This window comes from Urocitellus parryii, chromosome 5 (genome assembly GCF_045843805.1).
Source record: "Urocitellus parryii isolate mUroPar1 chromosome 5, mUroPar1.hap1, whole genome shotgun sequence".
Lineage (NCBI taxonomy): Eukaryota > Metazoa > Chordata > Mammalia > Rodentia > Sciuridae > Urocitellus > Urocitellus parryii.
In genome coordinates, this window is record NC_135535.1 from 93578723 (window position 1) to 93722901 (window position 144179).

Here is a 144179-nt window from a genome sequence, read left to right on the forward strand (position 1 = left end):
AGCAATATTCACAGATTTCAGTTCCAAGCTGGGAAAGCTTAAGTTTTCTAGGTAAGAGGCAACTGGAAGTTTAGTGAGAATCGACCAATCTACATCTATCTCTTCACTCTTTGTCTTACATATTCTTTCTATCAGCACAACATCTCCATATACTGCTTGTAGGTATAGCACATAGATTGCGCTAACTTCTCAGAGGTTGGCCCCATGTTGGTCCCTCAGATGAGCTTTCATGAAGTTCTCACATCTTTTCAAGCTGATTCTTATGAGTTATGAGGGACACTTAGGAATTCCAGAGGAATAAGCCTGATATTGCACCTCCTTTACCATATAATGATTCTCCTGGCCCAAAGCTATTTTTCATGGGATACCACATGAAGGGATAGATAGGTTGTCTATAAGTTCTGGACTATAAAAGTAGCATGGCCATTGGAAGCAGGAAAGACAAAAACATTTTATTTGTTTTTCTATTGCAGCTATGACAAATTGCTACAATTTAGTGTTTTGAAACAATACAATTTAATTAATTATTTTATAGTTCTACAGATTAGAAATCCAACACAGATTTCACTGAGTTTATATCAAGGTGTTAGCAGGGTATGTTCCTTTCTGAAATTTCTAGGAGAAAATCTGTTTATGTTCCCCTTACAGCTTCTAAAGGCTGCCCACATTCCTTGGCTCATGGCCTCCTTCCTCCATCTTCAAAGTCATCAGTATTAAGCTGTACCCTTCTCACACTGCCATCTCTTTGTTTCTGTCTTTCAATTCTCTCTTTTGGTTTTAAGGACTCCAATATTGACATTGGGCCCAGCTAAAAAATCCAAGATATTCTATCTTATAGCCAGCTGATTAGCAACTTTAATTCCATGTAAACTTGATTCCCTGTGCCATGTATCCTGACGTTGTCTCAGAGCTCAGGAATTGGACGCAGGTATGTATGCGAGAGAGAGGGGAGCATTATTCTGTCAGCCACACTCACACCCAGAATAATGTGTTTGGTTTAATCACATAAAATTGTCATTTATGTAGGATTAAAATGTTAAAACATTGACACATTTGTGCACTTGATTCTATTTTTGATTCTGATAAGAATGAATTACTGTCCCCCCAAGATGGAAGGCGTTCAAGGTAATTGACCTGCCACCATATGATTGGTTATTCTCTTCAGAAAAAATGCTGCTAATCCAAACTAAGTGAATCATTGCTGCTGGAAAATTATATTCCACATCACCAGCAGGTAGATTAGCTATTAAAAGGAAGGCCTTGCTCCAGAACCCTAAAGATTTGCCCAGAGATCCTCCTCCTGAGACATCTTTGTTCATCATGATGGTTATCTGCAACACTACTGTAACTGCTGGGTCATTTGGTCCAAATGGCAGGTGGCTTGTGCTACAGCCTAGGCCTATTGATAGAAGCCATTCATCTACTGTACATGATTATAATCAGGAAATTTTCCAAAACACCCTGATGGATAGGTGATATTTGTGATCTTCCAGAGCCAGAAAGGACCATCAAATAGTGGGTTTCTTTCTTTGTTGTAAGAGATAGAAGGTGCCTCCTTCTTAGTGATCAGAAGTGAAAGTCCTTTACCAAAGGTTTTCTGACCATGCTCCAGAATGCTGGGCTTCAAGACACTCCACTGATGTAACAGGCCCTGAATCTTCTCAGAACTTTTCTTTTCTCTACTTTGTCAGATATTTTATGACAGCATCTAGATTACTTGTGGCCTCTTACTCACTAAGTCCAGTTCATGTGATACCACAAACAGATAAGCAGTGTGACAGTCTGAAGAATGGAAAGATTGGCCAGGTCCCTATATTATTACAGGAAGCAGGAAAACTAAATTTGCCCTGTGCAAAACAGTGAGGGGTATATTTCATTGTGGATCTAAAAGAAAGCATTCACCAAATAGAGTCGCATACCAAGTACCAGAGGTTATGTTGACCTAGCAATGAAGATTCTACATACGACACAGCCACTGTGATTAGGGATCCAAATTTAATCAGTCTCCCCTTTAATCAATGAGATCTTGATCCACAAACTGACTTCAATTTGTAAATTTAGTAAGAGGCCTCAATTTTCCAACATAGCAACTAACTTGCATTTGCCAACAAGTACAACTTGAGATGATTATCCATACAAAAATAGAGTAACACTGTCATGAGCTATCCCATATCTTACTTTTAGGAATACCATGACTTATGAGCACTACCACAGATTCCTGCAACGTAAAGGAAACCTATCAATATTGCTTTGCTGCTTTTATTTCCAGTGCTATGATTAATTCTACCTTATCTCTGATTGCTAAGCACTATCAACTTGCTCTTGAAGTTGTGGAATCCCAATATTCTGACAAGAGAAAGCTTAATTCTATGATGTACCCTACTGCTAATCACAGTCAGCAGAGAACAACCACCTGTAAGCTTCTCAAAGATTTTAAAGTCATTCTTTATTGCCTGAGTGAACAACAGGCTCTCTCCTCGCCTTGTGTGCGCTCTCTCTCTCTCTCTCTCTCTCTCTCTCTCTCTCTCTCTCTCTCTCTCTCTCTCTCTTTATTTTTCCTGAAACCCTCTAAGGAACCATAATCAGCTGGTGGGTCCTACCTAAAAAAAAATCACTTTACCATTTCCACCTCTATGACCCTTCTCTCACCTTTCTCAATAAGATTTCAAGGAAGTTCTGGCCTCTCCAATTTACTTATTATAATGTCCATTCTCATATCAAGTTTCAAAGAGTCATTTCTACAAAATATCACAAACCTAAATAGTACCAACACATTGAGTCAGGAGTTCTGTTGAGTACCTGCCCATGGATTTTTGTCATATTCAGATACTATTCTTCAAACCCCAGGCAAATATCTCAAAATCTATTCCCATATGTACTGTCCCAAAATTCCTGTTGGTACATAACAAGTCCTATAATTTATTTGTCTCATAGGCTTGTCTTTCTGAAATAGGGCTTTTAAGCTTTTACCACTGAGGCTGTGTTGCTGCACTAGACTAATATTGGGAGTCAGGAACTGAAGGGGTGAAATGGCACATCTCCAGAAGAGCAAGCGTCACCTTACATGTCATCTACAAGGCAGCTGAGATCACTGAATGGTGTTCAGGTGGTATGGTCTGAATGTTTTCCCCACAAAATTGACATTTGAAATATAAGCAATAAAGTGTTATTATCAGGGGATGGAGTCTTTGACGACTAGGTCATGGGGGCAGAGTCCTTATGAATGGGATTAGTGCCCTTATTAAAGGACCTCAGAGACCTACCTTATGCTTCCACCATGAAACAACTTAGCTATAAGGTGCCCTCTGTGAACCAGAAAGAGAGCCCTTGCCAGGAGCCAAACATCCCAGCATCCTGACCTCAGATTTTCCGGCCTTCAGAACTGTGAGAAAAGAATTTCTAATATTTATAATCACCCAGTTTATCATATTTTGGTACAGTATTCCGAATAGACTAAGACATCCGATAAACGAAGACTATTCTTCTTTAACAAAGGAGAAAGGGTTTCTTCTGCCACTCAGGAGCATTCCAAGGAGCTGTGGAGTTTGCTAATTCTCGGATTTGTCTGCTTAAATGTGCAAGGGTCCTATTTTTTTTCCTATGAGGCATCAAACTTTGACATAGGACATCTGACAAGGCTGTCTATTTTGTTTCCTCTGCTGCATTGCTTTATAATAAGATCCTAACCCTGATTTCCAGCACAATCTGCCATGTGTCTGCAGGTGATAAGAATCTTTTTTAAAGCTGCCTGTGGCTTTAACAGAGTGCTTTCACTTGGCAAGTTCTCCAGTACTTTCAAAAGTAGCTATCCTACAGCAAAATCCTTAGAATTACCAATGCTCTCATATTGGGCTAGTCACCATTTCCTTTCACAATATCTTGCTTTGCATATACGTCTTTTCTCCAATTGCATAACAGAAAAAGTTTTTTCCTAATCACTTTATTAAAGTAATATTGACAGGTAAAATGCTGGACACACTTAGTTTATATAACTCGATGAGTATGGGGACAAGGATACACCCATGAAACTATCATCACCAACAAGGACATAGACATAATCATCCCTCCATAGGAGTATGCTTTAAATATTGGGATGTTGCTGCGTGCTGTGCAGTATTATACCTTCAGACCAGTGGGAAAGTCAACTTCAAAATACTATCCTGAGATCCTGATTTCTAGACTAACCCTTAATACAGTTGTCTTATTCTATCCCACAGATTGGGGCAACCATGCAAACTAGTGTTCGACTCTGCTGGGAGATAAAGAAAGATAATTCTGTTAAGTGGGAGTGAAGAGAGAGAAAAGAGAAGCAGGAAAGAAAGACAAAGCAAAACTAAGGTGAACTGATTACAATATCCAACAACAACAACAACAACCCACAGTAAATGGGCAAGACTACATAGTACATCTACTCATAACTTGTCAAAAAGAGGAAGCTATGCATCTGTTGATTCCTCCCTGGCCTTCTGTCTCTGGCCAAAATTCTATTTGTTTACTCCTCTATGCTTCTGTAATAGATTACTCATCCCTGGGGGAATGGCTAGACAAGACAAAGTTTTCATATACACATGGTTGGTTTACACTATTTAAAGTGCTATGTAGGTTGTGCCAAAGAACCTTGCTCCAGAGAAGGCTGAGCCAATCGGTGATATTAGGAGATACAGTGGTGCTTCTAACAAACGATCATTTCCAATAGCACCTTCTATAACACCACTAACTTTGCATGAAGGGCCCAGGCCTTAAGACCCCAGTCAAAGTTATATCCATTGGGAACATGCAAATGTGATGTAGTAGAAAGAGCACAGAACTTGAGTAATCCAAGTTGGAATCTATTGTTTTGCTAGGGTTGTCACAGCAAAGCACCACAAATATAGTCGCTTAAATAAGAGAAACTTGTTTTCTGACAATTCTGGAAACTAAGAATTCAAGATCTAGGTGTTGGCAAGTTTTGAGAGGTATAAAGATGAATCTGTTCCATGCCTCTTCCCCAACTCCTGGTAGTTGAGTGGCAATCATTAATATTCCTTGACACATAGAAGCATTACCTTGATCTCTGCCTTCACCCTCATGTGGCTTTTTCCCTGTGGTATATCTATCTCAAAAATTTCCGCTATATAAGGGGAATACCCACATATTGTATAAAAGGACTGTCCTACTCCAGTATGACCTCATCTAAATTAATTATATCTATAATGACACTGTTTCCAAGTATGATCACAAGCTGAGGTCCTGGGTTTTAGGACTTTAAGCTAAGAATGAGAATGAAGAATTAAATCTATAACAGAATCCCAATGTCTTTGGACACATCTCATAAATTTCTAGGGTCTCATTCTCCTAATGAGAAAAACAACAGTAGTAATAGTATTGATTAAAACAAAAAGAAATATGTCCAAATATAAGATTTGGCCAACTGGCTATGTCAGAGTAGGATCTTGGGTTAAAAGTTTGGTCAAAAAACAGAACAGAGCAAGAGAACAAGTGCATGAAATTAGAAAGAAGTAATAAGTTTCTCATTTACTGAGTTTTTCTTTTAAGGGTTAGAGAGCAAAAGCTACAGCAAGCAAGAAAGAAAATAAGTGCCTATTACATAATCTTTCAGGGCCTCATTTTCCGCATCTGAAAAATGCTTACCTCCTATGGGTATAAGGAAAACACCTTGAGTGGTAAACTAGCTGTAACTAGAAATACATTAGCAAATGGAGATTAGCAACATTGATTCAAAGTATTTGCAGTTTTATTCCATGCACATCTTTGATTTTACTTTCTTTTGTGTGTGCGTGCTTCTCTTTCATTATACTAGTACCAAATTCAAATTTTTACCTGAATCCATAGGTATTCTGTTCCACTCCAAAGCAATGTAATTTTTTTTAATGTAGTATATTTTTATAAAATTTTTATTATGCAAGTAGGGAACAAAAATCTTTAGGATCAAACTCATTCTTGAGAGTACTGGCATTGTACAAACTTTGTATTCATTGGAATAACTGCTAGAAAAATTGTATATTAGAATCCCCAACAAAAGCATTTGCATTATTCACAGTGTTTAAATGAGGCTGCAAATCTCATTACACAATAAATAAGGGGGTTATAATTGTTTTGCATAGTCATTGCTATTAATACTTTTAGCAGAGGCTTCCTAAACTTCATTTGAATATTAATAAGGTCCTCAAACACACACACACACACACACACACACACACACACACACACGAAAATAAAAGCTCGAAAGAAGACAAATTCTTCAGCCAGTCCTGTGCTCAGATAAATCACAACTTAATACTTCAGCATTTCTATCCTGGATCTATAAGTTTCTCACTATCAACTCCGTCATGGTTTCAATTCTGTCATCATACCAATCATGTATAGTCTTACATTATGTTAGTTGCTATGAGTAAAAAGAGTAAGAAGAAAGACCAAAGGTTGAGTGCATAAGAATCTCTTACAATCAAGGATGTTGGAAACAACGTGTGCATAAATAATTGCAATGTAAAGCAGACTACAGCATAGAAAGAAGGAGATGATGGTGTGGTTAGGTGAGAAAGAAATCACATACTCTAGGTGGAATTGAAAGAGGACCAGCAGAAGTTTGATATAGAAACAGAAAGCCCGTAAAAAAAGGGCTTTCAGCAATTAGCAACAGTTTTTGGAAAAGGATCCAGAGACATTGAAGATTGACTAAAGTTGGATATATTTGTGGAGGAAGAAGGAAAGATAAAATTGCATGTTTGAAACATAAAAATGGTATTTTTTGAGGTCAAAATTTTGTTGGAACCAAATTGTGGAAGATCTTGAGTGTCAGAGAAAGGAACCTTAACAATTGAAAGACCTCAGAGAAAAGAGCAGAGATGTGCTCTGTTCTAAAGAAGATTCATTTGCTAATTATGAGTCAAGATGGAAAATAGGAATAACGGTTGGAAGCTCTTGCAATATTGGGTACAAACCAAGTCCCCAAATCTCTCTACTAGACTTCAAGCCATTCAACAAATATCTCTTCTTCCATGCATCGATCTCCTATCATCTCTTGCACATTCTTATTTATTCAGCATCCCTTACTAGTTCCTTTGATTTCACCTGTTATCCCTATCTAGTCATAGGGATTCTTACCTTTCCACCTAGAAGGGCAAAGCCTAGCTCAGCAGGTAGATGGAATCAGTCAAGCTAAACTTGTATCACCATTATGAAGTAAATGCCATTTTCTATATGTTTGCATATCTCTCCCCACCCCTGCCCAATTCCCCCTCTGATGATGCTCTTCTGAAGGGGAGTCATAATGTTTATCTCTGTGCCTAGTCCTAGCAAGGCACCTGGCACATCCCAGATGTTCAATGAAAATCAGTTTGATGAGAAAAATTCTTGCCATAGAGACTCAGAAAAAAACTGTATTAAAATCTTTCCTGACCTCCCACTCAGCCTCCTGATAGCATGCAATTAGTGAGGTTGTGGCCTGGGTTTTCCAGAATAGTTACAAGGTAAAATAGCTTAAAATTATCTAATCCCTATGATATTTGTCTCATAGAGCCATATTTAACATATCTTTTCAGTTTCCTTAGGACTTACCATTCATATTTCTGGGCATATACAAGTACTTGGGAAATATGTTTATTGATTTATTAGATAAATGTTTTACAAATTTTAATCATCAATGAAACCAAAGAAAACCCTGAGTCAACCCTCTAGCTTCACTTGCTTTTCTCACTAATTTTAGACTCACCTAGCTAAGCAGTGTACTCCTATTCGCTTTATTTAGACAACAAGTCTGACATACCTATGTTGTTCTTACTTAGGAAGGTAGTTTAGACCTGTTTGAAACCCCAACTCTTCAGTTGTACAAGTGTTTAATGGATGACATTTTGATGTCATAAAGTCTAAATTCCACTCCCAGAGCCCATTAGTGCTGCCATTTTCTGAACAGGTATTCTATGAAGTTTGGTTAATCATGCACTAACTTTACTTCTCTTTACTTCCAATATAATTTCCCTACATGTCAGAACATCCTGTTATTTTATCCTATGAGTACCCTTCAACCCTATCCTTAGGGAGGCAGATTTGAACCTCTCTCTCTCTAGTATCCGTGATTGGCCACTCATGAACAAAGCCTCCTTTGCAAAACTTGCCATTTCAGTAATTAGCATAATGGGCAAAACAGGGCTGGTTCAGTAACACCAGATACCCAGAAGTACTTTGCCACATTTATCCAACATAATCACTGGATGCCTGCTATGTATGACACTATATTAGATGCCAAGGGAGCTGCAAGCCTTGGACAGGATGAGGAATGGGCCAGAATCTAAAAGGAGTTCGTTCCTATTGCATTTGTCCATTTGCATATCCAAATAAAACTTGAAACTTGACCTGATGAGGTGATCTAAATGTCTCTTAAGGCTCATAATTTTCCAAGGCTCATTATACAATTTCACATTAGAGTTTCCAGCTCTTTCAATCAAAAAGTAATAGACCAAAAACAAACTAAGAATATAAGCAATATTTAGATCACCATAGGAAGACTCATCCCCCTCTCAGCTAATTGACTGAACCAGAAAGCCTAATTAGTGCAACAATCACTTCCTGGTGGAAAGCATTCACCGCACATTAGAACAATCTAATGTTAACTAACACTGTACATTAAACCTAGATCATGTTCACTAGCAAGGAAATCATTTTTAATGGAAAGAATTCCATTTTAATGCTCTGTAATGGGCCATTTATTAGTATACAAGAGGGTCAGAAGAACTAATTAGAGACTATTTGAGCAAGTGTAAGTAATACCGTTTTCCCAGGTTGCCAATTGGGATTCCAAATCCCAGAGCAGAATACTTAGATGCAGATATAGTATCAGATTTTACATGCCTGTGGGATTATTTGACTGCCCCAAAGCTCAATTTAAATACCAGGTTGTGAAAATTTGCTTCAGTAAAGCAAGTTTAAGTCACATTTGTCCTTTTGATTTTTATGGGAACTGAGCAGCTATAAGCCTCCTTAGTTTTTAAAAAATTAGCTCCATGGCATTCTTTTTTTTTTTTTTTTCATTTTATGTACTCAGTATAAACACTGAAAAGCAAAATCTTTCCTCTTCTTCACACTATCTAGTATTCGTGACAGTAATTATCTGGATTGCTTAATTTCTGCTTTCTTTCTGTTTGCCTGTAACACACTTTACCAAAATTCCCTCAATGCGAGACCATTCTAACAGTTTCTTTTTTCAGCAGTTGTGAGGAAAGCTGCTGGGGGGGGGGGGGGAGCGGGAATAATTTTGGAATTTGATAGCAAGGCCCCTGGGGATATGAAAACTAGCTCAAAATGCAAAATGCTTTGTACAACTGCCTCAGGCAAGTAAGGTATACCCCAGCTATGAACATCTGGCTTGCAACTATTATTTACATAATGAACTCATTCTTTCCCACCCTCAGTATTTATTTACCTCTAGATCCCCTGCTGACTTCCTCAGGGAATGCTCCAGAGTGGAGCTGAGCCACCCAAGCCAATCTAGCCTGGCTGGGAGCCAGGGTGACCTCCACTTCCTTATCTGGCTCTTCAGCAGATCAGGTACGTGCTTGCTGCTCACTTCCATCTTTTATGACTTTCTCTTTCACTGTTTCCATTTAAAATTCCTTCTTTTCTTCAATGTACAGACCTGTCTTTTAAGCAAAAATAAAAACTCTTCTTTTCTAGAACCAATCCATTATAAATAGACAAGTGACAAGAAATCAGTAGAGGAAGGAGAGAGGGGGAAAAGGGAATCATGAACTGAAATCAAATTCCACACATGTATGAGTCTGTCAGGATGAACCCAATTGCCATGTATTACTAAAAAGCTCCAATAAAAAAACAATAACAAAAAAGGACCTCACAGAGACAAGAGCTCTAGTGCTCTATCACGAAGCCACCATACTCTCAGTCTTCTTTCTTAAACAGTTTGTTCCTGATTACCTCTTTCTTTCACTTTCTCTGTTTAATTTTGAATCAAAATTGAAACCCATGTAAAAACAGACGATAAAGTCAGACAGATGATAAACCTATATAAAAGGAGTGAGTTTAAGTAAATTTAAAATCTGATAAAGAACTCAAGCTAACTTTCTTCCCCTGGTTGATCTACAAATAAAATAAATACGGTAGAACAACATGACAGTGTGATTCTGAAATTAAAATAAGAGTGACATAGCAATATTCATCTAGGACAATCTTCAATAAGAAGAACAAGGCGTGGAAGATTTGTCCTACTGACTCTGACTTTTTATTAGAGCTATAATAGGACAATGTGGTATTTGCATGGGGTTAGCCCAGCAGAATAATGCACAAAACCAATGTCTTGAAATAATCCTATACAAATAATCAGAAGCAGAAATTATAGATGAGTAGGGAAGGGCAGATAATGGCAATTCAATTAACAAACCTGGGATAATTAGTTATCCACAATAAGATAAATAGGTTTGATTCTTAATCCATATAGCTTTCAAAAATCAGTTACTAGTTATAGATTTAAGATAAGTATGAAAGGTAAAAATTATAGAAACTCTAGGATAAGATATAGAATATCTTTATGATCTCAAAGTGCAGAGATATTTACCAGTAAAAAAACCCGCACACCATGAAGCCAAAGGTATATCCCTACATTAACTAAAAACTGTATTTATCACAATATGTTAGGAGTTAAAAAGACAAATCACACAATGAGAGCATTTTGCTATACATATTTCTGACAAAGGATTCATAGGTAGAATTAATAAGAAAAAGACAACCCAGTAGAAAATGAGTCCAAATATGAATGGACATTTCATGGCAAGGCAGCACAAATGGCCCTATGTGTGTGAAAAGATGTCCATCCCGATGGGTAATCAGAAAAAAGAAAAGATGCTCATCCTGATGGGTAGTCAGGAAAAATGCAATTTAAAGCCACAGAGATAAAGAGTTAGTTTTTATGAAAATTAAAATGATAAATTTTTAAACTACAATTCAGACTCCCAAAGTGAGGGACTTTGACACAAGGCTGGTGATGGTATAAGTTGTTACTGTCACATGGAAACAAAATATATCCTGCTGTTATTAAGGAAAATTGAACATAGGCATAGCCTATGATCCAACAAGTCCATTCCTAAATATATATCATAGAGAATCTAACTATGAGGAAAGGGGTTTTATACAAAGATGTTCTCAGTAAACAGTAATGATTTCATTGTCCATCAGGAGGACAATGAATGAACTGTGATGTAGTCTCACAATAAAATAAGACATGGGAATGAAAATGAATGCATTACTATTACATGCATTTATACGTGCATGTAACAATATATTAATATAAAGGTATATGCTGCTTGGGAGGGTGAGGGATGAGGATAACACAGTAAAGAGGAGGGCTTAGGGGGCTTCCAAGGCATTCCTAACATGTTGCTCTTAAACTGGGGCCTCATGTGTGTTCACTGTATTATTATTTTAAAAACTACTCAGAAGGGCTTCATATACTTTTATGCATATCATTTGTTTCACAATAATCAAATACCTTTTAAAAGAATCAGAATAGTCAAATTTTATTTTTTATTTATTTATTTTAAAATGATTTTATTTACTTATTTATTTTGCATTACAATTCTTAATAACCATTATACAATAATTTATCATATTTCTGATCAGAATAGTCAAATTTTAAAACTCCTGTCAGAAGTTCTCTTCAAACCTTTGTTCAAATTGTTTTAGTTAGGTGAAGAATCATTAGAAATCAGTACCTCTCTGCAGTATTCTTTCAACTCAAATGAGTTGTAGAGCAGAAATAGAGGCCACTCATTGGCAAGTTCAGATCCAAAAATTTTATGAGCGAAAACATGCTCCTTCAGGGTCTCTGCAACATCAGTTTTGCTTACCACTGCATCCCTGATACTTGACCTAGGATGTGACATAGAGTAGCTACTCAATGAATGAAAGTGACATATAATGAAACTGTAGAAAATTGGATCCATAATGGGCCCTTAAATTCTATTTGGGCAACCCCCACAAGATGAGGGCTGAGACTGGACCACCAGCAGTATGGTACTTCTGTATCCAAGCACAAAGAAGAGGAAAGTGAAAAGATGTGCAGAAAATCAACTTCCTCTGAGGAAGCAAGCAGAAAGTCCATACATCACTTTTAATTACATTACTTTGGTAAGTATTTAATCACGTGATATTGCATTGCTGCAAGGGAAAATGAAAAACCTAATCTCTAGCTAGGTAGTCATTCGCCCTTCTAAACTCATGTGAAAGTTTCTATTTCCACAGAGAAGAAATGGAATAATACAAGACTACACACAGAAATGCAGCCCTTTCTGTCCACCTCTAGCCAAGTCCATCCCTTCACTCCCTCCCTGAAGACACCCTCTATCCTGAATTTGTTGATTATCATTCCTATTCACATGTATTTTTCCATATTAATTATTGGTTATTTTAGCTTTTACCGTGGTTAAAACCATATTAGATGTATCATTCTGAAAATTCCTCTTATCATTTGACCTTATGTGTTTGAGATTTTTTTCTTATTTTTCCAATCCATGCAACTCTACTCAACTTACCTGCTATACAGTGCTCATTATGTGAATGTCATATAAGCTATTTATATATTCTCCATCAAACTGATAAATGGTGAAAATGAGGTTGCTTCCAAGTTTTCTCCAAAGTCCTGGGTTAAGAGAAAAGCTGTCAGTGATAGTCTAGAATGGGGACAACTGTTCTCTGAGCCAAGGTCTGCGATGTGAAAATTAAGCAAACAGCAGATTTGGGAGAAGGAAAACTCATTTTTAACCTCCCTTACTGGAATGTCACTTTTTCATCTTACATTTTAATTTTCCCCAAAGTTTTGTCCTTCTCATGTTCTGTGATTTCCCCCTAAGAAATTTTATCTGCATCAGTGAATCAAAATATGTGGTGGGCCACTATAGGGATTCAGGCTTCAGTCTTCCTTCGCTGCTCAGTTCTCTTTTCTCCCTCTTCTTTCCCTTCTCCGTGGATCTCTATCAAAACCAAACTCCACCATTTACTCACACGAGCAATTCAACTCTTTCTACCCACAACCTCCACATTTAGCTTTGTGTCTTATCTTTTGAGAGTGGGGCATATCCAAAACCTGAGCAGAAAATTTGAAAAACAATATACAGGATTTGATTAAGCTCTTGCTAAATCTGTTTCCAAAATCTGTGTCTGTTTGTTTGTGATGGAATTTTAGGGGTGATAGCAGATGGGAATGTCAGGTTTCCAGTCATAAATATGAGGATATCTCTAGGTGTGTGTCTGAAAAATTTCCTGGTGTGTCTCCTCTAAGCACGAATAATCACTGATGGATTTAAGTACTTGAGTGTTTCAGTCACTTTCATGCTTTGAATCTCAGGCTTGAATATAGTTGCCAGAGATAGCACTAATTAATTAATGATATTTAATTTTGCATACCTGGAGTAGGGCCTCATGGATATTAATGCAGATTTATGTAAAAATAAGCAAATTAATACTCCTCTCCACTTCTTTTAATGGGACCAGAGCCCAGTTCTAGATTGAAATGAGCTAAAGTAGACACCTGCCCTTAGGAACTATTTTCTTCAACCAGAGTTGATTTTGATTTGTCTCATAGAGTTAAAAAAAAAATACAACATTCAATGAAAATGCTAAGGCAGTGAGAATCTTTTTTTTCTTTTTTTTTTTTTTTGGAGGTAGGTACAAATTAATAAAAAAGGGTTGGATTCTTCTTACTAAATCATAACTTAGTGTGAAACACAGTCTAGAAATCCTTGTTGCTTCCAGCTTTCTTACAGGTAGTCGGCACAAGACTATACTTCAGGCAGTACTCCACTTCTCCTGGGTTTTCTGCAGGATGTTGATCAAGCTGACTGCCCCACTGGCTTGACCAGTACCAGCCAGAAATCCATCCAGTTGTGTGGGGTTGGGACCCTCCTGTCCATACCACATACCCATAAAGCCCTTTAAACATTTTAAATATACCACATCCTAAATCTTAAGACTCCGTTGCCTTTTATTATTTGGGAAATAAAGAAGGATATAAAATAATACAAAGCAAATAGTCAATCTCTGGAGACCTTAAAAATAAACTTGAAGCATAACAAGCTTTTGGATTCAGTCAAATGGTATCATGCTTCAGTCACTTTTTGCTCATACACATACCCTTTGCTTTCTCTGAAAATTTAATTAATATTATTGATCAATTAATTATAAATAAGATAGGGGAAGGCCTCTAGAATGTCTGAAAAGACTTTTTAGTATAAAACATTTACATTCTATTGATATGAACAGGCAAGATTGAGATGCCCAAAATAACATTTGCAAATATAGTTAGAAAGATTGGAAAAAAGTTGAAAGGGTTTTATAGATCAAGAAGGAGTCATTGAGGGGATGTGATCAATAAGTGGATTATGAATTAGCAGTAGCAGTCGCATCTTGAACTTATATGGAACTTTCTATTTAATATCAATCATGGAAATTCATTAATAATTAAATATAAAGTATACCTTGGTTTCCTATCTCTGTGAAATGCATGTTAAATTCATCCCAGATGTTCATCTACATTTGCCAACATGCTCTCATCGATTTGTGCAATAGAATAGTCTTCTTAGCAAAAAGGTAAAGGAAAAAGAAATCTAAATTTTATTGAGTATCTACCCTGTGCCAAGACATACTATATACACTGCATCATTTAATCCCCACAACAATCATATGAGCACTATGTTACTATTCCCAATTTATAAATGAGAAATCAGAGATTTGGAAATGCCAAATATCGTTTTAATGCCTCACAACTGGAAGGTGGGAAAATCTGTATTTGAATTGTAGTCCATCTGGCTTCAAATCCCAGCAAGCTTTCTTTCCTTTGTGTTAAGCCCTCCCTAATGAAAGTTGTATGTAATGGTGAAGAGGTAGGAAGGGGAAATTTTTCCTTATGGCCCTAATCTAACTTTGAGGATTATCTTAATGGGGAATGCTGACATCTATCCTGATAGCAAGACCCATTGGTAATGAAAGCCTTGGGGGAAACTTCTTGGAATTCCAGTCCCTATGTGTAGTTAGGCAACCTGGCTTTGCCTCTTACTACTAAGTTATTCACAGGCAAAGCCTTTCACTAAAATGCTGCTGATTACAAGTGACTTCCAAATCCAAACAAACATTTTAAGTCTATTTAATAGATCAATACAGTAATTCGCTCATGGGCCTCTGAAATCATTTGTTTGGACCTGATGTCTATGTAGTCAGATTGAGGTGTATACATTAGCATGTGCAGGGAATTACACAAATAACTTGCATTGAAAGATGTTAAACCAATTTAAATCGTGCAAAGGAGGGAATAGTTAACTCATTTCTAAGTGACTGGGATTAAATGGGTCATTATAAAGGCATTGCCTTCGATGAACATCACAAAGGAAAATAAACCTTTCAGCCCTAGGATACCCTCCATCACTTATAGATGCTCCAAAATTCAACTGAGAAGAGACTAGGAGGATAACAGTAAAGAAAATCTAATATAAGTTGTAGGATTTTTTTTTCTTCTTCTTCTTTTTTAATCACTTCTACTTGACAGTGAAAACTCTCCCAAGGGAAATAGCAGAGAACCTGTTGCTTAATTCACTTAAACTCAGTGGACAAAACACCAGAGGGAAACAATTTTGCCTTAATTCCCCAGAGGAGTAGACTCTATGTGAAACTAATAATAATTTTTCATCTCTAATTTTGATGACACAAAAACCAAAGTTACGTACTTATTTGATCCAGTGTTGGATTGGATTCTAGCAGCAACATTTCATACCAAGTGAAGTCTGCTAATTATGTGTACTGGGACACCAGCCAAGAGACCATTACAATAGTCCAAAGGGAATAAAATAAAAAGTTTTAGCATGGATTCTTCCATCAGGAACAGAGACTTGGCAGTATAAGGAAAATTTCATTACAGTTGAGGTATGACTCATTTGTCAGGTTTCAAATAGAAGAGGATTCTCTGTTAAAAAAAAAAAGTGCCTTTGAAAAGAGTAAAAAGAATTCCTTTGCTGATGGATGAATGACTGCAGTATGTCCATAGATACAATGCTGATCACAGAGAAGTCCCATAAACAGTCATTCATTCGTGAATTCAATCATTCAACCAACAGTTGTTTTATCACCAAGCATTTTGCCAGATGCTGTTGATGCAAAGAGGAATAAGACTCAGTTCACACTATATGAAACAGGAGGTAGGGAGAAGAGATACAGATAGATCCTCATAATCTAGTATCATGAAGCACAACGTTATAGCAATGTAATTTCACCTGCCATGGACTGAGGCATGGGAACATCTTTCTGGAGGCCAGAATGCTGGAAATTAATCTTGAAATACAAATAAAACTTAGCCAACTGGGGAGGGCAGTATACAGCAAGTAGGAGGCAGTACCCGGCAGGGGAAGGAAACTAACACCACGTTGTCATGAAATGCAAGTAGTTGGGTGTTGGTGAAGCAGAGGATGCCAAAGAGGACAAAACGGGAAGAAGGCAGATCATGGTGAGCAAGGTGAGTCTATTCCAGGAGCAGAGCCAATGAGGAATGCAAGACAGCTGAGTAGAGAAGACATTGTGATGACACAAAAGTGGAGGCAGGAAGAACAGTAGAAAGTGGCTTCTAATAATTATGGCAAGTATGATCAGGGCCTGAATAAGGAGCGCTGAGGGTAGAAAAGAGGTTATAGTCTGAAAATATTTAAAAATAAAATGTATAGAGCCTATGATTGATGGGATGTAGGAGATGGTGGGGGAGGAAAAATACCTGATCTTCAGACTTTTAAATGAGAAAAGAGAAGAGGGATAATGAAAAGCAACAACCCTTGGTCACAGAGCCAGGACATAATTTGGAAGAAACCGTGATTATGACATGGAAAGAGAGAGACACTATCTGAGTCATCCTGAGTAAATCATGTCACTTCCCTGGCCTCGTGTTCTCATTTTTACTTTATTAGATGTCATGTAATAACATACCCAGTCTATTACATTTGTTTTCTGGTTTTTACTTTTTCACTAGATAACATATATCTGTTTGCTATACATGAAAGTACCTAAGTACGTTTCGGTTGATTGAATTTCAATCTCAATCTGCTAGCACTGGCTGTGCCATAACTACTTTAAAGTCACATGCCAAGCTAGTTCTATAATGCTCTTTCAGGCCCATCATTTCCCTCTCTTTATTTTTCTATCAGTGTCTAACATACTGAGGCACAACTGAAAGTTTCTGTCCAATCTGATCATCCTGCAACACAATTCTGATATGAATCAGCATTTTCATTACATAAATCTCAATTTTCAGTTCAAATCACTAGGATGTAAGGCATTACATTTCCTGCCATTTGGAATCTTTGACTCAGTCACAGTTTACCTGAAAGTATGAGTTAGGAGAATGATAAAAATCAAAACATAATTTTGGTAGCTGTTTGTACAGATGGAACAATGTCAACATGGTCTTTCTACTCTCATTTTTATTATTATGCCCTGACATATGTATTTTTCATTCATTTTACAAATATTCATTGAGAACTGTTTGGGAGCCCTGGGAATGTGTCTATGGTGAAATAGCAAAATCTCCTACCATTATGGAACTTAATCTAGTACAAGGAAGTATTCAATTCAATGTATGTGTGACAATAAGGCAGGGGGCACTAGGGAAGAATAGCATTACCTTAGATTAGGTAGAGGGAAGTGATGGGAGGGAATGGGAGGGGATGTGAGGATTGGAAAGATAGTAGAATGAGACAGACATTATTACTGTGTGTATATATGTTAACTGCATGACCAATATGATTCTACAACATGAACACTCAGAAAAATGAGAAATTATATCCCATCTATGTATGACATATCAAAGTACATAAATACATTCTATTGTCATGTATAACTAATTAAAACAAAAAAAAGATGTATGTGTGAGAAGGGAAGGTGGATTGGTAGGTATAGAAGGATGGATGGAGAGATAGATAGAAAGAAACAAACTTTGGATATACTAGGAAATATTGGAATGAGTTCAATGAAGTTCCTGGGATGTGGGACTTTCAGTTCTAAACCCAGAAAATTCCCAGGCAAATTAGATCATCCTCACATGTGGAGTGGGGATATTTAAGACAGGAAGTTCAGTGTAGACCTGATTAAGAAGAAGGTATCTGAATAAAGTTTAAGGGAAATAAGGAAGTTGGATGTGTGGATATCTGTGAGAAAAGCATTATGCACAAAGAGCTAAGAATAAGTTCTCAGGTGGGGGATGCATGTACATGGCATGAATACACATAGTGAAGGCCTCTATTACAGATGGACAATCTATAAGGCACAAAACAAAAAGGCAAGGTGCGAATCAGAGCAAAAGTCAAAATTAGCATCTTCTACTTCCTGCTTCTCAGAAATTGGACGATTCCAAACTCTTTAGTACTAGCATTATAAATTATGGGAAATCATAAAAAGGACAGGTTTAAATAGTGAAAAGAGAAGGATAAGAAAACTATTTGTAGTGAATCAACAAACCAGATGAACTTGAACCCAAAACTTATTGGAATTTTTCTTTAGTATTGTTTGAGTTGTTTAGACTTTTTCAATATAAATAAATCCAACATGAAACCAATTGATATAATTTTCTTTATACATATCTCTTTATACATGTTTCTTCCTTGCCTTAATGATAAAATAAAGGCCTAAGGAAGACTAAAATACACAATAAATATTTGTTATGACCTTAATGACCCTAGGTTTAATCTGTACCAAGACTAGGTCATCATTTCATAGGAAAAATAGAAACTTGCATTTCCTTGTTATTTTAATTCTTATTGACAGCTTATCTGGATAATTCACACCAAAGAAAATCTTCAGCTGAAAAGTACTCTGTAAAAATTAAAACGATTTCTTCAATAAACTATGCAGCTGTATTGAATTTCATTTTCATTTTGCGTGTTGTGGACAGAGCTTATCTATTTGGCTAGAATGACTATTTTTTTTTTAAACCAGACTTACAAAGCCCAAATCTTTTTTTCCTGGTCATTTTTTATTCAAGGATACATTTTGGCCTAACATGCACCAAATCACAACAGAAGTCCCTTTCTTTTCATTTTTTACCACATCCTAAGCAATTCCTCCAAGGACTTCCTCAGAGTTATCTGCAGATGGGAAAGGCAATTCACAATGCAATAAAATTTATAGCTCATAAAATTATGAATAAGCCAAACGTTAAAAAAGAAAAGTTAAACTAGGTTTAAAATGATTTTTATAATATCAACCACACGAATTGACACAGAAAATGAATTGCAAATGTAAGGGAGTGCAACAACTAAATGCTCCGTGTTCTCTGGGTGTTAAATGGAGACTGTCAGCACAGCACAAAGAGATTCAGGAAATAGTCATTGATTTCTCTCAGTAGAGGTGACCAAAGGAAGAGCCAAAGGTTTAGTTAGGTTTTTTTTTTTTAAGCAGATAAACAGGTTATAACTGTAAGTACAAAGCCAAAAAAAGGAGGAATCAGGAAACATAATGGAAAGATATAAGTCAATCTAAATCAGATCATCACTGTAGGAAAGGATTGAAACCAGGGATGCTTAACCACTGAGCCACATCCCCAACCATTTTTATTTTTTATTTTGAGATAGTCTTACTAATTTGCTCAGGGCCTCGTTAAGTTGTTAAGTGGCTGAGGCTGGCTTTGAACTCACAATCCTCCTTCCTTAGCCTCCTGAGCCCCTGGGATTATAGGCATGTATCAGGCCCAGCAAAAAAAAAAAAAAAAGATCGACAGCCAGGAAGGGTTCAAAGCCAGCCTCAGCAACTTACTGAGGCCCTAAGCAATTTAGTGAAACCCTGTCTCAAAATTGACAAAAAGAAAAAAAAGAACTGGGTATGTGGCTCAGTGGTTAAGCACCCCTGGCTTTAATCTCTGGTACCAAAAAAAAAAAAAAAAAAACCTAAAAAAAGGCAAAAATTCATAATAAAAAGATGATCAAAATATTTTTAAAAAATAAAAAAGCTACAAAGAATTGAACAATCTAAATTGTTCTTTCTCTTTTAAAACTTACAGGAGTTCTTCTTAAAAAGAACTCTTAAAATACACAATATTATTTGAACAGTTTCTATTTCACTTACTTACTTACCATAAATACCTTCAGCCACAATGTCATTAGAACCTGGAAGGGTGAATAAGGGAAACAAATATATGACTACCCCATCCAGAACTTTTGGAGTTCCCACAGGGTTTGTCCTGGGTGATCTCATCTGTTCTATTGGTTGTAATGAGCATTAGTGATTTCCATGTAAACATCCTTATTACTCAAATTCTTGTGTTCCAGACCCATATTTCCATCATTATCTGAATGATCCCCAGTCATTTTGACCGGTATGCCCAAATTCAAACAAACTATCAACCACAACCTGCTTTTTCTCTAAATTCTCCATTCCATATCACTCACCCAAATGTGTATGGAGTCTAAGTATGGCACAGCAAGGAAATGAAGTCATCATTTATACAGTTCTCTGGGCCCAATCTCCCTAGCCCACTCCAGTCAATTAACATATTTAGGTATCAGAACCTATGACTCCTCAATGAAGTCTCTCTCTGCATTTTCAGTATTATTTTCTCTTGGGTCCATTCCCAGCCTTGCCATACTCTGCTTCCTGGGTCTGGGGTGGAGGAGAGGGCTGACCTCTGCAAACTCTACTTCTGAATCTCCCTTACAAATTGACTCCTATCTCACTGTGATCAATGGGTAGGTCTGGAGAAGGGAGAGAGGTTATCTCCAGCCATATTGCATATTAATTTCTCTCAGTAGAGGTGGCCAAAGGAGACCTAAAGGTTTTTTTCCATGTTTATCAGGCCTCTATGATTTTTCCCATTATGTTTCTCTAGGTGGAGTTCACTTTTTTACCTTTTCCATGTGACAGATTACCTCTTTATTCATGCCCACCTCCAATATCACCCCAGTCCTCATCTCAGTGGAAGTATCTCAGTGGAATCCCTCCTTCTTCCTGAGCCACTTTGAAAACACCTTTGGTATATTACTTAAAGTATCAATGAAACTGATCCCCACCAAAGATATCAATATCTGATTTATTATTAAATCAGATAGGTACATTTTAGTTCTTATCAATTTGACACTTGACTATTTAGTTCTTCCTAAATCTATCAGGCAATCCCACACCTCTCGTTTTAAGTTTTTCCTATGATACCACAGAAATAACTTTTTCTTTCTTAAATATTGAAATCCTCCAAGATGCTTTGTTTTGCCCTTGTTTTCACCTCCCAATTAAATAGCCTCAGCCACTCCTTCAGTTTCCTCTGCTATCAGTAAACATTCAACTAACTATTCATCTAAATCTTTGGTCACATTTTGCCTCTTCAGCATCAGATGTGAAAATTCTGAGCATCTCTCTCTGTATCTTCCATGGCTTCTCAAAAGCGATACATGGGAACCCACCAGTTCATCTCTCACTTCCATGCAATCTGCTGTTGCCAATCCCTTCCACTAATCTGTCTCAGGGAATAACACTGTGTGATTTCACCAGTCAAAACTCTAGAAGCCAACTGATTTCTCCTCCTCTACCACAGATATTTAAATCAATCATAAACTTTAGTAAATTTAGTAAATTTTTCCTCCTTTTAATCTGTACCTTGTTTCCATCCCCAAAATAATGTCCAATAATAGGCCCTCATCACTTCTATCTATGATTAGTTCTATACAACCCAGTTTCTATGACTTCCTGCCCATTCTTCCAATTGCTACTAGGAAAAAAAATTTTTCTCTCTCTAGAATGTATGTTAGAACAAAATCTAAAGTCCTCATCATGCCATAAAAGGTCATTCATAATTTTGTTCCATCTAACTCATCTCCCACCACTCCTCCTCTTCACCTTATTCTTGAGTATTATCAAAAAGTGCCTGAAGGCCAGGCATGGTGGTGCACACCTATAATCTCAGCAGCTTGGGAGACTGACATGGAGAATTGCAAGTTTAAAGTCAGTGTCATCAACTTAGCTAGGCTGTAAGCAACCTAATAAGACCCTGTCTCAAAATAAAAAATAAAAATTTTAAAAAGGACTGGGAATGTGACTCAGTGGTAAAAAAAAAAAAAAAAAAAAAATTCCTGCGTTCAATCCCTGGTACAAAGAAAAGTGCCTAAAGTTCTAAACTTCATTTGGTTTCACATAGTGATGACCCTTTTCCTGCTTTTCCCAAATTACACTTCCCTACCTTCCTGGCCCTATCAACCCATCATCCCTAAGATATCACTTTCTCCAGGAAGTGTTGCACAGTCCTATTAAGGTTACTACATCTATTATCCCAAATGCCCTGTGTGTGTACCTCTAGGAGAACAATTGTCACTGTTTTCTAATTGTTTTTGTACATGTATATTTTTGTCTGTACATCCAGACTGTATATTCCTTGAAGGTCAAATCTGAGCCTTTTCCTTTGTGTCCTCCCTACTTTATACAGTATGTGTTAAATAAAATTTCTTGAATAAATGAAATTAATTATATATCACAGCCATGTGTGTATATGTGGCACATCTGAAATACATAGTACTTATTAGACTAGACTGAAAGTTAAATATCAGGCCTTATTTACTTTTAAGTCTTTACCATCAGGCAGATTACCTGTCATAACAGGTGCTCAATAAATGTTAAAATTTTGATTGCTTCTAATAGGTTTAATTTGAATGACTTGGTGCCCCAGTTTATTGGATGATCATACCAGCTTTCCACTTTTTTTGTCCTAGGTCAAACTATTGTGTAACTCAGTCTATTATTCATTGGAGGACCTATTCTACGTGGGCCCTATAAAACACTTAAAAGTGGGATAAGACTAAGTCTTTATTCTCCTAGAATTTTACACTCTAAATAATCACATAAATTCATATGCAAACTTATTATGAGAATCCATTATGTGAACCAGACAATTAGAACCTTACTAGTTCTACAAAATAGTTCACCACCACCCCCCAACCCTTCCTGGATTTAGAGATAACATTTCTTCCATTTGTATATGTTGCTTTATTATACAAAAACTTTTCAAGTCAGGAGCTAGGAAATGAATTAGCAAAAGGTATCTCACTCTATGAGATAACTTGCTCTAATTTCCTCATTAGTGAAAACGACATCATCATAAAGAATATCTGCCAACAATCTGATATAAAAATGTACATGCATCATGAAAAATAATTGCTGTTCAATTACTACTGAATTATAAAGCCGTCGTACAGGTGCAATAATGCCAGAGCCTTGAAAGTATGAAAAACTGCTTAGCTTAGGTAATTACAAGTCTTTGAATAAAGTCCCTAGAATAAAATTTGCAGAGTTTGAAGAAACAATAAAATCAGAACCGAAGAGCTATTTATAACCATATTTTAAAATTTTCTGTTTTTTCTCCTGTATAATTTTGAAAAGCCGGGGATAATTTTTTAACTTTGGGGTCCAGAGGGAGAGAGAGATGCAGAGGCTCTTCCTCCATTTTCCACTATCCCTACCTCTCAAATCGGATCCACAGGGACAGTACTACAAAGATAAAAAATTAACCATAGCCATGGTGATTGCGTCTTTTAAAATAGTTAAATCTTACTTATACCCTGTGCATAGTTTACATATATGAAAAGTAAAATTTATAGGAAGATGATTCCTTGTAAATTTCCAGAGTCTTTAGCAAAATGAGACTCAGAGAACTAGAAAGAGTCTTAAATATCATTAAATCCAAAGCCCTTTGTCACTACATAAGACACTGACATCCCAAGAAGCTAAGTTTATTGTGCAAATTTGTGTAGATAAGAACAGGGTCTAAAAGCATTTCTACTACATTATGAATCTGAACGGGCATAAGTTCTACTGGTCCAGCTCAATTTCTACTTTCAAGATACTCAAACTTCAAAGCTCCAGGGTAGATTTTCACCCAGTTGCAATGTTGCAGAAATAACACTGGACTGGCAGCAAAGAGGCATGGATTTTATTGCAGGATGAGCTTTAATTTGTCGGGTTGCCTTAGACCAACCACTTGACTGCTCAGATCTTTAATTAAAATAAGGAGCTTGTCCAAAATGGTCGGTTTCAAAACCAAAGCTGTATACACTTGAAATTAGAGGACAGCTGGTCTAAAATTATGAACTTTCAAAATCAGATGCCACCAGTCCTAACTGCATCTAGTATCACCAATCTCCCTCCTTCACATGGAAAGATGACTTCCTTCCAGGGAGACATGATGTCCTCAGAACATGTCTTAATTATTTTCTAAGCAAATGATGAGCTTAAAAGTGAGGGCTTTAACATTCATCAATACTTTAAATGTTCGTGTTAGGGTATGTCACATGGCACTGCCACTGTAAGCCATTAATCTTATACTAAAATAACTAGCACGACCTAGGCACGGTGCTAAGCAAAGGAGAAATACGTATGAAATTGCACCCACTCTCCAAGAACTCACAGTCAGCAACAAAAATAGGCATACAAACTCATTAATATAATATGCATTAAAAGGGATGTACACAGTGTTTTAAAAGCACAAAGAAGAGTCTAGGTTGATGCAATTCTTATACTGAGGTTTAAAGAATGAAGAGAAGTCCCCAAAGTGAGTGAAAAACCAAACGTTCACAGCGAAAGAAACAGTGTATGATATAGCAGAGAAGCAAGAGCCTGGCACAGCCACAAGACTGTGAGCATGTGGTCCAGCCCAGGCAGGTGGCAGGGGAAGTGCCACCAGTCAGGACCTTGGTCTTAGAGGGCCTGATGCTCCAGGATCCAGCAAAACTTGAACCCATAGTCCAAAAGAACTATTTGCAGACTTTAAGCAGGGGAACACATTGAAAAATTAACATGTAAAAAACAATCTGGAGGTTTAAAAAGGATTAAATAGAAGAGTATCTACCACTGTCTTAGAAATTGAATTGCCTCTAGGTGACATGTGGCATGGGCATTAGGTAATGTGGAATCTAGCAGTGAAAGTGGTTGTTTATCCATCATCTTTCAATCACTTTTATCATGTAAAAGAAAAAGCATCTGTTGAGCATAGGTTTGGCATCAGCTTCCTAAGTGTCAGTCCCTGCTCTGCTACTTATTACTGGTGTTAAGTTCTTTAACTGTAAGAGCCTCAGTTCCTATGATGTTCAAATGTGATCATAAAAGTAATATCTTCTTCATAAGATGGTTTCTAAGATAAATGAATTCATACTTGAAAAAGAGCCTCACCCACCAAGAAAAAAGTACTTAATGTTAAGTATTGTTCTTAATTCATCTTATATTTGTTTTACCTTCTATTTATGGCAAATGGTTTCATTTACAGTAGTAACTTAAAGTTTCCTTGTTAAACATACTAATTGATTTTTTTTTAAATCAAAGCATTTTAAATACAACTATAAGAGATGACAAAAATCAGGACAGTCAGAGGGAAAGGAGGACATACAACTATGGAAAATTGATGAAAATGATATGCAAACGACTGAGGTTTGAGAAAGAAGCACAACTGGAGATAAAAATGCAAGCCAGAAATGTCACACAGCTCAACCTAAGATGATAACACAGAGGTGAAGAAAAAGAATGAATTTATGAAATATTTAGAAATTTTAATTGACACTCCTCCCCAACCCCAAAATCTAAAATAGTGGCTGGAACATGTTAGGGACTCCATAAATATTTCCTGGGACAGTATAGAGATACCTCAAAAAAAAAAAAAAAAAACTAGGAATGAAACCACCAGCTGAGCCAGCTGTACCACTCCTTGGTATTTATCCTAAAGACCTAAAGTCAACACACTGTAGAAATGCATGCAGACCCATGTTTATGGCAGCACAATTCATAATAGCCAAACTATGGGACCAGCCTATTTATCTGTCAGTGGATGAATGGATAAAGAAAACATGGTATATATACAAAATGGAGTTTTATTCAGGCATAAAGAAGAATGAAATTATGTCATCTGCAGGAAAATGGATGGAACTCGAGACCATTATGCAAAGTGAAAAAAGCCAAACTCAGAAAATCAAGAATCATATGCTTTCTCTCATATGTGGAAGTTAGGAAAAATCACAAGAAAGATGGGGGAAGTGATATCATGAAAATCAAAGGGAGACCAGTAAAATAGAGCAAGGGGTTTCAGGGGAAGGAGGAAGAGAGGGAAAGGGAAAATAATGGGGAACAACATTGGCCAAATTATATTGTTACACTATGTGCATGTATGAATATGTAATAATGAATGCTACCATTGTGTATAGTTATAATGCATCAATAAAATATGGAAAAAGAATTTTTTTCCTGGGAAAACGTAGATATAATAAACCAGGAAGAAACAAAGAGACATTTCTTCTAACCTGAATATTTAAGTAAGGGGTGAAGTTGTAAACCACACAGAAAACAAGGCAAAGGGAACAGAATGTGAAAGAAGGTAACAAGTTAAGCTTAGAACACCTCTTTGATTTTCAGTGAGAAAGCTAGGGGAAGATGTCCATCAGTTTATTTGGGAACTCAGGAGATGTGTCTCAGTTAAATATATGAATTTGGAAGCTATGGATTCCATACTCTTAAGCTCTTTATTTTTCCTTCATGATCAAAGAGAAAGAAAAGGGGGGGGGCCTTAATATAGATGGTATCTATATTGGTAAGGGTTCTCCAGAGAAACAATCAGTAGGATGTGCGTTACAGGAAATAATTTATTCAGAGGATTGATTCACGTGATTGTGGAGGTTTGGTAAGCCCACATTCTAACAGGAGAGGCTGACAGAGTGGAGGTTCAGAAAAGAGTGGAGGTTTGAGTCCAAGGCAGATTGCTGGAAAACCAGCCCCTTTTGCAGATGAACTCCACAGGCAGCCTGCTAGAGAAATCCCCCTTGCTCCACAAAGGTGGATCTTCTGTTCTATTCAGCCCTCTGATTGGATGAGTCAATCTACTTTACTCAAAATCCAAAAACACCCTCACAGAAACATCTAGAACATTTGACCAAATATAGGAACACCGTTGCCCAACCAAATTGACACTAACATTAACCATCATAATGTGATAACTCATTCATCTTACTTACATTGTATAGATACACTTCTACGAAGAATTCAACCCAATAGCAAGGTCCAGAATGGTCACTGTATGGTGTGGAAGAAAAACCCTGCAAAAGTACAACAACCTTCAATTTTTTTTTCTTCTAGAAATTGAACCCAGGATGCTTTACCACTGAGCTATTTATTTATTTATTTATTTATTATTTTTGAGACAGATTATCACGCAATTGCCTAGGCCGGCCTTGAATTTATAATCCTCCTGCCTCAGCCTTCAGAGTTTCTGGGATTACAGGCACATGCAACCACACCCCGTCAGCTTTTACTTTTAGTCATCCTCAGAAAAAGGAACACATATATCAAACTGGAGAATTATGAGCTTGGAACTCTACGAGGTATTATCATCTAGGGTTAAAATAATTCTCTCTCACACTGGGCACAAGGACAAATGTATAGATACTGTATAATTTTCAGAACCTCTTTATAATGGAAGAATAGGGGTTTACACAGAAACAAAAATTAAAGCATGGGTGATGCTGGGACATCCACTGTGGTACCTTCAGGTCTGAAGGACCCCATAACCACCATCACCACCAATTTCTAACATGCAGCTGGTCCCAGGACAAGATGGAGCAGGAGGCTGAGGAGCTGAGCCTCTGGCATGTTGCCCACTGGCCCATACTCGTGGAGTTCTGAAGATGGCAGGTGGAAAACTTGTACAGGGTTCCTCTTCTATTCTGATAAGCTTGGATGACATATGAAAGTACATACCAGATATACACCACCTAGATGTGATCAGTGCTGCTGACAGTTCCTGAGATCTGACCATCCCAAGCAACAGCAAAGGATTCATCAGTGTCTGCAGAATCTCTAGATCCACAGAGCCTCCGTGGATGGACTCAAGGTCTTCTTTCTCCTGGTCTTTAGTTCCAACTCCTTTTCCAACCTCGTTTTGGCCTCTACCCCGCACATATTCTTTGGAAGATATAGTCTTAGATGAGAACAGAAAAAGATTGGGAGATAATGCTGAAACCCAAATAAAACTCTGGACTCAGTTGAGGATTCCTAAAAAAAAAGCTCAAACACTTTCCTGAAGACCTTGACCTCTCTAAATTGATTTCCTTTTACAGAAGGGCAACCTTTTCCTGCCTCCTAAAGGATAAGAACCAGAGAGGGCTGAGTTTCATGGGCAATTTCATATGGTACTGCTTTATGAATGGTTCAACTTCTAACATGTACTTTCTTGAGTCATTTCACACATGACTACAACTGCTAAGGGGAGAAGTACAAAGAATCTCTTAGGCCATGCATTGATCCCCTTGGTGTGAAAAACAGTGACACTATGATTGACAGCCCCACCATGAATTCATGTATTAAATGGACATTATTCCCCAAAATTAAGTTGACACCATGTTGGAGTTGACCCTGGACAATCAGTTTACACCAGTTTTTCAGTAGTAACTACAGGTAATGTACGTTTCACTCACAAAAGTGTCAAAATTGGGGTAATAAATTGCCTGATCACTCTACACAAAGGAAAAATAGAACATGATTGATAAAGTGGGAAAAAGTGATGCTGAGCAGATAAAAATAGCTACTGGTGCAATAAGACTATCAGAAGGGATCAAAAGAAAGTGCTTTGTTCCAATCTCTCAGGACAAAAACTTATCATATAAGAGTCTAAAATCTTCATTCGTCTTTTGGGTTTTGTTTTGTTTTGTGTAGTTTTGATACCAGGGATTGAACCCAGGGGAGCTTAACTGAGTCATATCCCCAGCTCCCTAACTTTTTAAGTATCAACATAGGCTCTCACTAAGTTGCTTAGAGCCTTGATAAGTTGCTGAGTCTGGCCTTGAACAATCCTCCTGTCTCAGCCTTGCAGATCTCTGGAATTATAGGCATGTGTCACCATGCCCAGTGGTCTTTTGGCTTTGACTCCAATCAGAAAATAACATTCCTATACTCAAGTTCTGAATCATTATGACTTTAACCCAATAGTTCCATCCTCTTGTCTTCCTATGTCCTTGTAGCTAAACCCTAAATGATAAGGTGGTGTTTTGATGCCACTTTTTTAGCTTAATTGGTACCCTCCTGCTTTCCAAAGTAGAATGCTAATATCCACTCACCCAGCTGGAAGGTCAGGGTGAGACCAGATCCAATATTCCCCAAAGCATGTGGAAACTGGTTGCTATATCCCTAACTGCTGATTAATAATAAGGAAGTCAAATGGTGCCTTTTGATTCTGATTTCCTCTGAGAGTCTGTTCTACAAGCATGGGGTCAACTAAAAGGAAGTGGGGTTTTGTTTAATATTTTCTCCTTTCATTAATACACTTAAATTACTTTCTTGTAAACTCTGCTTGTTACCTAAATGTACTAGCACTTTTGTTACCTAATTAACTTTCTTATCAGAATCCCAACCAAAAATAACAAGAAATGTAATAATGATAAGGTATCCTGCCCCCTAAAAACAGATTTCCTTTTGCGTTTTATCTCTTGGTAATGTTCTGGCTTGTTTAATTAAAATATCAGAAATTATTAGACTCAAATTATTTCTTGATCTCTGCTCAAATTCTCCTGAAAAACTGCTTCTTCTGCCTCAGTATTTAAACCTTTATCAGTGTGAGGCAGACGAGTTTCCATACATAGGCAACTGGATTCATGTAATTCAATATAATTTTGGAGGAAGAGCCTAATTTAGTCTCTAAGTAATTAAACAAACAAATCAGATTTGGCTACACTGAACCATGAATGTTCAAATACTCAAGTCTCCTTTCTTGTGCTTCTGGATCATGAAAACGAACAACATTAATGTGCAAAAGCCTTAAAAATTTTTTGCATAGGTATGTGAAATTCAAAGCAACAATCTTACTTATTTTCTCATTAGAGAGATGGGGGTAAAAATCACCAAGTCCAACCCACTAACACAAGTTGTTTTTGAGGAGGGTGGTCATGTCTGTTACACACTTTACAATAACAGATGAGGAAGTGGCCTTACATCTCAGCATTGAGAGGGAGAAAAGACATATTGGTTATTTTTCATCGCCAAACTCTGTGAAAAAAATTCAGGTTGGAATCTGCTTGCTTCTGGTGGAGCTGTTCGAGAGATTCACCTTCTTTGAAGTCGTCTGCAACATGATCCCCTTTTGCACCATCAAACTGGGCTACCACAATTACCAGGCAGCCATTTTGAACTTGTGTTTTATTGGAACTTCGATACTTACTCCTGTGCTTGTGGGGTGGCTGGCTGACATCTTCCTAGGAAGAAATAAACTGGTGTATATCTGCTTATTTCTACATTTCCTAGGTAAGTGCTCCCCTGCTGACTGGGCTGTTTTGCAATTTAACTGAATAGATTTGGGTTAGACTTTTTGGTTTATGTTACTCTTATCCTGCTCTTAGCACAAAGTGTGATAAATGAAGTAAGAATGCTGTTTCAGTCTATTTCATTCTGTATTTTATTTAAGATGCTGATAAATATGAGTGTGTTAAAGGATGCTTTGATACGTATAGCACAGCATTTATTATATAACAACTATTTCTTTACATGTCTATCTTCTGTTCTTCTTAGAATGTCTTTGTTTCCCACTTAATATCCCAAACACAATTTTTTTTTTTACAAATTCTATGTGAAACATGAAATTAATTCACCTCACAAAAAGGATGAAATGTAATGGAAAGTTTTTTGTAGTTCATGTGGAATAATTGGAAGAATTGAGGAATGTTTGCATCAAAAGATAGCCCTTTTTTTTTTTTTTGGTACCAGGGATTGAACCCAGGGGGGCTTAACCACTGAGCCACATCCTTAGTCCTTTTTATTTTGAGACAGGATCTCACTAAGTTGCTTAGGGCCTTGCTAAGTTGTTGAGATTGGTCTTAAACTTGCAATCTTCTTGTCTCAGTATTCTTGCCTGTATTTAAGCCAGGCCCAGTGGCCCATACCTATAATCCCACCTACTCAGGAGACTGAGGCAGGAGGATCCCAAGTTTGAGGCCAGCCTGGACAATTTAGTGAGACCCTGTCTCAAAATAAAAAATAAAAAGGGCTGGGATGTAGCTCAGTGGAAGAGTACCCTGGGTTCAATCCCCAGTACCAGCCCCTCCCCTGCCAAAAAAAAAAAAGTCTGTCAATTAACCATAGGGTAATTAAAAAAGCACAGGAAATTATAACTTCTATATTTTTAACTATGGTTATATGCTTTTGAAAATGTGTGCATTGAAGCACTACACTGTGCTTCATTACACAGAGAAATAAATATACCTAAAAAGCTTGGGGATCTTGTGAGAAGTGCTGGGGAAATATCAAGTTGATGAATAGTCTAGAATTTTAAGCTGGAATATTCAAGTTATTCTTCTTAGACAAGAGTCACTGAAGATATGATGGGCATAACTTTTGAGAAAATGGTTTTCATCAATAAACAGGGTGGCAAACCACAGTTAGAGATTAAATAGAGACCAAAAAAAAAAAAAAGTCTCAGGATGATGCTTTAAGCAATAGAGAAGTGTCAAGTCAGGAAAGAACATGTGAAAAGCTATAAAAACTTGGAAACTAAATATAGATACAAAACAATGGGGAAGCCAAATTCATCTCCACAGTTCTGAGCAGAGGAACTTGAGAAGGTGGTTTACTGTTCACTATTTAGCAAGAAGTGCAACTGAAATGCATGTGGCAGGGAGAAAAAGGAAGAAAGGATAACAGATACCAGGTGCTCTACCTATCACAAAATTTCAGACAGTAGCAAATTACCATTCAGAAAACTGATTAGAGCGTGATTGGAACTTGTAAGTGTCACTGCTTAAGTTCTGCAAAATAAAAGCCAAGTTGTTGCATGGCAAATATACACTTAACATTCAGCAAATACTTCTTGTTGACCACTCTGTACCAGTGATGGTCCCACGGTCTGGGAATGTAACAGAGGGAAAAACCGTCAGTTTCTGCTAAAGCTGATTTTCAGGTAAGGGGAGAGAAAATAAACACACAAATAGAGATTATGTCAGGTAGTAATAAGTGTTACAATGAAAAATAGAGCCCCTTAAGGGTATGGAATGAAATAGACAGTGACAGAGTTGCTATTTTCTATCAGGGAATGCTTTCTGATAAAGAAACATTTAAACAAAAACATGAATAATTTATTCTGCTTGACTCCATAACAGGCCACTTCAGCAGCATTTGGTAACTTCTTCTTGCTTAACCTGATAATTCCTATCAGTCTAAATTCCAGGGAAAGTCACCAGACCAGAACAGAAAACTTTACTTTTGAATTTGGCAAACAGAAAGCCTATGTCAACTCCATATCCATTCACTTCCTTACTACAAGTTATTTCCTTGTCTTCCCACTCCCAAGTACCATTAGGTTCCAACCTGTCACTAAATATCAGAGGTTCTATCAGAAATGTGTCTTCTGTCTGAATTGCTATAAACTTAGCTCAAAAATTCAGCTTTCTTGACCATGGCCAACTTACTATACAACCAGTTGTCAGTCTGATTCCAGTCCATATGCCATTCTGCCAATGACATTGATTTTTAAAAAAGAAAAAAAAAAAAAAAAAAATATATATATATATATATATATATATATATATACACACACACACACACACACACACACACAGGATCTAATAACCTAAAAAATAAAACCCAAATTTATTAAAGTGTACAAGAAACTTTACAACTATACAAAATTTATCTATGCAAACTTCTTTCTTAATGTGCAACTCCACCATGCTGAACTTGTCCTTAACTTCCCTACTATTCTCTTCTTTGCCTGAAATTATGACCTTCCTTTATCTTTCCACCCCACATTCAACATTCAGAAACTTCTGCTGATCTCCAAGGTCCGGGTAGTGTTGCTTACCAGCTTCTCTGTCTTCAACTACATGCTGACCATCCCCATTTGATTACATTTACTTCTTTATCATACAATGACTTCTGAATTGCTACCAACCACCACCATTTGTGGCAACACACTCCTAAATCAGTCAGCATCACTCCAGGCAAACTGGGTTGGCACAAATAACCACACTGAGAGAAAATATGTTTTTCTTGGGGCTCTTCAGCTCCCACAAGAGAGGCAAGGGAGGCAGACAAAATAGAGAGGAGCACGTTGTGAAGCCCTTTTTATTGAGCGGAAGACACTGGAGAAAGTTCCCCCCCAATGAGGCAAGGGGTCAGGTTTCAGGGGGTTGAGTCTAGCTTCACGATGTCTTGTGGTCAGCAGATTGACTGACATCTTGGAAGGCCATGCCCATTTCATGGGCTGTGTGGGGACCGTGGGCAGAGCGAGCGAAAAGGACCCATACGTCGCCAGCCCAAACAGAGAGGCAACGTCAGTCCAGTCCCCTCGTGTACTCAGGATCATAGTTCACACACACAGCCCATGGCCGGCCTGTGACACGCCATGACTTCTCTGATGGACCTACTTGCTCCTAGAGGAAAGAGCCAGGGACCCCTACCATCTATTGAGATATGGCACATCTTGGTGCTTTAAACAAGACTGTCAGATACATACATGACGAATGTGTGGGACGTGATGGCACATTCCAAAGAGGAGAATTTTAGTCAAATGTGTCATAGATTTGTACTTTTGTTATGTCAATTTTATAGCAGATAGAAATAAAATTTTGATCTAACAAAATCAATATACTATGACATTTTCTCAAAAGATGAAAGTAAAGTGCCTTTTTAACCTACACAAAGTACCATATGGACTAAAATGTCTTGTCCTTAAACAAGTGGTTGTTGCATGAAATAATTTATTTTATTATTACATTTGGTTAACCCTTTGCCTACCTGGCCTCATACTGTTCTTCAGAGAAAAAAAGAATCATTAGTTGTACATCTGGCTAACCTTGAGAGGAAACATTTCAAAGCAAATAAATTAAGGGATCCACCCTTGAAGTAAATCAGTCTGTTACTGAATGATAACTGAGTCCATATATTCTTCACATTGTAAAAGCCGTTGTAAGAAGACAGAAGCATGATATATCATTTTTGTCTATATGAGAAAACTAAGCACATTAAACAGCTCATAAAATAATTCATACCTAAAATGCTAATGCCAAATTAATTTTAAAAAAAGAGAGAACAAAACTAACATGGACAAGCCATTCTTCACTCATCAAATTGCCAAAAAAAAAATGATGATGATAATTAGTATTAATGCAAGCCATCTCATAAAATAATGGTGGGAGGTAAATTGGTTATATTTCTAAAGAACATTTGTTAGTGGTATTAAACATCATAAAAATATGAATGCTATGGATAAGAACTTAGGCTAAGGAAATAATCAAAGATGTCTAAAACATTTACATGTCACAATATTTGTGCAGTATTCATTCACAATTATTAAAAAGGGATTTTAAAACAAATAATGACTTAGAAATCATATTGAAAAATATATATAAAGTCATTTAAATTTTTTCATATTATTTGGTTAAAGAAATCAACAGTATAATCTCAAATTTGTTATTTATATAAAATATAACTATAAATATAGCTTATAAAAATACAGTTAATGTTAAAGATTATTTTCATGTCATGAGAGTATGGGCATTTTTGTGGGGAGGGATAGTTTCCTGTATTTCTCAAATTTTCTGAAATAAGAATTATTACATTTACAATCTGGTGGAGGGGAGGGGATGCCATTTCAGAAAACCTGATCATTTGACCACTTGCTGATAGTAAGCACAAGAAGAAGGAGATTACATCTGGGCTGCTCTATAATATTGAGCAAGTCACTGAACTTCACTGAACCTATTTTTTTAAATTGGAATAAGAAAATCTATTCTCTGACATCACAAAGTTTTTCCAAGAGGAAACAATGTAGTATATTAAAATTCTTTGCAAAATATAAAGAGTTAAACAAATGTCTGTTCATTAAACAAGAAAAACCATCTAGTATGTCACCTACGCATGGAAGCGAGGAGGATGCTCAAACCCTCCTTGGCCACTTTATGTCTTCCCCCTCTCCAGCAGGTACCACATCACCCAAGTCCCACTCCTATCTCTTCAGGTTTCTCATCTCTGTGTGTCAGGGGTTTCATTTTGTATCTGTGTGGAAAAAAAGTAAGAAGAGCACTGAAGGAAGAAAGAGATATAGAAATGGGAACAATGGATTGTGCTTTCCTCTATTATAATATTCTTCTCAAAAGTTTTTAACAAGTTTCTGAGCTATCTGAGATCACCATGTTTCCTATCACTCTATTAAGAACAAATAGCATGTTAACAGTAATTTTCTCTTACATGGTGGGTGGAGTGGGGGGTGATACAGACATCCTAATTTTTGACATGATGTTTTTTCTAAATTGCTTTAATTTTGTTAAAATCGACACAATTTGCTTACACAATCTGAGAGGTAAAGATAGTTCAAGTTTGGGGTAGGGACAGGAAACAAAAACACGAGAACTCTGGTTAATACACACAATAGAGGAAAATTTTACACTTATGAAAATCAGGCTATCTCTGAAATTGCAGTGATTAACATAAATATCTTAATAAGACAATTATATAATGATGCCACTTTCAGAGGAAAAACCTTATTTGTGCTGCGATTGGTGATTCCATGTTTTTTTTTTTTTTGTTTGTTTTGTTTTGTTTTTTTTCTCTCCATACAGGCACTGCCTTGTTATCTGGGGTTGCTTTCCCCTCAGAAGATTCCTACATAGGCTCTTACCACGTGATTAACCACATACCCACCAAGGAGCTGAACAGGCTGTTTCACATAGCACTGCTAGCCATCTCCCTTGGCACAGGAGGAATAAGAGCCATTGTCTGTCCACAGGCTGCTTATGGTCTTCAGGAGCACAAATCAAAGAAGCGAACACCTCTTTTTAACTGGTAGGTAGCACTGGTTAAGAAAAAAAAATTATGACAATCCTCTCCCTTTTAGGTTTTCTCATTGTTCAACCCTGGTCTCATGTTCGCAGCAACCAGCTGGTATTTGTCCCTGGTTGAACTGGGTACGTGATGGATGATGTCTGTGACAATGCTTCAGTCAATAATCATGGGAACATATGGGTCAGACCAGCCCAGCTAATCAGCCCACTCCCATGACACGTTGATAAATTTATCCTCCAAGTAAAAAGATGTAAAGTGGCTTGATGTGTTGAATAGAATACAGCTTTGGAGCCACAACAGGCCTGTTGGAAGTCTCAACTGCACTTGGTACATACTTACTGACCTTGAACAAATCATTTGTTCTCTAGTTCAGTTTACTCATTTCTGAAGGGAGATAATAATATTTCTCAGGTTTTATTAAAGGCAATATTATGCACATCACCTGCAGAAAACTTGGCACATAGCAAGTGATCAAAAAAATGGTTGCTGTTATATTATTAGTTATATCTACATTGCAATAGACTAATTTGGCAGGGATTATAAATTCACAGGCCAATGCACAGAGGAGATGACAAAATATGGAAGTATTTTATAATTCGTTAACATCAACCAGCACCTGTTTCTAACCCAATTCATCCCAAAATTTAAGTGTTTGTATTTCATGAAAAACCAAAATACTTTTCTGTGAATCTTTGTCTTTTCCATTGCATTCATACATAGTTCATTATTTTATGTGTTTTTAAAGGAACCACTTTCTATAATTAAATAGAAACTCAAGAAAAAAATTGAAATTTGGAACTTAAAGAAGACGAGTTCAGAATTTAGCATAGAATATTTTTGTTTTTTGTTAATCATCATCAGATGTCAAATAGATGGGAGATGCTGCTTTTGTTTGGACCTGGAAAGCCCATGTATTGAAGTCTTAGTCCCTAGACCATAATGGAAGGCAGGGGAACATTTAGGAGGTGGCACCTTGCAAGGGAAGCAGGTTACTGCAGGTGTGCCCATTAAGGGGACAATGGGACCTCAGCCCTTTCCACTCACTCTCTTTGCTGCCTGGACACCAAGATGTGAGCAGCTTTACTCCCCATGTGTTCCCTGTCACCACGCACTGCCCAGAGACTGAAAGCTGACTAACACAGATACATTAAGTCTTTTATTCCCTCTGTTTTTGTGAAATGAATTGCCAACATTTTTCTAAAATATTTTGTCTTTCCATCAGTGTTTGCAATGGTTAATAGCAATGCACAGATAGCATCAAACAAAAATGCTTAAAATTTTCACTTTAAAAGCATCAAATGAGAAACATTTAAAGTAAATATTGTCTTGGTATATGTAGTCATCCAAGCAGTTCCCCTTCTCTTTCTCTCCCTCCCCCACCCCCAATATATTAATATTACAAAGCACTCAGGCCTATTTTGGATTAAGTCCTAATGTCAGAGAAAATGCCGTTTACTGAAGGTGGAAGGGACTCTTTACTTCCTTATGGCAAATTCTGCCTCCTTGACCTGCCCAAAGGAGAAAGAAAAATCCTTCTTTTTTATTCTATTCGGAGGTTTTAATCCTTAATTAGCAACATCATTTTGATTAAATAAGACTCTGGAGGATTAAGACCGGAGAGCAATCAGTTGTTCTGAAAGATAGCTCTGGAGAATTTATTGTACTGTGGTCTTAGTCATTCAGAGTTGTGTTTAATCAAAGTGACATTTCTCAGTGTTGATTACAAAGGAGACATTATATGAATGAAATATTTCCTTTGGGAAATAGAGGGGACTCCCAATGGGATTATGCTTTAGGGCTTTGAGAAGGAGGACAGGGAAGGGAGTGAAATTGAATTTCTGCCTCTGTGAGGAGCCAGGCCAAATTTAAGATGAACACATCCAGATTTGCTTCTTATTATTTTGTAATTTCATTAGCGTCTCTGATAAAAAGCAATCATGTAGTGTTTTAAAGACTTAAAGTTAAAGCCTCTATAAATGTATATAAAGAATGAGAATGTTATTCTTTAATGAGTTAAAAGCCTGGACAGGAAGCTCCTTGAAGGTTGAATCCAGTTGCTTTAGCTTTTCTTCTTCTTCTTCTTGGTTTTAACGCTAAACTAAAAGACAACCAACGTTTATAGACATCCACTTTCTGCACTTTACAGAAATGCATGCTAAGGCTGTTCCAGGACAAACTGCAGGAGTTGGTGGCAAGATGAACAGAGTCCTTGCTGGGGAGCTGGCAGAATACTAGCTCTACTACTTAGGAGTTGTATGGCCTCCAGCAAGTTCCTTAATCTCATAGAGCCCCAGGTTCCTCAACCACAAAAAAACGAATCGCCTTGGAGGGCCATTGTATTGCCTCCACATACAGTATCATAACAGATCTTAGGTATTAAATTATGATCATTATAATTATTAAGTGATAAATAAGTCATCAGCTAAAATCATTATCTTAACGCTGGGAAAGAGAGAACCTATTTAACAGAAGACCATATTTAAAATGGGCAGTCCATTAGATCATTATCCATGTCTCCAAGTCCAAAATGCCCCTAGAAATTACCAGCCTGGAAAATGTGATGAATTTCAGTAGTGCCTTTAAAGGACACCACGCCACTTGCATCTATAACCACTGAAAGCTGCATTCGGTCCTATTTTCAGCACAGATGTCAGATGTTCATAGCTGCGAGACCTTTAATGAGATGTGTCATTGCATCCGTACCACCCAACGCTTCCCCGCGATCATGTTAAGCAGCCTAGACTGGAAGTCTCAGGCACTGAAAGCCACTTCCGAGTAAGGCTGCCAAATGTAGGTGAGAAAACCACTCCTAGCCAACATCACCATCTGGTACTGGATCTTCCTCAACTGTGTACCTCATTGAAAGAATAAAGCTGAACTCCCTGAAATCAAGAAGCATAATAACCTGCCAACATCCTCGTGCTCTTATCCAGATCAGAACCTGGCTCTTTCAGCATTTTCCAAAGTCTTAAGTGTACAATTATGAGCCCCCACACTGGCAATAATCTAGGTAAATATACCCGTGCAGATTCTTTTCTGGAAGCAAAACAATGGTGTGGACAATTAAGTCTGTTCATGGCCACAATTTAAATTCTATCACAATTAACCTCCACTCGCTTCACATTATTTACTTCACCTGATAATTTGCTTCCTATCTGTACATACAGTCTGTTGCTAAAGGTGCACCAGAGCAAAGCATGTATGATTAAAAGCCCAAATAAAATATTGGTGAAGTTCTTGAAGAAGTCTAAGGAATTTATTCATGTCAGAAATCATTAATATCTGATACTCAAATTGGCCCTATATGATATCTGTCCCATACAGAAATCATCGAATTTTAATACTTTCATACTCAAATGCAATATCTTTTATTTTAAGGAAATGACGGAAGTAAAAATGTATTATCCCACAGCATTTTTCCAGAATTCATTTCAATAGTTGCCTGAGCATTATTTAAGAACAGTGATTCTCAGCCCTAGGTGTACATTAGAGCTACCTGAGGATTCTTAAAAAATGTCAAAAAGTCTTTTGATCCATGTATGTGTGATATCTTTACATCCATTCATATATACTATAATTTCCTTCTTCAATAGTTCACACTTTTCAGTGTATAAATCTTGCCCTTCTTTTGTAAATTTTTTTTTAATATTTTATTATTTTTACACTATTATTAATGGAATTATTAATGAAATTATTTTCTTTAAAAATTATACACACACACACTCTCACACACACACACACACACACACACACACACACACAGTGCCTGGGCCCAGCCACCAGAGGTCAAAACCCGGTGAGCAGGATGGTTTTGGGTTTTTAAGTTGCCAGGAGACCCAACCTAACCCTCCTGGATCAGAATTTCCTAGGATAGTTGAGGAAATATGTTTTTAATATGTACTATCTTAGTGTGTTCTGGCAACTGTAACAAATTTTCATAGACTTGATGGCTTATAAACAATACAAATTCATTTCTTAAAGTTCTAGAGACCAGGATGAGATCCTTAAGCCACCAGGGGTTGCAAATTCACAGCTTCTTGTGTCTTCACCTGGTAGAAGGAGCAAAGGAGCTCTCTTGGGCCTTTTTGTTTTGTTTTTACATATAAAAGCACACTTAATAGACCCAAATATATTGTCTTATAGAATTTAAAAAGTCAGTAGTATTTAAAAGTTGACATTTTAATATTTTCACTTTGCAAATTAACCAGATGTTCCTTTTAAACATTTATGAAGATTAATACCACTTATGTTGAATTCAACATACTCATTTTTAACTGTTAACTTGGGCCTCCTTGTTGATGGACTTTTTTAATTAATTTATTTGTATGCAATACTTAGAATCAAACCCAGTGCCTCACACATGCTGGGCAAGCTCTCTACCACTGAGCCACAACCCCAGCCCTTGAGCCTCCTTCTTAAAGGAACTAATCTCATTCAAGTGAGTTCCATTCTATAACCAAAGCCGCACCTCTAAATACCATTTCCTTGTGGGGTAAGCGTTCAACATATGAATGTGAAAATAAACAAGCATTTCAAGTAAAGCAAGTTCTTCAGGTGATTAAGAAGATGGAGAAGATTTTGAAACCAATTCCATAGCCATAAGGAAAAGGGATTTGCAAACTGGTTCTTGAAATAACTTTGAAAAGAAATGGAACTAAACATTGAGCACAACTACATGCCAGACTACTTTGAAAAGTGCTGATGATTCATAGCATTTAGAAATCTACCTGATGGAGAAATTCTGCATAATCTTGGAGAAGAAAGAGAAACCAAACATAAACCTGTGTATATATTCTTCAATAGTAAAGTAGCAATTTATAAGGTACGTGTTAGCCAACAAGATGAAAGTGGTGCATAGAATGATTTTATTAATACTAAAATATCCTATGACTTGCAAACTCCCGAGTAACCTCTAAATAGCTTTGAAAAAAAATCACTACACTTTCTAAAATTTTTTTGCACTTGTGTTAGCTACCTTTAACAAATGCTACCCTCTCAACTGGAACTTCTTTCTCTGCCTGCACCAAACCATGAGCTTTCAGGAAATACACTCAGAACTCCTGTATAAATGTAAATAATTTTGGAAACTAAAGAATATTGAGAATAAAAAGACAAAGTCTTTGCATTTCTTATTTCTCTTGTTTCGGCCTATTTTTTCTTCGCCCTTGTGGGTCCTTTAAATCTTGGTAGGTATGTAAGTCAGGATTTATTATTGTCCATCAATCAGTAAACATGTAGTGGTTAAAAGGTCTTAAATGCAGGAAGTAAGAAAATGATACACCAAAATTGGGGTGTTGGCAAAAGAAGAGGGAGGAAAGGTATAAAAGCAAGTCCAAAGAGTGAGAGAGGTAGGAAGAGTGTGAGAAAGAGAAGGAAGCAGTGCCCAACATTTCTCAATTATCTTGCTGCCTATTCATCAAGATCAATAATCATCTTTTATTAAACTGATTTTTCTTTCAAAGCTCTGCTAAAAAAATTCACAGGTAAAAACAAAGAAGTAAAAAAATATTCTATTTGCTCCTTGTTTCTCCAAATTCATGGCTGCCAGAATATTCTTTGAAGTACAGTGGGCGCAGGGTTTTGCTAAAAGAAGCAACCACCATGAAAATCAGTGCCCAGGTGTGTCACTGACTCTTCTAAACAGTTCAGTTTTATCCCACTGAAGAGTCACAAATGCCCAGAGAATTATCTCAGTGTTGTTCAGTGCAGAACTAAAATACTCGCTCTGAAGTCTTTAAATTGTCCAGTAATACCATGAAGACCAAAAATTTGCAGGAAGTTTTCCCTACTCCTGGATATTTTCTCAGATTAGAAAAGACCACCTTAAATCACTTCTCCTAAAATCACTTAAAATCAATCCAAAGCATGTCAAAGTTAGTCAGTCCAGGAAATGACAAAAATATTCATGTGACTGTAAAATTATCACGAAATAAATTAAGTGAATATTTAAAATAAGTTATCTCAAAAGGATGGCTGAGCTTTCTAAAACAAATTTTTTTTTCTTAGTTGTATTCAACAACATAGAATCATGAAGACAAGAAAAAATTGCTACTTATATACTACCAGTTATTTGCAGTTTCCAGTCTGTATTTAAAAGTAAAGAAACATATTTTTACTGATGCTTTCAATTTTCCTTAATCACCGGTATTTGTTTTGCTTTAGTGCTTTGCTCTCTGACTTTCTGTGTGAGAGGTGCTTTATACATTCAATTTGCTAGTGAGCTATGAGATGAAAGGCATCTTAATGGTGAGTTGGAAGACAGTGGATTTTTATTTCTTTTCTTTCTTTTCTTTTTCTTTACTGATGACACATATATAATTTCACCCTTAATTATCTGGAGCTTGTCCTGTCCATGGATCAACAAAGACATATATAAAACATGCCCATACTAGATAATTCTTTCAGAAAATTACACAATCAAATAGGTTGGATGGCATTTGTTAAAGAACATTTAATACTTTATGTGAAATCACTCCTTATACATAGATATGCAGCACCATAATTCTTTGGTTTCTAACTACCTTTCCCAAGTCTTAAGTTTTAGAATAATTGTAATTTTTCTTTGACCTTCTTTAAAGCAATTCTGTTTACATCACTGCATGGTGTATAGAAAAGTCACATAGTGTCATCTTGGATTTTCTCAACAGTGCTGAGCTATAAAAGGTGGGGAGGGGTTCCTAAAGACCAAAAGAACTATAACAATGCTCTCAGCTCCAGCATCTCAGTCTCTGCAGCAGAATTCAGCTGCACAGCTTGCAACAGCTTGAAAGGATACCCTGAGGCTGAGCCTCAGGACTCCATCCAGTTGTCCTAGAAAATTCTGACTTTGTACCTCACCTGTATTGGGATAAATAAATTTCCATTAGTACACTACCATAAACCAGTTATCTCGGCATGACCATATTCAATATTCTGTTATGTTCCTATGTCAATTATTCAGAGGAATTTTTATTGTTATGTGTTTGATTTAGTCATTTTTATAACAGATGGCACATCAGTAATCAATTAGTTATTTAATAGCCATTTATTGTGGACCTAGTTCTGTGCTAGGTCCCATGGAGACAAAGAATAAGGTGTTGTCATCAGCCATCTTGATAATCTTCAGATGAGGATCAAAACTGACAAAAGTGAAATAATTGGAGAATGAACATTTGCTTTAGAAGTTCAGAGATGAAAACAAGTAGAATTCAAGAGAGTGTTGAAAGAAAGACAAGAGACTTGATATAGAGACATGGAAAGCCAAGAAACATGAAAAGTCATAGAGACAAAAATAAGTGACTATGTTTCTGGAACAATAAGGAAACTAGTCCAATTGGACATATCTCCTTTCCAAACATAGTGTCTGTCCACTTTCAACCCTTTCCTCTGCTGTCACTTTGGTTCAGTTTTCTCCTCATCATTCAGGCTACCATGCCTCTTCTACAATTCATAGAACTCACACAATGATCTTTTTTTTTCCACTTAAAATCAGATTTTACAGGCCCACTGCTCATTTCCCTTCCAATGGCTTATCAATGCACTGAGAATAAAATCCAAACTCCTTTCCACGGCCACCAGGTCCTAAACGACAGAGAGCACAATTACCTGTGTGATCTTCTCTTCTGACATTCTATCCCTCGCTCACCAACTCCAACTTCACTGCTTTTTTTATTCCAAATCAGGATTGAAGAAAAATGAATAGCAACAACACTTGCTTAGCACTACACAGCTTCAGTCTGTATTCTTCACTCAATTCTTTACACAAACCTTGTTTAGACAGTGTGATCCTCATTTTAAAAAGTACCCTGAATCTCAGAGGGCATGAGGTCACCATTCATGTGATTATCAGCATTGTGGCTCAAACCCATGTCTTCTGACCACCATTGCAAAAAGGAAGGACAATATTTATAACTAATGGTATATAAAATGTGATGAGAAGGATGAATGAAAGGTAATTTCAAATGTTAAAGCCTGTATTAATAAGGAAATTATAGTGTCATAAAACTGTAACTGCAGAGACCAGGAAAGATGTACAAAAAGGACATCCAGCCCAATTACCCCCTCCTTAAGAGGCTACCCCAGGACAGATGGCTTTTGCATACCATAGCATGAATTTCCAAAAGTCACTTTAGTTCTCCAAGTCTCAGATGTCTTCTCTAGAAAAGAGGGGAAAAAACCTTTGTGATCCTGGGTTAGGCAAACATTTCTTAGAAACAACCCAAAGCATGATCCATAAAAAAAAAAACCTAAATAATTACATTTCATCAAAATTAAGAACCTTTGCTGTTCAGAAGGCACTGTTTAGAGAATGAAAAGACAATTCACAGACTGGAAGAAAACATTTGCAAGTCACATGTTTGACAAAGGACTTATATCCTTATATGTATAAAGAACTCTTAAAACTGAATAACAAAAAAGTAAACCACCCAATTTTTTGATGGGCAAAATATTTGAACAGAAAACATCATCAAAGAAGATGCACTGATAACCAATCAGCACTTGAAAAGATGTTCAATGTTACTAGGGAAATGCACAGTACAACCACAAGACATGAATGTAAATTTGCCATACCCAGCATAGAAGGATAAGAACTCTCACATACATGTGCATTACAACTACTTGAAACCACTTTGAAACTTCCTAAAATGAGCCAGGTATGGTGGTGCATGCCTGCAATCCCAGCTGCTCAGGAGGCTGAGACAGGAAGATGGTAGTTCAAAGCCAGCCTCCACAATTTAGCAAGGCCCTAAATAACTTATATCCTGATGCTAAATAAAAAATACAAAAAAGGGCTGAGGATGTGGCTCAGTGAGTGCTAAGCACCTCTGGGTTCAATTCCTGGTATGTAAAAAAAAATAAATAAACAAACAAAACTTCCTAAAATGTTAAATATGTATCTACATACTTCCAGCTATTCCTCTTTGAGGTATCTAATTCCCCCCAAATGAATGTCTATATCTATACTAAGAATTGCCCATGAAAGTTCATGATAGCATTACTCTTACTATCCATGAGCTAACCAGGAGCAGTGGCACATGCCTGTAATCCCAGGAGCTCAGGAAGCTGAGGAGGAATATCCCAAGTTCAAAGCCAGCCTCAGCAAAAATAAGGTGCTAAGCAACTCAGTGAGACCCTGTCTCTAAATAAAATACAAAATAGGGCTGGGGATGTGGCTCAGTGATTGAGTTCCCCTGAGTTCAATCCTTAGTACCAAAAAAAAAAAAAAGAAAATAGCCATGAGCTAGAAAAGATGTCAATCAACATATGAAATAATAGAAAGTACTATATTTACACAATAGAATACTACTTGTCAATAAAAAAGAATGGCCTATTCATAAATACAACAACTAAGAGAATCACCTTTGTGATTCTCAAAATAAACATGCTAAGTAAAAGAAGCCAAATAGTAAATATGGAAAAGGACAATTCAATTTACCTCTCCACCACACTCCCTCCACCACAAAATGTCTCTAAATTGCAATCTCATTGGTGATGACAGAAAAAATATCAGTGGGGATGGGGACAAGGTGGTAAGAAGAGGCAGAAGCAGATTAAAAAGTGTATTGATTTTAATTCTTGCACTACAGGAGTTTTGTTAAGAAAGTTGAGGCCTAATCCGACAAAATGGAGATTTGGGCCTACTTTTTCTTCCATTAGGCGCAAGGTCTCTGGTTTAATTCTTAGGTCCTTGATCCACTTTGAGTTGAGTTTTATGCATGGTGAGAGGTTTAATTTCATTTTGTTACATGTGTATTTCCAGTTTTCCCAGCACCATTTGTTGAAGAGGCTATCTTTTCTCCAATGGTGTGAAAATACTTTGTGTACAATCAGTGACTTGAAAAAATTGTGCTCTATATGTATAATATGAAATGAATTGCATTCAAAAGTGTCTTGAGGAATTTTTAGGAGTGATAGATATGTTCCTTATATTGAATGTGGTAATGATTTCAAGGGTACATAATGTCAATACTTATCAAATTATACCTTTATATAAAATATACATATCTGTATATACAATTATATATAGTATAATTATATATAGAACAAAACTAATCTTTTTGTGCCAATACTATACTATTTTGATTACTGTTGTTTTCTCTTTTTGTTTTAAGAGCTTTATTGAGATATAAAATTGAACTGCAAAATATTTATATACATACATATATATAATTGTATATACATATATAAATATATAAATATTTTAAATAAAGCAATAATTGTATATATAAATATATAAATATTTTAAATAAAGCAATAATTGTATATATATAAATATATAAATATTTTAAATAAAGCAATAATTGTATATACATATATATATATATAAATATTTTTAAATAAAGCAGTTCAATTTTATATCTCAATAAAGCTCTTAAAACAAAAAAGAGAGAGAGATAAAACAACAATAATCAAAATAGTATAGTATTGGCACAAAAATAGATTAGTAGAATAGAACTGAGTCAGAAAATAGACCTACATTTATATTATCAATTGATTTTTAATGAAGATGTCAAAAAAATCAATGAAGTAAAGACCATCTCTTCAATAAATTGTTCCAGAATAACTGAAATTCCATATAGAAACAAATTATTCATATCACCATACTGAAAAAAATCAAAGTGGATCATTAAGTTGATGTAAGTTCTAAAACCGAAAAACTATTTTTAAGAGTTGTAATGGAAAATATTTATGACCCAGGTGTAAACTGTATTGTTTACATAGGACACAAAAAGTATGAACCAAAGACCAAAAAAAAAAAAAATCAACTTGGATTATTTTTAATTAAAAGTTTTGCTTATCCAAAGTTGTCATTGAGAAAATGAAAAGGCAATTTGTTGATTATAAGAAAGTATTTGTAGAACATATATATAATGAAATATTTGCATCCAGAATATATGAAAATCTTTTACACATCAATAATAGGAAGACAGGTAGTACAATTCAACAAAGTGGAAGATTCCATTATGGCTCCATTTTTTCTTGGTACTCCTTCTCAAAGGGAAAAGGAAAAAAATATATTACATGTAACACAGAAAACAAATATAGGAAGATTCTGGAAGGTAGAAAGAGGACAGATGGCTGCCTAGGAACCTTGGAACTTGAGCAAAGATGGCAGTGAGTTTCATGGGATTTTTTTTTTTTTTTCTTAGCTGGGGCAATGGAGAAGGCTGGATCAGGAGCAACCAACCAGCTGAGCCAGAGGAGAGTGAGAGGGAACTCCCAGAAAAGCCTGTTCCCCTTAGTCAAAGAACTAGGAAAGGGTCCCTGACATAGGAGAAACTCTTTTTTCTTTTTTTTTTTTTTTTGCAATACTTGCCCTGCTCTGGCAAAATACTCTGAAATAAACTGCCCGTCCTTCACTGTCCTTTATAGTTTAAGCAAAGATGAGGGAGGGGGGATTCTAGTATTCTACACACACACCTGCGAAAGCCAGGGGGCTGCTGATTTCCCACCAAGGTGGTGTTGGTGGGCAAGTGAGGAGCTGCTCTTCCACCCTCGCCCCGTGGAGGCGCTCTAATGCACCCGCGTGGTGATGGCAGCTGGGTGCAGCCGGGGCTGTCTCCATTCCCAACCACCAGGTGAATGAGAATGTATACGGTTGGGCTGGTCTTCAATCAGTCAGCCATCGGATTCCTCATCTTCCATCCCTTGGTTCCCCTCCTCTCATTGTGTGATACTCTCCAGTGTAGTGGAGGAAACAGTCTTGGTTGAATCCACCTCCCCGCTGTTTCACAGCTGGGCTCACACAGCCCCAGACACAGCACAGAATGCAAGGTCGCATGCACTGTGCTCACGTTAAGTTCATAACCACCAAGGCCACCCCTCACCACTGCTCTGTCTCCTTGTGCTGTGAAAACCAGAAGATACAGGAACGTTCATCTCTAAGCTTTAGACATTTTCCAGGCTCCTGAGGGGTATTCCAGTGACTGGGCATCCTCTAAGCTTCTTCAGTTCCACAGTTAATTCAAGTATTTTCTCTCTAAAAAGCACTTTACAGAAAAAGTTTTTTGAGCTCCAAGTTAGATACAAGGGTGTATACTCTTATTAATATCTATTCTAAAGAGAAATAAAGCAAGGATAATGAAACAGATAAGACAGGTTGATATGTATACACTTCTTAAAAAAATCTAATAAACAATATTTGCAAAATCTGGTTCATGCTAACAAGCCACCAGTTAATACTTACATTTTAATAAAAGCATTAAAATCAGCAACTGTTATCTGAAGTAACTCAATGCTGTTTTATTTGTGCCTCTCTGTGTCTCCCAGGTTTTATTGGCTCATGAACCTAAATGCAACTGTTGTCTTCCTTGGAATATCTTACATCCAGCACGCAGGGGCCTGGACCCTTGTTTTACTTATTCCTATTATGTCTACACTCATGGCTCTGATAACTCTTCATATGATGTACTATAACCTCATTTATCAACCAGAAAAATGTAAGTAAATCACAGTCTGCATTGAACTTTTTTTGTTGTTGTTTTTCTCACTATAGCTCCTTAATCTTTAATTTCCTGTAACTTGTTTCAATTTATTGAATTTGAAGATTCTGCTAATTATTACAATTGATAGCCATAGAGTCTGCAAGAACATCTATAATTTCTCTCTTCTTTTTTTCCTTGTTGAAACAATTTCAGTTTATTGGAATATTTCAAATATAAATAAAAATAGAAAAGAATCATGTATGAACCCCACCCACCTTGCTCTCAGCTTCAGCAATGATCTCCTCATTTCCACTCACCCTTGTTCTATCCAACCCTGAAATTTGAAGCAAAACTAAGTGTTATAGAATTTTATTAGTATACCTCATATATAATTAAAGTACACTAATATATATATTACATATTATATATAATATATATTACATATTATATATAATATATATTACATATTATAGGAATGTATATACATAAAAGTAAAATACATTTTAAAAACAATCACAAAGTCCTTATTATTTGAACACCCATACCCATATAAGTATTTGTGGACAGAGGAAATTTCTTTTTTTAATTTTTAACTGATACGTCAAACAATAAAAATTGTACATATTTGTGGGTACCATGTGATGTTTGATACAGGCCTATATTGAGTAATGTTTAAATTTGTGTTAAATGTACTTGTCTCCTCAAACATTCATCACTTCTTTATGGCAAAAACATTAAAGTCATTTCTTCTAGTTTTTAGAAATGGTCAGTAATTGCTGCTATCTACAGTCACCCTACTCTGCAATAGAGCAACAGAACTTTTTAGTCCTAAGTGTAAATTATTCCCGTTGATCAACCTTCTCCAACCCTCCTTTCCCCTCAGCTCCCCCCAGACTCTGGTACCATCAACTCTCAACTTCTATGAGGTTGACTTTTTTTTTTTAGATTCTGCATATAACTGAGCTTGTGGGGTATTTGTCTTTTTGTGCCTGGCTTACTTCACTGGAAATAATCTCCAGTTCCATCTGTGTTGTCACGGATGACAGGGTTTCATTCTTTTCTTTTGCTGCATGGTATTCCATGACATCTGTGTTTCATATTTTCTTTATCATCTATTCATTAATTGATGGGCACTTAGGTTACTTCCATTCCTTGGCTGTCAAGAAAAGGGCTGAAATGAACAAGGGAGTGCAGAAAGAATTTAACACCGTCAACTATCTATCTATCTCATCATTACTAAAATCTCTCAGCTTGTTTTAATATTTTTATTAAATATGCTAAATATTTATTAAATGATACACAATATAAGTATTGGGTTTTTTGTTTGTTTCAAGGTTTGTTCAAATAAAATCCAAATAAAGCTCATACATTCCAAATGGCAAATATGTCCCTTGAGCTATATGTACTATCCATGCATCCCTGTGTCTTCATTTATTTATTTTTTTTAAGAAAACTGAACACTCTGTAGAACCTTTTCTACAGAGTGGATTTTGATGATCACATCCACAGGTGTCATTAAACAAAATTTTCCTCTCCGTATTTCTTGTAAATTTTCTAATAGAACCAGATACTTGATCAGATTCTAGTGTTGTTGTTGTTGTTGTTGTTGTTGTTGTTGTTGTTTTTGGCGAAATACTCTAGTGATGTCATTACCTACTTCAATCCAGAGACAAAATAATGTCTTTGCTTTTGCAGTACGAGCACAGCGAATGATGACAGCTTTTCCCTAAATCCACTAGTCCATTCAGGAAAAAATATTAGATCTATACTGAATATTAGATCCTTAAACAATACAGTGTAAAAATTCCTTAGAAATTTTCATCTAACAGCACCGAATCTCTGTATCCACTAGATAGAATTTCCCCTCCTCCTCCCAACCCTTGACAACAGCCTTTCTACTTTTTGTTTCTATGATTTTTTAACTACTTTAAATATTTCCTATAATTTACAGTATTTGTCCCTTTATGACTGAATTATTTTGTCTAGTCTTATATCTTCAAGTTTCATGTTTTGTAGCATGTGACTGGATTTCCTTCTTTTTAAGGCTATATAATATTCCATGTATGTATATACCTCATTTTCTTTATGCATTCATCAATGTCAGTGGACACCTGGATTGCTTCCACCTCTTGGGTAATGTAAATAATGCTGTCAGGAACATCAGTGTACAAATACTTCAAGAACCTGCTTTGAATTTTGGGGGCTATATACTCACAAGTGGATAGAATTCCTAGATCATGTGGTAATTCTGCTTTTAGTTTTTCAAGGAATCATCACACCATTTTCCAAAATGGCTGCACCATTTTACATTCCCATTAATAGTTCTCCACAATTTCTCTGCGTCTTCACTGACACTTGGTATTTCATGTTCATTTAATGGTGGCCATCCTGACAGTGTGAGGTATATCTCATTGTGCTTTTGATTTGATTTTCCCTAAGGGTTAGTGGTGTTGAACATCTTTGCGTGTACTTATTAGCCATCTATATCTTCTCTGATGAAATGTCTATTCAAGTACTTTGTTCATTTTTTAAACTCAGACTATATGGGGGTTTATTTTTTTTTTCTATCTTTACACACACCTCTGACCCAATAGAAATTACATAATAGCCTACAGGATGGGAGAGAAATCTTTGTCACATGCACCTCAGATAGATCATTAATTTCTGGGATAAATAAAGAACTCAAAAAAACTTAACACCAAAAAATTAAATAACCCAATCAATAAATGGGCTAAGGAACTGAACAGACATTTAACAGAAGAAGATACAAAATCGATCAGCAAACATACGAAAAAATGTTCAACATCTCTAGCAATTAGAGAAATGCAAATAAAAACTACTCCAAGATTCCATCTCACTCCAGTCAAAATGTCAATTATCAAGAATACAAGCAACAATAAATGTTGGCGAGAATGTGGGGATAAAGGTAACTCATACATCACAGGTGAGACTACAAATTGGTGCAGCCAATCTGGAAAGCAGTATAGAGATTTCTAAGAAAACCTGGAATGGAACCACCATTTGACACAGTTATCCCACTCCTTGGTTTATCACCAAAGGGCTTAAAATCAGCATACTACTTAGCCACATCAATGCAGCTCAATTAACAATAGCTAAACTCTGGAACCAACCTAGATGCCCTTCAACAGATGAATGGATAAAGAAATTGTGGTATATATACACAATGGAATATCACTCAGCCATAAAGAAGAATGAAATTTGGCATTTGCAGGTAAATGGATGGAACTGGAGAATATCATGCTAAGCGAATGCTAATTCACAATAAGGGCAGAGGGTCAGGGCTGCTAGGGAAGAATAGAGGTACTCTGAATTACACAGAGGGGAGGGAAAGGAGAGAAGGGGTAGGGGGTTAAGAATGATAGTAAAATGAATTGAATATCATTACCCTGTGTGCATATATGATTACAGGACCCCTGTAGTTCTACATTATGTACAATCAGAAGAATGAGAAGTTATACTCCATTTATGTATAAAGGGTCAAAATGCATTCTACTGTCATGCATAACTAATTAGAACAAATACAAAATTTTTTAAAAAGAATAGGTTTTAAGAATAAACCCAATTGCCTCTCTTTTTCCAAATCACTATCAAGTTACACAATCTCATTTATCAAGTCTGTGTGTTTCCCAGAGATTTCAGATGCCTTCTTGGTTCCACATTTGCACTTGCATTTCTGGAATTTCCATTGTCCGTTGGTCAGTCTTTCCATTCATTTTAACTCTCCTCTTAATTTATGACTTATTTCTCTTTCACTGTTACCATCATCTCTACTACTTACCTGCACAACTACCACCAAGAGCAGTGCAGCACTTCAGAGCTTTCATGAGTGCCATTCACCAGTGTCACATTGTTTCTGCCACATACCTGTGAGGCAGGTGGGAAAGGCAGCACTGTGTCCTCTATAACAGACTAGTGAGAAACAGGGTGATAGGCCTCAGCTCCTCCTATAGCACCCTGAGCCTATATTGCCATTTCATTTACCATATAATGCTGAAATTGCCTCTTTAGAAATTAGAAATCCTGTGTCTCATAAATAGTTGGAATACAGAAATAGCTCAATCAGTGTTTGTGTTTGTTAAACTGAGTGCAGAAACTGAGACATAATTCAATTAAATGACTTACTCATAGGAAATAGTGGAATTAGAACTCCAGCCTAATTTTTCCTGGGCTTGAACTCATTCTATTATACCACCTATTGAGGCAGTGAAGCACTGGAAAATATTATCCACAGAAGCCCCTGCCCAATTCTCAGAGCCCTGTGCTGCAGGCCATCACCTAGCCACACACGTCCTCTCACTAATCTACAAACGGGGTCAATATGCAAAAAGGTGTCTCTGCCTGTCACGGACAGCAAAAATAGAGAAAACTGTAAAACATTTTTTTTCTTTGGCTAAAAAATCACTTACGCATTCTCCAGAGTGTCTAATTATCAAGTAGGTTTTTTGTGAATATAGATGCATACACACAAACACACATTTATACATATACATTGCTTTTGGGTTATAATTTTCAAAAGCACTATTTACATCCATCCATTTGCTTCCCAATACCTTATTTGAAAATATAGTCATCTGAATAAATAAATCTAATTCTTGTTCAAACAGTACATATCTACATAACCAATTATGTTTATCGCCAGTCTATTATAGTCTATATATTACATTTTTATCATATGATAAGGTAAACATCCTTTGAATCTTAACAAGAAAAAATATTTATTAGCTGTGGGAATAATTAGCATAGAAATTGTTCATCCATGGTTCTTGTTCCACAAGTCTCTCTACCCGATGAATTTTTGGGATGACTATTTTTGGTTTTTTGTTTTGTTTTGTTGACTATTTCCAAATTATTAGATCACCCAACTATGATGAAGTAAAACTCTATCCTCCCTCTGGCAAAGTATCTGATCCTTATTTTGGCTTCTTCTTTTCTGATGACTAAATTGGAAATTCCTCAAAGCTGTAATTCAAAGCCATGGGTGACCTTAAAGAAATGATTTTTTATATGCTACCTTTTATTTTAAGGTAACTTTTCAAATGTGGACCATGCATTCCATTATGTTTAGCTGTCAAGCACGGCCTTCATTTGCATTTCTTCCCACTGCTATAATTTTGAGAACTGGCAGGTGACCAAAGGAGAAAAAATGTGCATCTACCATCTAGAGTGCAATGTAGGCTTTTTTATTATAATTAAGTAGCATAGATATTCATGATTAGATCAAGGTCAGAGGAGCAGAACATCAGAGCCAAGGACTTAAAGGTACAAAGAATAGAAAAATGGCTTTCTAAAAGTTTTTTTAAATAGTAATAGCTACAATCTTTAAGTTTCGCAATAAAACATTTAAAATAGCTCATCTGTTTTATTTTAAAATGTGCATGCCTGGTGTGTTTGTCGTGCATATTTAAACCAGGGTTTGAAGTCTCAGTTGAATTTTTCATTCCAGTTTTTTTTTTTCCGACTTCCCATTTCTGCTCCTGATGCACAAAAGTAATTTGAGAATTATAATGACAGTGGATTTTTTTAAAGGCTGAGTCTATATGACACCCAAAATTATTTGTATAAAGGCATGATTTTCTCTTAAGTCTAATGGATTAATCCAAGGAGGTGGTGCAATGCTTAGATGTAGGTGATTTCAACAGAATATCCATCCTGACATTCAGTGGTAACTACAGTTACACATGACAGCTGTCACTCCACTTGGCAGACAGATGACTGTCTCCTTCCCTTTCTTGTACTCTCTGGCTGGCTTATTGGTTCCCTCTCAGTCTAGCTGATCAATTTAGATTTATCACTTCACTGATCCCTTTCCCTGATATGACCCATCCGGCACATTGTCTATCTCTTCTCAGTCTCTTGACTCGTCTTCCTCCTTTGATAAATTCCTAACTGATATGGGCACCTAGTATTCATTTCAAGGATCTTGTCTCTTTTACCCACCCGAGTCAGATGGCATTTGGTGTCATCTGTACACCAAATGTTCTGTTTCCTATTGACCTCTCTCGTCACCTCGACAAACATATGTTCTACATTTGATTTGACATTTTGACTTGGTTATCTAATAATTTCACAAACTGAACCAAAACCAAACTCCTGACTTACCCTACTGCAAACTGGCACCATTTTGGTTTACTCCTTAATATAAGCTGAACACCCAGTTGATAAGGAGAAAAAAGGAGTCAGCCTCAAATAGTCTCATTCCTCCAACCACTTCCCGCATCAGAAAATTCCACCGATGGTTCACCAGTGCCTCCCCTTCTGCCTATTTCTCTTCATTGTCACCACTGCACTCGTCTATGTCACCTCCATCCCTTACCTATCTCCAGGTTTCTTCTCTTGTCTACTAAAATCCAACATCCACACAGCTACCAGAGTTCCAGAGTAACTGTTAAAAAGTATATGTTAAGACATCTCTATTCTGATGGCACCTTCCCATAATACTGAGGGTGAACGTCAAGCTCCTTCCTTTGGCTTGTATGGCCTAACCCCTAACCCCCTCTTAGACTCATCTTTTCCCAGTCTTCTTCTATCTCAGCTACTACCCCATTCACTTTCACTGTTCCAGAACCTCTTCCAGATACTTTCTCCTTCATGATGTGCCTGACACATGTCCCTCCAGACCTTTTGACTGCTTTTAGTCATTCAGTCCTCAGTTCAAGTGTCCTTTACCTAGAGGTTTCCTCTATCCTTACCCCACAGGAGGTCTCTCCTATCAGCCCATTTTATTTTCATCCTAGAACAAGCCTAATATCTTCCTGCTTATAGTGTCTCTCCCACCACAGAGGAGACCAGCAGTTTACACATTTTGTTCACTGCTATATCCCCAGGGACTAGAATGGTCCCTGGCTCATAGTAGATGCTCAGTAACTCTGTGTTCAACAATTGAGCTATCACACTCACATTTCCTTGGCACCTATCATGTGTAGTTGCTGTGCCAACCGGAGTTTCAAATCTCATCCATACTTAATAATTTACTATTTCTTGACCATTTTATTTTTGTTCCTTGATGACACTACATCAGATACATTTTGTTTAAATAAGTTTTTCAAAAGTGGATAGTCATTTAATACCAGTGCTACTCAAAACCTAGTCAATGGATCAGGGCTGATCTATAAACTATTTGTAACTTGTAAATAACAAACATTGAAAGAAAATACATAGAAATACTTATGGAGGAACCTGCAAGCCACGGGCGGGCGGGTCAGGCCCAGCAACCAGCCAAGTGACAGCAGCTACACGCGCCGGCGGGGAACGCAGACCGGACCCACAAGGACAGGTCCGGTGGACGGCTGAGGGCTAGGCCCGTCCCCTCCCCCAGTGTCTGCAGGTAGGCGGGGGACTGTGAACACCAGCAGAGGGGGCCCAAAGCCTGCTGAGGGGCGGAACCGGCCCCTCCCCCAGTGCCTGCAAGCGAGGCGAACCTGCAACCCATCGGGAGGTTAGGCCCAGCAACCTACGGAGTGACACAGGTGCCCCTGGCGCCTGCTGGGTAGGTGGACCTTTGACCGACCAGCAAAGCAGACCTAGGGCCTGCCAGCATGGTAGACGGATCACACTAATTGGAGGAGGATCACAGCCACTACCTGCCCTGCAAGGGTGATTTTTCAACTATACAAGAGCAATATAAATAAATAGAGGGAAAATATCAAAGACACAACAATTTCACCAAGCAGAAAGAAACGCCAGCGGTATGAAACGACAAGGAAAGAAAGGACCACAGGCAATGCAGGTCAACTCAACTTTAGAAGAGGTAATAGCTGCAACAGATGGAATGTCAGATAGAGAGCTCAGGACATACATGCTTCAGATGATCTGGAGTCTCAAGGAAGACATGAGACAGCAAAATCAGACAATGAAAGATCACATTGACAAACAAATCCAGGAAGTAAAAGATCAATTTCACAGGGAGATAGAGGTAATAAAAAACAAACAAATAGAAATACTAGAAATGCAGGAAACAATAAACCAACTTAAAAACTCAATTGAGAATACTACCAGCAGAGTGGATCACTTAGAAGATAGAACATCAGACAATGAAGACAGAGTATTTCAACTTGAAAAGAACATAGATAGCTCAGCAAGTCTACTAAGAAACCATGAGCAGAACATTCAAGAGCTATGGGATAATATCAAAAGACCAAACTTAAGAGTCATTGGGATACAGGAAGGCACAGAGCTCCAAACCAAAGGATTAAGCAATCTATTCAGTGAAATAATACAAGAAAACTTCCCAGACTTGAAGAATGAGACAGAATCCCAAATCCTAGAAGCCTACAGGACGCCGAATGTGCAAAATCATAAGAGATCCACACCTAGACACATTATAATGAAGATGTCCAACATACAGAATAAGGAGAGAATTTTAAAAGCTACAAGGGAAAGGAAGCAGATTACATTTAGGGGTAAACCAATCAGGATAACAGCTGATCTCTCAACACAGACTCTAAAAGCTAGAAGATCCTGGAATAACATATTTCAAACGCTAAAAGAAAATGGATTCCAACCAAGAATCGGGTATCCCGCAAAATTAAGCTTCAGGATGGAAGATGAAATTAAAACATTCCACGACAAACAAAAGTTAAAAGAATTTGCAGCTAGAAAACCATCTCTTCAAAAAATCCTTGGCAAAACATTACAGGAAGAGGAAATGGAAAACAACAATGAAAACCAACAGTGGGAGGTAGGACAGTAAAGGGGGGAAAATAATCAAAGAGGAAAACAAATCAGGTTTAATAGCATTAATAAACAAACTATGGCTGGAAGAACAAACCATATCTCAATAATAACCCTAAATGTTAATGGCTTAAACTCACCAATTAAGAGACACAGGCTAGTTGAATGGATCAGAAAACAAGACCCAACAATATGCTGCCTGCAGGAGACGCATTTGATAGGAAAAGATATACATAGACTGAAGGTGAAAGGTTGGGAAAAATCATATCACTCATATGGACTGCGGAAACAAGCAGGAGTGTCCATACTCATATCAAATAAAATAGATTTCAAGCCAAAGTTAATCAAAAGGGATAAAGAGGGACACTACATACTGCTCAAGGGAACCATACACCAACAAGACATAACAATCATAAATATATATGCCCCAAACAACGGGGCTGCTACGTTCATCAAGCAAACTCTTCTCAAGTTCAAGAATCTAATAGACCACCATACAATAATCATGGGAGACTTTAACACACCTCTCTCACCACTGGACAGATCTTCCAAACAAAAGCTGAATAAGGAAACTATAGAACTCAATAATACAATTAACAACCTAGACTTAATTGACACATATAGAATATACCACCCAACATCAAGCAGCTACACTTTTTTCTCAGCAGCACATGGATCCTTCTCAAAAATAGATCATATATTATGTCACAGGGAAACTCTTAGTCAATATAAAGGTGTAGAGATAATACCATGCATCTTATCTGATCACAATGGAATGAAACTGAAAATCAACGATAAAAGAAGGAAGGAAAAATCATGCATCACTTGGAGAATGAACAATAGGTTACTGAATGATCAATGGGTTTTAGAAGACATCAAGGAGGAAATTAAAAAATTCTTAGAGTTAAATGAAAACACAGACACAACATATCAGAATCTATGGGACACATTGAAAGCAGTTCTAAGAGGAAAATTCATTGCTTGGAGTGCATTCCTTAAAAAAAGAAAAAACCAACAAATAAATGATCTCATACTTCATCTCAAAATCCTAGAAAAAGAAGAGCAAAACAACAGCAAAAGAAGTAGAAGGCAAGAAATATTTAAAATCAGAGCTGAAATTAATGAAATCGAAACAAAAGAAACAATTGAAAAAATTGACAAAACTAAAAGTTGGTTCTTTGAAAAAATAAATAAAATTGACAGACCCTTAGCCATGCTAACGAAGAGAAGAAGCGAGAGAACTCAAATTACCAGCATACGGGATGAAAGAGGCAATATCACAACAGACACTTCAGAAATACAGAAGATAATCAGAAATTATTTTGAATCCTTATACTCCAATAAAATAGAAGATAGTGAAGGCATCGATAAATTTCTTAAGTCATACAGTCTGCCCAGATTGAGTCAGGAGGATATAGACAACCTAAACAGACCAATATCAATTGAGGAAATAGAAGAAACCATCAAAAGATTACCATCTAAGAAAAGCCCAGGACCGGACGGGTATACAGCAGAGTTTTACAAAACCTTTAAAGAGGAACTAATACCAATACTTTTCAAGCTATTTCAGGAAATAGAAAAAGAGGGAGAACTACCAAATTCATTCTACGAGGCTAACATCACCCTGATTCCGAAACCAGACAAAGACACTTCAAAGAAAGAAAACTACAGACCAATATCTCTAATGAACCTAGATGCAAAAATCCTCAATAAAATTCTGGCGAATCGGATACAAAAACATATCAAAAAAATTGTGCACCATGATCAAGTAGGATTCATCCCTGGTATGCAAGGTTGGTTCAATATACGGAAATCAATAAATGTTATTCACCACATCAATAGACTTAAAAATAAGAACCATATGATCATCTCGATAGATGCGGAAAAAGCATTCGACAAAGTACAGCATCCCTTTATGTTCAAAACTCTTGAAAAACTAGGGATAACAGGAACATACCTCAACATTGTAAAAGCAATTTATGCTAAGCCTCAGGCTAGCATCATTCTGAATGGAGAAAAATTGAAGGCATTCCCTCTAAGATCTGGAACAAGACAGGGATGCCCTCTTTCACCACTTCTGTTCAACATAGTTCTCGAAACACTGGCCAGAGCAATTAGACAGATGAAAGAAATTAAAGGCATAAAATAGGAAAAGAAGAACTTAAATTATCACTATTTGCAGATGACATGATTCTATACCTAGCAGACCCAAAAGGGTCTACAAAGAAACTATTAGAGATAATAAATGAATTCAGCAAAGTGGCAGGTTATAAAATCAACATGCATAAATCAAAGGCATTCCTGTATATCAGCGACAAATCCTCTGAAATGGAAACGAGGACAACCACGCCGTTCACAATATCCTCAAAAAGAATAAAATACTTGGGAATCAACCTAACAAAAGAGGTGAAAGACTTATACAATGAAAACTACAGAACCCTAAAAAGAGAAATTGAAGAAGACCTTAGAAGATGGAAAAACATACCCTGTTCATGGATAGGCAGAACTAACATCATCAAAATGGCGATATTACCAAAAGTTCTCTATAGGTTTAATGCAATGCCAATCAAAATCCCAACGGCATTTCTTGTAGAAATGGAGAAAGCAATCATGAAATTCATATGGAAGAATAAAAGACCCAGAATAGCAAAAACAATACTAAGCAGGAAGTGTGAATCAGGTGGTATAGCGATTCCAGATCTCAAGCTATACTACAGAGCAATAGTAACAAAAACAGCATTGTACTGGTACCAAAACAGGCGGGTGGACCAATGGTACAGAATAGAGGACACAGAAACCAACCCACAAAACTACAACTTTCTTATATTTGATAAAGGGGCTAAAAGCATGCAATGGAGGAAGGATAGCATCTTCAACAAATGGTGCTGGGAAAACTGGAAATCCATATGCAACAAAATGAATCTGAATCCCTTCCTCTCGCCAAGCACAAAAGTTAACTCAAAATGGATCAAGGAGCTTGATATCAAATCAGAGACACGGCATCTGATAGAAGAAAAAGTTGGCTACGACCTACAGGCTGTGGGGTCGGGCTCCAAATTCCTCAATAGGACACCCATAGCACAAGAGTTAACATTTAGAATCAACAAATGGGACTTACTTAAACTAAAAAGTTTTTTCTCAGCAAAAGAAATAATAAGAGAGGTAAATAGGGAACCTACATCATGGGAACAAATCTTTACTCCTCACACTTCAGATAGAGCCCTAATATCCAGAATATATAAAGAACTCAGAAAATTAGACAATAAGATAACAAATAACCCAATCAACAAATGGGCCAAGGACTTGAATAGACACTTCTCAGAGGAGGACATACAATCAATCAATAAGTACATGAAAAAATGCTCACCATCTCTAGCAGTCAGAGAAATGCAAATCAAAACCACCCTAAGATACCATCTCACTCCAGTAAGATTGGCAGCCACTATGAAGTCAAACAACAATAAGTGCTGGCGAGGTTGTGGGGAAAAGGGTACACTTGTACATTGTTGGTGGGACTGCAAATTGGTGCAGCCAATTTGGAAAGCGGTATGGAGATTTCTTGGAAAGCTGGGAATGGAACCACCATTTGACCCAGCCATTCCCCTTCTCGGTCAATTCCCTAAAGACCTAAAAAGAGCATGCTACAGGGACACTGCTACATCGATGTTCATAGCAGCACAATTCACAATTGCAAGACTGTGGAATCAACCTAGATGCCCTTCAATAGACGAATGGATAAAAAAAATGTGGCATTTATACACAATGGAGTATTACTCTGCAGTAAAAAATGACAAAATCATAGAATTTGGTGGGAAATGGATGGCATTAGAGCAGATTATGCTAAGTGAAGCTAGCCAAGCCCTAAAAAACAAATGCCAAATGTCTCCTTTGATATAAGGAGAGTAACTAAGAACAGACTAGGGAAGAAGAGCAGGAGAAGAAGACCAACATTAAACAAGGATGAGAGGTGGGAGGGAAAGGGAGAGAGAAGGGAAATTGCATGGAAATGGAAGGAGACCCTCAGGGTTATACAAAATTATACACAAGAGGAAGTGAGGGGAAAGGGAAAAACAGTACAAGGGGGAGGAATGAATTACAGTAGAGGGCGTAGAGAGAGAAGAGGGGAGGGCAGGGGAGGGGGGATAGTAGAGGATAGGAAAGGCAGCAGAATACAACAGACATGAGTTTAGCAATATGTAAAGCAATGAAGTGTAACTGATGTGATTCTGCAAGCTGTATACGGGGTAAAATGGGAGTTCATAACCCGCTTGAATCAAAATGTGAAATATGATATATCAAGAACTATGTAATGTTTTGAACAACCAACGGGGTAAAATTGGGAGTTCATAACCCACTTGAATCAAACTGTGAAATATGATGTATTAAGAACTATGTAATGTTTTGAACGACCAACAATAAAAAAAAAAAAGAAATACTTATGGAAAGTTACATTTTATGTCTGCCAAATCTCAAAATAAAATATAGGGTATGTCATTCTAATTGTATTTCACAAACATATTGATTACAGCTTGAGAACTTTTAAAAAACTTATTATTTATTTGTTTGTTTATTTCTTTGTTTTGCAGTACTGGGGATTGAACCCAGGGCTGTGCACATGCTAGGCAAGCACTCTACCCATGAGCTATATTCCCAGTACAATATCTTATTTTTAACACAGCTTAAGAAGCACTAATCTATCTGCCTTTAGAAATAACATTTATTAATTATTTTTAATAAAATATATTGATTCAGCATGTATTAGGATTAGATCCAAATTGGATGGGGAGGTGGTATCAGGGATTGAACTCAAGAGCACTCAACCACTGAGCTCCATCCCCAGCCCTATTTTGTATCTTATTTAGAGACAGGGTCTCACTGAGTTGCTTAGCAACTCGCCATTGCTGAGGCTGGCTTTGAACTCATGATCCTCCTGAGCTGCTGGGATTACAGGTGTGTGCCACCATGCCTGGATGAATCCAAATTTAACCTACAAAAATAGTGATTTTTTAAAACACAAAACAAGAAAATGTGTGGTTAAAACATTATAGTCAATACAAATCACTGAATTGGCGGCAGGGGCGGGGCTGGGGGCAGGGGTTCTGGAGATTTAACGCAGTAGTGCTTTCTCACTGAGCCTCAACCCCAGCCCTTTTATTTTTTTGTTTTGAGACAGGGTCTTGCTAAGTTGCTGAGGCAGACCTAGAACTTGCCATCCTCCTGCCTCAGCCTCCAGAGTTGCTGGGATTACAGGCATATGCCACTGCACTGGACCAAGTTCCTGGATTTTAAAAAATTATGTATGGAGGATGAATTGGGGAAAATATCCTTAGGAATAATCCTTATTGCAAATAACTGTCATTTAATAATAAAGCCTATTTGAAAATATAAAGTAATCTGGATCAATGCTAATTAATAATAACCCTACTATCGATGGCACTGTTTTGCAAGAGTGGAGCAGAGAACGGGTTGATGAGCAACAGAGACAAGATTGTAAGGAAATGTCAGGAAGTTAAGCCTCCTATTCCAGGCCCGTTCAGATTTAGTCTCTCCACTGTTCATCAACATGTTCTCAGTTCTCATCTTACTTAAACCTTAAGTAAACTAATTGTAATAGCTAGGAAAGTCTCAGAGCAGTTCTTTCTGCAAAAATAAAAAGCTGCCCATTACTTCTTTTCTAAGAGACACAAATCTCAGTCATTCACAGATACTTCTACCCCCTTGAATATATCAGTCCCTGGGCCTTCATCTATGTCTGGCAGTCATGATTAAGAAGAAGTAAAGACAACCATAGATATAAGCCTATCTCCTGCCAGCAATTATCCTGACGTACTTCCATATTACCTAGACATACCTCACAAAGGCTACTGAAGAGCCACAACTGCAATCATTCTTGGTCACTACCAATTTGGACTGGATTAGATTCAGTGACTTGGAGGTGAAAGGCTCCATATTCAATTACCAGGCCCCCAGCTTCCTCAATTAATCAAAGACTGACATAATGAGTCTATTACAACTCTTAAAGAAAAGATCAGATCAAATCAACATAACCAACTTCCTAACTATAAAAAGAAACATTAACCAATATTATTTATTTGAATACAAAGCCCAAGACTCTATGGTATTTAGGGATCTTGTTAGAATACATTTTATCAAGAATTTTATTATAGGAAATCTGAACGCAGTCAAAATGACAATCAAGCTATATTTGAAACTCCTATATCAGACTTCTTTGGGGAAATCCAAATGTTTTCACATTTATTATACTATTTTTCTTGGAACCATAGCTTGGTGTCTCTGTAGTTCATAGAATGATTTATCTGGTCAAAGGGAATGCTGTGAAAAATTGTAACAATCACAACGACACAGCTGAACTGCTAACCGTATGGGGGTATCTTATCTATCATTGTATTAGGAAGTCCAAATGGATTAAAAAAAAAAGGCAGAATCTGAAAGATCATAAAAGAAGCAACAATTAAGTTGCGAAACATCTGAGACAATGAAATGCTTCTGTACTAAAGCAACAGCCATATAAACCCAGGGGAAACTACTGGAAAAGTCAAAAGCCAACTTATCCTATCTGAACTTTCAGTAACACTATCGACATTCATAAAGTTGTTCAAGGGTTCAAAGTTTAACCTCGTGTCTGATATTCAAGGATAAAGTCAAAGCAAAGAATACATTTCCCTTCATCTCTGTGTCAAAATAAGAACCACCCTCTACCTGCCAAGTAAAGTGAAGATTATTTATATAATGATTTATATTTAAAAAAAAAATAGTATCGGTTCTTTGTGTTGAGGATGTAAAAGAAAGTTCAGGTTATCTTATTCATTAATGAGTTAAAGTGTGAGACTTCTGAGAGACTCTGAAATCCTTTACTTTGGTGTTTTCTTTTGTCACCTTTTTTTTCCCTATTTAATATGTTCCCATTGATCTTACCTTTTTCATTTTTTACATCAGCTGTCAGGCACCACCCTGGGCTGGTCATCAGGATGCCAGAATCCTTGTCAGGAGCTTGATCCTTTGAATGAAACCCCTTGGGTGCTGAAACCTTTTCAGTCATCTTGCCCTTCATCCTTCTAATTGTCATCCTTCTGATTGATATCTGGGAAGATTGAAGAACAATTACTATGCTGTTACATAACATCTCCAATTATTTGCAGGTTGCTCCCTCCTGGCAACATTTGGGGTGTTTGTTAATGCACTGAAAACATGCTGCCTGCAATATTTTCATCTTGGTAGAGATGTGACAGACTGGTTAGACCATGCCAAGGAAAAAAATGGCGGCCACTACAGTGAGCTCCTCGTGGAAGACACAAAACCTTTCTTCGCCCTTCTCCCTCTCTTCATTTTTCAATTAATATACAGAGTGTGCATTATGCAGGTAAGGAAAGACAATGAATACTAATGCAATAACAATAAACTGATTGCTTGTTACCATTACAAGTAGACATGTGCTACTTGTTATGTTACACTGCATCAGGCAATAATTCCACAAAAGCTTCTATTCATCAAAGGCTCCGATTTCAAGAGCTAGGTGGGGTCAGCAAAAGCATCTCTGAGGAACTCCTTGGCATGTCCTTCTTCTGGAGAACTATAAATGTCTGTCAGTAGGTGCAGACAATACTGCAGAGGGCATAGTCAGAAGGCATAAGAGACGCACAAGAAAAAATAGATCCATAAGCAATTACCAAGCTTCCCTTTAGCCAAAGGTTTGCCTTCCTCCTTCATTAAATCTTTAAAAAGTGGCACTAATAAGGAGCTAAACTGACTGATTTGAGTCCCACCTCCACTGTCCTCTTAAGTAGAAGGACTAATGAGCAAAGGATGCTTTCCCCACCCACTCTGTTAGTTCCATGGGGGAATTAGTGCCTGTGCTGTGAGGAAATCAAAGAGAAAACACTAAGCCCAAAGTATCTTTTATAGATACATATGATTTTTACAAATTTTTAATGTAGTTATGGTCAAAGGCTATGTTATTTATGGAGAAAATTAGATGATTTACAAAGGTTTCTGAACCAACTTGGGACTTTCTCCACTGCTGACCCCCAGTTGGAATTTAGAAGGCTAAAAGGGAACGATAGGTGTCAATCATAGAACAGTAGAGCTGCAAAGAAACTTAGAGATCAATGCACTAACTGCTTCATTTGTTAAAAAGGAAACAAACTCAGAAAAATTAAGTGATTTTTGATGGGGAAATGGATGTTAAGTTACAGTGAATAGTAGTGGAAGGAACAGCAGAAGGGACCCTCTGAGTCTCAGAACAATCCCTGCTCCTCTAAACCGGGTGTGCAAACTGATACCTTCAGGCCAAATTGAGTCCATGGCCTTTTTTTGTACATCATGCAAGCTAACGAGGTTTTTGTATTTTTTTGTGGTTGGAAAAAATCGAAAGAATGATTTTTAGCATGTGAAAATTATATGCAATTTAAATTTCAATGTCTGTAAATAAAGTTTTATCAGAACATTGACACACTCATTATTGATTTGTTATATCTTTCTCTGCTCATGCACAAAAACAGCAGAACTGAGTAGCTGCCAAAGAATCCATATGTGGACATATTTACCATCTGGTCCTTTACAGAAAGTTTGCTGACCCTTGGTCTAAACAATGCATGAAAGCTAGTCTGATTTAGGAGAATTCAACCTCTCTCCGGATTCTATATTAGGAGCAGAGACAAGAGCAGAATATAGCAAAAATATTATCCATGTACATTTATATCAAAAAACAGCTTATATTAGAGAAATTAATAACTGGTTACTAAGTGGCTCATAGCTAGCTTCAAAACCTTCTTTGAAAATAGCACAAATAACTAATTCCTTATCTACATTATTAATGATAACTAATATTTTTTCTACTGTTGAGCCTTCTCTGTAAACCTTTACATATTTTCTTATTTACATAGATACAATAAACTTTGATAAATTAACTTTAAGCATCTCACCAAATCTAGATTCCCAGTTTATTGCAAAGGACAACCACTAATATTTATTGATCACCTAGTATGTATCATAGCTTCCAAAGATTTTTTTAATATCTAATTTAATTCTCATAGCCAGCATACCTGGCTGAAATTATTATCATAAATCTGAGGCTCAGAAACACTAAGTAACTTATAACTTGGACATATATCAGAATGATCATCCTCACTTGGGGCTGGTATTAAGCCTGTGCTTTTATACTACCCACAGTGGCTCTCTTACACTGGGTTAAAAATCCCCAACACAAACTCTGTAGGTTCCAAAATTATATACAGTAATGTTATGCTAGAAACTTCAAGGAAAATGTTAGACCTTACTTCTGCAGAGGAAGCTCTACAAGGAGAGGCTGATTCTAGACTTTGCCCCCAGATGAAATAATCACCAGTACAAAGGCAATCAAACTACCAAGAATAAAGCATCAGAGAATTCCATATTTTAAATTTAGTAGCCATTACTGACCTTCAGTTCCAAGGCATACATTTAAAATATGTTGATATTAAGGCCAATGAGGTTGCCATTTGACATTACTGGCCACTCAAAGGTGAAAATGAATCTCTATTGACAGCAATTATTTCTGAATAGTCAGAGGCTTGTATGAAATAAAAGTATTTAAAATTTTAAAAGGGGATGATTTCAGAACTTGAGGCAGAAGCAGAAATGATTTCAAGCTTTCAAGACACTGGAGCCTTTTCTTAGATTAGGCAATATATTAATATTGCTTCACTAAAGATTAATAGTACATTTGCCACATTATTAAGTTAACAGGTCTCTGTGTCTGTGATTCATGCCGATAATAACTTTATTCCTATTAACAATAATTCTCATTTCAAATCAGTAACAGAAACTTCCAAGTTATGCTGGGAGCCTTTCAGTCTTAACGTTGTGTGCTGCCAACACTTTTTTTTAAAAAAACACATCATTCATTTCCCTCTAATCGAGGGACACATGCTTAATAATTTTCCTGAAGTAGGCCAGAACTAGCTGATATTCCCTTCACTCTCACCTCCTGTACCTCACCAAAACAATCTTTGCTTATTATCCCAAGGATCAAATTAAAACTTCGAAGATAAATTATCACCAGGTTATGTTTTATGTAGATAGAAAAAAAGATCATCGAAAACGAGGCTCTTTCCCATGTCTGGGCAGTTAACGTAGCCAGAGACTCATTTTACAATTGGTGGGCTTGTTAAACAGCTGTATTGCCTCTGACTCTGATTTTCCTGAAATGTTCTCGAACTGCACAATTGATTAGATGGAACTTCAAATGAGAAGTTCTGATCTGGGTGTTTGAGAAAGGCTGCTCTCCCAGGACAACTAGGCAGGAGTCCAAACGCAATTCCTACACTGTAAGGAAAAGTTAGGACCCTGTCTCAAAAAAAAAAAAAAAAGGAACAGTTTTGAGAATCCATTCCTCAAAAAGACCTGGTTGTCTTTTCTCCATGCCACTTAGGATCTTTGTGTGACGCCAGGAACTAAAGACACACCACATGCCACTAACTCATGAACCAGAAAATAAGAGATTTGCTTTCATGTGACACAGTGCCTTAGTTCTGATATTATAACTTACCATTGCGGCTTGGCATACATGAAGAGGCTCTAAATTAGTATTAACGGATTCAGTTCGCATTGGGACTACTTTAAATTTAAAAAAAAAAAAACTCACAATACATGGAGGGCTGGGATAGAGCAGTAGTGTTTTTAAAAAATATATCTGTTACTTTATTATGCAGACCTTTTCATGTAGTCCTCTTTGTGGTCTACTAGTGTTATGCAATTCATTTAAAAGGAGATCACAAATGCAGGAGGGATTTCTCTTCTTTATCCTAATGTCATTAGGCTTATGATTAGAAACAAGTTCAATTCAGAAATCCTATAAAGAAAATCTACAAGAAATAATGTATAGCCACATTGGTTTCTTCTTGGGAAAACCCATTCTTATCTATTTTGCCATTAAACTATAGGTTAAAGAATCTATTCTAGACTCCAGTTTTTGCCATTAGGGTGAAGATTAACATCGTTAATACTTTCTACGATATTTTTGCTTTAATGTTTGCGATAAAAACTTATTCTGCTTATTTGTAGAATTTAAGTGATTTGATTTCTTATGTGTCATCCTAAGCACAAAATTAGGTCTACCAGAACTTCACATAGGAAAATTAAGAAGATAAACTAAGTGACAAGAGTTTTCCATAAAGAATCAGTAGTATTGTCAGTTGACTAAACAGAGCTCCTACTGTCACAGATGAAGACCCTTTATCCGCTCATAATTAGGACCATGAAAAACTGGGGAACATCCAACTCATCTGTCACAGAGTACGTGCAAGGGACAGGCATCTTACGCTTTGTTCAAAATTAAACCACTGTCTTAATGCACGGCTGCTTCCTCCCTTCAATGTAGATTCCTTCGGCATATTATCTGCAGACCATGAATTCCAACCTGAATCTGGATGGATTTCTTCTGCCAATTGCAGTAATGAATGCCATCAGCATCCTACCATTATTAGTTCTGGCTCCTTTTATGGAGTACTTCAGCACCTGCCTGTTTCCCTCTAAGAGAGATGGACCATTTCTGTCAGCATGCATTAGTAAGTACAGCTTCCCATTTCAAGTAAACTGTTTGCAACTTCTTTAAAAAAGAGAAAAAAGCACTCTGCTGAGATCTAAACTAGCTACATGCACTTGAGTACAGTCAGATTTTCACAAACTGCAAAGAAGGTAAATTTATAAATGATAACATGCAGCTTACCAAATCTGTACCAGACATCCTCATCTCCTCTTGTAACCTCCTCAGAATTCACTATTGATAGAAAGAGATGGTAAAATTTCCAGTATCACTAAATGGCCTATCCTTCTTCAATAAGGCAGTTCTTCCTCCTAAGTCAACACCAAATATGTTCTTAAAAATGAACACAGACAATGGATTCAATTTTTTTAAATTTCTGAGCCAGTAACAAAATTCATTAAAAATTAGTGTTATGGGGCTGGAGCTGTTACTCAATGGTAAAGATCTTGACTGCATACACGAGGACCTCGGTTCAATCCCAGGTACCACTAAAAACAAGAAAAGAACAGAACTAAGTATTGTGATACCTAACTTCAATATAGTGCTTCTCAAAATGGTAACATCTACAGCAATGATTTTCAAGCATTTTTAAGTGAAATAATTGAAGTTAGAATATCTTAGGACACAATCAATAAATCATAATTTTTTTTTTATGATGGCAGTGGGAAAGAAGGAACTTCAGTCCATTCTGATCACATTGTCCTCTGCGTAACAGTGTTTCCTCAGGCACAAGTGCTGGTTCAGTGAAACCAGAATCAGGGATCTGAGTCTTGGGCCCTACTTTACCACTGATCTGCCATTGAGTGACTTTGAATGACCTAATCTCTCCTGTATTTAGTTTGCTTATTTTTTTCCCTTGTGGGCATAGCCTAGATAAATATTGGGTTCCTTTGTTCTGTAAGATATTTTAAAGCACTCAGGATGACATTAGTGCCCATAAATAGTCCTTAACACATCGTGAAAGCTCTGTCAATGTTAGCCATTATTACGAGCCATCATTTGTAGGGGACTCATCTAATTGTTTGATGGGCATAAGCAGAAAGCAAAGGGAGTTTGAAACTCTTAGGAAACATCATGCAATGATAACCAAACATCCTCTACTTGAGAAATAATTCCACTGAGAAAGTCAAGGTTGGGAATGTAGAAGATTCTCTTCTGGTTAACCTGTTTTATTATTATTATTACTAGATCTTTATGGTTATACCCAGAACCTGTTTTCTCTCTCTCCCTCTCCCCGCCACCCATAATCAGTTCTGGGGAATAAACCCAGGGCTTCACACATGCTAGACAAGTGTTTTACCCCTGGACTGCATCCCCAGCCCCTTACTCTACTGTGATGTCCATACAGTCTTCTGGTTACATATACTTCCTGTTATTTCTGTTTACAGAAGTTACATTTTAGGGTGTGTGCTTCCTGGTGTTTATTAAAGCTATCAACAAGATATTCCAGATCACACCCACTTCTGCCTATTTAAAATAATATCTATTCTTAAAGGAGGGTATTTTTTTCTGGATAAAGTAAGAGTTATCTAGTATATTGTTCAATGTTGTTGATGAACTAAATATTCCCCTTAAAATTGGTAATAAGACCTGTTGCACAGGAAAAAAAGAAAAACTAGACTCACTTCAAAGAAATTAAGCTATGTTCCACTGGGTACTGAATACTAAATTCAGTTGTTTCTAAGCCTGACTTGATTCATTCATCATTTGCATACTTGTTCATTTATTTGCATAATATTTTGCTATGGGAATATAAAAGTGTGGTGATATGCATCTTTTAAACTAGATATTTGCTTAAGTTTTCCATATTCTGGTTATGATTATAGAAGATTAACAAGTTTTATCAGGACATGAAAGTACAAACCTAGGGTACTTCTTGATACTAATTTACATAATTGAATTAGTCTAATATTAAAATTTTCTTTCACTTTGAACTCAAGTGCCTGAAAATGTGGGTGAAGTATAGAAATATATAAATTATGAATGAACATATATTTAGGAGTTCCTGGTTTGAACCTCTACAGCTTCGTATGCATATTATATTGAACTTCATGATAACCATCATTTAATAGACCAAGGATCACAAACACAGTGTCATTTGAATTCAGGCATTCTAGTTTTCTGTGGCCATTTTATTATCATCATTAAAAATTAGTCCACCACCAGCTTTACCTTACTGTTACATTCTAGAAGTTGAGTTATCAGTGTTTACTTGAGCTCTGTACTGCCCTTTCCAATTAGCACAGTGACAGTTACTCCTTGTACTTCCCTGACCTTCCATATTCAGTCATTCCCCTTCCATCACTGCCATATTTAAGGGAGGCAGATGGTAAAGACAATGCCAGAGGCTAAGGTTTGACAAACCAAGCCTGAGAGATGAGGAAATCTCACCCAGTTGGTCAAACTACAAATTTCACAAAAGAAAAACTAAAATTTTTATTTTCTTTCTATGGTTCATAAACAATGCAAGGAAAGAGGGGTTTGTGATTCAAAATATGACATTCCCAAGTTCTTCATCTAATAAATCAAAAGTATGTCAAAATACCAACTATTAAAAAAAAAAACCTCTACAGCCTTCCAGGTCTATGAAGCCAAAGATTTGATATACTCAAAGTGTTTTATCCAAACTTTATTTTTCTAATACTATGCTTACATAGAATTAAGGTCAACCTCAATTTAAAAATCTAGAATTAGTGATATCATTGTGATTTATCCTTTGTCATAATTGGTCATACTTCATTTTAGCCTTTTTCAATTAAAAAATGTTTACACCGTATTTCCTTTCCTTAACATTAATTAAAATCCTGCAGCATGTGGCATTCAGCAGCTAGTGCTGACATACGCAAATATTAATCTGACTAAAATTAGCCTAATTAAGACAGTTATTAAGTCTTACACAAAGCAGAAATGTACAACACACTGGGTAGCAATTACTGTGGCTCTTAAACATCATTTAAATTAAAATGCAGATGAAATATATTCAAATATCTTCAATACCTTCTTTAAAATAATCTGAAAACTCAAATTCTAATTAAAAGTCTTTTATGACCCAGGTTAGTCAAGATGTTGATATCTGACTACTACTACACATCCTACTACTTCTAATAACTGACTGTCACATAAAGTTCCATTTGGGGTTGAAACCAAAGTAATTGTAGATGGAAAACTGAGTCAGGGATCATTGAAATTATTATTATTTCAGGCAAAATTATGTATTTCTATATAGTTTTCAAACTATATAAGGTTTATACCCATGGCAAAATAATTGATAGAAGAAACTATCAAGAAAAGATAGTAACTTATAAATATCTAGCCCAAAAAAAGTTATTTGGTGATAGAAAATATTAACTTTGAAACCCTACCTCATCTTAATTATTCCTTTTTACATAAAAGCACATTAATGTTCTCAGTTCTAAAAGATAACATCAAATTGGATTTAAATTTGAGATGAAGTAGACAATTTCACATAGCACCTGAAGCAGTACTTTATTCCTTATAGAGATATATCAGCATATCTAATCTCTAGGTAAATGAGCTACCTGTTCTACATTCATAAATTAAAATACTAAGTGAAGCTAAATTTCCTGAAGTAAGTTCCAATGATCTAACAAGAAACAAACTAGAGTAAATAGCTCAGATCAAATATAGAAACACACTGCTAATAGGAAAAAAATTTAAAAAAAAAACATAAGCCATTCTAACAGTGAACGATAAATATCTTCCCCAAAGGCAGCAAATGCATGTGACAATAAAATCTTAACTGCCTCTTTAGAGTGACTTGGAGACAACAGTGTGTTCTTACATGAGCCAATTTCCTATTCCAGAAATTTTCCAAAATTATAGATCCAAAGGGAATTTCTCAAGTACTCAACAGAATATCATATATACACTTGTGAACTTACGTATCAGAGACTCATACATCAGACTACTCATAAAAACCTCTTAGTTTTCTCAGTGAATAAGTTTAGCCAATATCTAAAGAATCTTAATATATCCACCTTTTAGTATTAGATTTTGCTTCAATACAAGATGGCAAGCACAACCTTAATGTTTGAATGAATTTGAATTCTGACTTTCTTTTATTTCATTGTGGTCTAATTTGAAAAATTATTGCATGTTAGGGTGATAGAATAAACTATAAGAGCTTCAGGACTCTTATAGGCTTGTCTGCAACCACCTAGCCAATATTACAACATACATTATTTATTTGAATATAATGTCTCCTTTGGAACCATTGTGCTTTATCCTGTAAACACAGGTCTGTAAGAGGTTTAAAATGTGTGCATTCTGATAAACTGCACTATGTCTTGGATGTGTTGTGATCACATACAAGTTAAGAATTAAAAATGGATTATATTAAATTTAGGATGGAAGAAAACTTTGCTTTGAATTTTTTAAAAGTCACTTTTCATTGGCACCAGAGTACAATAGCAAATAAAAAGCAAACATTGTTAACTAGATTATTCAATATTCTTTGCCCTAAAATATCTGGGTAAATGAGTGCTAGGATTCAAATGTTTTTGTTTCCTCCAAAATTCATGTTGAAACTTAATCCCGAATATAAAAGTATTGGGAACTGTGGCCTTCAGGAGGTGACTTACAGAGATACATCTGTGTATCTACCAAGTAAATTAATCAGATTAGGGGCCTGAAGGTTAATTCCTTTTGCTCCTCACCTTGTCATGTGAGAACAGAGCTCTGCGCCTTCTGGAGAAGGGGGCAGCATTCCCGGGGCCATCTTGGAAGCAGAGAGTAGAGTTCCCAGTCTGCAAAACTGTGAGGAATAAATTTGTATTTTTCATAAAATAGGCATTTTGTTTTCGTAGCACAAATGGAATACCATAATTCAAGCATATGTTTTTTGCTTGAAATTGGAGAACCATCTTTTATTGGACTTTGCTCTATCAGGTTTGATAATGCTCTATGACAAAGCAGTCCTCAAAGTTTAAGGTGTACAGAAATCATCTAGATATCTAGTTTTCATCTAGATTCTGATTCGGTTGTTCTGCAGGAGGTAAGAGGAACTGAGATTCTGCATGTCTAACAAGCTGACAGGTCATACCTAGAGTCTGGTCAGTCAAAACACAATAAATGTCAAGAACAGAGGAAAAGGGCAGAAGACTGCTCTCGTGGGTTTCACACAAGTATTCAGGAAACAGTGGCCTAAGTAAAACCCCACTATTATCAGGCCAGAGGTAAAATTCAATAACAGTCAATAAAGCCAATGACTAAACCAAAAGGTAGTTAATCATTGTAACTCATGGACCAGTTCTGGTCTACTGTCTGGTTTTGTATGATTTATAAGCAAAGAATGGTTCTCATTAGTGAACATTTGCTATTTATTTGGTGATAGAAAATATTAACTTTGAAACCCAACTAAATGAAATTATCCTCTCAAATAAATTACTATTTTGAATATAATTCACAAAAATTGAGAAATTTATGTTCTTTCCTAATACAAAAGTACCTGCTTATCTTTGATTGATTTTACCTTTCATCCCACAAAGTTTAAATATTTTTTATTGGTCATTTATAGAAAACAAAAATTATAGCCCCAGATATAAGTTATTGCTAAAAATGCTATGAACTTTCAGGGACAAAATATAAACTGTTTTGTATAGCATAGATGATGATAATAAAAAACAAAAAATGTGTGATTTTTTAAAAAAAATCTAGATTGCCTTTAATTACTTAGATTGAGGGCTGACTTAGAAAATAGTCATATAATCTAAATTCTAAAAAAGTTTCCCCTCCATAATGGAATTAACCCAGGGTGTGACACATGCTATGTACACACTCTACCACTGAGCTACAATCCTGGTCCTCAAAATCTAAAGAGGAATCAAAAGACTGAAACTTAAATTACTATTGAGAACTCCAGCCCTCTTTTGATACTGATCCCTGTTTTTATCAACTCTTTTCCTAACTAGAAGTCTCTTCTTTGTATCCATGATGTTCTAAAATTTCATGTTATTGTACCTTGATAAAGATCTTTTTCAGTCACCACACTGTTGACTCATTTGGACTCTTTCAATCAGAAAAAAAAATTATATTATTTTATAAAAATAATTTCCTCCCTTCTACTTTGTATTTTCTTTTTGAACTCCTATTGATCAGATGTTGGACCTTCCTAAAATAACCCAACAAGTCTCTTAACATTTTCTTTCCAAATGGCAACAATCATTTGTTTTTTGTTTCTTTGGTTAACCGGTTGTTTTTATTTCCTTTTTGTTCTTTTTTTTTGGTTGTTGATCTAATTTCTTACATGTCTTTGACTTGATCTTCCAAATGGTCTATAAATTTTTAATTACAATATTCATATTTGGTTTCTAAGTTTTCTTATCATTCCTTTTTCATGAAAATTTATTTATATTCATATTCTCTGAAAATATTAACTACAGATTATCTCTAATTCCTCTTTGTCTTTTTCATATTGAAAACTCTTCTCAAGTATCTGATGATCTTCAGTTGTCCATTCAAATGGTTTATAACAGAATAGTATGACCAAGAATAATATGACTATGAGGATAATTGTATTACTGTGGATAGTATGCCCAGGGACAGAGGTGGAAATTATCAAAAGGTGGGCTTCCCTGTAAAATCATTTTTCAGGGAATCAGTCATGTTATTGTAAAGGCAACTAGGATTATGATTTTTAAATTTCTCTCTCAGCAGTTTAGGTTGTAGCTTCCATTCATATTGCTAAATCAGTTCTCTTCCTCAAATAATATATGGAGAATTCTTTTCAAGGAGTCATTCAGTTTATTGAGAGAAGATCCCTTCAATCTCCTGATTTGAGAATATTCCCTAGTGCTGAGAGTGAGGAATGTGTAGGTAAAGTGGGGGATTCTTCAACATTCAGAATCATAATTTGTTCCTATTCCCCATTTTCAGCCTAACCCTTCCTCCTTGAGTCCAAGATCACACCTAATTAAACTCCGTAATTTCCAGTCTCTTCACTGTAGAAGTAGAGATTTGGGAATCTTGCTTCTCAGTATGCAGAATTTCAACCAGTCCTCCCACTTTTCCATAAGTGTGTTATTCCCTACCAGTGTAAATGGCATCTAAAAATTATTTTCAGTTGTTCATTGCCTAATATATAGAAATATAATTCAGGTTGTAGGTTGACTTTGCAACTTGTAACATTGCTGAATTCACCTATTACTTTTAATAGTAATTTTTTTTACATTTTTAAGGATTTTTTTCATATGCTATCATGCATCACACATAAAGACTAATTAACTTCTTTTTCTTAAAAAGAGTAAAGAAAGAGAGAGAGAGAGAGAGAGAGAGAGAGAGAGAGAGAGAGAGAAACAGAGAGACTCTTATCTCCACTTTCTGAAGTAGCCAGGGTCTCCAAGTTGTAAGCTCCTAAATGATTGTTTAAGGTGACTAGGATTATGATTTTTAAGTTTCTCTTTCAGCAGTTTAGGTTGTAGCTACCAATCAGTTCTCTTCCTAATTTAAAAAAAAAATGAATCTCCTGTCCAGTGTTTTCTCTTTCTGATATTTTACCTTTCTAAAATTTCTCTACTATCATTTAACTAGTATTAGGGGAAGGAGACAAAATTGTATGATCACTCAGCCATCTTAACTAGCAGTCTTTATATCTATTTAAATATTGGAATAGACATAAAAATCTATTGGTTGTACAGCAGAATCTTGAAACTCTCCCAAACTTTCATAGCTCTTTCCAACATGCAAAGAACCTTCACCATTGCATCTCAGCTTATACCAAACTCTGCAAAAGATATCAAGGAATCTGAAACAAAGTGACTTGACCACTGACAGTCACACACCTAGTGTGAATCATACTCAGCTCTGCTGGTAGAGACAATTCAATCAGAAAGATGCTTAGCCATTCTCTAAGTCCTAAACCTGATTAATCATGAATTGAAGAATATAATTGTTGGACAACTTTTTCTCTTTTCTTAACTAAAAATATAAATCCTCCAATGTCTCATTGTCTTGATGAAAGCATTTTAAAAATGCCTCTAAATTTTGTAAACAAATTATATGATTCATTATCATTTTAATTGTTTACCTTTATGTCAAAAGATAAGTATAAATGGGAAAAGTATTGAGTTGTATATCCATTGTCTGGGATCATTCAGCTGTTGCACTTTGAGAGGGAAAAAAAAGCCTTAGTAACATAAGTACAAATCAAGACAACAACTCTAATTTCATCAGACTTCCTGTCTTTGGCTAAACCCAATAGTGGTTGTCAAAATATTCCCCCTCTGTTGTCTATTTCATCCCTATCCTCTTGTTCTCCAATATCTATCTAACTGCTCTATCTAAGTTGCAAAATCAAGATCATATAGTACACATCGCCTCACATTCACCCTTCTGTTCCTCAGTCTTCTCTATATTCTGAATATATATGTATATTTTTCTTTTAAGGAGCTTGTTTTATTCTTTGCTATCATCATCCTCTTGGAGCTCACTATCCTTCTTCTTCTTTCCTGTCTTCTTTAGGACATTTCTGCATTATTTGTTTCTTGATCTTATATCTTTAACTTTTTCTCATCTCTACTGGCTCTTCCTCTCTGCATAGAAACAGAAAGGAATCTTCCCCTCTTACAAAACAGTTTTTTTGTCATCCTGCTAAATTGTTAAGCAATTGTTAAGTGTTCTCCATTTCTACACATCTAACTTCCTAGAAGATTAGATGACACAAACTTATACACACTCACCCCCACTCTTACTTCAAACCCTTGCTTTATGATTTCATCATGGGAGTCCTGTTGAATGTAAATGGTAACCGATACACTCATCAGCACAGCTGGCTTGTCCTATGTTTCCTTATCTTCTGTTTCTCAAGATTTTTAATTATGTGGTCATTTACTCGTGTGTGTGTGTGTGTGTGTGTGTGTGTGTGTGTGTGTTTTACCTAAGGTGGACCAAGGAACTTGTCTTGGTAGTAAAGTAGTAAACAAAACAAAATCATTTCCAATCAAATCCAATCATTTCCAATTTGTGTCATCTAATCTTCTACGAAACTTCCAAACAAGTAACTGAAACAGGCATGGTATACATGAACACATTAAAAACATTTCATTTCAAATTATGGTAAATATGGTGGAAAGATGAATATAATGGGGAGAATAACAAGCAGGATCTAATTTAGATTATACAGTGCATATCTGAAGGACAAATAGGCATTAGACCCATGAAGAGTGGGAGAAAATGTTTTACAGGTAGGAACAAATTAAAGTCTCTAAAGTCAGGAGAGTCTAAGATACACAAGAAAGACAAAGAAGATCAATGAGGATGAAATATGGTCAGAGAAAAGAAAGTGGGAAGCAATTAGAGAGAAGTAACAAGCAGAGGCAAGATCATGTAGGCCATGTTATGGATTAGGGATGTCCTCTGAATCCTATGGAGACCGGTAGAAGGGATTTAAGCAGAAGAGTTACATTTCAATTTGCACTTACATGGGATCACTCAGACTGGGTGCTTGATAGGTTAGACATGGACAAGAGTGGAAGTAGAAAGACCACGTAATATGCTATGTCACAGGGGACTAGTCCGAGAAAGGGTATAGCTGGGTCAAATGGTACTTCTATTCCCAGCTTTCCGAGGAATCTCCATACTGCTTTCCAAATTGGCCGCACCAATTTGCAGTCCCACCAGCAATGTACAAGAGTACCCTTTTCCCCACATCCTCGCCAGCACTTGTTGTTGTTTGACTTCAGAATGTCTGCCAATCTTACTGGAGTGAGATGGTATCTTAGGGTGGTTTTGATTTGCATTTCTCTGACTGCTAGAGATGGTGAGCATTTTCTCATGTACTTGTTGATTGATTGTATGTCCTCCTCTGAGAAGTGTCTGTTCAGGTCCTTGGCCCATTTGTCGATTGGGTTATTTGTTCCTTATTGTTTAATTTTTTGAGTTCTTTGTATACTCTGGATATTAGGGCTCTTTCTGAAGTGTGAGGAGTAAAAATTTGTTCCCAGGATGTAGGCTCCCTATTTACCTCTCTTATTGTTTCTCTTGCTGAGAAAAAACTTTTCAGTTTAAGAAAGTCCCATTTGTTAATTCTTGTTATTAACTCTTGTGCTATGGGTGTCCTATTAAGGAATTTGGAGCCCAACCCCACAATATGTAGATTAGAGCCAACTTTTTCTTCTATCAGACGCAGAGTCTCTGTTTTGATATCAAGCTCCTTGATCCATTTTGAGTTAACTTTTGTGCATGGCGAGAGAAAGGGATTCAGATTCATTTTGTTGCATATGGATTTCCAGTTTTCCCAACACCATTTGTTGAAGATGCTATCCTTTCTCCTTCTCGGACTATTCCCGAAAGACCTTAAAAGAGCGTATTATAGGGATACAGCTACATCGATGTTCATAGCAGCACAATTCACAATAACTAGACTGTGGAACCAACCTAGATGCCCTTCAATAGATGAATGGATAAAAAAAATGTGGCATTTATACACAATGGAGTATTACTCAGCACTAAAAAAATGACAAAATCATGGCATTTTCAGGGAAATGGATGGCATTAGAGCAGATTATTCTAAGTGAAGCATAATCCCTAAAAAACAAATAACAAATGTCTTCTTTGATATAAGGAGGGCAACTAAGAACAGAGCAGGGAGGAAGAGCATGAGAAGAAGATCACCATTAAACAGGGACAAGAGGTGGGAGGGAAAGGGAGAGAGAAGGGAAATTGCATGGAAATGGAAGGAGACCCTCATTGTTATACAAAATTACATATAAGAGGAAGTGAGGGGAAAGGGAAAAAAACAAGGGAGAGAAATGAATTACAGTAGATGGGGTAGAGAGGGAAGATGGGAGGGGAGGGGAGGGGGGATAGTAGAGGATAGGAAAGGTAGCAGAATCAACAGACACTAGTATGGCAGTATGAAAAAACGTGGATGTGTAACCGATGTGATTCTGCAATCTGTATTTGGGGTAAAAATGGGAGTTCATAACCCACTTGAATCAAATGTATGAAATATGATATGTCAAGAGCTTTGTAATGTTTTGAACAACTAATAAAAAGAATTTCAAATCAGAAAAAAATAAATAAATATGCTATGGCACATAGTCTGGGTTAAAAATGAGAATAATTTGGTTTAGAATAGTGGCAGTGGCCATGAAGAGAATCAGGTCAATTTTCCATGTATTTTAGAAATAGAGTCTACACAACTTAATGATATATTTGTTTGGAGATGGAGGGAAGGAAGCGGGACTCCTAATAGCAAATCTAAAAGAAGTGAAGGAGTCTGGGAAGAGTGAAGGAGAAGCACTCAAAAGTTCTGTTTGGTATGTCTTCCTCCTAGAAACCTTCCTTCAATCTTCATCTTTCTGATGTTTTATTTCACTAGTTTTATTCTTTTTGCTTGTCTCAAATGCAATTGCTTAGATATTCTCCTCTCTACCTTTTCAATCCTCTCTTTTTTTAGAAAGAGAGAGAGAGAGAAAGAGAGAGAGAGAGAGAGAGAGAGAGAGAGAGAGAGAGAGAGAGAGAATTTTAATATTTATTTTTTAGTTTTCAGCGGACACAACATCTTTGTATGTGGTACTGAGGATCGAACCCAGGCTGCACGCCAGGGGAGCGCACTACCACTTGAGCCACATCTCAGCCCCAATTCAATCCTCTCTTGATTTCACCTGATCCTAAAGTCTCACTGTAGCCTCTGGCCATACCCACCTGAATATGCCCAAACTCTTCTAAACTTCCACTCTAAGAAAATGATGTAATCAACCTTTCTTTTGATTCAAGCCATCTCCAGAGCTATGGTTCATATTTTCAATTGTTTCCTAAGCATTTCTATCTAGAGAACCCCTTTGTACCTCCAGTTAAACCTCAAATTAAATTCCTTTCTCTTTATCTACTTGTGGATCTCATTTACATTGTCAGCACCACCTCTGCAGTCACCAGGACTCTTCCCAATATTAGCATCTGCCTCCTCCTTCCTCCTGGCTTCACTCCTATGGTTTCATGAGTGGACTCTCCCCCACTCTGTTTCCACCTTCCTTGTGTTTCCCTGAAGGACGTGGAAGTCTTGATTGTATCTCAAGCCCCTTTTATACTTTACAAGATTATTCTTATAACCTCCTGTCTTCCCACCTCCAATGTCAGTCCCATTCTATCAACTGGCACCTGACCTTGAGAGTAATCATCCTAAATGGCAAGGTTCATCATTTCACTTGTGCCTAAAATCTTCAATGATTCTATTATCTTCAGAGTAATTTTTAAATTCCTCCAAAGTGCATTAAATGCCTCTATGATCTGACCTCAATCTATCATCTCCCCTGATTCCCAAATAACTTGAGCTTCTCACCATTCTGGAAATGTGTATGATACTTTCACAGCTCTGGGTCTTTGTTTGTGCCATTGTGATGCCTTCACCTTTTCATATGGAAACTCTTCTTTCCTTAAAGCAAGGGTTTTTCACCTCTCCTACTAGAAATTAGTCCTTTTTTTATATTCCCCAAAACAGTATATGAGTCTGCAATGACTGAGAACAGACTTTCCTTTTATATACACTACTGTGCCCAGCATACTACCTTGCATGTAGCAGCAATGGAGTAAATATTAAATACTGAGTGACATATTAGTATTCCTTCTGATGAGTTTATAAAGTGTTAAGTAATGAAGATAAATGCAATTTGTGAGGAATTTTCTCTTAAAGGTGATAATTTATGAGATTAATATTTTATGAATCCTATACAGAAGAACCCAAATGTCTGCTTCTCTATGAATGGGTCTATACAGAACTAAATTTAAAATAGTGATAAGTAAAAATTTCCTCAACAATTGTTAACTGTTATTCTTTTTTAAAATACCTTTCATTTCTTGGGGACCCAGTAAAAAGCAGTCTTTGTGGACACATTTAAATGCTGAGATATAATCAAAAATTTACCTACCGGTTTCTCTATCAACCAAAATAAACAAGAAGCTATTTAAACATTAGATTGATTTTTCTGAATTGAAAGCTTTGCCTTATCTAAAATTTTATGCAACTTAGCAAAATGTGACTATCTCTAAATTTCAAGTAAATTCCATCAAGCCAAAGATTGTCTCTGCTCCAATGATAGGATTAAGTCCAGTAATATGAATGAAGAATTGAGAAATGGAATGGTCAGAGTAGATACAAACTCTGTAACAAAACCCCTACTCTTTTGCAACAAAAATGTCCTATATAATACCTAAAGGCAAAATAAAAGGAAGAGCAAGAGTGTGACCACTGTATGAGTAACTACCAGCATTCATACATTTCTCTTCACTAATTATCCTCTTTAAAAATCATTTCTAAACAAAAGTGTCTAGCCCTCAATTCTGGATTAGCTGCTTTACTTTTTCTTCAAATATCAAAGGACAGAAAACTAAGACTTATATGCTTTCATGTTATTTTGAAATCATTTTTTAAATATTAAAACTGTGTGAAGAGATCATTTTATTTTAAATTTTCCCAAAGTCATTTTGATTCAAATATATATCTATTTTTTTTTTTAAAAATCTAGAATAATATATTTTACCTGGGGATAAAGTTTTAAAACTATTGTTTTACCTTAAATTATAATGGTTATTAATTCCTACCAGGAACCCTTGTAATACCAGAACATCATCTTATTTAAATCTCACAACCACCCTACAAAGCAAAGCATCATTGCCCCATCTCAGAGCCAAGGAAAATGATACTGTCCTTAAATAGCTGGCCTGAGGTCACATGACCAGTGAGTCAGGCAACAGAGAGGGAACTCAGCCCTTTCAGAGGCCAGATGCTAAGCACTAGGTGACCAACCATACAACAGTGAGCTGAGTCAGGACATTCACCAGGGCAGGCGGTGGGGGTGTTGAGGAAACATCCCTTAGTGTCAACTTGTAAGAAACACTATGGCCTATGACACTGATTTCTAGCTCTTCTTTAATTTTTTTAAATTGTTTTCCTTTAGTTGCTGGAAATCTTTCTGCTGCATTGTCTGTGATGGTAGCTGGCTTCTCTGAAATACGCAGAAAACACTTTCCACTGCTGGAACAGCCTCTTTTAGGCCAACTTCTGCCTGTCTCCTCCATGCCCTGCTTCCACCTGCTTCTTCAGTACGTTTTACTTGGAGTGGCTGAAACTCTGGTGAACCCTGCCCGTGAGTAACAATTTTATCAACTCATGTCAAAGACACTGGACCTTTACACAAAGCACCTGGCGACAGGAACAACTGAAGTGGCGGGTGATCTATCACTGCTAGAGATTTCCCCTAGCGCTTCAAACAAGTCTATTTAACACCCTCATTGAAAAAAAAATAGATATTTTTCTTCATTCCTCTACCACACAAATAATAGATATTTATTCTGCTTGGATATAGATGGAATGAAAGATTTGCTAAGCTGATCAGAGGCAATCATCATTTGGTCAGATACAGGACAGGAAGAGGCAAACTGCTAAAACCTAGGAGATAACCCCGGCAGGCTTAAATGAAGACTCTTGTTTCAGCCCTTCCCTCTTCCCCCTTCCCTCTTCCCTCCCTCTTATTCACAGATAAACTCATACACAGACTCCCTCTAAAAATGACATTTAATGTATTTTGAGAGTGTATAAACATGCAAATGAAATGAATACTTGACCCAATTTTCTTGATAACTCAATGTCTTTAAATTAAATTATACTAGATTAAATGTGATCACTAGTTTAATAAAATAAGTTTATTAAATATCAAGGGTTTCTGTATTATCTAGATTGCTTCTATTAATTAAAGTATCCACTTTAAAATTTGTCACAGCGTTTCAGTAACTTCCTGTTTTAAAATGTGCAGTAAAATGTGTCTATGTGTGTTTGTGTGTGTGTGTACGTACATCTACCAGTGTGACCTATCATGACTTGTGTTTATATTTCCTTATATTTCTCTAATTGTAACTCCAGCCCAAGTTATTCTTTACTGAGAATATTTTTATAACTTTATAACTGTCTTCCTACCTCCAGTAACTCTCTCCTTCTATCAACTAGTTCACAACCTTTTAGAATAATCATCTACAATGACAATTCTAATCATTTCATTTGTGCCTAAAATCTTCAATGGTTCTATTTTCTTCAAAATTATTTCCAAATGCCTTAAATACATATATTTAATGAATATTCATTTACACTCAGATATGCATGTATATGACACTCAAACAATTCATTTTAAACAATCAAAATAAAAGTAAATTTGCATAACTGTAGTCACAGATACGTAGGTGCATCACCCTCTTTTTATCATGCTAAATCACTTTATTCCATATGTTTTGCATAAGTTATTTTGTGACATTCTATGATAGAAACACCATTTTTTAACAATGCAAGGAATACAAAAGGAGGGTAATTGATTGCCACTATGCAAACTTAGTGATCTTCCCTGATGCTGTTTCTAAAAGACTCTTGGAAGTAGTCAGCCAAGATTTTCTGGGCTACACGTGGAGTAAGATAGGGAGTGAATGAATACAGGAGGAAAATCCTAATCAGCTTAGCCACAGTGACTCAGCATACTCACCACCATTGACAGTTAAAAGGCACATCATGTAATACAAGTCACTCAGTCCATCCTCTTTCAATTACGCATCAGGAAACTGCGCCAACTCTGTCAGATTTCTCTGCTACAGGGGACATGAGCCAGAGTACAGAAGTCTTGGTTTGATTTCCAGCTTTTCTCTGTCTACCTTGCGACCCTGGGATCTCACTTAATCTCTGAGGTTCTCCTTCAGATCTTTAAAATACAAATAATGACCATTCTTCCTCAATGTCACAGCGGTAATGTTTGGATCTTTAGTGTTCTGAAAAGCTCATGTTTTGAAAGCATTATCACCAATACAGCAAGGTTCAGAGGTACAGCTTTTAAACAATGATCAGAGCATGAGAGTGTAACCTCCTTAGTGGATTAACGATTTGAATGGACATCAGGTGGTAACTATACGTAGAACAGGAAGTATGTCACTGGGGGCATGGCCTTGAACTATATCATGGGATAAAAGTCCATGGGAAGGAGAGGCCATTCCTTGGAAATCAAATGATATACAAATACAATTACTCTCCTGGGGGCAGTGCGGTATAATGATTAAGGTCTTTGGTCCTGAAGTTGGACAAATCTGAGTTCAAACCCAATTCTGCCACTGACTAGTGGTATGAACTTAGGAAAATTATTTTGCACTCTTGAGCCTTTTTCATCCATAAAATGAGGAGCTATTCAAAAGACTAGTTCACTATTTCATACGAAGCAAAAAGAACAATGCCTTATATACAAACCGTGCTTGGTAATTACCAGTTGTCCTGTGAGTCATTATTATGATCTTTTACATGATCATCCTATCACTTTCCAACCCTTTGCTGTTTCTTTTTTTCTTTTCCTTTTTTCTTTTATACCTTAGTTGTGCTTATCAAAATTTGAAATTACCTTATTTGCTTTTGCTGTGTTGCTTCCTCTCACCAAGAAAACGAAGGCTCCCTGCAGGCAGGATGCTTGTCCTGCTGGCTCCTACTCATATTTCTTTGTGTTTCTCTTTCCTGAAAATTACACATACAGAGTAGGTTATCAATAAATATATTTTTATTAAATAGGCCAATGAATGAATGAAATCTGCAGCAATTTCTATATTGTACTATATTTTTTTAAACTATTGATAATGTCCTACGCCGTTGGCACTGAGAAAGAAAGCACAGTGGATCAGTCCATAAATGTCAGTGGACTGCCCTACCAAGCCATGTGGTCATTGGAGATAAGCTACAAGAGAAATGAGAAAAAAATTAGAAAACTTTTCAAACTATGTGTTTTGTTTGTTGTAGTTTGTAATCCAGCTGTCTCATTACCCATGTTTGCTTATTCGAAAAATACTAAAATGTGCTTCACGCTGCTGTGGGAGCCTTAAACACATCCCTAAAATACAACGAAACAAAAACAAAAAAAGAAAGCAACAAAAAAATTTTGTAGAGCTTGTGATATTTTAATGGTTAAGTAGTGGAGAGTAGTTGGAGAGACAGAAGGTGGTAATCAGAGGGCAGGAAGAAATTGAGATTATGGAGTGAGCAGTTACTAATTCAGGACATGGGTTGGCAAATATTTTGTAAAATTTCAGATAATAAATAGGCTTCACAGGCCAGTTTCTATTATGAGTATTCAACTATGTCATTGTGGTTCAAATGCAGCCATAGACAATGGGTAAAAAATTGCTATAGCTGTGTCCCAACAAAACTTTATAAAAAATAAGTGGTGGGATGGATATTTCTTGGCTAAATTGGCTGGCCCTGATCTGGGGCACAAGGTACAGTCTGTAATGATGCGTGTAAAAGGAGTGGAAGCTAAAGGGGTAGAAGACAATGACATTGGAGGTCAAAGAACCAAGGAACCAAGACTTGGAAGCCTGAAAGTTAGATGATTTCTATATGTTAAAATAGCCAAGAATTAATGCCAGAACAATACTAGAGAACACAAGACACAGAAAGGATCTGGCAACTTTGAGAAATAGAGGAAAATGTCCCAGATGGTAAACGACAGCACAAAAGAAAGGTAACACATAATACATTCTGATAACACAAGATTTAAAGCTGGAGTTTTTTAGAGATAAGAGTCCAAAAGTGATAAAGGACAAACTTCCATTTTTTAAAATTGTAGTATTTTTTCCTCTACATGTTCAAAATAACTTCATGAGCACAATAAACATATCTTTACTGTTTAAGAACAACTGGAGTCAAAAAGAATCCCAGCAATGAGTCCCCAGCACCAGGTGCCTTAGGAAGGTAGTTATGGTCTGCGTATACTGTTATATAGCATCCTTGCAAACAGTAACCAGCTACCACCTGGAGGCACATTTCTAGCTCCTGTTGGCAAGAAAAACAGCTTTCACATATGCTTTGAATTTTTCTTATTGTGTCCTCATAGTAGAATAGAAATTTCAGGACAGGGACAGACTTGTTGATAATATCTATATTCTAATGGGCTGCAAGAAGTTTCTTGTAGCCTAAAAAATCAAGTTAATGATCACTAAAGTTGAAAAAGATCAGAACATGCAAGTAGATGCCTGAAAATGGAGATTTGAAGACTTGAAAAACTAAGTCCTATAAAAGGGAACTGGAGACTTTCAAAAAACGACTAAAATGACACCAAAGAGAGATTAACCAGCAGGCAGAGAGCTGGCAAAGTGTGTTCATGAATTATACACCGCACCAGAAGTTCTAGCAAGAGAAAAGCATAGGATTAATAATTAACCAGCAGAGTAATAATGGGCTTGTACGTTCTGCTTTTTTTCTCAGAGAAAGAAATAGACCTACTTACTCTTTCTGTCCATTGTTTGTCTCCTCATATTTATAGAGAGGAAAGTTCATAAGCCACATCTTTTCTATAGCTGTGAATCCATTCTTTCCAAGGCCCCCTTCAGCATACTGTCATAGTCCCATTTGGACCTTCCTGAAAATACTCCAGGGTTTAGCTTTAGGCTCCTGCTGGTGATTTGCACTACACAAGAGCTGTGGGGCTTGCCACGAGATTAGAAGACCTTCTCCACTGTATTTTATGTAACACCCTTATTACCTTCATCTGCAATTGCTATGAGATTGAGTGCCTTCTTAGCACTGCCCTGTGTAAGGTGCATTTTTCGGCTCTCTGCCCTTCCAGAGCTTAAAATCTAGGAAAGATAAACCTATAACATTTTCCATGCTCAGCCTAGTGCCCAGCACTTTTCCTGGATCCCAGATAGGGACTTCCCTAAATGTTTATTGGGATGAGTAAAATAAATACATGTGGAGGACACACAAAATAAATCAGAAATGTTCCATCAATGCAAGAAGGAACATTAGTACATTTGATTGTGCATTAGGACGTTCATTTAAAAGTGCTGGGCAAATGTGGAGTTTTCCCAGGGGAAAGGACAAGTAAACCAGGGATGAGATATTCCTGAAAGGAAAGGGAAAAGATAATAAGGTTTATTTCTTCTTATAGACAAGGAAACTGAAGACTTGGTGTTCACAGTACATCTGTTTTCTATTATCTTTTCTTTTTAAAATGAGCTTTAATATTTATTATGATCTCATTGTAGGAAAATTTGCAAAGCACAAGAGTAAGAAGAAAAAATTAGAAATCCAATCATTCAACACTCAAAGTTAAAACTGTTAATGTTACTCAATGTATTTCTTTACAATTTTTCAGCATAGATACAATACAGAGAGATTAGCAAATAAAATTCATATCTACATTTTACAGTTTCAACTATTTTCAACTCATGATCAAACTTATTTTATCTCTATCCTCATTTCCATACCTCCTTCCTCTCTGTTGCATTATTTTAAAGCAAATCTCAGCTGTCATAGTATAATAAATTTTTAAATTTGCATCCCAAAGATTGCCGTGCATATTTTAATATGGTTATGTTAATGTGGTATATACAAAATCATATATACTTATTTAGTCTATTTCTGATTTTAAAAAAATAATTTTAGTTCACATTTTTAAAAACTTTCTTCCATAATTTTCTTTCAGTCAGTTGCCACCACCATTACCAGTACCCCAACCATGATTTGAGAAGAAGAGATAACCATTTGGAGACCTCATGATTATGTTATTGTCTCTTTCTAGATACCCTCTTCTTTTTTTTTTTGTTTTTTTATTGGTTGTTCAAAACTTTACAAAGCTCTTGACATATCATATTTCATACATTAGATTCAAGTGGGTTATGAACTCCCATTTTTACCCCAAATACAGATTGCAGAATCACTTCGGTTACACATCCACATTTTTACATAATGCCCTATTAGTAACTGTTGTATTCTGCGACCTTTCCTATCCTCTACTATCCCCCATCCCCTCCCCTCCCATCTTCTCTCTCTACCCCATCTACTGTAATTCATTTCTCTCCTTATTTTTTCCCATTCCCCTCACAACCTCTTATATGTAATTTTGTATAGCAATGAGGGTCTCCCTCCATTTCAATGCAATTTCCCTTTTCTCTCCCTTTCCCTCTCACCTTGTGTCTCTGTTTAATGTTAATCTTTTCTTCCTGCTCTTCTTCCCTGCTCTGTTCTTAGTTACTCTCATTATATCAAAAAAGACATTTGGTATTTGTTTTTTAGGGATTGGCTAGCTTCACTAAGCAAAATCTGCTCTAGTGCCATCCATTTCCCTGCGAATTCCATGATTTTGTCATTTTTTAGTGCTGCGTAATACTCCATGGTGTATAAATGCCACATTTTTTTTTTATCCATTCATCTATTGAAGGGCATCTGGGTTGGTTCCACAGTCTAGCAATTGTGAATTGTGCTGCTATGAACATCGATGTGGCAGTATCCCTGTAGTACGCTCTTTTAAGGTCTTCAGGGAATAGTCCGAGAAGGGCAATAGCTGGGTCAAATGGTGGTTCCATTCCCAGCTTTCCCAGGAATCTCCATACTGCTTTCCAAATTGGCCATACCAGTTTGCAGTCCCACCAGCAATGTGCAAGAGTACCCTTATCTCCACATCCTCGCCAGCACTTGTTGTTGTTTGACTTCATAATGGCTGCCAATCTTACTGGAGTGAGGTGGTATCTTAGGGTGGTTTTGATTTGCATTTCTCTGACTGCTAGAGATGGTGAGCATTTTCTCATGTACTTGTTGATTGATTGTATGTCCTCCTCTGTGAAGTGTTTGTTCAGGTCCTTGGCCCATTTGTTGATTGGGTTATTTGTTGTCTTATTGTCTAATTTTTTGAGTTCTTTGTATACTCTGGATATTAGGGCTCTATCTGAAGTGTGAGGAGTAAAAATTTGTTCCCAGGATGTAGGCTCCCTATTTACCTCTCTTATTGTTTCTCTTGCTGAGAAAAAACTTTTCAGTTTAAGAAAGTCCCATTTGTTAATTCTTGTTATTAACTCTTGTGCTATGGGTGTCCTATTAAGGAATTTGGAGCCCGACCCCACAATATGTAGATCAGAGCCAACTTTTTCTTCTATCAGACGCAGAGTCTCTGATTTGATATCTAGCTCCTTGATCCACTTTGAGTTAACTTTTGTGCATGGCGAGAGGAGAGGATTCAGTTTCATTTTGTTGCATATGGATTTCCAGTTTTCCCAGCACCATTTGTTGAAGATGCTATCCTTCCTCCATTGCATGCTTTTAGCTCCTTTATCAAATATAAGATAGTTGTAGCTTTGTGGATTAGTCTCTGTGTCCTCTATTCTGTACCATTGGTCCACCCACCTGTTTTGGTACCAGTACCATGCTGTTTTTGTTACTATTGCTCTGTAGTACAGTTTGAAATCTGGTAGATACCCTCTTCTTAAATGGGATAACATATGGTGCCTAGCACAAGCAGGAGCTATTTGATTTGTTAAGATTAATATTGTTATATTTTTAATCCTCCTTCACTATCTACAAGTTAGCATTGTACTAAGTGCTCTCTGTAGCTCTGGATAGCAGGTAAGTCTCACAGCACCTCGCCAAATGAGTAATGACATTATTCCCATTTCATTGAGGATGACATCAAAGAGTGGAAAGTTCAAGTAACTTACTCAAATCACAGAGATACTAAATGGCTGACATGAGATTTTAGTGAATTCTTTTTTTTATTCCAGAGCCTATTCTTTTAATCTCTATGCAAATTTTATATGATAGATTCAAATTTTCCACAAATAATCCAATGGTTTATATAGAATCCAATGGTTTATATAGAATCCAATGGTTTATATAGAATCACAGAATCATACATCTCATACATTGTTGTCATACCACCTAGTACAGATCTCATGTCAATCCAAAATTTATCAGAAATATTTAAATTGGAGATAATTGGGTAAGTATAGTAGGACTCACAACTACCAAGTTATCAAATTCTCCTCTTAGTTGTATAAGGGAATATTTTTGCCATATTTTATTCATTGAAGACGTTTGTAAGCTGTATCATATTTTACAATAGTAATCTTACAGTCCAACCTAAGTTTTGATCTTATTAGAAAATTTTCTTTGATGTATAATCAATATGAATTTGAACAGTACCTATGAAAGTGTTTTAGGGAGAATGTTCTAAATTTTGATCCTCTCTTTTTCTCTCAGTCTCCATAATAGCACACAGATTTGTTCCAAGAACCATCCAAGGAACTTCTATGAATTTTTTGACACTGTTCAATGGATTTGGTTGTTTCACAGGGGCACTGCTGGTGGAGTTGGTTTATCTCATCTCAGAAGGTAAAAAATAGGTTTATAGTATGCGTATGTACATTGATTTGATGACTAAGGAACTGGGAGACAAAACCTTAAGAGGGGAGCTTTGCCAGTGTGGTCTTTTTTTAATTGATCCACTTTGCAATTAAGATAGAATTAAGATAGGGAATAGACTCTTGCTGTATTCATTAATTTCTGGGAATTGTTTTTCTTTTGATAGGAGGAGGTAATTACAGAATGTCACTTCCCATGAGACCCTGTCTGCTGCCTTTCTTTAGTGTATTCTAAAACAAACTGGTCATTGTATTCGTATTAGGTCTTTTAATGAGGCCATATTCAACCATGCCTCATAGCTGTCACAGGCAACCCACAGAGAAGTCAGCATCTGTGCACATGTAGGAGGGCAGGGTACTTGGATGATGTTTTCCTCCTGATTAGCTGCAAACTTTGTCTGTGTCACCAAAGAGAAATCATGAGTTAAATAACAAATGATCTTGGAAATTTTTTTCAGGTAGATTTTTAGACAGAAACAACCAATCGGAAAAATTCAGATGCAAATATTTGAATTCTACTCTTAATTACACAAGTGGGTGAAAAAATAATTCAGACATGATGACAATAATGATTAGTAGTCACAGTGAAATGCCTTTGGCTGTATTTTAAATTCGAAGACTTATTTAAAAAAAATGTTTTAAAATGTCACCTGTAGCTTGTATTTTATTTTAACTTACTTTTGTTATTGTATGTAAAATATCACAAACTTATTCTTTTTTACGTTCAAAAATACTTCTGGTTGTGCACTTAAAACAATGTAAAGAAAGTGTTGGTTTGTGTTCTCTTAGAACAAACTAATTAAATACACCTGCTTTCAAATTAGGAAAAAAAATAACTTCTGTGCATGAGAAACCCCTCTTAACACTCCTAATGCTAAATCTCCATTCAAAACTTTTTATTGGGGACTCACTCCTTTCCTGCTACCATATTGGGCATAGGGCATACCCTGGCAAGCAAAATAAAAATTTCTGAACCCATAATAGATTCCCAGGAGTGCAAGGAAGCAATAAAATTGAGAGTGCTGAATATGGGTAGGTACAGTGCAGTTCAGGGGAGAAACCTAGCGATCTTGATTGATGTCTGAGATAAAACCCTGGCTTCTAATTAATTATCTGAGAAATTTACATATTTAATATTTATTAGATGCCAAGCCCTCTGCTACACAGAATGGTGTAATATATGGTTGAAATTTCTCAAAGATCTCTCAAACCCAAACTGTCATAACTAACTGGAAACTGCAGCAAGCTTCTGGCCTCTGACGATCAGATCCTTTGTAAATGAACAAGGGACAAAGCACAGCATTAAGATTTTGTAAAATAACCTAGAAAGATCTCACCTATATCTATATCTAAAACATTTTAGGTGTTGAACATGTTTCCTTTACATAACTCAACAAAGATGTTTTCAAAAATTTTATCTTAAAATTTTTTTCTATCATCGAATCATGTTTGACATATTCTAAAAGAACTGAAAAGTCAAAAATATTACTACCAGTTTACCTTTATATACATCTAAGTTTTTTATCTGTATGCCAAAAGCAACTGACTCAGAGTTAGACACTTCATAGGTTAAGTCCTCCCCCAAAACTACCTTCCCTTTAGCCATTAGACATAAATTTGGAAGTCCCCATTGTTAGTGAACCTAAGTTCATTTATTCATCACTCAAAAGTGTCCAATGCATGGAGAACAGATTAATAAAAGGAAAAAGATTTGTTTGTTAAGCCATCAAGACCAAGAATGGTGGACTAGCATTCTGGAAAGACCCTCTTAACCTAACCCTGGTTCCCAGCCCCTTTTATCCCAAGGAGGAAATGATTGAGAAAATCTGATAACCCATAATCTCCCAGTTTGCATCAGTCTTGAAGGTGAAGGAAAGAACCCAGGAGAGTCTGGGGTAAAAACAATCTTGTGCTACTAGTTTGAAGGATCGAGAGCTGCATACTCAGGGAGGCACCATCTTTTTCTGGTAAAGGATCACCTTAAGCATGGCTACACCAGGGCAGTCATCACTTATGACCAACTGGCTGTGTTTGGGGTGCCTCCACCGACCCCCTCAGGTTAGACAGTTTGCTAGAATAATTCAGAGAACTCAGAAAAGCACAATAATTATGATTTAATTTTATCATAGCACAAGAATACAAATTGGAATAAGCCACATGGATAAGCACCCTGTGCAAGGCCTGGGAGGGCTCCAAAGCTTTCATTTTCGTGGATGCAGTACCCTCTTGGCACATCACTTTGTGACGATAAGGAGAGTATTGCTAACCAGGACACTCACTGAACTTCAGAGTCCAGCTTTTGTTGAGGTTTTACGGAACAGGCACAACTGATCGAATAATTGGCCACATGGTTGAACTCAATCTCCAGGCTCTTTTCCTTCCCCAGAAGTTGAGCTGATATCATTAGGCTCAAAATTCCAACCCTCTAAAATCACATGATCAGTCTTTCTGTCTGAACTGCCCCTATTTCAGGTCATCTCATTAGCATAAACTAGAACTAAGGGCTCACTAGCATAAATGAATAGTTGGGGGTCTAAGGGACCTATGATAAATAACAAAGACATTCTAATCCTTCAAGAAACTCAAAAGATCCAGCATTTACTTTCCAGGAACCAGGTCTGGCAAATTCTTACATATAGTTTGTTCTTGCAAAAACATTTCATTGAAAACCTAAATTTTTATTGAGAATCTGCACAGTATGGTAATGCGCTCTTACAGGCATTCTTGTGTCTATGACAAGAGTTTTGTAGAGGTAAGACAGTTATTCTTGTTTTTTCAATATAATAATTAAGGCAGAAAAAAATTAATAAAGTGCTCCACTCATCCCAACTAGTATCTGACAGGTGTGACTCCCTCAGCACACCAAAATCAGGCAACTATTAGAGGTCCTCAAGTTAAAACGGCATTTGTTACTTCTACAATATAACCTCCTTGGGTAGACTTATGCACGTGACATAGCATTGATAATTATCTAGATATAGCATCAAGTCGGAGAGACAAAAGTTTAAATAACGTTCGCAGAATTCGTTGCCCATGAAAGGAAGATTACCAAGGACACACAGTGAGGACATCTTAGAAAATGGGATGTGGGTCTGGCACCAAGGCACATGCCTACTGTAATCCCAGCGGCTCAGGAGGCTGAGACAAGAGGATCACAAGTTCAAAGCCAGCCTCAGCAAAAGTGAGGTGCTAAGCAACTCAGTGATACCCTGTCTCTAAATAAAATACAAAATAGGGCTGGGGATGTGGCTCAGTGGTTGAGTGCCCCTGAGTTCAATCCCTGATACCTCCCAAAAAAGAATGTGGGACATTTCTAACCTTGTTCTCAAAAGAACACCATTTTAGTTGCTACTAATGGATTTACTTCTTCTTTTACAGTTGTTTTTTTTTTCTGTTCATAATAAAATTGTGTAACATCAAATCATATCCCAGGAAATTGCAATGTTATAGTTGTTGCCTTACAGATCATCTGGTCTAACACTGTACCGAAAAATAGAAGATATACTAACATCCTCTTGCATCCATAAAAATTCTTTAAGATATAACATCTGTTTGTCCATCTATTGATAATATTTATTAGAATAAATCCAATTTTTTTACCACATAGCAACTTTTCAAACATTTGATAACTGTTCTTAGAAATAGCATGGTATAGTGGTTCAAAGAATAGGTTCTGGAGTTAGACCACCTCAATGTCAATAAAGTCTGTTTCCATGTAACCAATGATAATATATAATTCACTTTGTGTTTTCCTAATTCAGTGATTAATGCTCATAGTAATTGCTCAGTCAAGATTGAAATCTATTCTACAAAGTCACCCTTATTTTTCCATATTGCATGATTTCCTGATTTTTCAGTCTCAAAGCCCCTCCATCCATTAAACAAACAAGTTGCCTGTATCTTTCTTAGAATATGGTTTCCAAAATCAAACACAATACTCAAGATAGGTACAAACAGGATACATGTATAACTTTTACCAGCCTGGACACACAGACACACTGTCTCTCAGAATGTCAACAGAGATTGTGTTGATTTTTTTCAGTAGTTACATCACTCCATCAGGTCAATTAAAACGTGAAATGTTTTATTATTATTATTTTGCAGCTGTTCTGGGTTCAGCTCCACTCATCACAATGTTTTTTTCTAATTAAATGCAGGACTTTATCTTCTTCCTTAATAAATGTCAACCCATCAAACTAAATAACAGACATTTTGAAACTTGATTCTGTCATCCAGTGAATTACTAATCTTCTTTGCTAGCTTTATGTTATCTGCAAATTTAGTAAGCAAGTCCCTAGACTTCTTCCAGGTAATTGATAAAATTGTTGAATTGGACAGGACTGAAAATAGAACCTTATGGAAAATTCCTACAGACCTCATTGCAAATTAATGGCAATCAATTAATTCCCGTCTTTTGGTTGTAATCAGCTCCCAACTCACCTAATTACTCTCATTCAGCCCACACACTTCTCAATCATTCCCTAAAAGACATCACAGGAGACTTTGTCATATATTTTTCTGGGATTGGAATATATCTGTGTTTGTGACAGTCCCTTTACCCATCACAATATTGTTCCTCAAGAACGGAAAGGAGGTTCATTTCAATAATCTGATTCTCATGATCCTGTACAGGCTTGTAGTGACTAATTAGGATCCCTAAAAGAGAGTGACCCTTTGACAATAAATATCACTTTGGGGTAGGTCATTATCTCTCTAAGGTTGTTTCCTCTTAATGAAAAAAAAAAGGGGGACAAGGCTCTTTACTTTTTTCAGAAATGATAAAGGAATAACATTAAAGTATTTTAAAACTTCAATGCCAGACTTTTTTAATATAAAATTAAGTCATACATTAGAATGGCCCACTTAGCTTAAAACAGCCTATTCAGTCAAACCACCAGCCCAATTTTTTAAACAGAACTGCTCATAATGAAACCAACACTACAAGTCTATATTTAGGCACCCTACCCCCTCGGCATTCCATTTAGCATTTAGGATATTTTCAACCTTTAAGGATTTATGTCAGCTGAGCATGTCTGCCTGAGAGTGTGTGTGAGTGTTGGTGTATGAGTGGAAAGGAAGATCAGCTATCACAGTCTCCCAGTCTCCAAGCTACATTAGTCATTTTTAGCACCATGATGGAGAATGGTGTGAATGCGGTAAATTCAAAAGATTTCTCAAAACTTGACTGTGCAGACAGATAACTGTTAGAGTGACATTTTCAGTACAAGTGAGAAAACTGATCCTTCTGGGATCTCTAACTCTGAGTGCTTTAAAGGAGAAGATACAAGACTAAACCCATCCTCCTACACTAATCATTTCAGGAATAGTTTATCTAAAAGTAGCAATGCTAATATAGGGAGTGAAGAAGTCAGTCAAACTGCTTATTTCGACTGTATCCCATTAGCAGCAAGATCAATTTTCTTACACTCATGACTTCGAACTTACCTTTTGACAAAAATAACAAAATAGAACTCAGTGAAAAATGACATCTTAGTTATGGACGTGCAGATGATGGACGCATCCAAAGAAAAATGTTTAAAAGAAAAAAGGATAATTGGGCAAAAATCAAGAGGTCAAGTTGTAGATCTCCTTGTCCCTCCTCCTTGGAATTCAGGAGAGGCACAAAGAATTTCGCTGTTTAATTCAAATAAAGAACATTTTAAATTAAAAATGAGATCTTTTAAAATGCTCATTTAACATCTGTGAGTATTAAGGCCAGTGACAGCCATGTCAGCGTGAATCACTGAGTCACTCTTGAAACAGAAATTTGCAGTTGCAGTTAACTTGAAAGAAGACAATATTTATGCATCTAAAAAAAATGAATTTCATGGGCCCATGCCTATTTTCTCAGAGAGATGTTTCTTCTAATTCAGATCTATCACTCAGGTCTAACTTCTTATGGGTTTTGAGACTGCAGATTTTTAAGTTCAGAGAAGAAAAGCAGTGGCCTGCTACCCAGTAACCCACATTGAACCAGGAACATGCCTATTTGTTTGTCAACTGGCTCAGTGACAGCATTCCTGTAGCTAACTGGACAGGCCCCCAACAACTCCCACTGTCAAACTCTGCTCATGACCATCAGTCAGAATTAGATGCAAAGTCTTCCACACACAATGATGTCATAGGCATGATGTTTTGCCATGTTGTATTTTGGCGTGACACTTTAAAATTCTTCAGAAAAAGAATGTATTCTATAAATCCAAAGCTCAGTTGTCCTGCTCAACTTCAATTCCTGGTCCAGACTGGGATGAGATGCTAGGAAGCAGTACTCTGAGATTCTTCACAGTCTCATGGACCCATGTCATTAGAAGAGCCTCCTTCTCTATATGGCAAATGTATAAGTCTGGGTAGCTTAGATACACATGCATATCCACACTGAGTGCCTAGAAATGGTATTGAACATGAAACAAGAAGGATGTGTGGTATTTAGTGTGTTGAGCCTAGGTATGATATATTTCTGATAGAGAGCACATTTAACAAGGCCCAGAGGTAGAGAATTGCTAGATGAATAAGGGGAAATCAGAGAAGGCTGGGGTTTTTGTTTGTTTGTTTGTTTGTTTGTTTGTTTGTTTTTTCCAGAAAAGGAGAGAATGCCATGAAGTGAAGTTGGGGAGTTAAAGAAAAAATCATGTGGAATGTCTAGTTTACAGGCATTTTTTAAAAATTTGAATGTAATAATAAAATATAAAAAACATTTTAGATGAGTGATATGTTCGATTGGTGTTTTAAGATCTGTGGAGGTAGTATAATTTGGAAGATAAAAAGAATGATTTGGGAGAAGCAAGAAGGGTATAATTGAAACAATTTAGTCAAATCTAAGTGATAAACTAGAGAGGGAGAAGGCATGTGGAGAGAAATGAATGGGGATAAGCTCTATTTTAAAGGTAGAATAAAAAGTGCTTAGTGATGGTTTTTTTTAAATATTTTATTAGTTGTTGATGGACCTTTATTTGTTTATATGTGGTGCTGAAAATCTAACCCAGAGCCTCATACATGCTAGGCAAGCACTCTACCATTGAGCCACAACCCCAGCCCCTTAGTGATGGTTTTGATAGTTAAGATGCAGTAGGATGCAGGAGGGAGGAGGTGGCACCAAGGAAGCATCTCAGCTGCCTTGAGTAACTCACTGGGTGGGCAAAGATTCCATTTACTAAATGAAGACTAGAAGAAGAATGGATTTTAAAATTTGTCACTCATTCACTTTTTCGCATGCTAAGTTTGGCATAACCACAGAACATCTAAATAGAAATATCTGGAGCTCAGAAATAAAGACCTTGATTAGATACATAAATATGGAAACCTTTGGCATAAAAATGAAATCATAAAACTAAATAAAATTACCTAGTGTGGATATTAAGAATGAAGAAAAAAGAAGCTCAGGGCTTAGATCTGAAATGTTCAACATTAGAGACTGAATGGAGATGAAATAGCCTGGCAAAGAAAGCAGCTGGGGAGAGGGCGTATCCTATATGTTACATACACACATATGTATATTTACATGAGTATGTGTGTGTGCGCACGCATGTGCGTATATATGCACATGATGCATTCACACAGGTGATGTGTATGTGTGTTCACTAAATATAAAAGAAGATTGTTCAAGCAGGGGATGGTACATGTGTCAATACTACTTGAAATCAAGTAGGATGAAGAAAGTGTCCATAAAATTTAGCTACATTATGGTCACTGATAACTTTAATAGGAACCATTCAATGGTGAAATGGAAATGCAAAGATTGCAGTAGGCTGAACAATATCTAGTAGTAAGGAGATAAAGACATCATGTTCAAGTAACTCATCTGAAGAACTTGGGGCTGCAGAAGACTTAAGAAATGAGTGGTGGTTAGAAAGGGATATGGGTAGGACTGCTGGATTTAGCAAATAAAAATAGAGGATGAGTGGTTAAATTTGAATTTAAGACAAACAGTGAAAGATTTTTTTCAGTATTTAAACATGTGCCATGCAATATTGGGAGCATATACAAAAAAAACTATTTATGAAGTATTTAAGACATGCTAAATATGTTAATCCACCGTAACTCACTACTATTCTGAAATTCAGATGTGATTGGGAATCCTGTATTTTATCTGGGAACTTTATGTGTGGGTTGAAGATACTTCTTTATTTTGGGGAGATGCCTGAGTGTATTTAACTGATGATAATACCTGATATATATGGAGAAGTTCAAAATGCAGGTGAAAGAAGACAGAACTGATGAAAGCAGGAACCTAAGAAAGTGGACAGGGAGTTTTGTTGGGAACCACCCAAGAGAGATTGATTTCTATCTTTTTTCCTGCACTGAAACAGAAGGCAACAGAGAAAGTGGTACAAATGCAAAGAGATACATAGTTCTAATACTGGGAAGAGGCTGGAGTCTCCCTTTGAAGCCCCCCAACCTCCACCTCCCTTTATGAATATGCAGTAATCTACCTGTGAGAGCAAAGGGGATGAGGATGAGGAGTGGGAGAGCAGAGAGTGGTGGACTTGCTGAGAGCAAGAAAAGATGATTTAGAAGCCAGGTGTCAAGATCAGTGTCAATGTTGAAAGCCCAGTTGGTGTTGGTGATCATGAACAGTGATTCCAAACTACTGAAAGCATGATCACGCTCACTGATATTCAGGTGCTTGAGGCAAGCCAGAAAATGTCTTCTCGATTTTAAAATGACACAGGATAAAAGGCATGAACTCTATACTTGAATTAAAATCATTTGAGAAAAAAAGGCTATTTCCCTCCAAATATGCAAAAGATGAGAGAGGCTTTCTTCTAAAATTCTGAAATTAATAAGTCTTTGCTATTAACTAAGTAGAGTTGCAAATGAAGGACAGACTGTACTAACAAGTAGCTCCTAGGCAAAAAAAAAAAATCAATTTTAGTTCTGTCCATGAAATTATTCAAATTTAATATTTTACTATTTTAAATAACTCCACTTAAAGACTGATCTATTAATTCAGCCTACAAATACATATTGGGTTCCTACTATGTGCAAGCACTGACTAGATACTGAATTAATAATGCCAAGGCTGATGTTTAATTAACAAGAAGAACCTTACAGAAATATTTGACACTCAAATTAATATCAGATATATTCATTTGACTAATGCTATTACAATTACAGTTCATAGCTAATGGCATTATCGGGCTATTATCACAAAGCATTACCTCTCTTCTAAAACTCATTTCCATGATAATTCATTGAAATCATCATGAGAACACACTATCTTGATGGGTTTTTCCCTCCCAAAGCTCTTCAAAAGAATGAACTCACCCTTACAAGAAAGCTTGTTATGGCAAATATCATCCACGCTTGTTCTCTCTGCAGTTCAGGTGAACAATGCCTAGTGATTTCTGTCCAATTTTGAAAGACACTGTGTCCCTTCCTGGAAACAGCAACCTGACTGCATTTTTATCCACAATTCTCAAGAACTGAAAATGCAAATTGAAGTCGAAATGCAGACATTATGATCCAGAGCAAAGTATTGAGCATGTGTGGATCTAAGGCCCAAACTCAGCTCATCCACTCATTCAACAAATATTTATTCTGTCTCCTTTATATGACTTTAGGCAAACAGTTCGGCTGCTCTGTGCCTCTGTTTCGTTGTCTGTAAATTAAAGGTAATAATAACGTGAGTTCTTATTAGATAAATATGAAAAATTGGAGAAAAGTCAAGTTAGAATTCAGTTGTTAGGTATTATTTCCTTCAGGTATCATGAAAATTAATGTGTTTTAAAAATTAACTCAGGTAGGAGAGCTATGAATCTCAAATGAAGCATTTAAATCAGGTTACTGAAAGGAGGAAGGAAAGAAATTAACATTTATTAAGTGTCAGTTATATGCAGACCTTGCTATATGCATTTCACAAAGATATTATTTCATTAAATCGTCACAATTCTTTGGGGGTAGATACTTGTAGCCCCAATATATCGAAGAAGAGAATGAGCTCAGAAAGTTATATGAGTTGCCACAGTTATATAGCAATGGTGGGTTCCTGATTCCAAAGCTCTTTTTACTACCCTAGGTTTATTTCCCATGGTGCAGAAGTATATCCACCCTGGAGAATGACTAGTACTTCTTTGTAATTGCACACTTCTTTGCTCCCAAGCAAAAAGCAATAGTGAAGTGAAAGTGTGCTTAAAATAAAGCAGGATATAAAACCCATTTCAATTTTGTGTCAACAATTTTGTGCGTTTGCAAGGTTACCAGCACCATGAAATTACTTTTTTAAAAAATCTAATGGGCCAGGCGTGATGGTGTATGACTGTGATCCCAGCTGCTCCGGAGGCTGAGGCAGGAGGATCAGAAGTTCAAAGCCAGCCTCAGCAAATAAGCGAGATTTTCTGGTTTTGACTCAATATTGTAATTTTATAGACTAGTTTGTTTTACACAGGTTCTGCTGATATATGTCATCAAATCTGTCAATATTTTTCATTGTGATTAATTTTATTTCATTCATCACTGGTTGTGGAACTTTAATGGCTTAACATTTTAAATTTAATTTTCTTATCCAAGTGAATTTCATTGTGATGTTAAAGCAAATAACTTGTTTTACAATGTAATTGGCATATGTTGTGAAAAGTTGGTTACATCATAAATATCCCATAACTATAGAATGAATGGAATTAAATTAAGCAATTAGTAATATATCTTTTAACATGTTGTTCCTATGTTATCTTATAACTATTTCAGAACTATTCTGTTCTATTCCCTTTAGCTGTCACCTGACTTTAGCTTAATATCATACTCCTTTTAATTATTATAATTTTATGATATATTTCGTATATGGTATTACTTTTTTGAATTTTTTATTGATTTAAAAAAATGACAGCGAATGCATTACAATTCTTATTACAGGTATAAGCACAATTTTTCATATCCCTGGTTGTATATAAAGTATGTTGACACCAATTCGTGTCTTCATACATGTACTTCCACCATCCTTGCTAATCCCTTCCCCCTCCCATTCCCTCGTATCCCTCTGCCTTATCTAGAATTCATCTATTCCTCCCATGCTCCCCCACCCCACCCCACTATGAGTCAGCCTCCGTATATCAGAGAAAACATTTGACATTTGTTTTGGGGGGATTGACTAACTTCACTTAGCATTATCTTCTCCAATGCCATCCATTTACCTGCAGATGCCATGATTTTATTCTCTTTTATTGCTGAGTAAAATTCCATTGTGTATATATGCCACATTTTTTTTATCCATTCATCTATTGAGGGGCATCTAGGTTGGCTCCACAGTTTAGCTATTGTGAATTGTGATGCTGTAAACATTCATGTGGCTGTGTCTCTGAAGTATGCTGTTTTTAAGTCTTTGGGGTATAAACCAAGGAGAGGGATAGCTGGGTCAAATGGTGTAACTAATCACAGTTCTCTTTATGGTTATTTTTCAATTATTGATACCACATTCTATCTGATTTATACTTCCAGATGAATTTTAGAATTATTTTTATCAGTTTTACCCAAACTTATCTTGTTTCAATAAAATGAAAAATAAAACTTTTTTTTTTTACTTTTTAAAAACTAAACTCTTTACAATATGTTATGTGTGTGTGTGGATGTGTGTGTGGGTGTGGGTGTGTGTGTGTATATATATATATATATATATATATATATATATATATATATATTCCCTGTGTCTTTCTTTTGAAGTAGTGGGGTTGGCACTCAAGACCTTTCTCATGCTAGGAAACTGCTCTGCCACTGAGTTATATTCCCCATCTACATGGCTTTATCATGTATTCAATATTCTTTTTATAATATTTTTCTTTAGTTATAGATGGACACAATAACTTTATTTTATTTATTTATTTTTATGTGGTGCTAAGGATCGAAACCAGTCCTCACTCGAACTAGGCAAGGACTCTACCACTGAGCCACAACCCTAGCCCTTATTCAATATTCTTCAACTCAGTTCAATAAATTTTCTTTTTTTCATATGTATCTCAGAATTTCTTGTTGATAATATTGCAGGAATTTTATGCTCTTTTTTCTTTTGCAATTAGTGTTTCCCCTCACTACAATTTGCTGGGATTATCATTATTGTATAGTAAAATTATTAATGTTCATGTCTTCATCTGTACAAAAGTATTACTCTGCATTAAAAAATGACAAAATTATAGAATTTGGAGGGAAATGGATGGCATTAGAGCAGATTATGCTAAGTGAAGCTAGTCAATCTTTAAAAAACAAATACCAAATGACTCCTTTGATATAAGGGGTGTAAACAAGGACAGGGTAGGGACGAAGAGTTTTTAAACTTTCTTAGCAAATTTTAAGGGTATGTAAGTTGATCTCTTCAAGTTTTCAGCAAAATTTTCTCATCTTTAAATATATATAATTTTTATCCTTATTTCTAATATATTTTCCATATTTTATTGGTTCATTATAGTTATACATAATTGTGTACATGTTCACAATAGGACAATATTACTTGGCCAGTGTCATTCCCCAATATTTCATCTTTCCTTGCACACCTCCCTCCTTATTACAATATTTCCTCTTCTGCTTTGCATCTCTATCAGGATTCAAAACTCCAGAGCAGTCACATTTTATCTTCTTCAAGAACTTAATATGCATCTTTAGTATTTTTCTATGAAGTATATTGTAGGTTTATAAAGATAGCCTAAAAGATGTGCTTTATCTCAGGCTGGGGATGTGGCTCAAGCGGTAGCGCACTCGCCTGCCATGCGTGCAGCCCGGGTTTGATCCTCAGCACCACATACAAACAAAGGTGTTGTGTCTGCCAAAAACTAAAAAATAAATATTAAAATTCTCTCTCTCCTCTCTCTCTCTTTCTCTCTTAAAAAAAAAAAAGATGCACTTTATCATAAGAAATTTCTTGTTTTCTGATATTTAAATAAGTTAAATTTTCTTGGAGGCTTGTTAATTAGCTCTTGAGATCACCTACTTGTTTTTATTATTGAATCTATCATTATTGTATGTTTAATTAATAGTTTTTTTCCAATATTAAATCATTGTTTTGTACATTCAAGGGGTAATACTTGGTAGCAATTATGATTCTTTTGCTGTGTTCTGGAAAAATCCAGATGAAATACCCAGTTTTTCCATGAAACTTAAGAGATACAGTCAGGACCTAATGTCTCCTTGTTTTATTTTGAATTGATTAATAATAATTATATGTATTTAGGGAGTACAGTGATATTTTGATACATATAGACACAGTGCAATGATCAAATCGAGCTAAAGAACATATCCAGTACCTCACATACTTATTTTGTGTGTGTGTGTTAGGAACATTTAAAATTCCCTCTTATAGTTATTTTTAAATATTCAATTCATTATTATTAACTATAGTACCATGCTGTGCAACAGATCTTCAGAACTTACTCTTCCTGTCAAAATGAAATTCTACCCTTTGACCAACATGTCCATCTTTCTGTATCTTTCCGTCTCCCACTGAGCCTCTAGTAACCACCAGTTTATTCTCTGCTTCTGAGTTTGCCGTTTTTAGATTCTATATGTAACTGAAATCATGGAATATTTGTCTTTCTATGCCAGGTTTATTTTGCTTAATACAATATTATATCCTCAACCTTGTAGTTGCAAATATCAGAATTTTCTTAAGGCTGGATAGTATTGTGTTATGAATGTGTAACACATTTTTTTTAACTCGTTCAGGGGCAGGTTAGTTGTTTTGGGGTCTTGGCTGTTACAAATAATGCAACAGTGAACATGGGAGTACAGACATCTCTTAAACATACTAATGTCAATTCCATGGTAGTGAGATTTCTGGATCACTTAGTAATTCTATGTTTAGTGTTTTGAGGAACCCCCTTACAGTTTTCAGTAATGGCTGCACTTATTTACTTTCTCACCAACACAGCCACACCAACCCTTATCTTTCATCTTTTTGGTAATAGCTGAATTAGTGACAGAATACCTGAGATAATCAACTTGTAAGGAGAAAAGGTTGGCTTTGTCTCAGGATTTCAGTCCACGGTCATTTGACTCCAGTGTTTTTGAGTCTGTGGCAAAGCATAGCATCCTAGTGGGAGTGCATAGCATCCTGGTGGGAGCACATAGCACAGGAGGCCTGTTAACCTCATGGCAGCTAAGAAGCAAAGAGAGAGAAGAAATCTGCTTGCCAATATCCCTTTTAATGCAAATGCCCCCAGTGACCCACCTCCAAGGTCCTACCTATTCCCAATAGTGCCACCGGCTGGTAACCAGGCCTTTAAAACATGGAACTTTGGAGGACATTCCAGATCCAAACTATAGCAATAGCCATTTTAACACATCTGAAGTGATATCTCCTACGGGCTTCAGTTTTCATCTTTCCTGATGTTGTGACAACAGGCCTTTTTTCTTGTATCTGTTGGCTAGTGTATCTCTTGTGAGAAATATCTATCCTTTGCTTCCCCCCCAACCCGGGACCCTGCGGATCAAACTCAGGGCCTCAACATAGTAGACAAGTATTCTACCACTGAGCTTCAATCCCAGCCTTTTAGCCCATTTTTTAAAAATTGAGTTATTCAATTTTTTGTATTTCTGAGAATTTTGGAGTTCCTTATGTATTTTAAATATTAGCCCCTTATCCAACATAAGATTTGCAAATATTTTCTCCCAATCTGTGGATCTGTGGATTTGTATTTTCACTCTGCTAAGTCCTTTTTGTTTGTTTGCAGTTTTTTGTGTTCTTTGGTTGGTCAGAAGATTTTTAGTACAATGAACCCATTTGTCTATTTTTGCTTTTATGCCTGTGCTTTTGGGGCCATATTCAAGATATTATTGTCCAGATCAGTATCACTGAAGCAGCTTCCCTTCCCTTATTAACACAAGAAAACATAGGTTTCCTTGTATCAATTTTACGTTTCAGATCTTAGTTTAAGTTTTTAATCCATTTCCAGTTGATATGTTGTGGATTAAGTCTGATTTCATTCTTCTGCATGTGGTTATTCAGTTTTCCCAGAACCACTTGTTGAGGACTGTCTTTTTTCTATTGCCTGTTCTTGATACCTTTATTAAAAACCAGTTGTTTGTAAATGTGCAGGTTTGTGGGCTCTGTTTCTGGGCTCTGTTGGTCTATGTGTTTGTTTTTATGCCAGTATCTTATGTTTGGATTACTTTAACTTTGTGGTATATTTAGAACAAAGCCTCTAGTTCAAGTTTGCTTTAGCTATTTGGAGTCTTGTGGTTCCATATGAATTTTAGGATTGTTTTTTCCACTTCAGTGAAAAAAAATACCATTGGAATTATGATGATACACATCTTTTGTCAACAGACTTTCTCTTTTTTTTTTATCCCCCAGTATTGGGGGTTGAACCTAGGGATACGCTACCACTGAGCTGCATCCTCAGCCCTTTAATTTTTGTTTTTATTTTGAGACAGAGTCTCCCTAAGTTGCCTAGGTTGATACCAAACTTGTGATCCTCCTTTCCTCACTCTCTTTAATAACTGTGATTTACAGGCATGTGCCATTGTTCCTGACCTAATGTCTCATTTGAAGATCATTCTTTATGACTTTTCCTCATTATTATTGGCTATTAATTATTTTCATTTCTTCTTGGCTTAATTTTGGCAATAAATATTTTCACAAATAATCACTCCATTTCCATAATATTTGGTACTAATATTGCATATTCATAACCAAACCTTGTTGTTTCCTCTGTATTTTTTTTGTCATGTATCCTGATTGGATTTTTCAGTTTTATGTATTTTGTTATACTTTCTTTCAATGATTCACTAGCTTTTAGAACTATTAAATCTATTTTAATATATTGATTTGCTTCTCTCATGTTTATTTCCTTCCTCTTATTTTCTTTAGATCTATAATATTTATTTTTAAATTTTTAATCTTAAATATTTAGTTTATTCATCATTATTCTTACTTTAAAAATGAAAACCTGAACTGGGTACGGTGACACATGCCTATAATCTCAGTGACTACGGAGGCTAAACCAGGAACATAGCAAGTTTGAAGCCAATCCGGGCAACTTAGTGTGACCCTGTCTCAAAATAAGAAAATAAAAAAGGTTGGGCATTTAACTCAATGGTAGAGCAATCCTGGGTTCCATCCTCAACACCACAATAAATAAATAAGAAAACCTATGTGCCTTTAAATGTATATCTGAGCAAAATTTGCATCTCTAAATTTGTAAATCTACTTTTCTCATTTTCTAACTACTTTGTGATTATAGATCTTATTTATACTTTAACCAGTTTGTTATTAGAGAGCCATGTCTTTAATTTCTAGGAGTTTTTGTTTGCTATTGATTTATTTCAGATTTTATGAAAGGGTATATTCTTTATACTAAACAATGTTGTGCTCTTTAAACTTTTATCAATCACGTTATTCTGATTTTCCATGTTATTAACTATTTGCCTGTTACACCAAAAAACCGACAGTGTGATATAACCATTCATGAGAATTGATTTTCTATTCTGTCCTATATTTCCAAAAGACTTTGTTTTGTTTTCATTACTTAAGATATGTCCATTAACAAATCTTTAATTCAGATTGTACTTTATATCAATATAAAAAGTTCCCTGGGGTCCCTTTGAATTCTTTTCCCTTTGAATTAAACTTTACCTGAAAGCTATAGGAGGTGGACCTAGTTAGAGAAAAAGGTTACTGGAGGTGTGCCCCCTGGAAGGATATAAGGGTATATCTTGTTCCTGGCCCTGTTCTCTCTCTCTCTCTCTCTCTCTCTCTCTCTCTCTCTCTCTCTCTCTCTCTCTCCACACACACATACACACCTTCTTGTACCTCCTGCTTCTAGCTGCCATGAGCTGATAGATGGAGCCATCTGACCGAGGACTGGAATATCTAAGACCATAAGCCAAAATAAATCTTTCCTCCTTAAATTTACTTTCTCTGGAATTCTGACACAGCAATGAAAACATACTAGTTTTTTTTTCCTTCTTTTTTCTTATGAGTTCCTCTTCCTTATCATTTTTAGTATTATTTTAACTTTGCCATTCTGTGCTAGGGTTGTTTCTTATAAGCAGAGGTAATAATATGTATCATAGTCATTTTTATTTCCCATATTGGTCTTGTTTCTATTGACTCCTCTTCAAAAGGAGAGATTTACTGAGGCCAAGTTTATCAATTGGAAGTGTGTCTAGATATTTTTGTTGGTCTACAGTGAATGTGTGCCACTAAAGCCCAAGTTACTGTAGCAACTAGACTGCTTGGCTGAAGTGAGACGTCTAACCATAGCACCTTCAGGTTCCCTAACACTGCTCAGATAGAATGCTTGTTGACTACAGTGTCAAGCATTACTGGCTATCTTCTCCACCCAGAATTCATACCTACATTTTAATTCTGCGTATTAAACCTCTTTGATGGAGTATACCCTGCCTGTCTTCTGTTCTCATTGCTTCTTGTCCTGTGGTTTCATGGGAGTTGCTCTCCCTGAAGTAGAAATATTTGGTACTGGGTAGTGGTGTAGAGGTAGAGCTAGGAATATCCTTCCTCCTTTCCCTCAGAAAAAAAAAATCAGTAATTATGCACCAGAGTCATGGCTACTAATATTCTTTCTAGAACTGACCTTGATTTCTGTGGTGGGACCATATTCTGGTCACCTCCTATTAGTCCACTTGGTAAGGAAGGCTCTCCCCACTGCTCCCCAGATAGGTTGAGGTCGCTGAAAACATACTTCTGAACTGGGCATAAGTGAATCACAGCAGTTTACTGGCCATAGATACTCGCATTAAGGGAGAAGAGGGTACAGCTTGCCATGCAGGATCACATGGGGCTGGTGCCCAGCAATAGTGTGAACCAGCAGGGTGCACAGGGTGCAGGTTTTGCAGTAACCAAGGGATGTGGTGATCCCTGATTCCTGCAGGAGGACGTGATTGGTTTGTTTGAATAATCTTGAGGGCTGGCAGGGAGGTGAAATCTGTCAGCTTGTGGCCTAGGTAAACTGCAGCTGATGTGGCTAAGAGGGGAACTAATCATGTGGGAACTTTCCTTCCGGATGGGGAGCATATGAAAGGAGAACTGGGAAACACACAGTTAGGCTTCTGGGGCTCTGTGAGGCTGAGACACCCAAAGCAGAACACGAAATGTATGGCCTTAAATATAGGGCATACAATCGGAGTAGAATACAATGTATTTCCCTTTCATATTAGCAATGTCATGTTTTTTCAGTAACATAGCATGTGTGGGCCTCCATGTATGTATGTTTCTCAATCCAGTTTTAACAACTGTAAATGTAATGTAAATTTCTTCAAAGCCCACACAGTTGGTTGAATGTGAGTCCCAGGATTTGTATTGTATTGTACTGGGTGTTTAAGAAAGAACTTGGGTAAAGCTATTTCAAAGACTGCCACCAGACATTTTTAACTATGGAGCTAAGAAAAGTCATAACAATGGCAATTCCCTTAGTAAGGGACTATCACAGTACCTTTGTTGTAAGGGCGGGAAGATGAGGGCTCTGTGATGTAATACCTCGCTTTACCTTTCTGTGAGTCGGTCTATAAAATAAAAGAACTGGTCTAGAGAATTCTATGGTCTGTTTATTACTAAAATGGCCATATAAGTTAAAATAAATAGAAACATTTTAGTTTTATTTAGTCTAATGCTCCAGAGTATTAGTATCATGTCCCTTTCTAATTAATTTCTTCTCTTAAGCAACTTGGAATGTCCACTTCCTGGCGCATGGAAATTTCTAAAAAGTGATTTTCAATGAACACATAGATAAAGCTGAGTAAGTGCTATTTGGGAGAATTCTGAACAATGCCAAGTATTTCACCCAATGCCAAGTATTTCACCGGTGCTCTGCTACCTCAACATTCTAACACTCATTACAAACTAGTAGTTTACATTATTAACACGGAACTAGGGATTGCTGTGAGCATTTATGAATGAGCCACCAGACTCTTATGTTGGCCCTTCTTTCTCATGCTGTCCCTTTCCTGTCCTCAAGAGCAGTGTTCTAGAAAGTTGAGTTAGTCTCATTCAAGACCTGAAGTCTTTGTCTCCTTTTGCAAGGATGCTCCTGGTTTCAATCAGCTACTAGAAATGTCAGATGAAAAATGGCACAAATGTGAATTACGACAATAAAAGTTTATAAGCTACTAAAATAAAGTTATAGTACCTAAGAGCTGAGTCAACTGACAATGTTAAATGGAACATTTTACAACCAGTCCTGAGATAATGATAAAAAAAAAAAAGCACACAGAACATGAGGAAAGATCCGACAGAAAGCGAGCCCAAGATCGGGCTCTGATTATCTGATTTTCTTGTGAGCTACCTCTAAAAGGGACAGGGTAGGGGTGTGATAATCTAAGTTTATGGAGTGCATCCGCTGGGTCCAGCCCTTGGCAACCATCATCTCTTCTACTTCTCATAGCAACTCATCAAAGGAGGTATTGGTGTCATCATTTTAGGAGAAACTGAGGCTCAAATGGTCCACTTACTTGCTCAGTAACAAAACTGCCCAATAATAGAAGCAAGATTTGACTTCAAAATCTGTCTGCCTGAGACCCCATTTTATTCCCCATATTCCTCATCACATAGATAATACCCGTATAGGTAAAGCCAAGCTCCAAGAATCTCTGTCCATCTTGCTGTTAGTGTTTGTCCCATGCAATTAATTCAAACAATGGTTCTCTTTACGGTGGAGTTCACCATGTAAGTTAGCTCTGTAGACGGTGTCAGGTTATAGCTAAATAAGTAAAGAATATGGAACCAGAGTGAAGACCAGCACTGCCAAGACAGCTGAACACTAAAAATGATATCAAAGAAGGAATACAAGAGCATTATCAGGAATTTGAATAGGTGATATGGCAGTCTTCCATTTTATTTCCTAAATGACTCCTCTCAAAAAGTGTTTTGTGTATATCTTTAAATTTCTACCACCTTTCTCTAACCTTGCTAGCATTATATCCTTCTGTCCTGTCACCCCACATTTCATATACCAAGTCACAGTGCTTCTCATTTGTGCCTGCCACGGTGTCCCCCCAATGACAGAAGCAAGAATGTTGGCATGCCAGTGGATCTGGTATTGTCTCCTGAAAGGCTGGTATTTGCTGTAATTGCACAATCTCTTAGAAATATTATGTTTTACCTTTAAAGATCTTACAAAATTTATATTCTTCTCCCTCATCTGACTTTGTTATATTATAAAGATAGTCTTTTCAATTACTTATTATGGACCAAAATTCATGCTCCAAGAAGAATTAATGTCATGTTAATTCTGAAGCTTCACATACTCTGTGCAAACTCCTCTTACTCTAGCCAGAGAAACACGGTGATAAAATGGTATAATCGCATGACATGCAAAGTACTGATGTGAAATGAAAAGGACAGCAGTATGATTGGGATATTAATTCAAGAGAAAAAGAAAATAGGACTATTTGAATAGGCTTAGCAGGATAGTTTAGTTCTTCCTGAAAATAAGTGGAATGTTATCTCACCTTATCTTGACCTCTACTCCAACTCTCCCATTTAAGTGCAACCAAATATTTGGTTCCAAATATTTGTGCATGCGCGCACGCACACAGGCACACACACAAGGGCCACCCAATATCCAATACACAGGTATATAGGGAAATACTCAAACTGCTCATTTAAACACCAGATGAAGGCATCATGTCAACACAGCAATAAAACCATAAATTTCCTTTGTAATGGCACCAAATTAATAAAATGGGGAAGTAGAACTTGCATAATAGCTCTAAACTCAGTACCAGCTTTTATTTATGGGTCCAAGACTATAATGGACACAAGCTAATTTTCATGGTTGATCCACAATAATGGTCATTGGGAAGTTAAATGACAGAAGAGAAACAGCTTTAAATGGGAAATGGCACAATTAATCACAGCTGTCGTGCTTATGCACTTGCTGGCTATCAACCTTGAACAGAGCATTTAACTCAAATCCCACTCAAACGTTTGCACTGTCAAGGGAAAGACCAAGGAACAATGGCCTCTCAGTTGCTACAGCGCAAGTAGCACTCCACAACCCATTTGCCAAAGATGGCACTGAAGGTCCAACCTTTTAGGCACAGACTGTTTGTTGTGGTCCCGTACTCCCCTTCCTCACCCATTGTAGGAGCTTTTCCTTTAAAAAGACAACAAAATGCCAAAATGTTGGCATTTCAATGTTCAAGGTTGACCTGTTTCTGCTCTCCTAATGCGTATTTTTTTAAAAAAATATTCCACCCATTCAGAACTATAATTGAATTAAGTTCTCTCAGTAAGGATAAAGTTTGTACTTACACATTCTATAATATTATATATCTGTAGTATAGTTGTTAATACTAGATGCCATTGCTATTTCTGAAGTATTGCTTTAAATTGAGTGTTGCATATGTAATATGTATAATATATTGAATAGTAATGTATCAGAAACCACTGAAGATATGTTGAGTGTGTATATAGATACATGTAGATATAGAAAATGGGAAGAAAATTATAGCAATGATTTTAATCAATATTCAATATTTAAGAGCAAACTAAAGCAATTGCCTTTAATCCTGAATAAGTTTGTATATACTCAATTTGACCTCATAAGCAAGAGAGGATACTTTATTGGGGGGTATTAAATTGAAGAAATTATTCATTGAGTCAAAAGAAAATCTCCATGTCAATCAGCAATTGAAGTAATTTGACATAGGTATATTGTATTATAAAATAATCCGGGATTTATCTAAGTTGTTAAAATAATGTAACACCTATCATCTACCTGCATTATCTCACTTGTCTAACAATTAGCAAATGCAACAGACTCTCTAATCATGAAAATTTTTTTCATTCATTCAATACATATTTACTAAACAACTGACATGTGCCAGACACTGCTCTAGATACTGAAAATATAAGGATAAATAAGACAAACATGCTTCCTACAAATTAATAGCATAATCAGGATTACCTTCCAAACCCAGGGTTTTGTTTTTCACCTCAAAATATTTGGGGTGCTTTGCTTATCATTTTACTGTTAATTAAAGAATTAAATGAATGTTGACAATAAAGTCTTAGATGAGCTTTTTGCTTTGTAGATATTATTGAAGCGAATAAAGCTCTATGAATTGTGGAATGATAAAATATTCACAGAAACGTACAACTCTGCAGTTGAATAACAATTACATTTGTTCCAAACAGGCAATTGGTTTCCAAACACATTAAACAAAGGCAATTTAGAAAGCTTCTTCTTCTTGCTGGCATCATTAACATTGTTGAACGTCCTGGGATTCTGGAGTGTTTCGCAAAGGTAAGTAAGTGTGTGGTAAGATGAACAATTTCTGAGTCCATGAAATATTAGTCCAGGAACCATCAGTGAGCCAATGGGAGTCCAGTAGGCCATGAATGGACATATCAGCACATTATAGAAATTTAACAGATTGTTCAGAGCAAGAAATTTCACGTTGGACTCCACTTTCCCACCGATCCTCCTAATAAAATAGTGCTTTACTCAATTCTAAAACGCATTATAAAATAAGACTTTGATCTTCATTACATAGTAACGCTTTAAAATTAGAAATAATCATATTGATAATAAGAATGAATAAATCATTACCATTAAAAGCAAATTTTATTAAACAAATAGCTAGGAATCTAATGATGCTTGAGATTTGGATCCCATTCAGGCCTTTAAATCAGCAGTGACCATTTCAAGGTCAATTGAAAATGGTGCAAAAATCTCTTAGCCAGTCACCTGAGACCATTCAGTGACTGCATATGTATCATCTACCATCCGGTCATTGTCTTTCCATATCCCACATATTCTTAGATGACTGTGTACTCTCTAACCTCTCTGGGTGTCTGTTTTCACACTTGTAAAATAGAAACAATAATATCAATCGCTTCCGGGTTTTAGGGAAATGAATTTTGTAAATGGGTTAAGCGCAATGTCTGCCATATAGCAGGAACTAAGCACTTTCCTTACTTTCCTCCATTTATCTATTGAGTCATAAATGATCTCACTTGTCATCACTTCTCCCTTGCCTAAATCCTTCATTTCTAAATCTCTTTTGGAACATTAGCTTCATGGAGGTAGTATAGTCAACTGAGTGATGAAAAGCCAGTAAGGGAATGAATGCTCACAGAATGACATCCATGCTCCTGCTCTCATGGAGCTCATGGTCCAGGGTGAGAGGTACTTAAACCCCATGCAAGGTGGAATGGGCAACAAAACTAAAAGCCTAAGGCTCCCCAGATTTCTGCATTTCTTACCCTCCAAAGTATATGAGTTCTCAAATTGTTCTTCTAGACTATATAATTTCCTTAAGTGCCAGTCTCATCTTTAGATTGAAAATGAAATCAGAGAATCTGAGGGTTACAGAAAGATCTGACAGGAATTTCCTCAGCTTTGCAGCAAACCAGATTCAGTAATGGAGACTGAAATTGAAGGCAAAGTCTCTTTCCTCTTCATCCACCATCTCCAAACTCATTAGGAATGTCTATCTGTCAACTCACACAAATCTGCACTGTCTCTCAAATTCTCATTCTTTATCCTTCTGTATGATTTGAACTTGTCTTCAATGAAGTGGTTTAGAAGGTGGTTTCCAGAGTCAGCTTAGTTAGATCCACTTCCACAACTTATCAGCTGTATGAACTTCAGGAACTGTTTAACCTCTCTAAGCCTGGGCTTCTTTGTTTGTAAAATAGAAACAGAAAGAATAGTAATTGTAAATGTTAGTAATGATAATAATAACCTCAGATTTAGCCTTGTACTCCCCTCTTCCTCCCTTTTATTCTTCTCCTAGACCTATACTGAGGTGTGAGCAAGAGGACCATGATTTTGGACTCAGTTCAGATAGAATTTGCACTGGAATCAGAATCTATTAGCCCAGGGATTTACTCATTCACTCATGTATTCAACCAAAATGATAAGCATTGTTCCATGTATCAGAGAAATAGAGTTAAACCAAGCAAAGTACCAGCCTACATGAAGCTAACATGAGTGCTCAAATTAAAATATTCAAGTGTGATTGTTCAACAAATGAATTCCTGGAAGGAATTGAGAGATAGAGAAGGAGATAAGAATAAAAATATACCAGGCACTGGAGATTGGAGGAACCAAAGTTAAAGTACTAAGTAATAATGTAGAGTTTATTCAAAAATGAATCTAATTCTTTCAAGATCGCCTCCATCTCCATCTACTTTCTTTTCTCCTACATATTTTTAGGGAAGAGATGGGGGTGGGGTGGGGTTAAAAGAGACAAGGAAAAAAAAGAAGAGGAGGAGGAGGAGGAGAGGAGAGGAGGAGGAGGAGGAGGGGAGAAAGTAGAAAACAAAGAATGAAGGACAATTAATTTCCGTGTGTCAAGCATATGGTGTCTTAGCATGCTATATACATACAAACAACTTCATTTAATTTCCAACACCTCCCTGTCACATAGATCTTACCACTGTGTAAATATAAAAACTAAAATTCAAAGACAAGTAATCAAATTTACCACATTCTCATACCTAGGACTCAAACACAAATTTGGTTGTCTCCAAAGCCCATTCTTCTTTACTCCTAAGGGTATAGGAACTCCTTCTAAGTACCAGACAAGAGTGACAACTCCTAACTCTTGTCTGTTAGGGGAAAACTAGTCCCTTTAATTAAAGTAACTACACTCATTACCACTTATTGATCAGCAGCCCCACAGGAAAAGAATGGATGTTGCACAAGAAGAAAGAAGAATGCAGAAAATTTGCCTCCAAAGAGTAATAGGTAGAACCAACTCTGTCAGTGTGAAAGCATGCACTTCCCTGGGGACCTATTGGCCATTGTGATTGGACACACCAAGTCAGAAGTTAGCCAAGAGCCCTAGGGAATGGAAGGGGGTGAGATGAGTGTCCACAGTGAGGAGGGCATGGTTCCAACTTATTTCTATACTGTTATTGTCAAGCACTAATGAATTAGAGGACGCAAAGAATGAGGAGATTCACCACGTCCCAGGGACAGTATTAGTGAAACATGTTTATAAGTCAGGATTGATCTCAGGACACTTCCTATCACAATCCAATTTTTATCAGATCCCAAGATTTACCTGTTCAGAGCCAGGTAATTGTGGCAAATCTATCAAAAACATAGCAGTCCTACTGAAGTTAGTGGATTCATTATGAAACAACATCCTTACAAATATGCAGGTGACCTTAGGTCTGTATTAGTACCAAAAGGTGCTCCTCCCACAAATATCCATGGGATGCAAACCTAGTGTTAATCCTAAAACCCAAGTAAGTTTTTCAGGGTCACTGGGACATCACCTCAAATCCCCAGCAGAATACAGTTAGAAATTATCCATGAATGTCAAGCCAGAATTACCTCTTACATGAACCAAAACCAAAGACAAAGAGAAAACAGCCTCTGGCCTCCTGCTCTCTATATTAGAGTTCTCTTCAACCACATCTGACACAGTGCAGTGGTGACATGTCATACTTGAAGCTAGCCTGTTTGGGGGTGAAGGAATGAAGCAGATGAAATGTCTTTTCCCTGCTGAAAAGTAATATTAGGCAAATATACTTAACGTGCTTAATGTAAAAATGTATCCCATATTGGATGCTAAAATAAAAATAAAGGTGTTTGAGGGCAAGGGGCAAGAGAGCATTGATTTTTATAACAATGACACTGTTGTAAAATACATCTAAAGGTGCGATTGCTGCCCTTATTTTGTCAATGATAACAAGTAATTATCTGTGCATAACCTGTAACAATTATTGAAAGCAACATAAATCAGAGAGAAATAATCAGAGTTATTCAGGTGGTATTCGTTCTCCTGAAGTTATTTTTAGCAGTATATTGAGAAGGAAACAAAGGTACAATTAGTTTTTGAAATCTTCTCGTATCAAAAACCGATCTTCTGTTGGGTTTTGGTCTTGGTAATCCTATGTATATTTGATAAAATTGAACTTCTAGATCATATTTCTCTGTTTCTTGGATAAATATTTATTGAACATCAGCAGCATATTAAGTCCTGGTCTAGGCACTAGGAATACAGTGGGCAATATTAGATAGTTTTAGGACCAGCATGCCATAGAAAAGGTCGAGGATTTAAAATAACCAAGTACTGGTTTTAAAGCCAGGCTCTGTCTACTATTGTTTATATAAACCCTAAAAAAAAAATCTATTTAGCCCTAAGAACTTCAGTTTTCCAATCTGTGATGTGGGGATGATTCCATACCTCCCTGGCATGGTATCTGGTATTTACAAGACACTCAGGAAAGGCAAGGAGTTGAGGGTGGAAGAATGAACATTTCTAGAAATATAGTCATGGATCCCTTCTCTGACAATGGTCTAAAAGAGTCAAATAGTCTCAACACCATATTTACAAGTCCTCGGTGCATCTCATAAGTCTTTATGGGTGCAGGCAACTTTTTCCCTTGCTGCAAAATGTTGAATGTCAAATCCAGAAGGTCAACAGGCTTCCACAGTCTCACTGGTAGCATTGAAGGGGCTCAGTGCAGATTATAAGACAGCACCACCTAAAGGTCCTTGTGAGAGCCTTAACGTGTACGAAAACTCCTCCTGCCATTTTATAAAAAGACTGTTCTGATGAACAGCACTCTTAAATAATCATCCCGTTGTGCCAGTATCTACGAACCCATCATAAAAGGTAGACAAGCACAGGAGGAAAGCAAATGATTTATCAAGTCCTCTACATCTGGTCCTAAGAAAAGCTTTCTTTCTTTCTTTTTTAGATATTGTAATCTAAATCATTTTAATGCCCAGAACATCAGTGGAAGTAATCTTGAAGAAACACTTCTCCTCCATGAAAAGTCTCTGAAATTTTATGGCAGCACACAGGAAATTTCTTCAAGTATTGATCTTTGGGAGACAGCCCTATGAAACTGTATTTGACTCTACCTGTCTTATGAACACAGTATTTGTTGTTTTTTTCTTCAGTTGAACATTTGTATGCATTTTAGTATGAGAGATAATATGTAGGAGAAAAAATCTATGGATATTATCTGTGTACTTTATTTAAAAAACAATTATGACCCTTCTAGAAGTTAACCAGTACGCTTGTGCATTAACATGCTATGCATTAATATTAATAAAGTAATTTCAAAGTATAGATAATTCCTCTCATCAGAAAATGACAATTTCCTATATGCCAATAATATTGTATAGCTTTTTACGATGGTTCAGCCATTAAAAGCAACCTGTAAGGTATTTTTAGAGTTTTAACGAGTCATTAGAAGCAAAATAATAGTATGTTAATATTCTTTCTTTCAGTATATTTTTTAGGCCTTTATTGCTTTTCGGGTGTTATGACCATATACTATATAAGACTGAGTAAAATTTATGTGTTTTTCTGCTATATTGGATCTTGATAGAACCCTTTCAAGTTAAAACTTAAGGAAATTTTCTCTGAATTCAAAATCAATGATACTAAAATGAGGTCTTTAACAAAGAGAGACTATCTACACACTGAAGAAGTTGAAAGATCAATATAGATGATAGAATTATTAGGATTAAAAAAAAGAGAATTCATGGAAGGTCAAACGAGTGCTGAGAGGAGGGTAAATGACCAAACCAAGTAGAGACACTTACAGGGATTCCCTGACCCAAATGACATCATTGGGTCTCCACTGCTACAAATCAAATGCATTTGGAAAAATCCTCTTCCAAAAGGATTTCTTTTTTTTTTTTTATAATCAAAGAAATTTGGACACCCTTCTTTTAATCAAAATGGCTCTCCTCTTTGTCACAGTGTTTATCAAAGTTTGGTGGAAGGCTGCCTGCTTCAGGTAAATATTTCTTGGCCCTGGACAGACTGCTTTAACCCATGTCTTCTTCAGGTTGAGGTCCTGGAACTGGTGGGCAAAAACACTCAAATCATTCTTAGGCTCCCTAAAGTTTGAGAGGCACTGCTTTCCAGGATGGTTCATGCTGGATAGAGTAGGAGGGTCTGTCAGCTGATTGCAAATGATTCTGCAATTAAGCACCTCCCCTGTGTATACATAAAATATTTTAAATCTGTAGAATAAAAGATTTATTCAACTTGATTAGGTATGATATGCATTTTTAATTGCAAAAGAGCAGCTGTAAAGCACCAGGTGTTTCTCTTACTCAAATTATTTTTTTGTTGTTTGCTTGTTTGTTTTGAGGACAAGCAAATAGACTCTTGCAGGCATAAATTCTTTCCTTGCTTTTAGAATCCTTCTTTGTTTAGCATTTGTTCCCTGGCAAAGCAATGAGGCAGACCCCTAATATGCCTTAGAAGCTTTCCTTACTGCAAAAGGTTAAATGCCAAGTTTGCAATTTGGGTTTAATGAACACCCAAAAGATCAAGAAACCTCTGGACACCTCATCTCAGTACAAATGGGAAGCTCTAACAGTCTCACTCGCTCTTAGAAAAAGAATCTGCCTTATTTTGTTACCCCCTCCCCCACCCCAATTTGCCTTCATCACCTTAATTTCTTAATTTTTTTTTTACAATAAAAAAGTGCTCATTATGCTTTCGCTTGCCCTTTGAGATGAAAGATCTACAGAATTACAAAGTTGACCCAAAGCAAACACCAAAAGAGCTTAGAATTCTCACATTGGGGTTGACACTTGTGATTAGCTAAATTGTGGTAACTACACATGCTTCCATTCGGAACGGGATGCATTCACACAGCAGTTTCTTCTCTAGTGCCTAGCAACATTATCATTGAGCACCTGGAATAGTTTAGGCATTAAGTGTAATTGGTTTTGCTTTACATAAATCTGTAGCTTTGTAAATAAGCGGAGCATTTCAGCTTCTATATAACACCAATTAACTTAAAGGGATGCGTTGTTTGCAGAAGCCTGCTGGGCTCCGTACTGTACTTCTCTGGTAATATGCTCAGTGGCGGCAAAGTTCTGTGTCCCTGCAGTGTTCCATTTACTCCAGCCACTTGGTGCCAAGGGTCTATACCAGCCACTCATTTGCTCCAGTTTTCAGTGGTGGTGAAAGGTTGGAAAAATGCAGTCTTCTCTAAGAAGCTCCTTCTGTGCTCTATTTCTGTCCATGAGTGAGACCTGAAAGGCAAGATTTTTGAAAATGTTTTCTGTGACCCACAGAGCACAGGTCTGACCCCATTGGATCCTGTCCACAACTGACAGTGACATCTCTTTCCTCTTCCTTTTTTTTCTTGTAATACTTGGATGTAGCAAAAAATTACTGCATTGAGCCTGTGTATACAAAATGACGAAAAACATATTCTTATTACATGAATTTATCAGTGAAAATGTTTCTATCAGTGTGACTTTTTTCTTAAGAGCACAAAATAACACTCAGATTTGTTCCTGGAAGGTGGGAGATTTTTTTTTTTTTTCCAAGCTCTTTGGATACTTCCCCCTTGTTATCTCTGTACTCAGCTTAATCCCTTATCTCTCATATCCCCTTCAGGTAATCTTGATTTATAGCATTCATTCCACCCTGGCCAACCTCTAATTCCCTTGGTTTCTGAGTGTTTTATCAACTCTCAGAGTAACAATAGCACCAAACAGTTCATGATTCCAATAAGTTTCCTATTAATAACATGTGATTTACAAATGGAAGGAGAGAGAACAACTTCTTCTGAAAACTGTCAGAATTCCTTGTTCTGTGAGAACAGAGCTTCTGCATTGGTCCCCTGGATCAATCCGGCAATGGTCATATACCATCTTTACTGCAAAAGAAGCCAGTGTACAATTACTGGTCACGGGCTTATGAGTAAAAGCTTCAAATAAAATCAGCTACCAAGTGATGACAGCACACAGGTGCTGCTAAATTCAGGTCTGCTTGTAGAGAGCAAGGAAATTAAAGGAATCACTAATAACAGCAGCTCCTATCTATGTCACCCTTTACAGTTTACAAGTTGCTGTCACACACATATTATCACGTTTGATTAGCACCAGCACTCGGGGAAGCAGGCACATTTTAGCATGCCCATTTGGTAAATGAGAAATTGCAACTCTGAGACAGTAAGTGATTTATCAAGAGTTACAGAGAAAGCAGGTGACCCAGATAGGACCTGAACCTGGGTCTGCCTGCCCCTCAAGGGCCAGCTCCTTCTACAAACAACATTCATAATGTCACCAGTACTGGATCATCTGCAACCACTTCAGAGCAACTCTCTCTACATCATCCTAAAGGGAACGAGAATGGGAAAAAAAGATCACATCAAAGTTAGAGACACTAATAAAATGGTTAATAAAAAAAAAAAAACAATCATCTGTCTGATGTCTCTTTTCCCCCACTCACCTTGCCCTTTGGAGCCAGGCACCATTCTCTTGTGAATGCACCTCATTGAAAACTCACTCAAAATGACCACATTCAGAGATGGGTCCCAACACAAAACTGTTCTTTCAGCTCTCCTTTCATCAAAATGGCGTACTACAGTGGGTTCTAAAGTGCCTTGATAAAGAACAATTTGAATGAAATATATTTATTCCAAAGTATAATTAGTAGTTGTGAAAATTCTCATACTACTTACTAAGCCTGAGATGCAGTTCTACTTCTTGGGTATTTTAGCTCATTTAGCCATCACAATAACCCTGAGTTAAGTGTAATTACTAGCTCCACCTTATAGATAAGAAACCGAAGCACAGAGGTGTTAAAAACATTCCACAGGTTATGAAAGCTGGGTAGACAAAGCCAGAACACAAGGGCTCTGGCTGCAAAATCTGGGAGCTAGTTCCCTCCACCTAGCTGCCTCTCAGCATAACTCTTGTCTACAATAGTTTTTTTAGATATTATATGCTCAGGGGAATTTTAAGGGAGACACCTTAGCACAATGGATTTCATTATTTATCTCTCAACACATAAGAATATGACTTACTCCATGAAAAATTACTGAATCAAAATGATGACTCTCAACACTCCCTGGGTGTGCCCTTTCTTCCCCTTTCATAAATAATGACTTGTCTCTTACTTATACACAAAGACACAACTCTATATAGCAGTGAGCAGGTACATTTACTTAAGAATTGTTAGATGGGTATTTTTCCATTGTCCCACAAATCTCAATGTAAACCATCTGTTTCTTGCATAAAACAGTCATCATTAGTCAAGATGGGAAGTGGAGGTCAACAAGGCTGTTTCCTTAGCACCTACACAGGCACTCCCCAGGATCCTTTCAGCCCTGTTTTCCACCAAGTATAAAATGGTCTAGGACAATCAAGGATCCGGGTGCCAAGACTCCCCAGTCCCTCTCTCTGGCTGTGTGTCCCACTAAGGTCATCCATAGTAAAATATATGCTAATCAATACCTGGAATCATTTCCCCAGTTGATGCACTGTCATTAGCCCACTCAGAGACCTTACTAACTATTAAATAATAACAGCACCCAAACTCTAATCTATCATCCATCACAGACAGGTTGGAATCCATTTACTGGCTGAGAATCAGGTTGTTCTGAAGCCTGCCAACCCACAAGTGACCAAATCGCATGTAAATAGAGTAATGAGTCAATAGCCTACGACAAGTGTCTATTACCATGGTAGCAGCAAGTCAGGGACATATTTCATGACATTTATGCAAAGAGCAAGGCAACAATTTTATGATTCTATCGGGGGGGAAAAAGAAGGAGAAGAATGAAATCCATGGGAGGCAGGAATTTAGCAAAAATCAGGGGGAGGGTGTTTTATCATCTAAGATACCACCAAGAAAACATCAAGAACAGTTTTAATTTCCCCCAAGCAAAACTATCGAAGTAAAATGAGAAAGTGAGTGGAGAGGACATGCTGAATTTTAAAATAAGGGAAAGAGTTCTCTTTCAGAAATGCCAGAGGGGAAAGTGCACACATCAAATGTGAGTGTAGTCAGTGGCCATCTGGAAACACGGATTTCAACTGTCGTGCCATGCCTTGCACATAGTAGGTGCTTTGATTTGCAGGAGTTGATTATGACCCCCTTGTGTATAACAGACTGATTTTTTTTCCCTTTCCCAAGCCTCTCTTAGAGTTATACTGTTCTGACCCATTTCCACGGTGTGTCCAGAGATGCAGACTTTTTTTCCTTCATGCAGCTAGTGCAGTTCTGCCTTATTCCATTGCAGCCAACCGTGGCTGAAAGACAGGAACAAACAAGATGGACAAGTGTGGCAGTGAATGAACCGGTTTACTGCAATTAGAAGTTCACGGAGAATAAATTATCCTCTAGTTCAAGCTGTCCAGCAGTAATTCTCATTAATAATAACACTTCAACAACAGTCTGCTTCCCACAACGACAGTGAGTGTGAGAAACTTTATCACTACTCTTGAAGCAGGAGTCGCATCCCAGACGGCTAGTGCAGATTGCCATATGCAACCCCCTGGAGAAGGTTTCGGTTACAAAGGAGCTCGAACGTACAACCGGCCATGAAGTTCACCAGCTAGTTCACAAGCTTTCTCCTCTAATTCACGCTAAATAATAAGTGAGTCTTCACATTAGTAAGTCTACTTTCCCAAAATCTCTTTTCTTGTCTGGGTAGGGACACCTCTTTCACTAGTATTCTGATTTCCTATATTTGACCTTGAGATTATAGAGAATATGGGCTGTTGGAAGTCAGAGATTTTTGGAGCAATATGTACAGAGGTAAACAGTCTATACTAGAAAACTCCATGTGGGACTCTTCATGTTGTTTCTTCAGAGCTTGGTGGCTGGCATTCATGGGCAAGTGATGCAAGAAAGAAAGAAAGCCAGGCAGAAAACTTATTGCCTTCTATGCCTCATTCAGAGCTATACAGCATGACTACCCTGCTGTATTTATTAAGGCAATCATAAAGCTCTGTCTAGATTTAAGTTTGAAACCTGGTAATATTTCTGGACTCCTTTTCCCATGACTACAGGGTAGTCATGCTGTATAGTGTGGGGAGTAGACACCATCTCTTGCTGAGTAGCAAGATTCTAGAATCTCATCTACAACAGAAATGTTTCTGTGTACATTTTAAATTTAAAGATAGATAGTTATCTGCTAGACAAAGAAAGGGTAGGGACAGAAGCATTCCAGGTAACCTTAAGAAGTAGCATAGGGCTGGGGTTGTAGCTCAGCGACAGAGCGCTAGCTTAGCACATATGAGGCACTGGGTTCGGTTCCCAGCACCACATAAAAATAAACAGAATAAATTCATTGTGTCCATCTCTAACTAAAAATTAAGAAAAAAAATAAGTACCATAAGCAAAAGACCAAAGTGAGAAATAAACAGCATAGCTTATTCTGGGAATGGCAGATCATTTGGTGTGACTGCACCATAAGAATCAAGGGCAGAGTAGGATGACAGATTTGTATTTTCAAAAAGACCACCTGGTCAAAATGTCAAGGATAAACTGGCAGGGACTAAACAAGCCTTAAGGAGCCTAGTTAGGTGACTACTGCAATATCAGTCAGAGGTAAAGAGGTATGGGGTTAGATTGATAGAACATAGAACAGAGATGAGAAGGAAAACAGATGAGATTCAAAGACAGAATAATCAGAATAAACCATATTTTGGATTTCCACTGAGCATTTAATTATCGCGTGTCATTTTGTCAATAAATCCCTCTTATTATTCTCATGTCATATGTAAGGAAACTGAAACACAGAGATGTCAGGCTGCTTGCCCAGGGAAAGCCAACATCCAAAGAGCCTAGCACTGAAGGCCACACAGTTAATCACAAAGCTGTCCTGTCTGGATGTGCTAGCAACGAGGAAAAAGGAGTCCAGGAATATTACCAGGTTTCGAACTGAAGCAACTAAGAGACTGTCCATGCTACTTAACTAGGTAAATAAAATCAGAAAGACCAGAAAGTGAAAAAAGTGTGTTTGTACATAATGAGTTTGAGGTGTCTGTTGAAAATACAGTGATTTACTCTGCCCTGTTTAGTCATCTATACAAAGCGCAAAGTTCATGCAGAAATGAATTGCAGTCATCAAACAGTTACACTTAAGAAGAACTTTAGGGAACATCTAGCCAAATTTTTAGTTTTATAAATGAGGAAGTCTAAGTCCAGATAGGCAATGTGACCTATCCATAGGTAAACACCTGTGTAATTAGTAAAACCTCAGCTTTCCTCAGTCCAGCTTAGTAAAATGTATATTTCCCAAAGAATTATTAGGGAAGAAGAAAAGTATCAATAGTCCAATACTGGCTTTAATAAATTTAATTTGGTTTGATTTCTGTAGGTCTTCTCAAGAAGCCTTATTATGTGCATTGTAAATTGTTTAAAAGAAAAAGACTTGGTGTTTAGAGTCTTCTAAATTCACTGCACCACTTCTCAACATTGGTGTTTACTAGATCCTGGGTAAGTGCTGGTAGGGTGGAAAGTGCGTAGGCCTGAGAATCAGACAAGACAGGATTTGAACTAAGTCTTTACCAAAGAGTAGCTGGGAAGCCTTTGACATGTTATTTAATGTCACTGAGATTAAATTAATTTCCACATCTGCAAAATAACAGTAAGAATATATTCTTCCAAGGATTTTGCACATCAACACATATACTAACATATATGGTGCAGACCTTCAGACATGGAAATGGCCAATGCCAATGAATCACCACCTATTTTTCCTTTCTCTTCCATCATCAAATATTTATTGGATATCATCTATAGGAAGGATGGGAGTTAGAAAATATTGTTGCTTAATCTTAGACTTAGGGCAGATTGTTTAACTATCGTTTTGAAATTTGGAACTTCTTAAACTGGGGCAAGTATATACATTCAATGTTTTTTATATGGAATTTCTCTTGTTTAAGTTTTGACATTGGATCTTCCAAACATTAATTTCTCAAATTCTTCATGGGCGTAGACTAATTAATATATTTCTCATCATTACTTCAGAAAAATGAAAATCATTTGTCTTTCCCATTTATTTTATGCCAAACAAAATTTTTACCCACTAGTAAGATTCACCTTGATATCAAACCCTAATGCATCCATTTTTCAGACCAAAAGAGATAAAGAGGCAGAATTTTCATTTATCAGAACAAAAAGTTCTCGATTCTTCATAACAAGTATTTACTCCATGGAATTGGAATTCTTCCTTCCTTTCATAATTGAATTGTAGATGGAGTTAGAGCATACCATAGACAATCACCATATAAAAAGCAAAGAAACAAATAGGTCTGGATTACACATGAAATCTTTACATAGGGTTGTTCTTTAAAACAATGGAATCCCTGGTAGAGTTAAATTATTTTCCTCTTTAAGGAACAGAAGTTGTTAAATTCACCAGTACTCCTGCCTTCGCATCTTAATAAAGAATAAAATGAAGTCTGCTGATTCGCCATGTTTGCTAATGGTTATGTACTACATTCTCATGTGGAAGGCAGACAGCAAGTCAATAAACTGTGTACAGGCCACCTACTGCGAGCCCAGCCTTGGAAAAGGAAGTGTGTGGGATGCCAAACTCACTGTAAAGACATGTAAAATCTCTTGGCAGATAGAATATTCATTAATGGACAAAGTCAAACATAATATGCATAATCAAATGTTAAAATGTATGTAAAAGAAAGAATATTAGACATTAGGTTTCATCTGACACACACCTATGTTTTAGACTAAGCTTTTTGATCTAACGAACACTGCAGAGAAAACACAGGGGATGTAGGAACATGTTGAGTGACACCACAGGGATGCAATCAACAAAATCGAGACATAAGGAGACTCACAGGATAAAAAGTTCAATTTCTGTCAGAAAGAAAAAAAAGAGAGAAGATCCATCTTTGCAAAGAAGGTTTGCAAGAAGGATAAAAATCATATTAATCCAGTCCAATATTGGGACTTATTTAAATCTTGATTTTGTAAACAAATGTTTAAGATCAGGTAAATAAGAACACTAATAATATTTGAAAATATTAAGGAATTATTGTTAATTTTTATGTATGATAAAGACACAGTGATTATTTTTTAAAGAATCCTTATCTTTTAGATAGCTACCTTGAAATACTGGTGGATAAAAATGCCATGATGCCTAAGATGTGCTTCAAATAATTTGAAATGTAAGGAAATGCATGAGAGTTTGCATAAATAAAAACTGGCTATGAGCGGATAAATATCAAAGTTGGGATTTGAGTACATAGAATTTTATCATGCTATCCATATTACTTTTTAGTGTGTTTGAACTATTCCATAATAAAAAAAAATTTTAAATGTGTTACAAATGCTATCAGTGCATCTGTGATATATACAATTAGTTGCTTAACATATTCTTCTTGATAGTCCAATTTTTTCATTTAATGTTTGGAAGATCTAATGTCAAAACTTAAACAAGAAAAATACCATATAAAAAACATTGAATTATGTACTTGCCTCAGCTTAAGAAGTTCCAGATTTCAAAACTATAGTTAAACAATCTGTCCTAAGTCTAAGGTTAAGCAACAATATTTTCCAACTCCCATCCTTCCTATTGGCTGTGCCTCACTGTAATGAACCCAAATCAATAAAGATCAAGTATTGAATGCATTTGATGAAATTTTTTCTTGCTTCTAAAGATGTATAATAACTTTCTGGTTTTGGAATCATATGAAAGGGAAACTGTGTACTTCAGACTACTAGTATCTTCCTTGGATTTTGTTCTTTCTCCTTAAAAAGAAAAGTAGCTTCGGTATACAGCTGAATTGGATAAGAATGAGGTTTAAGCAACTAGAAATAAATATTCTCACACACACACTCTCCACACACACACACACCCAGGCCAATCATAAGTAGTTACTTCTGTGCAAATCTAGTTAACTAGATTGAAGATATGCTATCTAGAAATATAATAGGGAAAATAAAAAGAAGAAAAGGGAAGGAAAAAAAGATATGAGGATGGGAGGGAAGGTGAAAAGCTAACCCTTTTCAGCAGAATGCAGAACACTTTAGTTTAGAGGGTTTGGTGCAGCTGCTCTCATAAACCCATGAAGAATGGAGCCAATTGTCCATTAAAGATTTACCAGCCATTCCTAATCTTCATTGTGCAAAGAGTGCATTGGAGATTTCTCTGTATTATTGGTGAGGAGTACTCCTTCTTTCAAAGTCATTTATAGCCACTGAGGAATATGAACTATAAGAAATGGACTGTTGGTTATATAACCAAAAGTCTACATATGATTACTGGCTTTGTTATCTCAAAAGTTGTCCCAAAGCACTTGAACAGACCTTAAATTTGTGCAAAAAAAATTATTTTGAGAAAGTATCTAAAAAGTTAGATAAACAATCTCTTAAAAGGAGGTCAGCTCCCTAACATTTGGACACTATAAAGAATGTTTACTTGGGAATTGTAACCTTTTGGTCTTAACCCACTTTGTAAACTTTAAGAGGTTTACAAAGATGCAGCTAATCCTAAAACAATATTTTCATTCTTCTGGGATAACTAACAAAGTCTAGAAAACACCAGAAATACTCAGAAATGTCAAAATAGCATGTTTCAAAATAGTTCAACTATGAATGTGAATCATCCTATAAAAAATCACCATATAAAAAAATTACATTAACTACTTACCTGCATTGTGTGCCTGATATGCCAAGTACAGTACCTAATAACACAAAAGGATGAGGACAGGGCATCTTGTCTTGAGAGGAATCCAGAAGTGGGTCTCATCTAACACCTCAAAGAAGTGTATCACTTAACCAAACAAGGTGGGGCCCTTGGCAACAACTTCTTGGGTGACCATGCTACCATAAGGTGTCCTTAGAGACTTGGAATTATTCTTGCAGAGTCTCTCAGAAGAGGTTTCATCCCCTTGTCCCCACTCTCATCCAGGAGTAGTTTGAAGGAGAGTGGAAAAGAGAAAAGAATGCTTGCATAATTTGGGGAATCCCCAAAAAAAGAGAAAACATACACTCCACTTCTCTTCTGGAATTCTCGGAAACAGCATCTGATTCATTCAATCAGCCAATGGCTAAATCTTCATAGAAACCCTGCTGTGTGCCAGGTAGACCCTGACAGGGTTGAGTTTTTCTTCCTTACCACAACAGCAAGGCAGCAATAGAGCCAGATGACTTCATGAGATGTCATGTAACAGAGGACCCAAGACCCAGTCTCCAGCACCTCCATGTTCAGGACATGGAGGCTGTCTCTGAAAGAGGGGAGACTGAGAGTAAGAGCAAAGACAAAGAACAAGTGTCCCTGTATGGGCCTTGTGGTCACCGTGGAGAGCAGGGCAGTGGTAAGCAGCATGAGGACCAAAGGGAGAACTGTCAGCTCAGGAGAGAACAGGGCAGGCAAGTGAACATGAAGGATGGATTCTCTCTTCTCTTCATTACGGCGGTGACATGTGAAAACCTCACAGCTTAGATTAACTCCAGGAAAAAGGAGAAAAATTATGACTTGATGGAACTTAGCACAGAAAGAAAACTCAAAATTGACTTAGACTGTGTTGTTTATAGCCATGGTATAATAGTAGCTCTGAATGTACATTTAGTTGTACTACATAAAATAAAGTTATATTTTGTAACTAACCAAGATACTTGAAAATATCACAACCTGTATCCAAGCTGTGTGTTTTACAAGAATCTGAATGTACCTGGATGCAGCAGCCTCCAGAACAACCACCCATTATGATGTTTCCATTGTTGAAACTCTTTAGTCTTCAGCATCATTTTATAAACCATGTGAGAAAATCAATTCCATTAATTTATGTTGAGTCTCAATTTTTATTACAAATTGTGAGAAGAAGGAAGGAGAAAAAAAAAGAAGAGATAAAGGAAAGGAGGAGGGAAGGAAGAAGGAAGGGAGAGAGGGAAGAAGGGAGGGAAAACAGTGGGGGCTGCATGACCCAGTCTTGTGCCTTCAAGAAGTTGCTTTCTATTGATTACCTCGTACTTATAGTAACTGAAGTCACATCTACAAAGCTCTCAGTTGGGATGTAACATTTGTGAAGGAAGGAGAAAGGAAGGGAGGAGTGAATGGTAGGATTCACTTAAATCATGGCTTTATCCACCAAACTTGGCACACTTGCTGACTTCTGGCAATTTCTGAAATTCAACAAATGTTCATTAGATCTGAATCTATTAAAAGAATAAATGCAATCCCCCAAAATGTTTTAAGTATTGGCTACTGTGTTATAACATGTGGATTGTCAAGGTGACTATTTTGAATGAAAACACCCATTTGGATGCATTAGTATATTTGTGGGAAACAGTAAACAACTCAAAAGACAGCCACATTACTTTGCAGTCATGTGTACTTAGGGCAGTGACAAACACCTCATCTCTAACTGAACAGTCGTTTCCCTGGGAGTCCCATGCTATCTATCACTGCCTCTGTCTCCTCAGTGCCTTATATTTCTCCACCGTTTGGAAAGAACCTTTTCCAAGGAGCCACAGCATTGGCCTGTCATGCAAGAAAAAAGGAGAGCTTAAGAGAGCCTGGGTCATGCAGCCCCCACTGTGTCTCCAGCAGGTATCTTTGCATTTTTACAAGCATTACTCTTAATCTCATTTTTCATTCCCATCTTACAACTTTATGCCTTTCTATTGATCTTAGTTCTGCTGCTTAGAGACACCAATGAGAAATGCTGAGAACATCCAATAAATAAAAAATATCCATCCACCCTGTACGTGATGCCTCTTTAGAAAATTGTGCAAGTAAAATAGTATTTCTGCTCCCTGTTAGTTCTTTAGGACCAAAAGTCTATGCCCTGCATGTGGAATTAACTCCAGAGAATGGGTGGAGTGTATTCTAAATTTTAAATTTCAGTCCTGATTCTGAGGCCCATTATTGTGTCAGAGAAGTTGCTTTCTATAATTATTATTTTATACATACTGCCATTGAAGTCACATCTGTAAAAATCTCAGCTTAGATTGTGGCATTTGTGATTTTTCCTGAATGAGAAATGCCTTTATTTGCATAACTTCTGTTTTTTTAAAAGTTATTTTAATGAGAAAAAAAAAAAACCTCTGCAGTTCTTGTTTTGCTGGCTTGAAAACTTAGCCAGAGATTTTAATATATTGGTAAATATTTTATTCAGATGATCCTTTGTTTAAAAAATACACAAAGACAACCTGGGAGATGAGTTTTTATCAAACAAGTGAACTAACTCAGGGATCAAAATTCTGCCCTTCATCTCTACTATGGAAAATTGGGGTAAGTACCACCAAGTAGAATGGAAGGAATTCTGACCCAGTCTTCATGGGACTGTGGGTTCTGGTATTTGATTCCTGAGCTATGTGGATTTAATTTGAATTCTCCAATTTTTCCCTCATTCAACTATCTGTGAAATGAAGGAGCTAATACTTTATCTTCACTAAAACCAGTATTTTCTGAGTTTCCTGAATAAAGATATATTTTCACAGGATTTGTTTCCATTTCATGACAACTTTAGCTGTCTCTTTTCCCTCATTTCCAAGTTGCTAAAGAACAATTAATATATATATATATTCTGACCATTGGTAGTAGAATACCGAGTAGATGCTGAGAGGTTGTACTGGGAAACTGTCTTCAAACCTTTCAAATTCAGATTGATTAAAATAAAAAGACTAACTTGATATAAAGAAAAAGAAAATTTATTGGATCATTCCATTGAAAAGTTTTATTATGGACTAAATTTTACCCACCCTCATGTATATAATATTCTCCCCTCTCCAGAGTTTTACTTTACATGGTTTCAGTTATCCACAGTCAACCATGTTCCAAAATAGTGAATGGAAAAATCACAGAAATAAACAGTTCATAAGTTTTAAATCAGGTGCTGTATGAGCAGTGTGATAAAATTTTGGACCATCCCACTGTGTGCTTACCAGGACAGGATTCATCCTTTTGTCCAAAGTGTCCTCACTCTATATGCTACCTGTCTGTCGGTCACTAGCTGTACAGATCGACAGTTGTAATGTCTCCATGATTATCTTTAAATGCCCTTATTTTACTTAAAAATGGCTCAAAGCACAAAAGTATTGAAGCTGGCAATTATGATATATGAAAAGAAATCAGAGTTCTTTCTTTAGGCGAAAAGGTAAATGTTCTCAACTTGAACGTCTACCTTTTCACCTAAAGAAAGGAAACAAAAAGAAGTAATCTGCTAAGGTTACTAACAAAGTCTTCTGTCTGTGAAATGGTGAAGAAGGGAAAAAAAAATCTATGCTAGTTTTGTTGACTTACCTCCAACTGCAAAGAATAGTACATAATAAGTGCTTAATTAAGATTTCAAAAAGCATTAAATTACAGGATTCAGTGTTATTCATGGCTTCAGGGTTTCTGGAACCCTAGGGATAAGGAAAAACTACTCTATGTTGAATCCTTAACCCTCATTACCTAGGAACATGACTATATCGGAGTTGGGGCATTTAGAAAGACAAAGTTCAAGGAGTCCTAATCCAGTCTGACTGATATCCCTAAGAAGAGCAAATTTGGCCACACAAAGAGACATTGGGGTCCTGCAGGCATAGAGGAAGGAGAAAGCAAGAGGTTGGCTACCTGCAAGCCGTGGAAAGAGGTCTCAGAGGAAACCAATCCTTGCCAGCACCTAGATCTTGGACTTCCAGCCTCTAAAACTGTGAAAATATTAATTTCCATTGTTTAAGCCATCTAGTCTGTGGTATGTTGTTATCCTAGCAAACTCTTAGAAATTCTTTGCAGAGCTGGCTACATAGTTCCAAAAACCATTAATGGTCCTAAAACATAAGTTTTCTTTCCCCAGTACTATGGTCTCTTTCTGATTTGTAATGGTGATTTTTTTTTGTTTTTTTTTTTGTTGTTGTTGTTTTGGTTTGATTTTGGTTTGTGTCTGTTTCTGCTATTTAAGTGATTCTAAGTAAAGAAAAATTAAAATTTTAAATTACTAGCATGAATTTTACCATTCTTCTCTGTGTCACGTACTGCCAGTTTTTAAATGCAAAAATAAAGAGCACTTGGGCTGGGATGGTGGCTCAGTGGTAGAGCGCTCACCTAGCATGCATGAGGCACTGGGTTCGATCCTCAGCACCACATAAAAATAAAAATAGATATTGTGTCCACCTAAAAATAAAAAATAAGAATAAATAAATAATAAGAGCACTTAACTCACCTACAGAACACCAAAATCACACAATTCATATTTCATAACTTATACCTACATGTATACATGTGTATCATTCCCACTGCAAAATGGGAATCCTGCAAAAACTAATTCAACTGTTTTTATTTCACTTCTTTTTTTCCACATTTTTTTACTGGTGCATTTATTTTACTTCTTGATGTGTGCACATTCTACCAATGCTCTATCCTAGATTTTTTTGATATTTATTTTTTTAGTTTTTGGCAGACACATCTTTGTTTGTATGTGGTGCTGAGAATCAAACCCAGGCCTAGATTTTTTGATGAGTAAGAAAAGATTAAAAGGAACTGCAACTGTGGTTATCCTTTCTTTCTTCATCCTTCCATATCAACATTTTTAGTGAAAATAGTTGACAAATGGGAAATAACAAAAGAAAGGATCTGAACATGTTCTTTAGTCATGTGTGTTTCCTAGAACATCATTACTTCCTGCATTAGAAGTAAATTCTAATTCAAAAGGAAAATTGGCTCTCCTATATCAGCACCCTGTTTACTCTGTAGACATAACAAGCTTACCTTGTACTCACTTCAAATCTCACTAAATCTGGACACATTGTAGGACTCACTGGAGTTCTGTGTTTATGGTTCATCATGAATGCTATTTGCAAGAAATGTCAGGCATGCAGATTATACACTCTCCTCTGTTCAAATGTCTGCTCCATTTTCCTATTGTATTTTACTTCCAACAGCAGTGGAAGCAACAGCAGAACATTAAACCAAGGACAAGGTCTTTCTGCTCATTGGGCCTTGCACAACTACACAGTAGGTATGTCCCTGAAGTCAGTCCTGGTCCTTTGATATGGTGTTATGGAAAACTCATGAAAACATCAAAATCCAATGCCTCTTCTCTACATCTACTCTCCTCCATGTTTTACTCAAAATCAGACTCTTGTTTTATGAACAACAGTTAGCTTCCTAAAAGAAGCTAGATACAACTTCTTTTCTCAGAAGTTCCAGTAATTGTCTCAGTACATGTCATTGATTCTAATGGGTCACATGCATGTTTCCGAAACAATCACTGCAGTCAAAGCAATATGATTCTCTAGTTACCCAGGACCCTATCCTACTGCCCATCCCTTCTGAAGCTGGAGACAGAAACAACTCAATGGAACAAAACATGTGAGGATAAGGCTGGATGAGAGTCCTTAGCAGAGGAAAATTGGACTAGAGCTGCCACAAGTCGGGTAAATGGATGCCAATGAACAAAAATAAAATAAATTTTGAAGACCATTACAGAGGACTTGATCTGGAATGTCAGGGTAGGAGACTTAGCTGGAAAAGTCCTAGAACTCATGTTGACTGTTATTCCATTCTAAGGTAGATCCACCAGGCAATGTGGGTGGGTGTAGGGTGACACCTTAAGCTCCTAGGGTAGGTATAAAATTGCTGCTTCAAGATATTCCACTTGAATGCTTCTTGGGGCATTTCTCCTGCAGTCTAGCTACCATCATCCCAAATTTACCATCAAATTATCCTGTCATACCCTCTAAATCATTTCTATTAACTTTTATATAGGAGTGGCTTCCAAACATTGCAGTACCCAGCTCTGCAAGTGGTTTCTTTCTATTCTATTCAGACTTCCCAGGAGATTTCCCCTTTAACTGTGTAATTTTTAGGATACCATCTTGGCATCAGGAATAATTATCAGAAGGAGGTTGAAGGGAGCATTACAGGTGTGAGAACTGAAAACGGGGGTGGAGGGCCACATTTACATTATACGACATGTTGGTCCAGTTCTTCCTTGGACCTTTTATTATGAGATTTTTTTTCCCTACTCAGCTCTCACCCAGGATGCTTCACAATTTCTCACAGGGAAGCCTTCCTCATTCCAGATGGAGCACATCATTTTTGTGTTAGTTCCCCGCCCTCCCCAACACACACACTTTCGAAAAAGCCACTCAAGAAGAACCCACTAGCACAGCTGCAGCAGGTACCTACAATGAGACCCTAAATCATAAGGATTCTGCTTCCCAGTTCTCCCCAAAATCACTCAAGCACCATCATCACCAGATATCCTTGAAAGAGTTTGCTCAGTATCTTGACTGTTCTAGTCATTGTTACTCTGCTAGAGCATTTTGGTGTTTTTTTGTTTTTGTTTTGTTTTGTTTTGTTTTGTATTCTGAAGCCCTCAGTTTGCTAATGCCACATTAGAGTTGCCTCATTCTGTGCTCCACTCTGCCACACCAATACCAAAGCAGAGTAGCCAAGAACTCTCAGGTCTTATGGAGGTATTAGTGTAAACAGGAAAGTAGAAAAAAATGGATACTACTATGTATTCAACTTTCTCTTAACCACCCACAGGTGGTTAAGAGGGGGCTGTGTCTAGCCCTCTCTAAGAATTTCTTCCCTGGACAAATAATACATAGAGTTTGCAGGGCTCTTGTGTAAATAGTCTCCTGGTAGGTGACCTCACTGGCTTGGTTTTGCCAAAATAAGAAAGGCATTCAGTTGTCTGGGGTGACAGCAGCTTACACTCAAGCTTGGAACTCATAAGCAGTAATTAAGTGTGGTGATGAATTTGTCCAGGGTAAGATCTGAGCTTCAGATCTCATTCAGGATTGAGGAACTTCCAGGTTATAGATCACAGAAATGTCACTCTCCTTCTCACAGACACTTCTTTCATAGAATATTGTTTTGGACCGAACTTAGTCCTCTTGAACATCACGGAGTTCAGAAACATCTTTGGGAACTTAAATGTTATCTAGTTCAATCTCTTCACTTTGGCATGTGGAGGATCTTTTCTTCCTTCTCTCTCTCTCTCTCTCTCTCTCTCTCTCTCTCTCTCTCTCTCTCTCTCCTTTCTTTTTTCTAGTTCAAAGCTAGAACTAGAATCTAGATAATTCTTTTCTCTTCTTATGGAAAAACCCAAAGAACAAGCAAGAGTATAAAGATTACTGCCACTCTTATAGCTTGGCATCTGACACGTTTTTCCTGGATTATTAAAAATTTACCCTCATATAACCCAAACCACTTTTTATTCTGTACTCCAAAAAGAAAAAAAAAAAGATTAGAGAGAAACTGTCAAACTCCAGTGAACTTTGAATGGCATCTATTCACTGGGTCTATACAACAAAGCCACAGTCTTACCAATGCACATCTTATTTTCTATGGCAGGTATGATTTTCTCTCTCACTGCCACACTGTTTCACCCACAAGCTAGGATATAACTCTAGAAATCTAATGAACTCCCATCTCTTTAAATTTCATAGTTCTCTCTGATGTTGGCCTCACCTCCAATGTAGTTCTCTAGAGGTATAGAAGGACTTTCACAGAAGAGAAAACAATAAAGGTTTAGGTCACTTTAATAATGGAGAAACGGAAGAAAAGTTAAGTGAGAGTCACACAAAGACACTCCAGGGACATGACTGGGATGCATGTGATCTTGTCCCCAGGCTACCAGACAGACCTATATATTATTCAAAGAATAATTTTGCTGGTCCTATGATCTCTATTATTGTTAGGTAGAGATTAGATACCCCTTGAGAGAAGAGTATGTGTGTGTGTGTGTGTGTGTGTGTATGTGTGTGTGTGTGTGTGTTTGGCACGTGGCATTTAGCCCAAAGAAATATTTGGCTGATTATTTGTAACAAATAATAATGCTTCCTGAAAACTAACTTACTAATGTCATTAAATTCTCCTTCTTCATTTGTGTGACTAAATGAGGACCTGTGAGACTAGTCCCATAGGTCACCACCATGAGTGATTTAGTTATCAGCCTTTCTACTTAAGCTGCCTACCTGGATCTCAATTAGTGCTAATTATTATAGGGACTCCATTGCCCAAGTGAGAAAATGTCTCCCCTGATAAAGTCTATGCTACAGGAAAAGAAATTTTAAATTGGATGCTTTTAAATCAAGCATACAGATTTTAAGTGAACCTAATATCGGACCTACAAGGGGGATAAGTGGTATGACTCAACATGGTAGGAGGGTATCCCATAGAACCAAGTCATAAGACCCATAGAGAGTTTGGCGGGAGTGTCCTCTACACAAATAAACCTTAGGAGCCTCAAGTCCACACAACTGCTAAAGATCAGCCCAGAAAGAAAGAAATGAACGCCCATCTCCCTTGGCCCCAGCTCTGCTACCTCTCCCCAGAAAGTTCCCAGCTTCCCTACAACTCTACCTGGACTTCTGCTGTTGCAAACATCTAGACAACAAGGGGACATGGAAAAGCATTCTGGGTAGAGGAAGTTGAGCTTATGATGAGAACTAGAAAACTGATTTCAGTGGCATGGTTTTTCTTCCCAGTGGGCAATATTATTTCCATTGGCAGTTATTGCTCTAAGGCAGGGTTTCTCGAATTCGGCCCTGTTGACATTCAGACTAGATAATTCTTTGTTGTAGATGGCTGCCCTGTGCCTTATGGAGTGTTTTGTGGCCTTCCTGACCTCTACCAGGTAGATGCCGTTAGCACCACCTACTTGTGATCACCAAAAATATTTCAAAACATTGCCAACCTCTCCCACAGGAGGCTGGAACCAACTGCACTTGGCTGAACAGTACTCATCTGAGGGGGTCATAGAAAATAGATTCAAGAGAAAGCCCCAAATAAGCTTAGAATTTCTAATCTTTTGGGGTCTCTGTACTCTTCCAGAATTTGGTGGGGAAAAAATTTTCACCTGGGATCTGCTAATGTAACTTTAATATCGATAGGCAAATATCTACCTCAAAGATCCTCTGAAGCCAAAGAGTGAGTGCTGGGGGACAGCGGTGGGGGGCATTGGTTCTTTTACATAGATGCTAAAACATTTCATACTGGCTTTCCAAATAACTAAAGGAAACACAAAACCTAAAACAAAATCTGAAAATGTAGAAGTTAAAATACAGACAAGTTTATAAGATAGAGATATCTTCAAATAATGGAGTCTATCTACAAAAAATGGGCTGGCACAATTTAAGGGCTCACAAGCTCTACATTTTTTTTTCTTCTACTCTGAGTGGCTCTATCCTAGTGTTTTGTATTCTAGTATCACCTGTGTCATCATCCTCTCTATGAGAGTAGACATATCTCACCTTTATCTAGTACTAAAACAGGCACCATTCTGAGCACTTTTGCTTATAATCATTTATTTAATTTTTACAACATCACTAAGGAATAAGAGCTGTGATTATTTCCATTTTATAGATGAGGAAACACAGGCACTCAGAGATCAACTTTGCCCAAGCCACACAGCTAATAAGTGGCAAAGCCAAGAGTCAGACTTACAAAGTCCACATTCTCGGTCCCTCTAACTTTCCAACCATGTGGTGATTCGCAGGCCAAATGGACAATGGATAGTCATTATCCACTGATGAAATAAAATGTTCATGTATTTCCCAAGATGTAGTATTGACTACAGGTATTTAGCTGACTTTGTTTCCTCCACGCCTCCCTCTACCCTCAATTTTCCTGCCCTTTATCACTTCTCCTCCTCAGTGAGGAAGGTAAAGCTTTGCTTCTTCATAGCATCCTGATTGATTTCCTCTATGAATCAAAAGGACTCCCATATCATTGACCAATATTTCTCAAAGTTTGGTCCAAGAATCATCTGAGTATGAATCACCAGTAATATCTGTAAAAAATATAGATTTTATTCCAACACAAAGAAATGATAAATATCTGAGGTGATAGTTACACCATTGTTTAATGATCTAATCATTAAACCTTGTATACATGTATTGAAATGGCACAACATAGATATGTGCCAGTACTACATGTCAATTAAAAATAAAAATGTTTTTAAAAATATAGATATTTGGGTCCTATTTTTTGATCCACTGATTCAAAATATCTAGGAGGGAGACCCAAATTTCTATGCTTTAAACAAGCTTCTTGAGTGACTCCAGAACACACCAGAGTTTGAGTTCAGTTTAGACTTCTGTGATTGGTAACTCAGCTGTTGAGAACTAATTAGGTTTACAGTTCAGTTCTCAGACAGAAGGGCCAACTTCACTTGGCAGTTTCACGCCTACCCTTCTCCTTATTTGTTCGGTTACCTTCCAAACTAGGAACAGCGAGACAACATGAGGACATAGGGAGACAGTCTGGACAAATAAAGTCAGGCTTATTACCCAAATGGGAAAGTGAATTTCAACTGCATCATTTTTATTCCCAATAGGAATTTTTTCCCCCATTGACATTATTAAAAGTGCTTGACTTACAATCAATATATAGGACTGGTTTCCAAAAATGGGAAACATCTGTGAAACCTTACCCCAGTTCTTGATAAATTCAAATCAATGCCTTAGGTCCACAGATCTTAAAAGGCAGCAGAGACTATAATTTGCTACGTACAGTCTCTTGCATGGTTGCACTGTGGGCATTCTTTTTACAAAATATGGTCAATAAAAGCTTTCATATACCAATTTACAAAGAGTTATGCCCTGGCCATGGGCTCCAATTACATGACATCTTCATCCACCCTACCCCTGAACTACCAAACCTCCAGCAGTTTAGAATCAACCAAGCCAATGCTAATATGAGCCTTTGAATCTTACTGATAGTCATTCTAAACAGACAGCATCTGACTTAACTTTTATTTAAGCTGCCAATGCCAGAAGTACCACTGGGTTTTTATTTATTTACTTACTTATGTAACAGAATATAGAGACATGGATGCTATTGTAAAGAATGCATAACCAAAAAGCAAAGTCAGCCTCTTCCTTTGAGAAATACTAATTAGTAGCCCGGTAGTTGGTGCTTAGGAGTGAGGAAGCACGCTCTCCCAGTAGATGAGCTCCAATACTGTTTTCCCAGCAGGAACTGTGTGCAGGGACTGCTCCTTAGTTACAAGCAAGTTTTATTGTTTTCCCTAAATGGAAATAAAATAGTCGAGTGGTAGAATGGAATTAGAGGAATGAGACTTCATTCAGGAGGCTGATCAGAACTATTCAGGAAGGGAAATCCTCAGTTTTCCATATTCTCTGAAGAACAAATGACAAAATCTACTGCACTGTGTCCTCTCAATTTGACTTCTGCCCTGAAATGTGATTGATGGCACAAAGGCTCTTTGCTTTGACTTTTCACGGTGCTCTGCGCTCATGCTTCTCATCAGTAAAGAAATTCACTTTATTTGCACTTCCTTTGTTTCTCTATAAATTCTAAGAATTAATTATCTAGAGTGCTTTTCTTTTGAGAAGACTCCACTTTCCTAATCTTTGGGGCTCTCTTAGGTAAGGCATTTACTAGCTGTGTGTAATTCTCTCTTCTGGACATTTGAAAAGTGGAGGCTGATATAGTTAAACAATTTTTACCAGCACTTAGTAGATAATGAAATACATTATAAGTAATACTAAATCCTTCCATTTAACTAGATCAAAAATCTTTTGAAGGGAATGCCGTTGTAGCAAAGTGGTAGAGCACTTGCCTACCATGTGTGGGGCACCGGGTTTGATCCTCAACACCACATAAAAATAAATAAAATAAAGGTATTGTGTCCATCTACAACTTAAAAAAAAATCTTTTGAAGAAATTGAAAATCCTTTCTAATTTTTGAGTTTCTCCCAAATTCTTAAAAAAAAATTGGCATTTTTTTTTCTCTGTAACCACTAGGTCCTAGGCTTTTTCATATATAAAATAGCATATATATGCTTCTCAGCAAATCTGAGGAAAGTTGTGTTATCCTATTTTGCAGACAAGGGCCTGAGGTTCAGAGACACAAAGTATGCTTGTTCCATCATTACTTAATAGAAATAAGGCTTAAATCTTAGTTTCCTGACTCTAAATCTATAAGTCCAACATTCTGTCCTGTGTTACAAAATTACTACCTTCTTAGGTATAACTGCTGAGAACAAATGAGTTGTCCAAATTCAGACCTTTTTTCATGCTAAAGAATGCCATATATTTTATATCCCATACTTCCATGAGACAATTTTCCACGTATTTTACAAGGTTTCCCTTGTCATTTTCACATATTCTCAGCCTTCCCACTGCATACTTGTTTCATTCCAGTAATTCTAATAGCAATGTACTAAGACTTAACTTCCTTCTTAGAGCACTTTAGAAAAACAGTGCTGGAGAGATTCATGAAAGTAAAGATGCAATGACACAGAGTGGCAGGACCCAAAGAATTCCTCCCACCAAACTCGGTCTCTTAAATCACCCATTTCTAATCCCTCCTGCTATTACCAGGGGCAGTGATGCTGCCACACGCACCCAGAACTCTTGTAGGGTCTTTCCGAAGGTTCCCTGCAAATGCATTGTTTTTATAACTGCCAGTTAAGTGATACCTCAGCTGCATTTGAGGAAGAGTGGGGACATCCAGTGGCCACGTAGGTTGATAACAACTGAATTATCGATACAAAGATGTGCTAGGATTTTGATGCAGACTTTTTTGTTGAAAAGGTCTTAAAAGGTTTCTGGTTCCATTTTGTAAATTATTGCAACAGTGATCCTTTGGTAGCCAACATATTTGTGTCCTGTTGGCCAGTGTATTTTCCCAAATAATTCTATTTGTAAACACCTGAGTCATGCATGGTCCACTGCTCAAAATGATGCACTGTATTAAAGCAAAGTACATAATAATTTTAACTTCCTCCCCACAAAAAAAAAAATCTAAACATAACTAAAAAATAGACTGTTGGCTCAATCTTTTTTACATAGGTAACCTTCTACACCAATATTTAAAAGGAGTCATCCTGATAGCAGTATAAAGAAAAACAAAAATATTGAAAAGTCTCAATGACTGGCTAGTGCAATTTGGATATGGAAATATTTGAGTAAAGAAAGAACCCACATGTTTTTAAGCCTCCCTTGAATGAAATTATTGAAAGTTGTTTGGTAGTGCTGTGAAATGAGATGAAATAATATGCAAATGTTCTTCACCTAGAATGTACTTTGTTATGATTACAATTTTTCTTCCCATCACGTGGAAAATTTTTAGGGCAGATAAATGTAAAGGACAACCTAAACAGATGAAAGGCGAGGGGACTCCAAAAATAAAACCTTTGGAACACTCATTGGTGTATCTGCTCTCCAAGCCACTTAACCCAGGGGCAGCCACCTTCTAACAAGTGATAAATACATGCATCTGGCTTTGAAGCTTTCTCCCGCGAGGCCCATCCACTTGCTTTTCACAATCCTTTTTGCAGAACCTGTGGGCCCTTCTCCAACCTTCTTTAACCTTTCCACCAATCATCAAATCTTAACAGTCGTGTCCAATCCAGGACCTTGCTCCCAATGACTTGTTCTTAATCAGAAAGAAAATTGATGAGACTTTTGAAATTAAAGGGTAAAGGACAGATGCTGACTCAGTGTTGCTGCTCCAGAGGAATTTTCCCCTAATAGATAACAACACCTTACCATGTAAAAATAACTTGCAATCTTGGAATTTCAGGCATAATGGCAGGTGTTCAAGCTGTTAGAGTTTTGCAAATCCCATCTCAGCTATAAATAAAACCAATCCCAATTCTTATCCATTACATGTAATTAGAAGAAATAAAATCCCACATTCTGGCACCTACCTAAATCCCTAGATTTTTGCTTGAGAACAATATTTTGAGGTGCACATATCACATCCAACAGTGTTGTCATTACTCACCTTGAATAACACAAAGCTTGCACAGACAGCTCATCAGCTCACCATTCTTATGGAATATATTTCTTTTTGGAGGTCTGCCAACTCTGTTTTGCAGTAACAAATGTTTTATTTTCATGTTGCTTTGCAAAGACTGAGGATCACTCTGACTCTCCCACTCACTGACCATCTGACCTCATGTTAGTCAATGCACATTTTGTGCTTGACTTTCTCATCTGGAAACAAGCCAATTACACCATCTATAAGGGCCTACCATTATAAATAGTCTCTTATCTCTTTTCCTTGTTTGCAATTGATCTATCTGAACAGCATATGACTGTACAAAAGTCATCTAATAAATTGAGATCTTCTTTCTTCCCCCCCCCAAAAAAAAAACTCATGGAAGTTTCACTTGGGAAATTATATACCAATATTTAGGCTACATATTTGTAGCACAGAAATACCTCAGGGCACATACACCATAAAGTCCCCAAGTACCATATCATACCTGCTATTTTCTGTGACATACAGAGAAGGGGAGTATGAGAACCAGGAATCCTGCATCCTCGCTTCCTACTAAACACTAGCTATAGTTATTTCTGAAGAAAGTGGGAAAAGAAATGAGTGGTAATACTGTTCATGCCATAGTTTTCAATAGTTTTGCCATAATAAGCATTTGAAAATCTGTCTTCTTCCTTTTCTACCAATCCAGGATGGGAGGCAGATCAGCAATGAGGAATATCACAAGAATCTGCTTTCCCTTTCTTAAGAAGAGCCATTCCATTCCTTGCCTGAAGTTTAACTTGATTATGCATTCATTAAAGAGGAGTGATGGCGATGATTAAACAAAAACATCTTTAAAATGCAGAGTTCATTTCAGCCCATTTGGTTTTGTTACACACAAATTGGATTTGCATTGCATCCTGCACAGCAGGTACTCCACTTGAAATCAAAGACAGATGCTTTTATGGGATTAAAAAGAAAACCTAGGGGGAGGGGGAAAGGGCTAGAGATTGAGATATTTTGCATTTCGGTAATAATGGCTCCAAAATGAAATAGTGATCATATTGATGCTTTATCCATATAAGTGTTTGGGCTATAATTAAAAGGAAACAAGAACCCCCATCATAACTTGAATAATTGTCAAAGAAGAACATTTAATTTGCAGGGGGAAAAATGATTTTTCCCATAAATGTCTAATAATACCTTAGCATATTTGAAATTTAATCATAAGTGGCTTAGAATTAAACCGTTTGAATTATTACTGAAACATTTCAAGTGGTGACATTAAATGCTTTGTTTGAAATTAGCCATTAATTCAAAGTCTTCTCTAGAGCTGCTGTGAGAATTTAACTCCTTGTCTGTAAACAGAAGTCCCTGGTTCTCACACTATATAATTAATCTTCCTACCTCTAGAACATTCATTTGGCTGGCTATTTTCTCTGCTACCTTTGGTTAAATTGCTCTGGACACTATAGTTTTATAATTGATATCATCATCTATTTTTAAATTTTTGCACCTTTGTTAACTTATTGTATGTCTGCTGGGAGCACTGCCTAAATAAAACAAATGGGTGAGGAGTGACAGAGGCCCATTTTGACTCCCCTTTTCATTATTTTCAAGAAGTTTATACACTGAATAGGGTTCTTCTCTTACAGGGTCTTGCAGAGTCTGAGCAGGTTAGATTAACATTTCTCATCTATTTGATGATTGCATCTCATGGTAGATGGTAACACTGGTGGCCCCAGTTATTGGCCTCCCAGTATCTATGCTCTTCACAACAAGAGCCTGCAGGGCATCCCAGAGAGAAGTGGGAATTTAGGCTTGACTTGTGACTTGCTTTGGTCAGTGGAGTTTGGTGAAAAGGATGATGTGCAGATTTTAAGCCTAACCTCTGGAGGCCTGGTACATTCAACTCCTCTTGAATTTTTGACTGCAATGAGAACATGTCCAGGCTAGTCTGATGACAAATGAAGGTAGGTCGCCCAGTCACACCACAATCAATATTCTACCTTTCCACAGAAGCAAGGCTGTCCAGCCAAGGTGCCGTGACCATAACTCAGTCCAGAAGAACTGCTTGGCTGATCCCAACACACACAAAAACCATTAATTTCGGAGGTGCTTTGTTACATGTAAGTGTATAATAATATATTCTTGGGCCAGATATTTTTTAAGTAGTACATGATTTGGACTTTAAATGAATATGATTTCCAGAGCTCAGCACAGTGCTATGTCATAATATATATTCAGTAAATACAT

At 36.7% G+C, this 144179-nt stretch overlaps 1 protein-coding gene across 1 annotated transcript; it reads left to right on the plus strand.

Moving 5' to 3' along the window:
- Nucleotides 1-29918: 29918 nt before the first annotated feature.
- Slc15a5 (solute carrier family 15 member 5) lies at nucleotides 29919-117350 on the plus strand. The gene is made up of 9 exons (XM_026391961.2): nucleotides 29919-30273; nucleotides 35580-35802; nucleotides 48052-48221; nucleotides 64058-64278; nucleotides 68275-68461; nucleotides 82353-82541; nucleotides 90440-90571; nucleotides 112676-112784; nucleotides 117203-117350. The coding sequence occupies exons 1-9, from the start codon at nucleotides 29919-29921 to the stop codon at nucleotides 117348-117350; spliced, it is 1734 nt and encodes a 577-aa protein (XP_026247746.2).
- The last annotated feature ends 26829 nt before the right edge of the window (nucleotides 117351-144179 follow it).

Coding starts and splice junctions, on each gene's coding strand:
- Slc15a5 (XM_026391961.2), top strand. CDS start 29,919: ATGTCTGTTACACACTTTACAATAACAGATGAGGAAGTGGCCTTACAT. Junction 82,542..90,439: donor AACTCTGGTGAACCCTGCCC/GTGAGTAACAAT, acceptor TTTTTCTCTCAG/TCTCCATAATAGCACACAGA. Junction 112,785..117,202: donor TTCTGGAGTGTTTCGCAAAG/GTAAGTAAGTGT, acceptor TTTCTTTTTTAG/ATATTGTAATCTAAATCATT.